At 38.6% G+C, this 144,179-nt stretch overlaps 1 protein-coding gene across 4 annotated transcripts; it reads left to right on the forward strand.

The window, feature by feature from the left end:
• The first annotated feature begins 386 nt into the window (after positions 1 to 386).
• IL13RA2 (interleukin 13 receptor subunit alpha 2) lies at positions 387 to 83,442 on the forward strand. Of its 4 annotated transcripts, none has more exons than XM_025276280.3 (12): positions 388 to 627; positions 993 to 1,086; positions 4,041 to 4,092; positions 64,023 to 64,149; positions 69,836 to 69,987; positions 71,045 to 71,198; positions 71,777 to 71,897; positions 75,368 to 75,552; positions 76,700 to 76,842; positions 78,009 to 78,153; positions 82,453 to 82,487; positions 83,296 to 83,442. In XM_025276280.3, exons 2-12 carry the CDS (start codon positions 1,028 to 1,030, stop codon positions 83,326 to 83,328), a joined length of 1,206 nt encoding a protein of 401 aa, XP_025132065.3. In that variant the 5' UTR covers positions 388 to 627; positions 993 to 1,027; the 3' UTR covers positions 83,329 to 83,442. The 4 variants fall into 4 exon arrangements, with proteins under 4 accessions (XP_006054321.3, XP_025132065.3, XP_006054319.3 ...); XM_006054257.4 differs by having other exon boundaries at positions 396 to 627; positions 82,453 to 82,568; XM_006054259.4 differs by lacking the exon at positions 82,453 to 82,487 and having other exon boundaries at positions 387 to 627.
• Positions 83,443 to 144,179: the final 60,737 nt, after the last annotated feature.

Consider the following 144,179-nt stretch of genomic DNA (forward strand, 5'->3'; position numbering starts at 1 on the left):
TAAAAGGCAGTCTGGCTTCTATTCCCAAATAGAAAATTTTTTGTCATGTGGTCTTGGAAAATGAACTTTTTATTTTCCTCTTGCAGAAAATGGAGTGAATATTTCCTGTTCTTCCTATCTCAGTGGCTTCTTATGAAACTCACATGTAAAAATAAATATGAAATTTAGAGCTATGTATTGCTCTGATGTGTTCATCTTGTTTTTCAAATATAAAGTACTTTGGAAGCTTAATAAAAAAAATATAAAAGGAAAATGACAGAGGAAAAAATGTTAACTGTGCCCTCAAAATTAAAATAAATGCCTTTTAGTGTGTTTTGCCTTTAGAATGCTGACACTTTCCTCCAGTTGTTCAAACAAATTGTTTAAATGAACATATTGTAAATGTTACAGGGGTTTTTCTAAAAAAGAGAAAGAAGGAAATGTAGACATTGCTTCCCATTTCCAAATGCTTCCTGTAGTCCAAGTGGTGTCAGCATTCCCTTTGTTCTTGTTTTAGTCAATTCTACTTAAAAAGAAATCGTTTAGAGATAAGTGGAAAGCACAAAAGGGAAATCATTGGGACAACTTCGCCCATTTAGTTTCAGACTCATTGCCAGAGAATGTGAAGGCTTATAGTCACATGAGAAGGTAAGTCTAAAACTTACCTTTCTAATACTTAACTTTCTATAAATAAAATGTTCATTTTCCAAGATCACATGACAAAAAATTTTCTATTTAGTAATAGAAATCAGGCTGCCTTTTAATGTTGTCTATATTCCTATATTCTTCTATTTCCATTTAGCAGATATTAATTGAGCACCTACCACTGAAAAACCAAGAGCTAAATACTTATCATTTCTATTTTGTTAACTAATGTAACCAAATGACTTTGGGTGTTTTTGTTTTTTGTTTTTTGAATGTGAGGAAACAAACTACAGGAGTTTAATGAAACCAGGGAGATGTAGCACCTTGGGAGAAAGGAATTCGGTATTAAAATCTCAGGTTTTTAATAGGTAGAGTTCCCAGGAGTACGAAAAAAGTGAAGTTTATGTGGAGTGAGGCTGACCAAGTGTACCTGATCAAAGTTAAGTTTCATGAGCAATCCAGGTGAGATATTTTCTGATTATGCTTTAATCATATTTTTTTCTGGAACATTTTAATACTCTTTTCAGCTATCCCAAAACCTCTTATTATCCTCCCACTTCTCAAATCAACCCATGATTGCCTCCATTTTGTTTTCACTTTTCTTGTGTTGTTCTCCTTTACTCCTTTTGCTTCTTACATGTGTGCCCTACGTGTTTACAGATAATACATATGTGACTGTGTATATGAATATATTTATCTATATAAATGATGAAGTACAACTTGTAACCACTGAATAAATGTTTTGAAATAAATGAAAGTAGCATCCAATAATATTTTGCAATTGGATGAATAGTCCTTGTCATTTCTGTTTTCAACTTCATGATTTACATTTTTACAAATTAATAATTTATTCATTCATCAAGTATTGACAAATTACCTACTCTGACCCTGATGCTGGGAATGTACTGCTGATCTCACAAAGCTTGCACATTTTACACAAGTATATATATATAAATAAACCAATAACATAACCTCAGGTAGTGGCGAGTATGGCCAAAAAGTTGATTTGTTTTTTTTTTCATAAGAAGTTACAATATAATGAAGGAACTAAAATAGTGACTGGCATTGTGATAGTGACTGGCAATCACTTTCTCAGGCTGTGTTGGTGTCTAATTGACATCGGGTGGCGAGGGAAGCACTTTCAGAGGTGGTGACACTTTAGTTATGAATAATAAGCTGGTGTGACGGAGAAGGCGATGGCAGCCCACTCCAGCATCCTTGCCTGGAAAATCCCATGGACGGAGGAGCCTCGTAGGCTCCAGTCCATGGCGTCGCTAAGAGTCGGCACGACTGAGCGTCTTCACTTTCACTTTCCACTTTCATGCATTGAAGAAGGAAATGGCAACCCAATCCAGTATTCTTGCCTGGAGAATCCCAGGGACAGGGGAGCCTGGTGGGCTGCCATCTATGGGGTCGCACAGAGTCAGCACAACTAAAGCGACTTAGCAGCAGCAGCAGCAGTGACAGAAGAGCATTCCTGACAGAGGAAATAGTGCGTTAGTACTGAGGTGGGATGACTGTGAGCTTTCAACTAATGAGTTAACTGATGTTTGATGCCTTCAATAATATATCAAAATAGAGCATGTCATAGTGCCAATCTGTATACTCACTATCCCTCAGGGATTATTCAACTCATTCATTCATTTAGGACATACTTATTGAGCACATAATGTGTGTCAGGTACTAGTTATAGGCACTTGGTCATCATCAGGAACAAAACAGACAAGAATACCTGCTGCATAGAGCTTACAGTCTAGAGGAGGGAAACAAGCAATAAATGACAATTCACTAAATGATATTGTATATTAAAAGGAAATGCATGCTTTGAAATATAGAAATAGTAGGTGTGGTGTGTGTGTGTGTGCATGAGTGTGTGTGTGAGTGATTGGTACAGGTTGCAGTTCTAAATAGAGTGGACATAGTGTAGGTCTTATTGGGAAGGAGATGTTTGAGAACCCAAGAGACTAAGTCAGGTACTGAACCAGACCTTAGAGAGGCATTAGTTATTGTGTAATATATAGGAAGACAGCTTTTAGATTGACAATATCTTCATACACTCCAAAAGTTCAAATTCCAAATATATAACATATGACAATTAGACCATAAAAATGCATGGGATGCATTATACAATTCTCTAACTTCACGAAATGAAATGGTCTGGAAATGAGGACGAGTATTCAGTGCTAAGCCAAAATATTTCTCTGATGACATAAGAATTAGGGAGCCAAGAACCACATCACCCACTCCAGATTTCTGGCTTCCTCCCAAGAGTCTAAACATTTGTTTCCTGAGAAATACCACTTGAATAATTTCTTGGCCTCTGGACAGGATATCACAAAGCTAAAACTATATTGCCTTATTTTGTGAGGTTAAATTAGGACTTTTACATTTTTTTTAATTTATGTTTTGTGCACTGTGGTTATACAGCTATATTTTGGATGATATTGGCAATTGCTTAATATTATTCTGAGAGATAAAATCTTAGGTAAGGAGCAGATACTATAGACTCCATGTAAATTCAAGAGTTTTAGAGTGTAAAACATAAAAAGAGAAACTCAAATCCAGGCAGGCCTTACCAAAATTCTGAAGCAAGGCATTTACCTAGAGTAACAGAAAATAGGTCATGGGATATAAGAGATGTGTTCTGAGGGGAATGTTGAAGGAACAGTGTTCATCAATTCAGAGAAGAGAGACCTAATGGATAATTTAATAATTATCTTAAAATATCAGTTACTTAGATGCAGAGGATAGTCAATGGTCTCTTTATTCTTAGATGGTTAAATAAACTTAAGAAAGCATGGAAGATTTTCGTTAGACCCTTAAGGAGGAAACTTGATTGTGAAATATTGGAAATGGATCCTGAGGAAAGTTGTGGAATCTTCTCTCTAAAGAGTTTTATAAATAGGAGAAAGTCTCATCTGTCTATGATGGTTTGAGTGTAGCAGCAAGACCTAGTGACTTCAAGGATTCTTCTGTAGTACTACATTTGGTGCTGTAGCTCTTTTGGAGTCATGTCTTCAAATAATGTTGGCATGTAGTGGCATGATTTGCATTTAAACTATTGGTTAAGTGATTAAAAAAAAAATCTTCTGTAAGCAAATTGAGATCTTTAATAGTTTCCTCTCATTTCAAAACATAATGATGGTCTGAATAATATTTCAGTATGTTTCTTTACAGTGTCAGTAATAATTATTTCATTGGTGGTGATTAGTATTAATATCACTCATTAGAAGGAGGGAAAATAATGTGAACTATGCCAGTCCACACAAGTTCTGTTACCTTAAGTATTTTGTAAAACTAAACAGTATTTATTTGAATAATTTCCTTTCCACAGATATCACCAAGAGGTTACCATATTTAATATCTTTTGTCTATAAGTTCATTTGCTTCTAACTCATAGTACTCTTCTTTCATAGGCCTTGTGGAAACAATTCACAAGAAGTGACTGTATCTCAAACATTTGAAAAAGTAAGTTTTAATTTTCTTAAAATTTATAGTAAAATTGTATAAAGTAAATGTATTTTTAACAAAGCAAATTTTATTTTAAAGAATTTTTGGATAATAATTAGAGCTGAATATGACTTTGTAGGTCATCAGGCTTATTTTATGGTTGAAGAAATGGAGGTCCTGAGAAAATAAATTTGTATCCAATGTAACTATGGTAGAATTAGGGCCAAAACTCAGGCTCCCTAACTCACGGTCTAGTGCTCTTAATACACATCACTAAATCTTTCTCTATTTTGGTGGTTGTTTGGGGAGGTCCCATGAGTGTGTGTATGTCTGTGAGTGATAAGAACCTGTAGGTCCACAGAAGTTTGACAGGCTTATGAGAGAGAGAGAATTTAGAAGAACATATTCTTTAAAAATGAAGGACACAGGAAGAGTACCATGGCAGAGGGAGACTCATATAGAAGATATTTCTTATGATTTTAGAAATGACCTTTTTCTTTTGGGTCTCATAATGGGCTAAGGAGGAGAAGGGAGAAATACTGATTTACCATGCAGGGAAATAAAAGAAATTTGCTATCATAGGAATCTGACTCATTAAAAATCACAGATGATAGCTAAGAAATTAAATGTGGCATATATTGGCAACAACAAATCTCACCAAACCTTATGAGAAAGAATGTTCACAGCTATTGAATTTTTTTCTAAGGTGTCCATAGTAAGGGAGCCTCTATGTAGCTTGGAATTAGAATCTGTGTCATTAAGTATTTGGATAACATAGCAGATGAAAATTGTCAAATAGTGTGTCACTCTAAAAGACGCATGGTAATGTGGAAGGCCAATGAAAAGAAAAAGCATATGGCCCAAATTTACACACAGTCAAGCTACCTTGTTCTAAATAAAAACTATGTTTGCTGGACCCATCTCAATTTCTCCCTCCCTAGACAACTCAAGTCCTCCTTCATATTTTTCTTGTGTGCCAGAGAGGGTGGGTCAGAGGGAAGATAGGGAATACTTCCAAAAATCCAAGGAGAAGATAGTGACATTTCCTGTTTAACATTTATCTCCTATTTCTCATTTAAAACTCCACGCAGACATCATCCCCTCACTGAAACTCACTGCCTGGATTTCCATAGACCCATATGGAAAAAAATGCTTCTGTCTATCAGTATTTAGTGGACTGCATTCCATTTGTCTTTTCACCTCTCTACCTTTCCTGGACTAGACTATCAGCTTCTTGAGGGAAGGAAATATATCTTTATGCTTTTCTCCTAATTTAGGTTTTTCAACCTTTAGGAAGAAGTGGAAATGATAGCTGCTTTTTCACACTGAAGTGGAAATGATAGCTGCTTTTTCACACTGGCTTCCTTACAATCCTTTATTCTATCTTTTGGGTCTCAGAGATTCTGCAGCCCACTCTGGCATATGGAGTTGATAAACTAAGGAAGGAATCTGATTATTGTTATTTAATGTTTGGGAACTTATAATTATCTATGAATGTTATATCTTGAGACACTCTTTGCTACATTTTCTCCAAAGGAGGGGCCTCTTTTGTATCACTAGTGGAACTTAAAAGATTTCTATTAAGCATTTGCAGAAAATTGTCCCTCTTACTTTAAAAAAAAATGCAGACAGCTTAGACATAATTGCCAAGTGTGGGAATGAGGTCTTTGATGGTTTAGCAATTCTTGCTCTCCAATCTCCTTCCATTTTCATATTTTCTTATTATGTTTATCTTCCATCTTCTAGGATTTTTTTTTAATTTTGTTCATATGTGCATCTATGTATGTATACCTTCATTCCTTACAAATCACTAAAATTAGCAGTCCTAGTCTCTACTTTGCAAAATACTCAAGATAAGAATGAGTCATACTGTGCAAATGTGAAATATTTAACACATACCTGCTTCTTTCCCATATGGAACTTGTAACCCCAATAGGTGGCAAGGGGTAAATCTTGACAAGTAAGTGGACAGATAGAGCTTTGTTTTATTCAACCCCTGCCCAACCTTCTGATCAAAATCTTCTATCACCCAATTCACACATAGGCTTACTGTGTGCCAAGCACATAGTAGATGCTTTATACATATTCATTTAATTATTTCTACAATTCTGTGAAGGGCTTCCCTGATTGCTCAGTTGGTAAAGAATCAACCTGCAATGCAGGAGACTCCAGTTTGATTCCTGAGTCACGAAGATCTGCTGGAGAAGGGATAGCCTACCCACTCCAGTATTCTTGGGCTTCCATTGTAGCTCAGCTGGTAAAGAATCCCCCTGCAATGTGGGAGACCTGGATTCGATACCTGGGTTGGGAAGATTCCCCTAGAGAAGGGAAAGGCTACGCACTCCAGTATTCTGGCCTGGAGAATTCCATGGACTACAGTCCATGGGGTCGCAAAGAATCAGACACAACTGAGTGACTTTCACAATTCTGCGAAGTGAGACCTATACCTATCTCCATTTTAAAGATGAGGAAAGTGAGGCATGAAGATGTTTTAGTACATTCTCTAGAGTTACACAACTAGTAAGTAATGGTGCTGAAATTCAAACCCGGGCAGTATGACTCCTAAATTAATGTTCTTAGACACTATACGAAGATCTGAAGCTGTTGTGATTAATTTTCTAGGTATATCTGCATTTCTCTTAGCTAATCTATGTCTTCTTCTAAATGTGTGTCACATATATATGCTAGAAAGCAGCTCAGAACCAAGGAAGATGGTATATAATTTGCTCTCAACATTTAAATACATAAGGATTAATGGGAATCTACCAGAGAGATCAGTTGAAACTAGTAGTAACAGAAAGTCAGCACAACAATCCAGTGATACAGAATGAAATATTTAAAAAAAAAATATTTTTAACAGCTTCAGTTCAGTTCAGTTCAGTTCAGTCACTCAGTCGTGTCCGACTCTTTGCGACCCCATGAATCGCAGCACGCCAGGCCTCCCTGTCCATCACCAACTCCCAGAGTTCACTCGAACTCACGTCCATCGAGTCGGTGATGCCATCCAGCCATCTCATCCTCTGTCGTCCCCTTCTCCTCCTGCCCCCAATCCCTCCCAGCATCAGTGTCTTTTCCAATGAGTCAACTCTTCGCATGAGGTGGCCAAAGTACTGGAGTTTCAGCTTCAGCATCGTTCCCTCCAAAGAAATCCCAGGGCTGATCTCCTTCAGAATGGACTGGTTGGATCTCCTTGCACTCCAAGGGACTCTCAAGAGTCTTCTCCAACACCACAGTTCAAAAGCATCAATTCTTTGGCGCTCAGCCTTCTTCACAGTCCAACTCTCACATTCCATACATGACCACAGGAAAAACCATAGCCTTGACTAGACGGACCTTTGTTGGCAAAGTAATGTCTCTGCTTTTGAATATGCTATCTAGGTTGGTCATAACTTTCCTTTGAAGGAGTAAGCGTCTTTTAATTTCATGGCTGCAGTCACCATCTGCAGTGATTTTGGAGCCCAGAAAAATAAAGTCTGACACTGTTTCCACTGTTTCCCCATCTATTTCCCATGAAATGGTGGGACCGGATGCTATTATCTTCGTTTTCTGAATGTTGAGCTTTAAGCCAACTTTTTCACTCTCCACTTTCACTTTCATCAAGAGGCTTTTGAGTTCCTCTTCACTTTCTGCCATAAGGGTGGTGTCATCTGCATATCTGAGGTTATTGATATTTCTCCCGGCAATCTTGATTCCAGCTTGTGTTTCTTCCAGTCCAGCGTTTCTCATGATGTACTCTGCATATAAGTTAAATAAACAGGGTGACAGTATACAGCCTTGACGAACTCCTTTTCCTATCTGGAACCAGTCTGTGGTTCCATGTCCAGTTCTAACTGTTGCTTCCTGACCTGCATACAGATTTCTCAAGAGGCAGGTCAGGTTGTCTGGTATTCCCATCTCTTTCAGACTTTTCCACAGTTTATTGTGATCCACATAGTCAAAGGCTTTGGCATAGTCAATAAAGCAGAAATAGATGTTTTTCTGGAACTCTCTTGCTTTTTCCATGATCCAGCGGATGTTGGCAATTTGATCTCTGGTTCCTCTGCCTTTTCTAAAACCAGCTTGAACATCAGGAAGTTCACGGTTCATGTATTGCTGAAGCCTGGCTTGGAGAATTTTGAGCATTACTTTACTAGCATGTGAGATGAGTGCACTAGTGAAGTATAATTGATATGGAAAGAACTGTGCATATTTACTGTGTATAATTTGATGAATTTTGAGGATTTTTTTTAAAGGTATTTCTTGAGTCCTGAAATTATGAGTCTTTGAACAACTTTTTCTTCAGGGAAATTTTCATTTGTTGCCCCCTAGTTGTCATAAGAGCACAAAAATTTTTCATTGGTCTTCAAACTTAAATAGGAAAGAAGGGAAATGAGGTGTCTAAAAGTAATAAAGTTTCATATTTTAATGTGGTAATGCCACTAGCCAGGGAAGGAAAAGTTCTAGAAAAGAGCTTTGTAAGAATGAGTCTTACAAAGGGAATAAGACTGTGGCTTTTAGAAGCTTAGTGATTAGCAGTGGAGTGTTAATAGTGCTGAAACTTTGACTATTTAAAATAGAATAAGTTAAAAGTAAGAGGACTGAATGTACTTTTGTACTTGAGAATAAAGGGCATAAAGATTAAAACCAGTGAACATCATTTAGTTTATCTACTGATATTAGATAGTTGTTTTAATCACCAAATGTTTCTCTTTTGCAATTGTGTGGTAATTCTCTAGAATGACCCATGCCTCAACCTGCTACACAATCCAAAAATACGATCACCAGACAGTCTCATTCTCAGTCTCAGAACTTTAAGGACCACGTATATATCATTAATGCTTCCCAGGTGGCTCAGCAGTAAAGAATCCACCTGCCAATGCGGGAGACATGGGTCTAATCTCTGGTCAGGGAAGATCCCCTGGAGAAGGAAATAGCAACTTACTCCAGTATTCTTGCCTGGAAAATCCCATGGACTGAGGAGCCTGGTGGGCTATAGTCCATGGAGTTGCAAAAGAGTTGGACACAACTTAATAACAAAAATAACAGCCATGTATCATTAACTCTAGTTCTGAGATCTCCCCTATACTCTAGACTTGTTTATCCAACTGTCCACTCTGTATCTTCACTTGGAAGTTTAATGAACAGCTCAAACTTACCATGTCCAAAATTGAATTCTTCATACCTATCCCTAGCCTGCTCCTCCCCTAGTGTGCCTCCTTTCAGTAAATGGCATCACCGTTTACCTAATTGCTTAGATTAGAATCCTTGGTATCATTTTAGATTACCCTCTTGCTCACATACCCCACATCTAATCTTTTAGAAGATCACGCCAGACCTACCTTCAAAATATATTCAGAATATGGCACTTTCCACCATCATAGTATAAACTTCCATTATCTCTTGGCTAGAAAATTACTGGAAAACTATTTCCTTTTCCAGTTTATTATCTTTTCAGCAGCTGGAATTATATCAAAGATACAACTAATTTCATATACTCCCTGATGAAAACCTTTCAGTGACTCCCATCTCACTCAGAACAAAAGCCAAAGTCTAAAATGGCCTAGAAGGCACCACACAAACTGCACCTCTACCTCTCTGACCTTTCATCTTCTTACTTTCTTCCTTGATTACTCTGCTCCCAACCCACAAACACAGTCCCTCATTAGGGCCATTGTACTTGTTCCATCTGTCTGAAACACTCTCTACTGTTATCTTCATGACTCCCTCCATCTTTTTATTCAGATCCTTCCTCAGAGAGGCCTTCCTAATCATCCTTTCTAAAAAAACCTTGTTCCCTCACTCCACCCATCACTATTTAGCCTCTTAACCTGCCTCTTGTGTTTTGTATGGCATTTATCATTCAGTTCAGTTCAGTCGCTCAGTTGTGTCCGACTCTTTGTGACCCCATGAATCACAGCACGCCAGGCCTCCCTGTCCATCACTAACTCCCGGAGTTCACTCAAACTCACGTCCATCAAGTCGGTGATGCCATCCAGCCATCTCATCCTCTGTCGTCCCCTTCTCCTCCTGCTCCCAACCCCTCCCAGCATCAGTCTTTTCCAATGAGTAACTCTTCGCATGAGGTGGCCAAAGTACTGGAGTTTCAGCTTTAGCATCATTCCTTCCAAAGAAATCCCAGGGCTGATCTCCTTCAGAATGGACTGGTTGGATCTCCTTGCACTCCAAGGGACTCTCAAGAGTCTTCTCCAACACCACAGTTCAAAAGCATCAATTCTTCGGCACTCAACTTTCTTCACAGTCCAACTCTCACATCCATACCTAACCTATTTTTGCTTGTTTGTTTTATGGTTTATCTCTAACACTGGAATATAAGTTCAGTGAGGGCAGGAATTTGTTCATTCATTGTTGTATACAGCTTATCTAACACAGAACTCAATGTTTGCCAAATAAATGAGTGACTGAATGAATGAATGGTGGTAACCTAAGGAGACGGAGAAGGCAATGGCAACCCAATCCAGTACTCTTGCCTGGAAAATCCCATGGACGGAGGAGCCTGGTAGGCTGCAGTCCATTGGGTCGCAAAGAGTCAGATACGACTGAGCGACTTCACTTTCACTTTTCACTTTCATGCATTGGAGAAGGAAATGGCAACCCACTTCAGTGCTCTTGCCTGGAGAATCCCAGGGATGGGGGAGCCTGGTGGGCTGCCATCTATGGGGCCACACAGAGTCAGACACAACTGAAGCGACTTAGCAGCAGCAGCAGCAACCTAAGGAGAAAGTAGGTCACAGTCTGAGGAAAGAAATGAAGCACTTCTTCAAAGATATGCTGGAAATCTAAAATATAATTCACAAGATCATCTCAATATTAGTTAAAATAATCCAGCTGTTCTGTTTTCAAGCAATATAACCACTTTGAAGCCAACTGTTAAATATGCAATAAATATGAACCATAAAACCTGTAGTTTTCTTCTAAATGAAATGCAAAGATTAACAGGTGAAATGGTTTTGAAACCCAGTTTAGGAATTGTTTAAGCATTTTAAAACCCCTGTGCCAGTATTAGAATGACAACTTGAGAAAATTAATATCTATTGATCTTTATTTTTTTTAAAATATGCTGTGCCCTGGCTGTAGGAATTTTCTGCTGGTTGTCCGGTCTCCAGCTGGGACTTAACTTCCTAACTTTATTGAGACTCAATCCAAGGATACACATGTGTATACTCTGGTTTCCTGTTAGTAGTTCATTAACAAGTTCATCATGTGTTTATTCCCATCTTAGCATTATCAAGAGACAAATCCGGAAAGGTCATGATTTTATGGTAAAATTCTATGTGATTATTTCTCTGAACTCTTGATTGATGAACTATTTCTATTATAGTACATTTAGATGTAAAAGGGGGTAAGTGGAAGAGTTGTTTTGTAACTTGTATTCTTAGGAAAATATTTTAGGTAGAAAAGACTCATCTGGAGAATAGTCTGTTTTAATGAATTTATGGAAAAAGGGCTTTACCATGTTTCATCAGTTATTTTCAAAAGATTCAAATAAATTAAACAGTATTTAATATTAAATAGCAGTATGATACAGTGGAAACTGATTCTTATACCAGCTGTTTCTAACTAAATGGCTTTGATTAGGTCATCTCTGTATTCAGGGCTTTGGTTTACTTGGCTGTAAAAAAGAGGGTGTTTACTTGGCTGTAAAAAAGAGGGTGTTAGACTATGATTTTTAGATTAGTTTCAGCATTTCAGCAGTGTCTCTCAACATGATACTTTCTTACCTTTGAAAGTAGGAATATCAGTTTTCATGATATGATTAATAAAAATGTTATCTTGATAATTGTTGAATCTAGATAATGGGTACATGCAGTTTCATTATATTATTTCTACTTTTATTTATCTTTCAATATTCTTAAACAATAGCAAATTTAGAAATATGAAAAAATGCTTGATAGCAGATAATATACTATGTTCAAACTAATATTGTGAAGTCTATTTCATGTCTATGTTTTTCCTCTTATCATTCCAGGGCATATTTTTTTTTTTTTAATTTATACGTTCTTTGATTTTTAGATAGAAGATACCTTTGTACAGATACCTTTGGGAAGAGTAACACATTAAGTAATAGCAATTGTATTTTGAAAAATTGAAGTATTGTTGATTTACAATATTGTGTTAGTTTCAGGTGTACAGCATAGTGACTCTTTTTTTCTATAGGTTATTACAAGATAAAGGTTATAAAGCCCTGTGCTATACAGTAAATCCTTATTGTTTATCTATTTTATGTATAGTAGTTTGTATCTGTTAATGCCATACCCCGAATTTGTCTCTCCCTCCCTTCTCCTCTTTCATAACCATAAATTTGTTTTCTATGTCTGTGAGTCTGTTTCTGTTTTGTGCATAGATTCATTTGTATTATTTTCAAGATTCTACATATAAGTGATTTCATATAGTGTTTGTCTATCTCTAAGTTACTTCACTAAGCATAATACTCTTTAGATCCATCTATGTTTCTGCAAATGGCATTATTTCATTCTTTTTCTATGGCTAATATTCCATTGTTTACATATACCACATCTTCTTAAGCCAATCCTTTGTTGATGAGCACTTGGCTTGCTTCCATGTGTTGGCTATTGTAAATAGTGCAGGTGTGAATTCAATTGTACTTTAATGAGGATTTATCCCTATGTTATTTAGGGTTACACAGTAAGTTGTGATAATCAAGAGAACTTGAAATATTATGGCTCAAGCAACAGACCAAAGGTGGGCATGCAGCACTGCTGCAGGAGGTCATCCAAGCCTGAGGGTCCTTCTGTCTGTTGCCTGGCTGTCTCCTAGTATGGTGACTTTGTCTTTGTGGTCAAATTGGCTCCCATTATCATGTCTGTGCTACAGCCTACTGGTTTAGTGAGGAGAAAGAAAGAAGAGGACAAGAGTTTTTTTGTCAAAATATGACCAAAGGTCACACACATCACTGCTGCTTGCATATCATTGTCTAAATTTCTCTCATACCTAACTGCAAAGGAGTATGGAAATGTAGTCTCTGGCTCAGAAGCCTTGCACACAGATATAGATCATAAGATTCTATTACTAACAGGAAGAATATGAAAATGGATGCTGACAAACAGTCTTTGCTACAGTTTATCAAACAACATTATCTTGATAAGTTTCCTGAAAGACCTAGGCCTTTGCAAATAGTGGCCTGTGACTCAAGCTGGAATCAAGATTGCTGGGAGAAATATTAATAACCTCAGATATACAGATGACACCACCCTTATGGCAGAAAGTGAAGAAGAACTAAAGAGCCTCTTGATGGAAAAAAAAAAAAAAAGAAAGTCATAAAGGAGAGTGAAAAAGTTGGCTTAAAGCTCAACATCCAGAAAACTAAGATCATGGCATCCGGTCCCATCACTTCATGGGAAATATATGGGGAAACAGTGGAAACAGTGGTTGACTTTACTTTTGGGGGCTCTAAAATCACTGTGGATGGTGATTGCAGCCATGAAATTAAAAGATGCTTACTCCTTGGAAGGAAAGTTATTACCAACCTAGACAGCATATTAAAAAGTAGAGACATTACTTTGTCCACAAAGGTCTGTCTAGTCAAGGCTATGGTTTTTCCTGTGGTCATGTATGGATGTGAGAGTTGGACTGTGAAGAAGGCTGAGCACCGAAGAATTGATGCTTTTGAACTGTGGTGTTGGAGAAGACTCTTGAGAGTCCCTTGGACTGCAAGGAGATCCAACCAATCCATCCTAAAGGAGATCAGTCCTGGGTGTTCATTGGAAGGACTGATGCTGAAACTGAAGCTCCAATAGTTTGGCCACCTGATGTGAAAAACTGACTCATTGGAAAAGACCCTGATGCTGAGAAAGATTGAGAGCAGGAGGAGAAGGGGATGGCAGAGGATGAGATGGTTGGATGGCATCACCGACTCAATGGACATGGGGTTGGGTAGACTCTGGGAGTTGATGATGGACAGGGAGGCCTGGCGTGCTGCAGTTCATGGGGTCGCAAAGAGTTGGACATGACTGAGTGACTGAACTGATGACTCATACAGAAATGGTTAAAAAGACAGTTGACTTGTTTGTAGTGCTTTCTAACATGAACTGATTATTCAGTCTCAGATTCTCTGACCCCAACTGATATGCTACCATTCAATTCAATGCTGATGCTATCTGAAGTTAGCAAAGACCCCACAGGTTAAGAGGTCAATCCCTCAAGACTGTCCCCACTTCAGATGCCAGTCAAAAGTCCCAGTACTTCTGACCAACCAGCTGTAAATTCAGGAAGTCCTAATGACTCATTTTAGGTTTGATAGTTCATTAGAATGACTCAAGGAACTTTGGAAAACACTTTACTGTCTATTAATGGTTTATTATAAGAGCAGCCAAGTGGGAGACATGTAAAAGGGCAAGGTATTCGTAGGGGTAGGGGTACTTCAGTTCATGGAGCTTTTATTCTCTCTCCAAGTGTGTCAACTTCCTTGTATCTTGATGTGCTCACCAACCTTGAAACTCTCCATGCCAAGTTGTTTAGGAGTTTTTATCAATGAGTCATTAATTAGGCATAACTGACTAAATCTTTGGTGATGGAACTCAACTTCTAGCCCCCTCTCATCTCCCAGGAGCTCAGGTGGTGGGGATGATAGTTCCAACCTCTAATCTCAAGGTTGGTTCCTCTGACAACCAACCCTCATCTTGAGCTAAGTGGTGGCTCACCAATCATCACCTCATTTGCATAAGCTTAAGTTTGGCTGAAAAGAGATCATTAAAAATACAGAAGACATTCCTTTCACTCAGAAATTCCAAGAGTCTTAGGAACCTTGTGCCAGGAACTGGGGACAAAGAGCAAATATATAAGGAGCATCAGTCTCCCACCTACTTGCTCACCCCTCTACTCCCCGCCCCCAGTCTCTTCTTAAAGACACTCACCTTTTCCACAACACTCATAGAATGAGAACTCATAGAATGAGTTCTTTCCTCTTAGCTTCTTTAGCTGCCTATGATTCTGTCGTAGTTTACTGTTCTTATCACACAGAACTATAATTATCAAGTTTCTAGTTTCTATCCCTCTAGCTAGAATATGAGCTACATGAGATAGTATCTAACTCACATTTGTACCCTAAACATCTAGAGCAGTACTTGGCACATCAATTGCTCTATGGACCATTGAATAAAGGTGAGTGAATAGAAAACAGAATCTTGTACTACTGACCTTTGACAGTCTATGTGTCTGTGCTTAAGTGTGTTTGGTGTTATTCTGGGGACTGCATCATGATAGTGCTAATTGTATTTCCTAGCTTTTGCGGATTTCCTGAGAATCTTAGCTCTGGTATCTTGCTTTGAATCTGTGGTAGTCTGTAGAGGAATTCAGAGTTCATAAATGAATAATAGCTGGTTTTAGAGTATTAAAAACTGGATTCAGGGGAATGCAGGCAGTCTAGATGCTGTCTGTCTCACAGAGTATGTTCTTTATAGCACACTGCTTTTCTGTAGACATGTCAACTTTACCAAATAACTTTTCAAGTCAGTTTTCTGGGGTGTTATGATTTTTTTTTTAAATCCCCACAGAACCTGAGAAGTTTGACATTTGCCTGAAAGTTTAAAAACTTTTCTCAAAGTCAAAGAATTTTTTTTTAAAAGTGTGTGTGTTTGTACATATAAACTATTCAATGGTTATTTTAATTATTTTTAAATACTTATTTTTCTTGTTCATGCTTATTTAATGTCTTTTAGCATTACAAAGAAAATAATACTATGACACATTAAATAATGTCTTTGCTAATTGCCTCATTTTATCAAAAGTTCAAGAATTCCTATTTCCTGTTTTGGTGGGAGTTGCAGAACTTTACACAATGAAAGAGATATCATGACCCCTGCCAGTCAGCTATTTTAGCTGCTGAGGTATCAGGAAGAATCCCAGCAGTAGTTTTACAGGAAAAGCACTGGACTAGTTGTGAGGTTTACCCATTTTATTTTTCTTGAATGTTTGATTTCTGGAAGTAATTTAACCTATTGAAACTTGAATGATATTCAGTTTTAAAACTGAAATATTATCTACTTAACTATCTCAGGGTGCTAATGGATAAAATAAGGTAATAAATATGTTAAAGGAAATCAACCCTGAATATTCATGAGTCCGAGCAAACTCTGGGAGATAGTGAAGGACAGGAAAGCCTGGTATGCTGCAGTCCATAGAGTTGCGAAGAGTTGAACTCAACTTAGCGACTGAACAACAACAAAAAATACGTTCCTGCTAAAGAGCTCATGGATAGTACTTGTCTCTCCTAGTGATATCAGCCTACAAAGGCTCAGTTCTGACATACTCTTGACCCAATAAGAGCCATTCTGTTTTAGCAGGTGGAGGTTTGGAAAAAGCCTAATGTATGCTATGCCTCTGAAATTGATCTGGGCCCCTGGGACACTTTGTAAGCTCAGACTTTAGATTTTCTCTCTTACCCCACCATCTGCTACTGGCTGTTTAATTGGACTTTGGTTCCGATCTGAAGTTCAGTTCTTTTTCTGTGTCTCTGTTGAAATTGGGATCCAGGCCTAAATCTTTGGCCTAGTTTTTGCTGACCACTTTTCAGGGACTGACTGTTGACTGCAGAATCATTTGTATCATCTTGCCTGATTCTCTCAGAAGAATGACCTTATCCCAACTGTTCTTAGAAACTTCCCTGCTCTGAGGCTTTGACGTACCTTTTCATTTCATGTCCCTTGGGTTACACTGACCCTGGCCTTCATCAAATGTGGGTTTATACCCTTTTTTGGTTTTGGTATAGACTAACTTTCAGCTAGTGGGGGACTGCTCCAACTAGTTTTGTCCCACTTCCTTTCTCTACACCAATTAGGCTTATTCCCAAATTCTTTTCTTTCTTTTTTTTTTTTTTTAGGAATTGCAACATGCTTTGTATCTGGGTCAGAGTAATGAGTGCTAAAGTATAAGCATACAAAGTATCACTGGCAACTTCTATTGATGTCACTAGAAAGCCATCAAGTAGGACTTTTAGTATATTAAAATGAGTTGTCTTTTTAGTGTCTTTCCCTTCACACCAAAGAGCAAAGCTAAGCCTATGCTTTCACTGACTAAGCTATCAAATCAAAGTAGAGGTTCAAATCTAATCAACTTTAATTTCTGAGGCGTGGTGCATTATTGTTTCCAACTTCATTTTATCAACTATACAGTCAGCCCTCCAGATATGGGTATTCTGCATCCACAGATAAGGAGGGCCAGTTGTACTATACCATTTTATATAAGGGACTTGAACATCCATGGATTTTGGTATCCGTGTGGGGATCATGGGACTAATCCCCCATGGGCACCAAGGTATGACATTTAATTTATGGTTTTGTCAACAAAAACACACAGTGTGAGAGTTGTGAGTCAAGTTTTATTTCAGGCAAAATGAGGACTATAGCCTGAGAGACAGCACCTCAGATAGCCCTGAGAAACTGCTCCAAAGAGGTAGAGGGGAAGGTCTAAAATATGTGATTTTGATGAAGGGGAAGTACATGCAATCAAGGACATATTTTTTGCGAAAGTTTCTGCTAGTCTCTTGTAGGTGACTGCTAGTCATGATAAACAGGTGTCACCATGAATGATTTTAGTGCTTTTCTAGATATGAGGAGATACAAGAATTGGGCTCATAAAATCAGCTCCTAAAAATATGTATCTGAAGACCTGTCCTGCCAATTTTTCCCAGAGCACAGGGTGCCTCATTTCTGCTCTCTGCCCTGAGCTCCTTTCAGGTGTTGTTGAAAGTCAGCAGCTGTAGCAGCACATGATTTAATCCTTGTAGAAGTAGATGGCAAGTGCCAATTTGTAGCTGACAGTTTGCCTGTCTATAAATAAATGTGCTGTGTTATTCCAAGATATTATTATACTTCTATTTCTTTGATTGTACCTTTCCATTATACTACATAGTATAATAAAATATTTGCAAGGGCCAGAGGATTTGGGGGATACAGGAAGCTTGAAAACTTCCTAGAGAGTTTTTTTTTTTTTTTTAAGTAGAGGATAAATTAATTAATTGTAATTGTGATCACAGGGAAAGTAAAGAAGATTTTGAATCTAGGTCTCTATTTCCTTATCATCTCGTCAGCAAATTCTGATTATAAAATTCCTCATGTAGACCTGATAAGTAATTTCTGACAAAAGAGCCAGACTAGCTGACATCTGAAAAGCAAATACCAAACTCCCTGAACAATTCTGTTTCTTTCCATCTTCAACTTCAATTTAAGAGGAAGCATTAACTATGCAAATGAATAAAGAAGGAAAAAAACTTAGGTAAAACAAAGTTAGTAATGGAGTGAAGACTGTAATCCATGGTCCCTTCTTCAGTCAGACTCTTTGCTTTTTATTTGTTTATTCATATATTTAATGTAAAATATATCTTTGTTATTGGAGAGAAGTTATCAATTCTGAACCTGTGTTCCAAAGCAAAAAATATACTTTTTAATCCATTGGAATATTAGATGGTATATAGACTGAATCCAATCTCAGTTCATTCCTATTTTGGAATAAATCACTATCACCACTTCATCTACTTTCAAAAAACATCAAAAGTATCCAAGCTTCTTATAGTTTTGCATAGTTCCTGGTCATGGAGATAAAATCAGAAGTGGATTAAAAACTGTGGAGACTTGAAAGATGAGGGCCAACTTGATGGTGATCTGAGTTTCTTAATTTAATCTGGGCTAACATAAAATCTTGTTTGGTTATGTAAAGGGATATTTTATAAACTTTCAATGGGAAAAATATACATGACACTTACTGAGTTATAATTACAACACCAGGAATTTTAGAAATCAGGGAAAACCTTAGTTATCATCTAGTTCTAACTGATAATTTTACATATGAGAAACTGACTGTTTCTTAGGGGGAAATGCAGAGGCAACTTTTGCTTGGAATTGAAAGTTAAACTAGATGAATTTTGAGGTTCCATTCAATAAATTTTTTGAAACTGAGGCCAAAGAAGTTAAAGAAATTGCCCAAAGTCACCTAGCTGACTGTGGGAAGGAGTGTCTAGAGTTGAATCCAGGTTTCCTGATTCCTTGTCCACTTATGATACTTTTCATACTTAAAGATATTTGAAACTCAACACAGTAAAGTACTTTATAGATAGTGCACTCTGAGGAAACAACATAGTCCTGGCAATCACATACTTACCTTTAATCACTTACTTATCTTTTAATTTCCAATGTGGTGAGTCACATAGTAAAATAACATTGGCATACTGCAATGCCATATCAGGAACTAATTAAAAGGGAAAGAAAATCATTCAGATGAACTTTGTGATTTCCTCTGAATCTTTTGACAAATATAACCTTGAATGCTGACCTGTTTGAATTCACATATTCTCATGACAGTACATTTGGTGGATAAGGCAGAGCTCCTCCTTCATAAAAACTTTAGTTCTAAGGTCATTTAAAATCCATTAAGCTAAGAAACTGTTCATTAGGACAGATTTCAGTGACATTGCAGAAGAATTCAGTTATAACTGGACACATTATTCACTTGTAGTAAGTCTGGAACTTAAATTTGAGGGAGGGAGTGTGGGGATTAGAGGTAAGCTATTTTGAATAATTTTTTGTTTTACTTTATTCACTTCTTTTAAAAGGGGCTCATAATTCTTTTTTGTGGCAAAAAGTTGACTTGACAATATTAATCTGGGAAAATATTGTAATATTTTGCATGAAGTTAACTAATAGGTGATGGATAATCAGAGTAAATAACACTTGATTTTAATATTCTTCTCATCTTATTAGCTTTTATTTTCTATAAAAAATCATACCTTTTATAAGCAAACCTGGTCCATTAGAAATGGTAAAGATAGTTTCATTTTAAAGTTAAGAGGTTTTCTGAGAGTTCTGTGTGATTTTTTTTTTTTCTATAAATGTGAATTTTCCACTTCACTGTAACTTTTCTCTCTTAAGCTTAGAAATAACCATAGAGCTCCTTTAAAATGAATGATTTCTTTTATATGACAGTTTGATTTAATATATGGAGCATGCATACCTCTATATATGATGATTTCATTTATTTGAATATTATGGTTATGTATATAGTAAGTTATTAAAATAAAATTTCCGATTTTCACTGTTTTTGCTCTGAAGTCAACTAGCATTTTATGCATCTGACGTCGTCTTCCTTTGAAAGAATATATAGTTAACACTTAAATGTGACTATCACTTTTATACATTGCACTTATTTTGGGTGCTTCCAGATTATCTTTCTTTTTTGAATATGTAAAAAGATATATAAAATTAGGACATGAATACAGGGTGTCTATCAGCTGTCTTTGGTCAAAGTTTTATTGATACACAGAATTTTTAGAGTGTTTAAGACTTGGAATCTCATAGATGATTTCTTCTTATTATTAAATAATAAACCTCCCATATATAGTCCTGTGACCTTGGGATAGACATCCGTCCACCTCTCTGTCTTTATTTCTTCATCTGTAAAATGAACCAGATGTCCTGACTCTGCCTAATATGAAAGGCAGTAGAAATGTTTGAAATGATTATTCAAACAATAAGATTAAACAAAGGAGAGACAGAACAACTACTGGATTCTTAATTTTTTTGATGATATGATGTTACCTGTAAATGAAAAACTTGCCTTCAGGGTATTTTTTTTTTTTTTTGAAAATTGGAGAAATATCACCTGTACTTTTTTACAACTTGGAGAAGTAGGGGTGAAATAGATTGCTTGTTCCCTTTGATGTATTTTTCAGAGTGTCTCCAAAGAATTGATAAGAGGTGGCGCCTAGATATGGGAGAAGCTGAAGACAACTAATAGCAATTGGGTTTTTATGCCCAGTACGCTGGGCTTCCCTGGTGGCTGACAGTAAACAATCCACTTGCAATGCGAGATATCAGGTTTGATCCCTGAGTTGGGAAGATCCTCTGGATAAGGGAAACGCAACCCACTCCAGTATTCTTGCCTGGAGAATTCCATGGACAGAGAAGCCTGGCAGGTTACAGTCCATGGGGTCGCAAAGAGTCAGACATGACTGAGTGACTTTCACTTTCACTCTACTTTCATCCCATTTAAGTATTTCCTAAACCCCGAGTATTACTGCCTTCATGTTATAGGTAAAAAAAATTTAGGTACAGAAAGCTGAAGTGTGTTGTTTAGATCTGTGTGGCTGCAATGTCTGGGCTCCTCCCATTATTCCATGCTTCTTCTATAGTTTCATGGAGACAATACTGAGAAGATTTGAAATTATGTCTTTCATTTTTTTCTGTTGGCTCAAGATTTATACTGGGGAGATGGATAACATAGAGTCACAGAGTAGGTAGGCAGGTGCCTACATGATATGATTTGCAAAGCACTTGACAGGTGCCTGTCCACAAATATCATCTTCATTGACTCGTCATGTTCACTTTCCCTGAGGTTTTACCTCTAAATGATTACTTTGCTTGTTTTGTTTATCTTTGCCAGTGGAGATGTTGGGAGGACTTCCAAATGCAAGTACCCCTGGGAGAGTTCATGTATTAAGTCTTTCATCATTTAATATCTTAGCAGCAGTGTGGAATTACAGAAAGAACTCAGATTTAGGAGCCAGGAAGACCTGTAACTGAATTCTGATTCCACATGCTATTAATAGCTGTTTAACTTTCATGGGATAATTAATCTCCCAGAACTTCACTTTCTTCTTGAGTAAAACAAAAATAATAATATATATGCATATATATTAATTATAACATATTAAACATTTGGTGTGGGTAGTTGTGGTAGAGTGGGAAGAGCACTGGAATAGAAGTCAGGAGATTTGGTGTCCTGCCATATTGGTTTTACTTGTATAGGCAAATATGTATTGAGCATCCACTGTGTCATGCACTGTGCTAGGTACTGAGGATACAACAGTTTGAAGTTCCTGCTTTCTTATATCTGAAATTGTAGTTTGGTGCTAAGCTAATTATATCCATATCATACACATGTAGAAAAGGATTAATGTTCTTCAAGTTTTAGAGATGGGAAACTAAGGGTTAAATGGTATCATAGTGAGCAAAGTAAACATACTCCCTAATGCTCATTGGAAAATCTCATGGACAGAGGAGCCTGGTGGGCTGCAGTCCATGGGGTTACAAAGAGTCAGGCACGACTGAGCGACTAACACTTACTTAATCCTCATTGACTTTATTGTCTAATGAAGTAGAAGTTAATCAGATAAATATAAGGTTAAAACCATTATAAGTCTTTAAAGGAAAAGTAGTCAGTGCTCTCAAAGCATGTAGCAGAGGCTGCACATCAGCTTCTCTAAGTGACATCTGAGCTGAGATCTAATAAATGAACAGGAGCTAACCAGGTCATTCTTCTACATGTCATTATTCAGATGGATTTCCTTCAGCTCTTTTATGCCCTCTTTGTTGGCTGTTGCAAACGGTCACTTCTCTTAAGTCTCCTACTCAGCTACTGCACATTTAATCTCAAGAGGTGGATTTGGTTCCTATTTGACATAGAAAATAAGAGCCACCAGGTGTGTCTGAACCTCTCCTCCACCTACCTCATCGTCTTTTATACATACACTGATTTGCATCTTCATCCATGCTTTTGTCTGAGGATACACTAACCCTCTATCAATCCAAGTTCAATCTCTCTGCCTTTGTTTTAGATTCCATACCTTCCTCTTGCTATTTCAGGGATCTTTTTATATAATGATCACCTTTCTCTTCTGTATTTTTAACCTTTTCCTCTCTGTGAGTTCTTTTCTTAGAAAGAGGGGGAAAAAGACCATTTCTTGACCCTTCTTTGTACAACCAAACTTCAATAATGGGTCCACACATATAACTGCCTTTACCATGGTCACTGCTGCTGCTGCTGCTGCTAAGTCGCCTCAGTCATGTCGGACTCTGTGCGACCCCATAGACAGCAGCCCACCAGGCTCTGCCGTCCATGGGATTCTCCAGGCAAGAACACTGGAGTGGGTTGCCATTTCCTTCTCCAATGTGTGAAAGTGAAAAGTGAAAGTAAAGTCATTCAGTCGTGTCCGACTAGTAGCGACCCCATGGACTGCAGCCTACCAAGCTCCTCTGTCCATGAGATTTTCTAGGCAAGAGTACTGGAGTGGCTTGCCATTGCCTTCTCTGACCATAGTCACAAATTACTTCTTATTTCCAAGTACAGCAGGCGCATTTCAGTTCTTGTCTTGCTTGCCCCATGCCTTTCCTTCATTGACATGTGAGGCTCTTGGCTGTTGAACGCTTTTTCCTTGGACTCTTCTGCTTCACTAATGTCAATGATTATCCGTTTCTCCTGTCAGTACCATTTATTACCATCAGATTAAGTCCAAAGTCTTAACAGGACTCAGAAGGCATGCCTATGTATCAGCTGTTCATGGAATTTCCCAGGTAAGAATACTGGAATGGGTTGCCATTTCCTGCTCCAGGGGATCTTCCCAACCCAGGGATTGAACCCGAGTCTCTTGCATCTCCTGCATTGGAAGGCAGATCCTTTACCACTGCACCACTTGGGAATGTACCTGTATACTGCAGCCAAAGCAAACCACTTGTGTAATAGATCCATGAATTCATTAAGATGTCTCACTTCCTTGCTTTTGCTTCATCAATTACCATTGAAGAGAAATCCTTTCCTCAAATTCCCCAGGCACACACCTACTCCTTATCTATGAGGATGTTTAGATACATATTCCTGTAAGGACACTTACTTGACTCTACCACTCCCAAGAGTAGATTATGTGCCAGTCCTCTGTGCTCCTAAGGGCTTGCCTCTCTCTGGAAACTTACCACATCTTATTATAATTGGGGCTTCCCTGGTGGCTTAGTTGGTAAAGAATTCACCTGCAATGCAGGAGACTCAAGTTTGATCCCTGGGTTGGGAAGATCCCCTGGAGTAGGGAATGGCTACCCACTCCAGTATTTTGGCCTGGAGAATCCCATGGACAGAAAAGCCTGGTAGGCTCAGACACGACTTTAACTTCACTTCATTATAATTGAAGTTCAGTTTAGTTTAGTTTGGCTGCTCAGTCGTGTCTGACTCTTTGTGACTCCATGGCCACGTCATGCCTTCCTGTCCATCACCAACTCCCAGAGTCTACTCAAACTCATGTCCATTGAGTCAGTGATGCAATCCAACCATCTTATCCTCTGTCGTCCCCTTCTCCTCCCACCTTCAATCTTTCCCGGCAGCAGGGTCTTTTCCAATGGGTCAGATTTTCTCATCAGGTGGCCAAAGTATGGGAGTTTCAGCTTCAACATCAGTCCTTCCAATGAATATTCAGAACTGATTTCCTTTAGGATGGACTGGTTGGATCTCCTTGCAGTCCAAGGGACTCTCAAGAGTCTTCTTCAACACCACAATTCAAAAGCATCAATTCTTCGGCACTCAGCTTTCTTTATAGTACAACTCTTACATCCATGTATGACTACTGAAAAAACCATAGCCTTGACTAGATGGACCTTTGTTGGCAAAGTAATGTCTCTGCTTTTTAATATGCTGTCTAGGTTGGTCATAACTTTTCTTCCAAGGAGCAAAAGTCTGTTAATTTTATGGTGGCAGTCACCATCTGCAGTGATTTTGGAGCCCCCCAAAATAAAGTCAGCCACTGTTTCCACTGTTTCCCCATCTATTTGCCATGAAGTGATGGGACCAGATGCCATGATCTTCGTTTTCTGAATGTTGAGTTTTAAGCCAAATTTTTCACACTCTTCTTTCACTTTCATCAAGAGGCTCTTTAGTTCTTCTTCACTTTCTTCCATAAAGGTGGTGTCATTTGCATATCTGAGGTTATTGATGTTTCTCCTGACAGTCTTGATTGCACCTTGTGCTTCCGCCAGCCCAGTGTTTCTCATGATGTACTTTACATATAAGTTAAATTATTGTCACCCTGCTAATTTATTGTCACCCTGCTTATTAGCAGGGTGACAATATACAGCCTTGATGTACTCTTTTCCCAATTATGAACCAGTGTGTTGTTCCATGTCCAGTTCTAACTGTTGCTTCCTGACCAGCATACAGATTTCTCAGGAGGCAAGTAAGGTGGTCTGGTATTCCCATCTCTTTAAGAATTTTCCACAGTTTGTTGTGATCCATACAGTCAAAGGCTTTGGCATAGTCAGTAAAGCAGAAATAGATATTTGTCTAGGACTCTCTTGTTTTTTTGATGACCCAAAGGATGTTGGCAATTTGATCTCTGGTTCCTCTGCTTTTTCGAAAACCAGCCTGAACATCTGGAATTTCACGGTTCACGTACTGTTGCAGCCTGGCTTAGAGAATTTGGAGCATTAATTTGCTAGCGTGTGAGATGAGAGCAATTGTGTGGTAGTTGCCTTTCTTTGGGATTGGAATGAAAACTGACCTTTTCCAGTCCTGTGGCCACTGCTGAGTTTTCCAAATTTGCTGGCATATTGAGTGCAGCACTTTCACAGCATCATCATTCAGGATTTGAAATAGCTCAACTGGAATTCCATCACCTCCACTAGCTTTGTTCGTAGTGATGCTTCCTAAGGCTCACTTGACTTCACATTCCAGGATATCTGGCTCTAGGTCAGTGATCACAGCATCGTGGTTTTTTAGGTCATGAAGATCTTTTTTGTGTAGTTCTTCTGTGTATTCTTGTCACCTGTTCTTAATATCTTGTCCTTCTGTTAGGTCCATACCATTTCTGTCCTTTTTAGTGCCCATCTTTGCATGAAAATTTCCCTTGACATCTCTGATTTTCTTGAAGAGATCTCTAGTCTTTCCCACTCTATTGTTTTCCTCTATTTCTTTGCATTGGTCACTGTGAAATGCTTTTTTTGTCTCTCCTTGCTCTTTTCTGGAGCTCTGCATTCAAATGGGTATATCTTTACTTTTAATTGAAGTTAGCATCATGAAATAGTCCACAAATGTGTGTATGTAAGAAATTTCACATTTAAATATGTTCAGTTCCCTTGTATTCAACACTCTGCCAGAAAAATAAAATATGCAATTTCAGTCAATACTTGAACCTCCTACTGGCTCGAGCAAATATGCTGAAAACTTAGGCAACACCACACTACCAGGGAAGCCCTTTTGGTCACTAATCAGTAATTTTCTGTCAACTCTATGATATAGTCTCTGATATACCATTTTGTCTCTGTCAGGTATGGTCCTTTTTGGTTTGCTGCTGCTTCTTCTGTATCATGCTTAGGGGACTGGATTATTTCTGGGATTGAGTCCCCTGTGTCTAGAGCCCAGCACACTCATTACAATTTCTCTGAGCTTTTGCCCTTCCTTGGCTGCCACTATCGAATGTTGAGTTCTCCTGTTCTCCTTGCCACCTCTAACCCCTATCAGAGCCCTGACTTCTTTTTGTCTAAAGTGTATGTCCCTTTCTAGCTTGAATATCCTAAAAGAAATTCTATCTGTCTTCCAGAGACCTGCATTGGTATGTCCAAGCATGATCTCTCCAGTGAGCTTGGGTTTTGGAACTAAAGAAGCCAGGAAGGAAAGTCTGTGTGGAAAACTTCAAATTTCAGTCCTGGCAACCAGGGAGTAGGGATCTCCTTGGGTGAGGTAAAGAAGAAAAAAAGGCTCAACTATTTTCTTGAAATTATAGGGAGAAGTGAAAAAACTTAGACCAAAATACAAATAATTATCCCAAAATATATTGGCAATACTTGCCTGTTTATGAGATTCTCCCTTCACTAAATTGTGAGTGCCTTTTAACATACTGCATAATTTCATTCCCTAATATTTCAGTAGAGAGTACAGAGGAGACTTACAAAATTCAGTCTGGGAAGAGGGAGTACAGAAAGCTTATAGAAGTTAAGTGCTATGCATGTCTGCGTGTGCAGTTACTTCAGTCATGTCCGATTCTTTGTGACCCTAAGGACCGTATGAAGCCCACCAGGCTCCTGATGGAGCCTATGGAGCCCACCAGGCTCCTCTGTCCCATTGTGTTCTCCAAGCAAGAATACTGGAGTGGGTTGCCATGCTCTCCTCCAAGGGATCTTCCTGACCCAGGGATCAAACTTGTATCTCCTACATTGCTGGCAGATTCTTAAACAACTGAGCCACCTGGAAAGCCCAGAAGTAAGTGCTACTTGAGCTAAATCTCAGTGACTAGAGGTAATCAATGATTAGGCTAGGTAAAACAGGACTGGTATCAGGGGACCTGCATAACCAACAGCTTAAAGATACAAGACTCTACTTTTCAAGATCTATAGGTAGGAGATGAGACTGAAAGTGTTAATAAGGTCCAGATAATAAGAAGTATTGATTACTATGTTAAAGAGTTTATATGTTATTTTATGAGAGGCAATGCTGCATAGAGATTAAGGCACAAACTCTGGAATGATACTTGCTTGCCTTTGAATCTGTCTCCATTCATTACTACCTATGGGACCTTGAGATAATCATTTAGCTTTTCTGTGCCTCAGTTTCCTTATTGGTAAAATAGGATGACATCACTACCTATTTCATAATGCCATGGTCAGGATTAAGTTAATTAATACAGTGAAGTGCTTATAAAAGCACTTAGCACACTATAAGCAGCATTGAATTGTGAGCTATTATAAACTGACCTGTAGAGCAATGGGAAGCCAGTGAAGGAGTTTGAATGGATGTATTTGTGTTTTGAAAAGGTCACACTGGCTACAGCATTGAAGATTGCTTGAATCTGACATATTGTATAGGGTAAAATGTATCAGGATGTAATTGTACTTCATCAGTCAAGGAATGGTGATGGTTAGGATTAGGGTCATGACAGTGAAGATGGAGTGATATGGATAGGTCACAAAGGTAAAATAATTAGAGAAGGAGATCATGGTTGAAGATAAATGAGAGAAAGGAATCTAGGATGATTCCTATGTTTCTGGTTTAGGACACTGCTTGGGAAGTCCTACTGTCATTTGGTACTGGAAATAGAGGAAAGGAAATTGATGATAGGTTGCATTAGTGTTTTGAATATTTATAATCCCCATGTGTATCACGTTCTTTGAAACAGAGACAGTTGAATTGCATCATCTGTCTGTGTTTTGAAATCATGTACTGAAGGGTTATTTGGATATCTTAAGAAAATCTTCATAAATGGAATTTATCAGTGTTCTAGGAAAGATATATTCTTCTCCATGCCTTTCTTTGATAAGTACAGGTTTGTTATTTATACAAGTTAAAAATATTATTGGTGACTGATGTAGAAGTATCAAGGCACTATGATAGAACATGGTAACTTTGTTTTGGATGAGGAGTCTGTCAGTTTTCCGAAATGAGAAGGTCTCTGGAAATAACTAGTTCATAGTCAAAGTCATATCAGTTCATTCACTCATTCAGCAGACATTTATTGCCTATTATGTGACAAGCCTCATACTAATACAAAAGCAGAAGCAGTTTCTGCTCTCATGGAATTTACAATAACCAGAATTGATGGACCCTACTCAAACAGTCACAATGATAAATGTATAATTTTAAATTCTAACTACTTTGAAGGAAAGTTTCCAGTGTTGGTGTTTTATGAATTAAAAGGTTTCTAGAATCAGACTGATTAGGCTGGAATACTGCGTCTTCCTACTTAAGTAAGTAAGTAAGTGTTAGTCACTCAGTCATGCCCGACTCTTTGCGACCCCATGGACTGCAGCCCACCAGGCTCCTCCGTCCATGAGATTTTTCCAGGCAAGGATACTGGAGTGGGTTGCCATTTCCTTCTCCAGGGGATCTTCCCAACTGAGGGATTGAACCCGGGTCTCCTTCACTGCAGGCAGATTTTTTATCGACTGAGCTACAAGGGAAGCCCACTTCCCTTGTACTTACTATCTTCCTACTTACTATCTATGTAATCTTGGATCAGTAATTTAACCCTTCTGTGTCTCATTTTCTCATGTGAAATGGAGAAAAATAATATGAGTAGAAGTGAACTAGTCCAAGGGGGATAGAAAGAGATATTAATATTCCAGGAAGATGGAATAACAAGTGCACAGGCCCTCTAGTGAAAGCCCAGACCACAATATAGAAGAATACATAAAAGGCATCTGTAAAAGTAGTCAGATGTCACAATACTTAGGACCTTGAGAATCAAGTCAAATATTTTTATCTTTATTCCAAAAGGAAGCTGTGAAGAATTTTTAGTAAGGAAGTTGCATAATCATATTTACATTTGGAAAACAGAAGAAAGGCACTTAGCCTACAGTGTGGAAATAGGGTGGTGCCACAGTAAATTCAGAGACATGTATTAAGAAGTTATTGTAAGAGTCCAGGAAAATTACGATGATGATTTGAACTTGTATGGGAGGGAGACAGATTCAAGTAATTTCACAGGATGTTTGAAAAATGGATTAAATGATTATGGGTTAGATGTGAGATATAGATATTAGGTGTTTATTATTTGATTAGGTGTCTATTCTTTCATTTCTGGTTTATACTGTTGAATAGATTCCACTGCCAATAAGTGATATGGGACCACTACACCTTGACACCTTGAAACTACTACAACTCTGGCAAAACCCTTTTCAGTTGGAAGATTGTGATTTTGATATTTTGCATTTGTGTTGTGTTTGAGACTTCTAAGTGTAGAATTTTGAGAAAATGATTAGATATACAGGTCTGGTGCTCAGAACAGGAAGAGTAGCTTAAGTGAGAGATAAATGTTTGAAAGTCATTAGCATGTAGATGGTAATGGAAGCTAGGGAGTGGATAAATTTTCCTAGGGAGAACATACAGTCAAGGAGACGAGGGTTTCAAAGAACTTCATTTAATATTAGGATAAGTAAAGTGTGAACCTTTATGAAATGAAAAGTGTAGCCAGAGAGGTAGAAGGAAAACTGGGACACTGCTGTGAGAAAAGCCAAGGGAACACTGTTTCAAGAAGGATGGTGGTTAACAGATGAATTCCACTAAGATTGGGCTAAAAAAAGATTGATTGGATTCAGTCACATGTTTCAGAAAAGTCATGGATTAGCAGAAGAAGCCGGAAAGAAATGGAGTGGTGAAGAGTGAGTGGGAGGTGTGAAAATCACAAAGATAAGACAACTCTTCCTAGAAATTTGACTGTGAAGAAGATGGGAGAATTAGAGCAGTAGGTGGAGACAAATATATGGGTAAGATCTTTTTTTTTTTTTTTAAGTTTGGGGAGAAATAGGATATTTTAATGCTAATGGTAATATCGAACTGATATTTATGTATCTGTACACACATCTCATGTATATTAAAGATATATGTAGTTGCTGTTCAGCTGCTAAGTCATGTCCGGCTCTTGCAACACCATGGACTACAGCACACCAAGCTCCTCTGTCTTCCACTATCTCCTGGAATTTGCTCAAACTCATGTTCATTGAGCTGATGATGCCATCCAACCTCTGTCACCCCCTTCTTCTCCTGCCTGCAATCTTTCCCAGCATGAGTCTTTTCCAGTGAGTTAGATCTTTACGTCATGTAGCTAAAGTATTGGAGCTTCAGCTTCAGCATCAGTCCATCCAATGAATATTCAGGGTTGACTTTTTTAGGAATGACTGGCTGGATCACCTTCCCTGTGGCTCAGCTGGTAAAGAATCTGCCTGCAATGGGGGAGACCTGGATTCGATACCTGGGTTGGAAAGATCCCCTTGAGAAGGGAAAGGCTACCCACTCCAGTATTCTGGCCTATAGAATTCCATGGACTGTGTAGTATACGGGGTCGCAAAGAATCAGACATGACTCCTGCTGTCTAAGGGACTCTCAGGAGTCTTCTCCAACACCACAGTTTGAAAACATTAATTCTTCAGTGCTCAATCTTCTTTATGGTCCAAACTCACACCTGTACATGACTACTGGAAAAACCATAGTTTTAACTATATGGAACTTTGTTGCCAAAGTGATGTCTCTGCTTTTTAATACGCTGTCTAGGTTTGTCATAGCTTTTGTTCTAAGGAGCAAGTGTCTTTTATTTTCATGGCTGCATCAAGTGTCCACAGTGACTTTGGAGCCCAGGAAAATAAAATCTGCCATTGTTTCCACTTTTTCCCCATCCATTTGCCATGAAATGATGGGGCCAGCTGCCATGATCTTAGTTTTTTGAATGCTGAATTTTAAGCCAGCTTTTTCACTCTCCTCATTCACCTTCATCAAGAGGCTCTTTAGTTCCTCTTCACTTTTGGCCATTAGAGTGGTGTCATCTGCATATCTGAAGTTGATATTTCTCCCAGCAATCTTGATTCCAGCTAGTGATTCATCCAGCCTGGCATTTTGCATGATGAACTCAGCATATAAGTTAAATAAGCAGGGTGACAATATACAGCCTTGATGTATTTCTTCCCCAATTATGAACCAGTTCATTATTCTATGTCTGGTTCTTACTGTTGCTTCTTGTCCTGCATACAGGTTTCTCAGCAGACAGGTAAGATGGTCCGGTATTCCCATTTCTTTAAGAATTTTCTACAATTTGTTGTGATCCACACAGTCAAAGGCTTTAAAGTTGTCAATGAAGTAGAAGAAGATGTTTGTCTGGAATTCCCTTGCTTTTTTGATGATCCACCAGATGTTGACAATTTGATCTCTGGTTCCTCTGCCTTTTCTAAATCCAGCTTGAGCATCTGAAAGCTCTCAGGTCACTGTTGAAGCCTAGCTTGAAGGATTTTGAGCATTAACTTGCTAGCATGTGAAATGAGCTTAACAGTACAGTAGTTTAAACATTCTTTGGCATTGCTTTTCTTTGGGATTTGAATGACCTTTTCCAGTCCTGTGGCCACTGCTGGGTTTTCCAAATTTGCTGGCATATTGAGTGCAGCATTTTCACAGCATCATCTTTCAGGATTTGAAAGAGCTCAACTGGAATTCCATCACCTCCACTAGCTTTGTCTATAGTAATGCTTCCTAAGACCCACTTGACTTTGCAGTCCAGGATATCTGGCTCTAGGTGACTAACCAAGCTATCATGGTTAACTGGGTCATTAAGACCTTTTTTTATACAGTTCTTCTGTGTATTCTTGTCACCTCTTCTTAATCTCTTTTTGTTGTTGTTGTTGCTGTTGTTAGGTCCATACCATTTCTGTCCTTATTGTGCCCATATTTGCATGAAATGTTCCCTTGGTATCTCTAATTTTCTTGAAGAGATCTCTAGTCTTTCCCATTCTTTTGTTTTCCTCTATTTCTTTGCATTATTCACTTAAGAAGACTTTCTTTTTTTATTTTATTTTTTAACTTTACAATATTGTATTGGTTTTGCCATATATCAACATGAATCCGCCACAGGTATACACGTGTTCCCCATTCTGAACCCTCCTCCCTCCTCCCTCCCCATACCACCCCTCTGGGTCGTCCCAGTGCACCAGCCCCAAGCATCCAGTATCATGCATCGAACCTTGACTGGCAACTCGTTTCATATATGATATTATACATGTTTCAATGCCATTCTCCCAAATCATCCCACCCTCTCCCTCTCCCACAGACTCCAAAAGACTGTTCTATACATCAGTGTCTCTTTTGCTGTCTCGTATACAGGGTTATTGTTACCATCTTTCTAAATTCCATATGCCATGATGTCCATCAGCAGATGAATGGATAAGAAAGCTGTGGTACATATACACAATGGAGTATTACTCAGCCATTAAAAAGAATACATTTGAATCAGTTCTAATGAGGTGGATGAAACTGGAGCCTATTATACAGAGTGAAGTAAGCCAGAAAGAAGACTTTCTTATCTCTCCCTGCTATTCTCTGGAACTCTGCATTCAGTTGGGTTTGGGTTTATCTTTCCTTTTCTCCTTTGCTTTTCACTTCTCTTCTTTTCTCAGCTATTTGAAAGGCCTCCTCAGACAAACATTTTGCCTTCTTGCATTTCTTTTTATTGGGGATGGTTTTGGTCATCACCTCCTGTACAATGTTATGAACCTCTGTCCATAGTTCTTTAATCACTCTGTCTACCAGATCTAATGTCATGAATTGGTTTGTCACCTCCACTGTGTAATTGTAAAGCATTTGATACTTGAATGGTCTAGTGGTTTTCCCTAATTTCTTCATTTTAAGCCTGAATTTTGCAATAAGGAGCTGATGATATGAGCCACAGTCAGCTCCAAGTCTTGTTTTTGCTGTATAGAGCTTCTCCATCTTTGACTGCAAAGAATAAAATCCATTTGATTTTGCTATTGACCATCTCATGATGTCCATGTCTAGAGTGGTCTCTTGTGTTGTTGGAAGAGGGTGTTTACTATGACCAATGTGTTCTCTTGACAAAACTCTTAGCCTTTGCCCTGCTTCATTTTGTACTCCAAGGCCAAACTTGCCTGTTACTCCGGGTATCTCTTGACTTCCTACTTTTGCATTCCAGTCCTGTATGATGAAAAGGACATCTTTATTTGGTGTTAGTTCTAGAAAGTCTTGTAGATCTTCATAGAACTGCTCAACGTCAGCTTATTTGGCATTAGTGGTTGCTACATAGACTTGGGTTATTGTGATGTTGAATGATTTGCCTTGGAAACTAACTGAGATCATTCTGCCTTTTTTGAGATTACCCAAGTACTGCATTTTGGACTCTGTTGTTGACTATGAGGACTATCCCATTTCTTCTAAGGGATTCTTGCCCACAGTCATAGATATAAAAATCATCTCATTTAAATTCACCCACCCATCCATTTTAGTTCACTGATTCCTAAAAAGTCTATGTTCACGCTTGCCATCTCCTGCTTGACCACGTCAAATTTCTCTTGATTCATGGACCTAACATTTTATGTTCCAATGCAATATTCTTCTTTAGAGCATCAGATTTTACTTTCACCACCAATTCAGTTCAGTCGCTCAGTCATATCCAACTCTTTGGGACCCCATGGACTGCAGCACAGCAGGCTTCCCTGTCCTTCACCAACTCCTGGAGCTTGTTCAAATTCATGTCCATTGAGTCTGTGATGCCATCCAACCATCTCATCCTCTGTCGTCCCCTTCTCCTCCTGCCTTCAATGATTCCCAGCAGGAGGGTCTTTTCCAGTGAGTCAGTTCTTCGCATCAAGTGGCAAAGTATTGGAGTTTCAGCTTCAGCATCAGTCCTTCCAATGGATATTTGGGACTGATTTCCTTTAGGATGGACCAGTTGGATCTCTTTAATGTCCAAGAGACTCTCAAGAGTCTTCTCCAACACTGCAGTTCAAAAGCATCAATTCCTCAGTGCTCAGCCTTCTTTATGGTTCAACTCTCACACCCATACATGACTACTAGAAAAACCATAGCTTTTAACTATACAGACCTTTGTTGGCAAAGTAATGTCTCTGTTTTTTAATATGCTGTCTAGGTTGGTCATCACTTCCCTGTTGGCTCAGACAGTAAAGCGTCTGCCTACAGTGCGGGAGACCTGGGTTTGATCCTTGGGTCGGGAAGATCCTCTGGAGAAAGAACTGGCAACCCACTCCAGTACTCTTGCCTGGAAAAACCCATGGACGGAAGAGCCTGGTAGGCTACAGTCCGTGGGGTCACAAGGAGTCACACACAACTGAGTGACTTCACTTTCTTTCTTTCTTTCACTTTCTAGGTTGATCATAGCTTTTCTCCAAGGAGCAAGCGTCTTTTAATTTCATGGCTGTAGTTACCATCTGCAGTAATTTTGGAGCCCCCCAAAATAAAGTCTCTCACTGTTTCCATTGTTCCCCATCTATTTGCCATGAAGTGATGGGACCAGTTGCCATGATCTTAGTTTTCCAAGTGCTGAGTTTTAAGCCAGCTTTTTCACTCTCCTCTTTCACTTTCATCAAGAGGCTCTTTAGTTCTTCTTCACTTTCTGCCATAAGGGTGGTGTCATCTGTGTACCTGAGGTTATTGATATTTCTCCCGGCAATCTTGATTCCAGCTTGTGCTTCATCCAGCTGGGCATTTCGCGTGATGTACTCTGCATATAAGTTAAATAAGCAGGGTGCCAATATACAGCCTTAACATATTTCTTCTCCAATTATGAACCAGTCTGTTGTTCCATGTCTAGTTCTAACTGTTGCTTCTTGACCTGTATACAGATTTCTCAGGAGGCAGTTAAGGTGGTCTGGTATTCCCATCTCTTTAAGAATTTCCCACAGTTTATTGTGATCCACACAAAGGCTTTGGCATAGTCAATAAAGCAGAAGTAGATGTTTTTCTGGAACTCTCTCGCTTTTTCAATGATCCAGCGGATATTGGCAATTTGATCTCTGGTTCCTCTGCCTTTTTCTAAATCCAGCTTGAACATTTGGAAGTTCGTGGTTCATGTACTGTTGAACCCTGGCATGGAGAATTTTGAGCATTACTTTGCTAGCATGTGAGATGAGTGCAGATGTGGGGTAGGTTGAATATTCTTTGACATTGCCTTTCTTTGGGATTGGAATGAAACCTGACCTTTTCCAGTCCTGTGGCCACTGCTGAGTGTTCCAAATTTGCTAACATATTGAGTGCAGCACTTTCACAGCATCATCTTTTAGGATTTGAAATAGCTCAACTGGAATTCCATCACCTCCACTAGCTTTGTTTGTAGTGATGCTTCCTAAGGCCCCCTTGACTTCACATTCCAGAATCTGGCTCTAGGTGAGTGATCACACCATCATCGTTATCTGGGTCATGAAGATATTTTTGTATAGTTCTTCTGTGTATTCTTGTCACCTCTTCTTAATATCTTCTGCTTCTGTTAGGTCCATACCATTTCTGTGCTTTATTGTGCCTGTCTTTGCATCAAATGTTCACCACCAGGCACATCCATAGCTGAGCATCATTTCTGCTTTGGCCCAGCCTCTTCATTATTTCTGGAGCCATTTCTCTGCTCTTGCCCAATGGCTTATTGGACACTTACCCACATACAGGGCTCATCTTCTGGTGTCATATCCTTTTGCCTTTTTATACTGTTCATGAGATTCTTGAGTCAAGAATACTGAAGTTGTTTGCTATCCCTTCTCTGAAGATACAGGAGAAAAGAAAATATTAAATTATAAGGACCCTGATAATGTGATAAAAGTTGGAGTCTGAAACACACATGAAGAGTTTCACCTTAGTAGGGAATATACTCTTTTTTTTTTTTTTTTTTTTATAACAGTAGGGAAGGAAGAGAGGATATGGGGAAAATGTGAAATCAAGAAAATGAGGGAAATCTCCATACAATAGTTTCAATTTTGTTTTTATTTATTTGTTAAAATTTTTATTAGAGTATAGCTGATTAACAATGTTGTGTTGGTATCAGGTGTACAGCAAAGTGTATCAGTTATACATATACATATATTCACTTTTTAAGATTCTTTTCCCATATAGATCATTATAGAGCATTGAGAAGGGTTCCCTGTGCTATCTAATAGGTCCTTATTCAGTTTTGCTTTTAAAGAGACAAAGTCATGTGCTGAGATCAAGGGAGAGGAAATGAGAGGATGGAAGATACTGGAAGAAGTTTATGATTATTGTCAAGAATGGAATAAAGTGAAACAGAGGCATATAATAGTGTTTCTGAGCAGTACTGTGGGTTCCTTTAAAATTGAATATTATAACTTTATCATGGAATTAATCTATTGTGAGACTTATTCTTTCAGCACTCACCTTCTCAGGTATGGGCCCAGAGAAAGCCTGAAAGTTGGACTAATTTTATTGGTTTGGATTTTCTTAGGAAGTTAGGACAAACAGGCAGAGGGGCAGTTTTAGTTTGAGAGTATGGGAGCTAATCTAGATTTAACAAAGAAAGGAAGAAGACAAAGTCTGCCAAATGGATTTGGAAAAAGCAATCAAATTGTTGCAAAGCTGAAAAATCATCACAGTGACAGTACTTAAAATGTAAGCTAGAGTGAAAGGGGATTATGGGAAAATCAGTTAACTTTTCTGGCCTGTTTTCTCATCTACATATAAGCCATGGTGATAGACGGTGGAAGCCAAGTATGTTTTTTGTGTGTAAATATATATATATAATCTCCAACCAGTCCTTTCTGAAGGAGATCAGCCCTGGGGTTTCTTTGGAAGGAATGATGCTAAAGCTGAAACTCTAGTACTTTGGCCACCTCATGCAAAGAGTTGACTCATTGGAAAAGACTCTGATGCTGGGATGGATAGGGGGCAGGAGGAGAAGTGGACGACAGAGAATGAGATGACTGGATGGCATCACTGACTCGATGGATGTGAGTCTGAGTGAACTCTGGGAGTTGGTGATGGACAGGGAGGCCTGGAGTGCTGTGATTCATGGGGTCACAAAGAGTCGGACACGACTGAGCTACTGAACTGAACTGAACTGAGTTAGAAGTATCGAGAGAATTGGGGCATCCTTGGTGGCTCACTGATAAAGAATCTGGCTGCCAGTGCAAGAGACCCAGGTTCACTCCCTTGGTCAGGAAGATCCCCTGGAGTAGGAAATGACAACCCACTCCAGTATTCTTGCCTGGAGAATTCCATGGAAAGAGGAGCCTGGTGGGCTACAGTCCATGGGATTGCAAAGCATCAGATATAACTGAGCGACTAAACAACAACCAAGAGAATCAAGAGGGCCTAGGGATTCCTGAAGAGCAAACTGCCCATTTCTAAGGAATGAAACAGAGTTGGAGGGTAGAAGGAATTGGTCATTCTAACTCTCCCATGGATGGCCCATCAAAGGAAGGCAAAGCCATGCTTTTCTAGGTTTGATTCTACTACAAATAGTTATTTTCTCTAGGTACATTTGACCTTACTCATCCAGCAGTGATTACTTCCTGTCTTTGGAATCAGCCATTTTATTTATCTGGCACTTTGGCAGGAAGAACAGTGTAGGTTATTATTGGAATTAGTACTGATTCATTGAGAATTTGAACTCCAGGACATTTTGAGAATAAACAAAGCATGTGGATGAGCTGTCAACATATGAAAAAGGTGAAACAGCATTGGACTAAAACTATGTGCATACACCATTAAAACATCATTCAGAAAACTGTGGCAACAGCAGCTCATGGTGGAGGGGAGAGGGCTATGGTACCTGCAAGTTTCTCATATTAGCAGAAACTCCAAATGGCCAGAGAGCATTCTCTGGCACTTATTTAGAACAATAAGGACTTTGAAGGCCTCAAGGAGGAATACTGAACTGTTGTCACATTGTATTTTGTCACTGTGAAAAGTTTCTATTTCAGCATTTTGTGATTATAATATTTATGGGTGGGATGGATCAGTATGATATTTTCCTCAGATATCTGATTGGAGACTCCAGCCACAGGAAGTGCTACATCATTTAAATGTTGCCCTTTGCATGAATGAACTGAGTGACATCTTGGTTGCTTCCAAGTTTTTGCAGTTGTGAATATAGCTGCTATAAATATTTGTATGCAGGTTTTTGTGTACACATAAATTTTCAACTCCTTTTGGTAAATAACCAAGGAGCATGACTGCTGGATCATATGGTAATAATTTGTTTAGTTTTGTGAAAAATCGCCAAATTATCTTCCAAAGTGGCTGTACCATTTTGCATTCCTACCAGCAATAAATAAGAGTTCTTGTTGCTTCACAGCCTTATCAGCATTTATTATTGTCATCAGTGTCCTGAATTTGGCCATTCTGATAAGTGTGTTTTGAGTTACTGTGTTGTTTGTTTTGTTTTTCTTTTTTGCTCTCCTTCAGTAAACTTGATGGCAGGGAACTCTGTATCTAGGTCATTTTCGTATCTGTAGCCTTGAGTGCAAAGATGAATGCTTAGGAAATGTCTGTGAAATGAAGATCTGGATGGATGCCTATGACCATGTCAGCACCAATACAGCAATCAAAGGCACAAGCCATAAAAATAGACACTCTGAGGTTCTATTTTGATGAGAAGACTATGAAGTCATTTAGGAAACATTGTCTAACCCATGCTCAAAAGCAGCTATCCAAAACAGTGAGAAAGTGGGTGAGTAGGCAGATTTACCACTTAAAATTATGAAGTGAATTTAGAGCTTTTAAGCAGATAAAGAACCAGTCCTCTTAAAGCAGGAAATTTGTTTTTATGAAGGGCAGTCAGCCCAGTGAAAAACAATGAAGGTCTGCCCACATACAAGTAAAAAAGAACTTTTTTGGTCATAAACACTTTTAAAAAGTAAACTTACAAGGTTACAAAACTGGTCTAATCTTCAAGTAATGCTTGGAAAATATTCTGAAGCCAGAGAATTAAGGAAAATATATTTTAAAAAAGGGAATGTGCTGTGCTTAGCTCTTGGTCTGACTCTTTGCAACCAAATGGACTGTAGCCTGCCAGGCACCTCTGTCCATGGGGATTCTCCAGGCAGGAATTCTGGAGTGGGTTACCATGCCCTCCTCCAGGGGATCTTGCCAACCCAGAGGTCAAACCCAGGTATCCTGCACGGCAGGTGGATTCTTTACCATCTGAGCCACCAGGAAGCCCAGGAATTTTTGAATGGGTAGCTTATCCCTTCTCCAGGGGATCTTCCCGACCCAAGAATCAAACTGGGGTCTCCTGCATTGCAGGCTGATTCTTTACCAGCTGAGCTACCAGGGAAACTCCAAAGAGAGAATGCTATAGTCTTTTTAAAATAAGGACAGCCAGAAATAAAAAATATATATTTATCTCCACCTAATGGAAAAGAAAAAAACATCAATAAGAAAGAGGAAAAGAGGGAGAAAGTAGAAAAAGAATATAAGGAAAGAAGGTGAGAGATCTGTGGGAGAAGAAACAAACAGCAAGAGCATGAATGATGAAATAGGACCCTCTATGCTGAGTTTCAAATGGACTGCCAATCTAAGCCAGAATACAAATCCTCTTGCTTAAAGATATGCATTTACTGGAACCCTTTGGGAGTTTGTATAATTTTATTATTTGATCCCTTTGTTTCAAAGTTTTCAAAATACCATATAGGTTTTATGTTCCCTAGAACCAGAATTTCTGATATTCCTTCATTCTAATCTTCAGTCATATTTCTAGACCAATAGCCAAATTTTAAAGCGCCTTATAAAAATATAAAGTTGTTTATTTTGTTGTTACTTTTGCTGCAGAAGGCAAATTTAGAAGAAAACGAATGAAATCCCAGATTGCAAATAGATGAAAAGTAAAGATGTTCAAGTATTTGTTAAAATATTCACTGGTGAAACTAAACTGTGATCGTTTCTAATTGTCTCAGAAAAATGTTCTGCCTTGGTATGGTATGCTTTGATAAGGATCAACACAATCCTAAAATACTCTAGCCTGCATCCTTCAAATAAGAACATTTACTGTTATTAAGCAAGTATGACCAAAATCCAAGTAACAACAGTATCAAGCCTTTATGTAAGATGTTCTCCATTCATGTCTTCAAAGGGAAGAAATGAGTGACTTCCTCCTAGCAAGAGCACCTTATGTTCTTTCATTGCAAAAGTCTCAAGAGATTATCCATACTCATTGTCTCTAATTTTTACCCTTCCATTTTTTTCCTGAACCCACTTTAATCTGTTTTGCTCCAGACATTCCACTTATTCCCTTATCAATGTTACCGGTTATCTTCAGTTTGCCAAACTTATTAGACCATTCTCAGGCCTCATCTTACTTGGCCTATCGACAGCTTTTTTTTTTTTTTAATTTAAATTATTTTTAATTGAAGGATAATTGCTTTACAATATTGTGTTGGTTTCTGCCATACATCAACATGAATCAGCCTTAGGTAAACATATGTCTCCTTCCTCTTGAACCTCCCTCCCACCCAATACCACCCCTCTAGGTTGTCACAGACCACCAGATTTGAGCTCCATACATCATAGAGCAAATTCCCACCAGCTATCTATTTTATGTATGGTAATGTATGTTTCCATGCTACTCTCTCAATTCGTCCCACACTCTCCTTCCCCAGCTGTGTCCACAAGTCAGACTTACTGACAGCTTTTGACATTGTCTGTCACTTTATCCTTGAAGCATTTTCCTTACTTGGTTTCTGAGACACCACACATTTTGGGTTTCCTTCTCTTTTCCTTGGCTTCCCTTTAGTGCCTTTTGTTGGTACCTTCTCATCACTTTGGCCTCTATATATTGGAGGGTCCTATATATCTCAGTCCTTGCTCCTCTTCTCTTTATGTTATCTACACTCTATCTTGTGTAGGTGTGTGTGCTCAGTGGCTCAGTTGTGTCAGATTCTTTGCTAGCCATGGGCTGTAGCCTGCCAGACTCCTTTGTCCATGGGACTTTTTTCCAGCAAGAATACTGGAATGGGTTGTAATTTTCTCCTCCAGGGGATCTTCCTAACCTGGGGACTGAACCTGTATCTTCTACATTGGCAGGCAGATCTTTACCACTGAGCATCCAGGGAAGCCACACACTATACCTTGCTGCTGCTAAGTCGCTTCAGTCGTGTCCGACTCTGTGCGACCCCATAGACGGCAGCCCATCAGGCTTCCCCGTCCCTGGGATTCTCTAGGCAAGAACACTGGAGTGGGTTGCCATTTCCTTCTCCAGTGCATGAAAGTGAAAAGTGAAAGTGAAGTTGCTCAGTCGTGTCTGACTCTATCGACCCCATGGACTGCAGCCTACCAGGCTCCTTTGTCCATGGGATTTTCTAGGCAAAAGTACTGGAGTGGGGTGCCATTGCCTTCTCCGACACTGTACCTTAGGTGACTTTAATTAATCCTATGGCTTTAGATACTACATGTATACTGATGACTAGAGACCTCAAGAAAATTAGAGATGCTAAGGGAAAATTTCATGCAAAGATGGGCACAATAAAGGACAGAAATGGTATGGATCTAACTGAAGCAAAAGATATTAAGAAAAGGTGGCAAGATTACACAGAATTTTACAAAAATGATCTTAATGACCCAGATAACCATGATGGTATAATCACTCACCTAGAGCCAGACATCCCAGAGAGCAAGTCAAGTGGGCCTTAGGAAGCATCACTACGAACAAAGCTAGTGGAGGTGATATGAACAAAGCTGGTGCAGGTGTCGGAACTCCAGCTGAGCTATTTCAAATCCTAAAAGATGATGCTGTGAAAGTGCTGCACTCAATATGCTAGCATATTTGGAAAGCTCAGCAGTGGCCACAGGACTAGAAAAGGTCAGTTTTCATTACAACCCCAAAGAAAGGCAGTGCCAAAGAATGTTCAAACTACCACACAATTGTACTCATCTCACACGCTAGTAAAGTAATGCTCAAAATTATCAAAGCCAGGCATCAGCAACAATGAACCGTGAACTTCCAGATGTTCAAGCTGGTTTTAGAAAATGCAGAGGAACCAGAGATCAAATTGCGAACATTCATTGGATCATCGAAAAAGCAAGAGAGTTCTAGAAAAACATCTGTTTCTGCTTTATTGACTATGCCAAAGCCTTTGACTGTGTGGATCACAATAAATAACTGTGTGGAGAATTCTGAAAGAGATGGAAATAACAGACCATCTGATGTGCCTCTTGAGAAACCTGTATGCAGGTCAGGAAGCAACAGTTAGAACTGGACATGAAACAACAGACTGGTTACAAATAGGAAAAGAGTACGTCAAGGCTATATATTGTCACCCTGTTTATTTAACTTATATGCAGAGTACATCATGAGAAACGCTGGGTTGGATGAAGCACAAGCTGGAATCAAGATTGCTGGGAGAAATATCAATAACTTCAGATATGCAGATGACACCACCCTTATGGCAGAAAGCGACTGAACTGAACTGAATTGAACTGAAGAACTAAAGAGCCTCTTGATGAAAATGAAAGAGGAGAGTGAAAATGTTGGCCTAAAGCTCAACATTCAGAAAAATAAGATCGTGGCATCTGGTCCCATCACATCATGGCAAATAGATGGGGAAACAGTGGCTGACTTTATTTTTCTGGGCTCCAAAATCACTGCAAATGGTTATTGCAGCCCTGAAATTAAAAGACACTTACTTCTTGGAAGGAAAGTTATGACCAACCTAGACAGCATATTCAAAAGCAGAGACATTACTTTGCCAACAAAGGTCCGTCTAGTCAAGGCTAGGTTCTTCCAGTGGTCATATATGGATGTCAGAGTCCAACTATAAAAATGTTGAGTGCAGAAGAATTGATGCTTTTGAACTGTGGTGTTGGAGAAGACTCTTGAGTGTCCCTTGGACTGCAAGGAAATCCAACCAGTCCATCCTAAGGGAAATCGATCCTGGGTGTTCATTCTAAGGACTGATGTTAAAGCTGAAACTCCAATACTTTGGCCACTTGATGCGAAGAACTGAAAAAGTGAAAGTGAAACTGAAGTTGCTCAGTCATGTCTGACTCTTTGCAACCCCATGGACTGCAACCTACTAGGCTTTTATGTCCATGGGATTTTCCAGGCAAGAATACTGGACTGGGTTGCCATTTCCTTCTCCAGAAGATCTTCCCGGTCCTGGGATTGAACCCGTGTCTTCCGTGTTGTAGGCAGACGCTTTACTATCTGAGCCACCAGAAAAGTCACCTAATGAGAAGAACTGATTCATTGGAAAAGACCCTGATGTTGGGAAAGATTGAAGGCAGGAGGAGAAGGGGATGACAGAGGATGAGATGGTTGCATGGCATCACCGACTCAATGGACATGAGTTTGAGTAAACTCTGGGAGTTGGCAATGGAAAGGGAGGCCTGGTGTGCTGCAGTTCATGGGGTTGCAAAGAGTTGGACATGACTGAGCAACTGAACTGAACTGAATACTGTATTGGTGTTTTTCTTTCTGACTTACTTCGCTCTGTGTAATAGGCTCCAGTTTCATCCACCTCATTAGAACTGATTCAAATGCATTCTTTTTAATAGCCAAGTAATATTCCATTGTGTATATGTACCACAGCTTTCTTATCCATTTTTCTGCTCATGGGCATCTAGGTTGCTTCCATATCCTGGCTATTGTAAACAGTGCTGTGATGAATATTGGGGTACACAAGTCTCTTTCAATTCTGATTTCCTTGGTGTGTATGCCCAGCAGTGGGATTGCTGGGTCATATGGCAGGTCTATTTCCAGTTTTTTAAGGAATCTCCACACTGTTATCCATAGTGGCTGTACTAGTTTGCATCCCACGAGCAGTCTAAGAGGGTACCCTTTTCTCCACACCCTCTCCAGCATTTATTGTTTGTAGACTTTTGGATAGCAGCCATTCTCACCAACTTGAGATGGTACCTCATTGTGGTTTTGATTTGCATTTCTCTGATAATGAGTGATGTTGAGCATCTTTTCATGAGTTTGTTAGCTATCTCTATGTCTTCTTTGGAGAAATGTCTGTTTAGTTCTTTGACCCATTTTTTGATTGGGTTGCTTAGTTTTCTGGAACTGAGCTGCAGGAGTTGCTTGTATACTTTTGAGATTAATTCTTTTTTGTCAGTTGCTTCATTTGCTATTATATTCTCCCATTCTGAAGGCTGTCTTTTCACCTTGCTTATAGTTTCCTTCATTGTACAAAAGCTTTGAAGCTTAGTTGGATCCCATTTGTTTAGTTTTGCTTCTATTTCCATTACTGTGGGAGTTGGGTCATAGATGATCTTGCTATGATTTACCTCAGAGAGTGTTTTGTCTATGTTTTCCTCTAGGAGTTTTATAGTTTCTGGTCTTACATTTGAATCTTTAATCCATTTTGAGTTTATTTTTCTGTATGGTGTTAAAAAGTGTTCTAGTTTCACTCTTTTAGAGATGGTTGACCAGTTTTCCCAGCACCCCTTGTTAAAGAGATTGTCTTTTTTCCATTGTATATTCTTGCATCTTTTGTAAAAGATAAGGTGTTCATCAGTTCAGTTCAGGTCACTCGTGTCCGACTCATTGTGACCCCATGAATCGCAGCACACCAGGCCTCCCTGTCCATCACCAACTCCCAGAGTTCACTCAAACTCACATCCATCGAGTTGGTGATGCCATCCAGCCATCTCATCCTCTGGCATCCCTTCTCCTGCCCCAAATCCCTCCCAGCATCAGAGTCTATTCCAGTGAGTCAACTCTTCGCAAGAGGTGGCCAAAGTACTGGAGTTTCAGCTTTAGCATCATTCCTTCCAAAGAACACCCAGGGCTGATCTCCTTTAGAATGGAATTATTGGATCTCCTTGCAGTCCAAGGGACTCTCAAGAGTCTTCTCCAACACCACAGTTCAAAAGCATCAATTCTTCAGCACTCAGCTTTCTTAACAGTCCAACTCTCACATCCATACATGACTACTGGAAAAACCATAGCCTTGACTAGACGGACCTTTGTTGACAAAGTAGTCTCTGCTTTTGAATATGCTCTCTAGGTGGTCATAACTTTCCTTCCAAGGAGAAAGTGTCTTTTAATTTCAGGGCTGCAATCACCATCTGCAGTGATTTTGAAGCCCTGAAAAATAAAGTCTGACAGTGTTTCCACTGTTTCCCCATCTATTTGCCATGAAGTGATGGTCCCAGATACCACAATCTTAGTTTTATGAATGTTGAGCTTTAAGCCAACTTTTTCACTCTCCTCTTTCACTTTCATCAAGAGGCTTTTTAATTCCTCTTCACTTTCTGCCATAAGGGTGGTGTCATCTGCATATCTGAAGTTATTGATATTTTCCCGGCAATCTTGATTCCAGCTTGTGCTTCTTCCAGCCCAGCGTTTCTCATGATGTACTCTGCAAATAAGTTAAAGAAGCAGGGTGACAATATATATAGCCTTGACGTACTCCTTTTCCTGTTTGGAACCAGTCTGTTGTTCCATGTCCAGTTCTAACTGTTGCTTCCTGACCTGCATATAGGATTCTCAAGAGGCAGATCAGGTGGTCTGGTATTCCCATCTCTTTCAGAATTTTCCACAGTTTAATGTGATCCACACAGTCAAAGGTGTTCATAGGTACGTGGATTTTTCTCTGGGCTTTCTATTTTGTTCCATCGATGTATGTTTCTGTCTTGTGCCAGTACCATACTGTCTTGATGACTGTGGCTTTGTAGTAGAGCCTGAAGTCAGGCAGGTTGATTCCTCCAGTTCCATTCTTCTTTCTCAAGATTACTTTGGCTATTAGAAGCTTTTTGTGTTTCCATACAAATTGTGAAATTGTTTGTTCTAGTTCTCTGAAAAATAAAACTGGTAGCTTCATAGGGATTGCATTGAATCTATAGATTGCTTTGGTAGTATTTGCATTTTCACTATATGTATTCTTCTGATCCACGAACATGGTATATTTCTCCATCTATATGTGTCATCTTTGATTTCTTTCAACAGTGTTTTTAAGTTTTCTATATATAGCTCTTTTGTTTCTTTAGATAGATTTATTCTTAAGAATTTTATTCTTTTAGTTGCAATGGTGAATGGAATTGTTTCCTTAATTTCTATTTCTGTTTTCTCATTGTTAGTGTATAGGAATGCAAGGGATTTCTGTGTGTCAATTATATATCCTGCAACTTTACTATATTCATTGGTTAGCTCTAGTAATTTTCTGGTGGAGTCATTAGGGTTTTCTATGCAGAGGATCATATCATCTGCAAGTAGTGAGAGTTTTGCTTCTTTTTCAATCTGGATTCCTTTGATTTCTTTTTCTTCTCTGATTGCTCTGGCTAAAACTTCCAAAACTATGTTGAATAGTAATGGTGAAAGTTGGCATCCTTGTCTTGTTCCTGACTTTAGGGGAAATGCTTTCAATTTTTCACCATTGAAGATAACGTATACTGTGGGTTTATCATATATGGCTTTTATTATGTTGAGGTATGTTCCTTCTATGCCTGCTTTCTGGAGGGTTTTTATCATAAATGGATGTTGAATTTTGTCAAAGGCTTTCTCTGCATCTATTGAGATAATCATATGGATTTTATTTTTCAATTTGTTAATGTGGTGTATCACATTGATTGATTTGCGAATATTGAAGAATCCTTGCATCCATGGGATAAAAGCCCACTTGGTCATAATGTATCATCTTTTTAATATGTTGTTGGATTCTGTTTGCTAGAATTTTGTTAAAGATTTTTGCGTCTATGTTCGTCATTGATATTGGCCTGTAGTTTTCTTTGTGGCATCTTTGCCATGTGTTGGTATTAGGGTGATGGTAGCCTCAAGGAATGAGTTTGGAAGTTTACCTTCCTCTGAAATTTTCTGGAGGAGTTTGAGTAGGATAGGTGTTACCTCTTCTCTAAATTTATGGTAGAATTCAGCTGTGAAGCCATCTGGTCCCGGGCTTTTTTTTGTTGGAAGATTTCTGATTACAGTTTCGATTTCTGTGCTTGTGATGGGTTGGTTAAGATTTTCTGTTTCTTCTTGGTTCTGTTTTTGAAAGTTATACTTTTTTAAGAATTTGTCCACTTCTTCCAAGTTGTCCATTTTATTGGCATATAATTGCTGATAGTAGTCTGTTATGATCCTTTGTATTTCTGTGTTGTCTGTTGTGAGTTCTCCATTTTCATTTTTAATTTTGTTGATTTGATTCTTCTCTCTTTTTTTCTTGATGAGTCCGGCTAATGGTTTGTCTATTTTATTTATCTTCTCAAAGAACCAGCTTTTGGCTTTGTTGATTTTTGCTATGTTCTCTTTTGTTTCTTTTGCACTTATTTCTACCCTAATTTTTATGATTTCTTTCCTTCTACTAATGCTGTGGTGCTTCATTTCTTCTTTTCTAGTTGCTTTAGGTAGATAGATTATTTATTTGATTTTTCTCCTGTTTTTTGAGGTAGGCTTGTATTGCTATGAACCTTCCCCTTAGCACTGCTTTTAGTGAATTCCATAGGTTTTTTGGTTTTTCCAGTCGTCATGTATGGATGCAAGAGTTGGACTGTGAAGAAAGCTGAGCGCTGAAGAATTGATGCTTTTGAACTGTGGGATTGGAGAAGACTTTTTTTTAAATTTTATTTTATTTTTTAACTTTACAATATTGTATTGGTTTTGCCATATATCAACATGAATCTGCCACAGGTATACACGTGTTCCCCATCCTGAACCTTCCTCCTTCCTCCCTCCCTGTACCATCCCTCTGGGTTGTCCCAGTGCACCAGCCCAAAGCTTGAGAGTCCCTTGGGCTGCAAGGAGATCCAACCAGTCCATTATAAAGGAGATCAGCCCTGGGTGTTCTTTGGAAGGAATGATGCTAACGTTGAAACTCCAGTACTTTGGCCACCTCATGAGAAGAGTTGACTCATTGGAAAAGACTGATGTTGGGAGGGATTGGGGGGAGGAGGAAAAAGGGATGACAGAGGATGAGATGGCTGGATGGCATCACCAACTCGATGGATGTGAATTTGAGTGAACTCCGGGAGTGGGTGATGGACAGGAAGGCCTGGCGTGCTACAATTCATGGGGTCTCAGAGTTGGACACGACTAAGCGACTGATCTTAATCTGAATCTGAATAGGTTTTTGTGTTTTCACTTTCATTTGTTTCTATGCATATTTTGATTTCTTCTGTGATTTGTCAGTTATTCAGAAGTGTGTTGTGTAACCTTCATATGTTTGTATTTTTAATAGTTTTTTTTTTCCTGTAGTTGACATCTAATCTTACTATATTGTGATCAGAAAATATGCTTGAGATGATTTCAATTTTTTTTGAATTTACCAAGGCTAGATTTATGGCCCAGGATGTGATCTATCCTGGAGAAGGTTCTGTGTGCACTTGAGAAAAAGTTGAAATTCATTGGTTTAGGTTGAAATGTCCTATAGATATCAATTAGATCTAACTGGTCCATTGTATCATTTAAAGTTTGTGTTTCCTTGCTAATTTTCTCTTTAGTTGGTCTATCTATAGGTGTGAGTGGGCTATTAAAGTCTCTAACTATTATTGTGTTACTGTTAATTTCCCATTTCATACTTGTTAGCATTTGTCTTACATATTGTGGTGCTCCCATGTTGGGTGCATATATATTTATAATTGTTATATCTTCTTCTTGGACTGATCCTTTGATCATTATGTAATGTCTTTCTTTGTCTCTTTTCACGGCCTTTATTTCAAAGTCTATTTTATCTGATATGAGTATTGCTACTCCTGCTTTCTTTTGGTCTCCATTTGCATGAAATATCTTTTTCCAGCCCTTCACTTTCAGTCTGTATGTCTCCCTTGTTTTGAGGTGGGTCTCTTGTAGACAACATATATAGGGGTCTTGTTTTTGTATCCATTCAGCCAGTCTTTGGTTGGGGCATTCAACCCATTTACATTTAAGGTAATTATTGATAAGTATGATCCTGTTGTCATTTACTTTGTTGTTTTGGGTTCGAGTTTATACACCTTTTCTGTGTTTCCTGTCGAGAGAAGATCCTTTAGCATTTGTTGGAGAGCTGGTTTGGTGGTACTGAATTCTCTCAGCTTTTGTTTGTCTGTAAAGGTTTTGATTTCTCCTTCCTATTTGAATGAGATCCTTGCTGGGTACAGCAATCTGGGTTGTAGGTTTTTCTCTTTCATCACTTTAAGTGTGTCGTTCCATTCCCTTCTGGCCTGAAGAAGGTTGACTGAAAGATCAGCTGTTATCCTTATGGGACTCCCCTTCTCAGTTATTTGTTGTTTTGCCCTTGCTGCTTTTAATATTTGTTCTTTGTGTTTGATCTTTTAAAATTTGATTAATATGTGTCTTGGGGTGTTTCCCCTTGGGTTTATCCTGTTTGGGACTCTCTGGGTTTTTTGGATTTGGGTGATTATTTCCTTCCCCATTTTAGGGAAGTTTTCAACTATTATCTTCTCAAGTATTTTCTCATGGCCTTTCTTTTTGTCTTCTTCTTCTGGGACTCCTATATTTGAATGTTGGGGCATTTAACATTGTCCCAGAGGTCTCTGAGGTTGTCCTCATTTCTTTTAATTCTTTTTTATTTTTTCCTCTCTGCTTCATTTATTTCCACCATTCTGTCTTTCACCTCAATTATCTTATCTTCTGCCTCAGTTATTCTACTGTTGGTTCCCTCCAGAGTGCTTTTGATTTCAGTTATTGCATTATTCATTATTGATTGACTCTTTTATTTCTTCTAGGTCTTTGTTAAACTTTTCTTACATCTTCTCAATCCTTGTCTCCGGACTAGTTATCTTTAACTCCATTTTGTTTTCAAGATTTTGGATCATTTTTACTATCATTATTCTTAATTCTTTTTCAAGTCGACTCCCTATCCCCTCCTCTTTTGTTTGGGTTACTGGGCTTTTATCATGTTCCTTTATCTGCTGAATATTTCCCTGCATTTTCATCTTGTTTATGTTACTGTGTTTGGGGTGGCCTTTTTGTATGCTGGAAGTTTGTGGTTCCTCTTTATTGTGGCGGTTGCTCCCTATGGGTGGGGTTGGATGAGTGACTTTTCCAGGTTTCCTGGTTAGGGAAGCTTGCATCGGTGTTCTGGTGGGTTGGGCTGGATCTCTTCTCTCAGGAGTGCAATCAAGTGTCCAGTAGTGAATTTTGAAGTGTCTATGAGTTTGCTGTGACTTTTGGCCACCTGTATTTCATTGCTCATGGCTATGTTCCTGTGTTGTTGGTGAAATAGCTTGGTATGTCTTGCTCTGAAACTTGTTAGCTCTTGGGTGGAGCTTGGTTTCAGTGTAGGTATGGAGGCTTTTGGATGAGCTCTTGTCGATTAATGTTCCCTGGAGTCAGGAGTTTTATGCTGTTCTCAAGTTTTGGATTTAAGCCTCCTGCCTCTGGTTTTCAGTCTTATTCTTACAGTAGCCTCAAGACTTCTCCATCCGTACAACACTGATGACAAAACACTTAGGTTACTGGTGAAAAGATTCTCCACAGTGAGGGACACCTAGAGAGGTTCACAGAGTTACATGGAGAAGAGAGGAGGGAGGAGGGAGATAGAGGTGGCCAGGAGGAGAAGAGGCAGAATCAACTGGGGAGAGAGCAGTCTAGCCAGTAATCAATTCCCTATGTGCTCTGTACAATCTGGAACACTCAGAGAGGTTCATGGAGTTCCATAGATAAGAGAAGAGGGAGGAAGGAGATAGAGGTGACCAGGAGGAGAGGAGAGGGAATCAAAAGGAGAGAGACCAATCTTGCCAGTGATCAGTTCTCTAAGTGTTCTCCACAGCCTGGAACACCCAAAGAGATTCACAAAGTTGTGTAGAGAAGAGAAGGGGGAGGGAAGAGATAGAGGTGACCTGGGGAAGAAAAAGGAGAGTCAAAAGGGGAGAGAGCAATCAAGCCAGTAATCACACTGCTAAGTAAAAATGGGTACTGAAGATTGGATTCTTAAATGTACAAAATTGATAACAAATATCAAAAAGCAAAAATTAAAAATTTAGAGTAGAGGTTAAACTCTCAAAAATACAATATTAAAAAAAAATTGCAAAAGTTATTAAAAAATATATGAAATTTGCTTTAAAAATAGGGTCTTTTTTTGCAAGGTAATAGTAGGTTTTAAAAAGGAAAATTAAAGGAGCAATAAAGAACTTAAAAATTTAAAAAAAATTAAAAATTAAAAAATGATAATAGTAAAATATATCTAGAAATTTCTCTGGAGCTGTTGAGGGCAGTATTGAGTCAGTTCAGTGTCAGATAGTTCCTTGTTCCAGCTAATACATCTTCTCAAGGTCTATAGGTCGCTTACAATGTAGTCAATGCTAACTATAGGGTTTTAATCTGTTGCGCCTGTCACTTCCAAAGCGGTTCCCTCCTCTTTGTTTATTTCAACTTCCTCTGTTTGCAAGTCTCTTCAGTATATAACTTCCGCCCTGACACAAGGGATTGAAGATGGTCATTTATTTAGGCTCACTTGTTCAATTGTGGTGCAGGGAGGGGGAACACTACAAACAAATATCACTGGCATGTGTGGGGAGTGCTTGCAGCGCCTGGGCCACATTGGGTTTGCCCCTGCTCAGGTGTGTGTGCTTTCCTGGTCTACACCGCTCAGGCTCCAGGTTGCTCTGCAAGGGAACTGTCTAAAGAGGGCCCTGGGTTGGGTGCACTTCCCAGGTCTAAGCTGCTCAGGTTCAGGTTCGCAGGTACTCCACACAGGCACAGACTGGGTTGGGCCTGCGTTTTGTGCCCTTCCTGGGTCCGAGCAGCTTAGGCGACCAGATGCTTGGCGAGCGCTCTCTACCTGGGTGGGGCGATGCATCTTATCTCCTCCCCAGTCCTGGTTGCTTGGTTTCCCAGGTGCACAGTGGGAGCACCTTCTCATATGTGCCATGTGTCTCCTCTGGGGAGCTGATCTTTGGCTGTGACCCTCCTGGTGGGTGTCAACCATCCAGGATCCCAGGAAGACTTGGTTAGCAGATGGGAGCCTGCTCGCAGTTTGGTAGAGGATGCCATCTCTGGGGCCGAGTTTGCCCCTTGCCTTCCAGCTCAGGCTGTCGCCCGCCTGCCTCCCTGGCTCCAGTAGGGGATGGGCCAGTCCACTGCTGGCTAGCTCTCATCTGGTATTCGCTCAGTCCTTTGTTCTGTGAGCGAGCCCAGCAGTGCCTTAGGTTAGAGCTTTTCATGGGGAAGTTCTCTCTCTCCCTCTCTTTCCTCTTTTTTTTTTCCCCTTTCTCTGGCTATCCCACAGTTTGGGTTGCTATCTCCCGTTAGCTCCCTCAGATTGCCCTCAGGGCATTCAGGCCCAGTCCTTACCCTAAGCAATGCAGCCTGTGCCTCTCTGTTCATCCCCCGGTTGCCAGTGGTGGATGCAAACATCTGGGCTACTTCTCTGCTGGGAGTTGCAGTTAGGGGCGTAATCTGTGGATTTTATTTATTTATTTATTTTTCCTCCAAGTTATGTTGCCCTCTGAGATTCCAAAACTCCCCACAGAGCCACCCAATGAGAGGGTTTCCTGGTGTTTGGAAACTTCTCCTCTTTTACAACTCCCTCCCAGGGATGGGTCTCTGTCCCTAACTCTTTTGTCTCTCTTTTTATCTTTTATATTTTGTCCTACCTCCTTTCAAAGACAATGGGCTGCCTTTCTGGGTGCCTGGTGTCCTCTGCCAGTGTTCAGAAGTTGTTTTGTGAAAGTTGCTCAGCATTCAAATGATCTTTCAATGAATTTGTGGGTAAAAAAGTGGTCTCCCCGTCCTATTCCTCTGCCATCTTAGGACCGCCCTAAATGTCTACACTTTTAATTTCCTTCCAGTCACATTTGTATCATGCCTGTCTGTAGTATTTGTCCACCTACAAACAGTATCAAGTTTGGTGCACAAAAACAAGCAAATTAATAAATAAAAAAATAAAGAATATTGTCACACATTCTTTAGCAAATTGGGATGATCAGTTCTTTGTCACAAAATACTGGAAGATGAACTGGGTTATGTTTTTATTTTGTGCTCAGAAATGTTTTGTTCATCCATAAATTCTGGACTTGAAAAAAGTTTGAGTGTAAGAGTTGGCTTGTGCATCAGGGAGAAATGCCCCACTTCTGATAGCCCTGCCAGCCTGGGGAAAGTGTAGCCTTGATGTGACCACTTTAGTGGCTCTAAAGGTGTGGTTAATGGATGTTGTTAGTCAGCTCTGTTCCCTATACAATAAATATCCTAGATAGGAGAACTAGGTGGCCCAGCTCCATGATCACTATGGAGAGGGGACCAGGATTCTGATTTTTTTTTTTTTGCATCCCTGATAACTTTTTATCGAATGCCACATACTGTTTATGAAAAATTGTGGAGATAAACTGAGGCTATGAGTATTATCTTCTTTCAAATATAATTTCCTTTTGTTTCTGAAGACCAAGTAGGATAAAGGTAGGGACAAATAAACTTTTTTTTTCCACTTACATAATTGCTTGTAGTTTATTCCTTTCCTTTCCTCTTTGTGCATTAAAAAAAAAATAATTTATTTTAATTGAAGACTATTTACAATATTGTGGTGGTTTTTGCCATACATTGACATGAATCAGCCATGGCTGTACATGTGTCCCACCCATCCTGAACCCCCCACCCTCCTCCCTCCCCACCCCATCCCACCAGGTTTGGGTTCCCTGCTTCATACAACAAATTTGCACTGGTCATCTATTTTACACATACTAATATGCACGTTTCAATGCTATTCTCTCATATTGTCCTACCCTGGCCTTCTCCCACATAGTCCAAAAGTCTGTTCTTTATATCTATGTCTCTTTTGCTGCCTTGCATATTGGATCATTGTTACCATCTTTCTAAATTCCATATATATGTGTTAATATACTGTATTGGTGTTTCTCTTTCTGGCTTACTTCACTCTGTATAATAGGCTCCAGTTTCATCCATCTCATTAGAATTGACTCAAATGCGTTTTTTTTTAATTGCTGAGTAATATTCCATTGTGTATATCTATCACAATTTTCTTATCCATTCATCTGTAGATGGACATCTATGTTGATTCTATGTCCTAGCTACTGTAAACAGTGCTGCAATGATCATTTGGGTACATTTGTCTCTTTCAATTCTGGTTTCCTCGGTGTGTATGCCCAGCAGTGGGATTGCTGGGTCATATGGCAGTTCTATTTCCAGTTTTTTAAGGAATGACTTTTAAAGTTGTTATTCCAAAGTTTGTTACTCAAAGTGAATGTTTTGGGTACACAGTGTTTGTTCACTAACAAGTATTTGGGAACATTTGGGAGTGAGAAGAAGGGTCTTAAACAAACAAAAGAGATTGTTTTGCTAGTTCCAGAGCAGTGATGCCTTTCAAGATACTGCATTGCTCTTCAGCTGTGACTTAATTTGAATAGAATGTAATGTATTTAATAATAAGAATTTTACTTATTTTAAGAAATTGATGACCTGGAAGATTTTTTTAAAGGGTTGTAAAAGCCTGTTGTTGGTTTATTGGATGGAATTATAAAGTAAAAGGCTCTGATCTGCCCAGACTAGGAACAGATTCTGAAATGTGTAAGCTGCTTCTTGAATTAACACTATAAACCTGTCAGTTGCCATGGTGTAAAGTTGATTCATTGGAAAAGTCTGTGATGCTGGGAGGGATTGGGGGAAGGAGGAAAAGGGGACAACAGAGAATGAGATGGCTGGATGGCATCACCGACTCGATGGACCTGAGTTTGAGTGAACTCCAGGAGTTGGTGATGGACAGGGAGGCCTGGCATGCTGCGATTCATGGGGTCGCAAAGAGTCTGATACGACTAAGCAACTGAACTGAACTGAACTGAATAGCTTAAAACTGAATTCTGTAGCTTTGATAGTACTTCAGGAAATTTGTCAATTGGATGAACTAAAGATGTTATACAGGAAACCATCTATAAAAAGAATTAGGGAATAAGATGACTACTTATGTTTTACAAGATTTATTGAACATATTTCATAAATGTCAAGAAACAATGTTAGTACATAATGCTCACATGGACACAAATATAATCATGTTATTTATAACTGGATGCTAAAGTGGTATTTGTTAAAAAGAGATCCTACCTGTACTTCATTCATCTGCAGTGACTTTCATTATTCATCATGTGCCTAACTTTTTTTGCACTTTTGTGGGAAATGATAGTTCACTAAAGGCAAGCATGACGAATCTGTCTAATTCAAAGTCCTTTTATATTTTAAAGTACACAAAGTCATCTTCAGCATTCTTTAAAAGCTACTCCACTGCAGGAAGTAATAATTGCCACTTATTATCTAAATCAGAATCGACTCATCAATAGTTCATAGACTGATTGTACTATTATTGAGCTATGCGTTGATCTCAAAATGTTGTTGGGCCTCAGGATCTGGCAGGTTCCAGAGGTGCTGATTATGATGCTGAGTCATGGCTATACTCCAGAAACTATGAATAAATATTTGTACATGTTGGATGGTCTCCTTGAAACAAGATTGCTTATTCAGGAAGCTGGGACTTTTGAGTCACATCCTGAAACCATGGATGTATTCACACCAGATTAACTGATGAAACAGAATGATGTCCCAGGGATAATTCCTATGAGAGGAAATTGAGTTTCACTAAAGTGAGATGGAAAGACATTTATATGTTAAAAGGAGTATAGTCTTTAGAATTAGATTTGGACATAATTTTTGCTTAAATTGTATGACCTTGAATAATTTACTTAACCTTTCTGAGCCTCAAAAAACTCATTTATAATATTGGGATATTGTAATAATAATAGTAACTAGCAACATTTGTGAGACTTAAATGAGTTAATCCATATCAAACATCTGTAACAAAGCTTGACACCTGGTAAGAGCTTAAGAAACTATAGTCCCTATTATTATCATTTTCTAAATCCCCTGCTAACGTTGGTGCTAGAGCCCAGATCTTCTAGTCAATGTCTTCTCATGTAAGACCATATAATTTTATCATTTCACCCAAAGACAACATTTAAGCCTTTGCAATCACCTTGAGGCGGGAAAGACAGGCCAGCGCAAGGATGGGCTCCTCATGTATAGGCATTAGGCAGAAGGCAAAGCCACCTCCTTGTTTTGCACTTAATGAGACCATGATGCAGAGAAGAATGGCATCTAGAACGAACCCTTTGTGCATCTGAGCAAGAAACTCTGACCTTGAAAAGCATGGAGCATGTGCAAATAAAAAATCACAGGTTGCTGATGACCCTCTAGGAATTTTCACATGTGGTGCTCAACTAGAAAGGGAAAATTTAAGGAAAACAGCTCTTAAAGAGCACACACAGTGGCTTTAGGAGACAAATGCACAGGACCAGAAGCTGGTGCAGCCTGCTACACCGTGCAATCTGGGCCAAACCTCAACCTTCCCTTCAATAAATATTCCACCCCTATCAAAAAGACCCCCGCCCATTCACAGAGCTGAAAATGAGATTAAAAGGAGGGTATCAACACCCTGTGGGTATTCCTCACTCAGGAGGATGCCCACACCCTTTGTATCTGCCCTGAATAAACTGCTTCTTTGTTCTCTTTGCTCTTCAGTCTCAGTGTGAGTTTGTGTGTGTGTGTGTGTGTGTGTGTGTGTGTGTGTGTGTTTATTTTTCCTCGGTTTCTTGTGTTCCTTACCCAGATTCTTTTGGACAAGTTGAAAAAGAGCTTGGGCTTTGGTAAAGCTTTTCCTGTATCAACCCTACTTTTCTATTTCTCTCTACCTGATAACTCAGATCGTAAAGAATCTGCCTGTAATTCGGGAGATCCGAGTTCGATCCCTGGGTTGGGAAATTCCCTTGGAGAAGGAAATGGCAACCCACTCCAGTATTCTTACCTGGAGAATTCCATGGATAGAGGAATCTGGTGAACTTCAGTCCATGGCGTCGAAAAGAGTCATACATGTCTGAGTGACTAACACACTACTCAACCATTAGTTCTCTTCTATTTTTCCCACTTTCTTGTTCTCCTAACCCTATTCCAATTGCTTTGGCTGATATTTTTAGATATTTTAAATAATGTGAACAGAAAGTATCAAATTTCATAACACTGATTTTTTTTTTTTTTTCCCTAAACGGCAATAGAAATAACGCGGCCATACTTCCCTTCAGGTGGTTTTTATAAGCCGCATTAGTGACATTGCAAAACTTCATTCATCATTTTTGATAGATAATATTTGTCTTTGTAACTTAGTAATTGCCTTTTAAAAGAACCTGTGGCCATTTCAGATACTTTGGAAGAATCTTTTTTTCTTCTTTGTCAAGATAGAGAAGGAAATTTTCTACAAACCCATATTATGTAAGTGATTGCCTTATTAGCCTTACAACATATTTATGTTCCTTGCTTCTTTTACCTTTCATTTCAGTGTGGATTTTACAAGCAGTGGGACCTTTTTCAAGTCACATCACTTCTCTAAAACCCAGTCTTAATGATTGTAGATATGTGATACAAACTTTTATACCTACAGATTTGTTAAAATAATTTGATATGTTTTTGTAAACTATAAAACACTTAATAAATGCAATAAATTATTATTACTAAGACAAAGACCAATAAAGGTAGCTAATGGGTCAAAAAGGGTGGTAGAAGTTAGAGGTTAACAATAAGTGCCTTTTTATCAACTGTGCACAAGTAGATTTTGCTGAAGTAATAGGAGGAAACGTGTGGATTTAGAGCAAGTTGTTTTCAAGTTTTTTCTGAGTAATACGATGCTCAGAAGCAAACCCCTTGCAAATACATAGAACAATTTACTATTCTCTTTCACATGCATTATCTCGTTTAATCTTAAATGCAAAACTGCAAGGCTGGTGTCATTATCTCCACTTTATAGATGGAAATTGAGTTATAATTTGCCTCTAAGCACATTAGTTTTCCAAATTTGCTGGCATAATAAGTGAAGCACTTTCAGAGCATCATCTTTCAGGATTTGAAAGAGCTCGACTGGAATTCCATCACCTCCAATACCTTTATTCATAGTGAGGCTTTCTAAAGCCCACTTGACTTCACATTCCAGGATGTCTGGCTCTAGGAAAGTGATCACACCATCGTGATTATCTGGGTTGTGAAGATCTTTTTTGTACAGTTCTTCTGTGTATTCTTGCCACCTCTTCTTAATATCTTCTGCTTCTGTTAGGTCCATACCATTTCTGTCCTTTATTGTGCCCATCTTTGCATGAAATGTTCCCTTGGTATCTCTAATTTTCTTGAAGAGATCTCTAGTCTTTCCCATTCTGTTGTTTTCCTCTATTTCTTTGCATTGATCACTGAGGAAAGCTTCCTTATCTCTCCTTGCTATTCTTTGGAACTCTACATTCAGACGCTTGTATCTTTCCTTTTCTCCTTTGCTTTTCACTTCTCTTCTTTTCACAGCTATTTGTAAGGCCTCCCCAGACAGCCATTTTCCTTTTTAGCATTTCTTTTCCATGGGGATGGTCTTGATCCCTGTCCCCTGTACAATGTCACAAACCTCCGCCCATAGTTCATCAGGCACTCTATCTATCAGATATAGTCCCTTAAATCTATTTCTCACTTCCACTGTATAATCATAAGGGATTTGATTAGGTCACACCTGAATGGTCTAGTGGTTTTCCTTACTTTATTCAATTTAAGTCTGAATTTGGCAATAAGGAGTTCATGATCTGACCCACAGTCAGCTCCTGGTCTTGTTTTTGCTGACTGTATAGAGCTTCTCCATCTTTGGCTGCAAAGAACATAATCAATCTGATTACGATGTTGACCATCTGGTAATGTCCATGTGTAGAGTCTTCTCGTGTTGTTGGAAGATGGTGTTTGCTATGACCAGTGTGTTCTCTTGGCAAAACTCTATTAGCGTTTGCCCTCCTTCATTCCGTACTCCAAGGCCAAATTTGCCTGTTACCGCAGGTGCTTCTTGACTTCCTACTTTTGCATTCCAGTCCCTGATATATGTAAAGGATATCTTTTTTGGGTGTTAGTTCTAAAAGGTCTTGTAGGTCTTCATAGAACCGTTCAACTTCAGCTTCTTCAGGGTTACTGGTTGGGGCATAGACTTGGATTGCTGTGATATAGAATGGTTTGCTTTGGAAACGAACAGAGATCATTCTGTCTGGAAAAGGTCAGTTTTCATTCCAATCCCAAAGAAAGGCAATGCCAAGGAATGCTCAAACTACTGCACAATTGCACTCATCTCACACGCTAGTAAAGTAATGCTCAAAATTCTCCAAGCCAGGCTTCAGCAATACGTGAACCGTGAACTTCCAGATGTTCAAGCTGGTTTTAGAAAAGGCAGAGGAACCAGAGATCAAATTGCCAACATCCGCTGGATCATGGAAAAAGCAAGATAGTTCCAGAAAAATATCTATTTCTGCTTTATTGACTATGCCAAAGCCTTTAACTGTGTGGATCACAATAAACTGTGGAAAATCCAGAAAAAGATGGGAATACCAGACCACCTGACCTGCCTCTTGAGAAATTTGTATGCAGTTCAGGAAGCAACAGTTAGAACTGGACATGGAACAACAGACTGGTTCCAAATAGGAAAAGGCTGTATATTGTCACCCTGCTTATTTAACTTATATGCAGAGTACATCATGGGAACCACTGGGTTGGAAGAAGCGCAAGCTGGAATCAAGATTTCTGGGAGAAATATCAATAACCTCAGATATGCAGATGACACCACCCTTATGGCAGAAAGTGAAGAGGAACTAAAAAGCCTTTTGCTGAAAGTGAAAGAGGAGAGTGAAAAAGTTGGCTTAAAGCTCAACATTCAGAAAACGAAGATCATGGCATCTGGTCCCATCACTTCATGGCAAATAGATGGGGAAACAGTGGAAACAGTGTCAGACTTTATTTTTCTGGGCTCCAAAACCACTGCAGATGGTGATGGCAGCCATGAAATTAAAAGATGCTTACTCCTTGGAAGGAAAATTATGACCAACCTAGATAGCGTATTGAGAAACAGAGACATTGCTTTGCCAACAAATGTCCATCTAGCCACGGCTATGGTATTTTCAATGGTCATGTATGGATGTGAAAGTTGGACTGTGAAGAAAGCTGAGCACCGAGGAATTGATGCTTTTCAACTGTGGTGTTGGAGAAGACTCTTGAGAGTCCCTTGGACTGCAAGGAGATCCAATCATTCCATTCTAAAGGAGATCAGTTCTGGGTGTTCTTTGGAAGGACTGATGCTGAAGGTGAAACTGCAATACTTTGGCCACCTCATGTGAAGAGTTGACTCATTGCAAAAGACTCTGATATGGGAGGGCTTGGGTGCAGGAGGAGAAGGGGACGACAGAGGATGAGATGGCTGCATGGCATCACCGACTCGATGGACATGAGTTTGGGTGAACTCCAGGAGTTGGTGATGGACAGGGAGGCCTGGCATGCTGCAATTCATGGGGTCACAAAGAGTCGGACACGACTGAGTGACTGAACTGAACTGAAAGCACATTAGTGGCTGAGGCAGGGCTGAAATCCAAGTTGATATTTATACTATTTTGTTTGTATTATAACAAGTTCCTTGGCTATATATCTATTGGTTTATTCAAAGATTAGTCAGTCCAGTCAGCTTTTACAATACTGTGCTGTGATTCTAAATTTGCTTTAGATGGCTTTTAGCCCCACCTATAAACTCCCCTATCTTGTGACTTATAGAATCTGTACCCTGGCCCCCTGGCTGTTTCAGGAATACCTATTTTTGTTCAGTGTGGTTGATTATCAGACAGGAAGGAAAGTATTAGAGATTCAATAAATGTCTCTAAGTTGGAAAGGGGGAAAAGGGGGGGCTATGATAATTACTTACGATAATCCATTTCTTGAGAAACAATGTTATTGGTAAGTACCTGGAGTTTCTCCAATAATGCAAGAATTGTCCCAGCCAACACTTAGAACGAAGAGTTTATCTAGCATGGCTTTCAAGAGATGGGGAAGGGAGGCTGAAACCAGAAACTAGCTTTAGGCTTGTTTTCCCAAAGATGATTCTTAGTGGAAAACTGTCTGAGCAAAAATGTTGTGTAAAACTGAGTGGACAGAAACAAGAAGTTGTTTGCCACATTGATATTAGGTCTGGAAACTGCCTAGTGTATTGGTTATCAAAGAGTCTGACACTAGGCTCTTTAGGTTCAAATCCAAGCTTCACCATTTATGTCCTGTAGTAACTTGTAGGAAGTTGTTTCATTTCTTCTCTTCTCAGTTTCTGGTCTTTAACATGGGAATAAAAATATTGCATACATCCAAGGCTGACTGAGTATTAAATGAGATTATGCATATAAAAGGCTTAGCACAGGCCAGTGCCTGAGGTGCTGGGAATGCAATCAATAGTAGGAGATATTATCATTATTATAGATTTTATGATTCATCACTTGCACCTTGTGTCTTCAGACAAGATTTACCTGGAATAGTATTTGGCAAAAAAGAAAAAAAAATGCACAATCAAAGTTTGTTGAATTATTACTCTGCTAAAAATGTCATGATGATAAAACTGTGTGGTGGGGTTGATGGTTTGGGTGGCGACTGTAGGTTGAGGAAGGTTTGCAGGGAGACTTCTGGAAAGATAGGTGCAGGATAGACTCCTTATAACAAGAAAATTTATTTAGTCAGCAGAAAGGGCTCAAGAGAGCTGTTTTTCAGTCCTAGCTCTGCTCCCAGTAAGTTGTGTAAGCTAGGATGACTCACTTTCCTCTTTGGGTATTTCCTCATTTTAAAAAATAAAATGACCAGATAAGCGGTTGTTAACTGTGGGCTGGGAGTGGGAAGTATATCTGAAACTGTTTCAAATTTTGTATCTCTGCATTTCTATCCCCCATCTTTCATTTGCCTTCAGATCCCTTGTGAAAAACTCTGTCCTTCTGCTAACTATTGGAGAAGGAAATGGCAACCCACTCCAGTACTCTTGCCTGGAAAATCCCATGGACGGAAGAGCATGGTAGGCTACAGTACATGGGGTCGCAAAGAGTCGGACATGACTGAGTGACGTCGCTTTCACTTTCACTTTTCTGCTAACTGTATATATATATATATATATATATATATATATGACCCCTCATTGCACTAGTGACAGTCTTGTAACCCAGAAGCTGAGGAAAGAATTGTCTTCACATTCACCTGGGTAAGAAAGTCTAGGTGGGGCACTGCTATTCAGGAATTCCTTTTGTGGATTTCTACATAATTGATTCAGGAAGCCAGCTAGCCTTTTTCCCATTTTTGCTTAAATGTGTTTAACTGATCCAGGAAATGCTATTTTATGATCTGAGTTTAATTTCAGTAGCCTATAAATAGAATAGAAGCAAGTTATTTTTAACCTTAGATAGCTTTTATGCTGTACATGACCAGGGGCTAATAAAATATTTAAGGACAGATTGATAATAGGGCAAGCATGATTGTCTTCATCCTTATAGATAATATGAAAGAATTTGTTTGTCAGACCTATTATTGCCTTGGATCCAAAAGTAACCAGTCTTTTTATCTCTATCTGTAAGAGCATCTCTATGGCAGAAATGTGGTCTTCTGTTCGCCAAACCCACTTACTACTTACACATGCCTTAGAAGGCAGCAATGGGCTGCTGATGGGGAGGAAGGAATTGTGGAGAGAGATTCATTGGACCTCAGTAAAAGAAATGGCATCCCCTTATGATTGTATGAGACAGAGAAAAAGAAATAGCATGGTGTTGCTTCAGCCTGGCTAGCTAACTTAAGGAAGACTTAAATGCTGGAGTCCCAAGGGAAAAGCTTTCATAATACTGAGCCAAACATGTGGGATCCAGCATATTAGGGTGGAAGGGCACTAGATTGGGAATCACATCTCTGTTCTACTTCCAGCTTTGTTACTAATTTACTAACTTACTGTGTAATCTTGGGCAAGTCTGAGTTTTACTTCCCAATATATAAAGGAGGATTGGACTAGCATTGCCTCCAATATACTTGCTGGCTCTAACAGTCTGATTCCAAGATTCCATTATGTAATAATTGAAGCCTAGCAACATGAGAACATTACAACTGCAGCAGGTAAGATTAAGAGGGTGGGGCAGGGGGAAAGGGTCTGTCCTGCATAATTAACTTAAGTAGGAGAAAAGAAAGACAGCCTCTGACTGTTGGGGTAATTGACTTTTAATCCTTCCTGTGAAATTGTTGGTTTTAAGAATATAGACTGAAAGAGAAGTGTAGAACTGGAAGTAATGATTTTTTATGGAAAGGAGAGTATTTTTTGATTGAATAGATGTGTGGAGACATGAATCCTTTTAGTTTTGATCATAAAACCAGTATTCTTCAGTGGAAAAAAATGATTAAATTGTATTCTGTGGCAGTGAACTGCTGTTTTAAGAGAGGTGATAATTTCAGATTTGTCCTTACTGTATGTGATGTGAAATGGTTTGGAGGCAAGAAAGACTGGATAAGGAGATCCCTGATGATGAGATCCTCAGCTTAGGAAGGTGTAGTGATAATGCAGAAATTGGATGGGAGAGGGAGGGGGTTCAGGAAGACTCAGGTTTCTGGTTTGGACAACTGGGAAGATTATGGTGCCATTTACTGATATAAGAAATACAGGGAAGTGTAGAACACATAGGAGAGTAGATGATGAGGATTTAATGTTTATGAAGAAATGAAGCAAAGTTCTGAGTTATCTGAGGCTTTGGTATATTTGGTATTGATTCTGAGCTTTTATCAATATTCAGATAACTTTCAAATAATTTTTGTCTCAGAAAAGAGTATGTGTATGTATTGATGGCTAGTGGAGAATATCACTATGGAGACTAATGATATAATTCCCCCTGCAAATAGATAAGAACACTCAGGTGGGTCTGGTTCAGTCTTCAGACTGAAGGCTATTTGAGGTCATCATATCTTGGTCATATCATGTGATGTATAATGTGTGTGTGTGTGTGTGTGTGTGTGAAAGCCGGGGGTTGAAGTGATATGTTTGTGTTGCCTTGTTTTTGCTTTCATAAGGATGAGACAAAAATCTTCCTTTCCAATTATTTTGGTTCCAAGCTTGATTTTTTTTTTTTTTTTCTGTTTAAATGGTTCAAAGGGGCCCAGTTTTCCCAGTTCTTGGTGGAAAGCCCACAAAGAGTTCCCAACTGTATTTTTAATCACATTTAGTCCATATTGAAGTATGATAATGTTAAAATTGTATCTTTTTCCTTCTTAGAGTGGAAATTTCAAGGTATTAAATCTTAGAGAAATGGCTTTCATTCATTTGGATATCAGATGTCTATATACCCTTCTTATTTGCACAGCTTTTGGCTCTACTTTGTCTTCAAATGCTGAGATAAAAGGTAAACTAAGAATGGAGTAGTTTTAAAATCAGAGATATTAACTGCCTTGTCAACCTACCATATGAAAGTGCATAAATAGATGGATTATTATTGGAAATATTTCAGGGAGCCCATACACAAAAATACGTTCTTACTAGTCAGCCTCATGTATAACGCAACTGATGATAAAAAACATTTTGTGGGATAAAAGCCAAACTAAAATATACTTTGTATACCTTTTCATATAATCTTTTCTTTCTTTTTTTTTGGTTATCCATTTAATTTATTTATTTTTTAAATTTAAATTTATTCATTTTAATTGGAGGCTAATTACTTTACAATATTGTATTGGTTTTGCCATACATCAACATGAATCCACCACGGGTATACACATGTTCCCCATCCTGAACCCCCCTCCCACCTCCCTCCCTGTACCATCCTTCTGGGTCATCCCAGTGCACCAGCCCCAAGCATCCAGTATCATGCATCGAACCTGGACTGGCAACACGTTTCATATATGATATTATACATGTTTGAATGCCATTCTCCCAAATCATCCCATCCTCACCCTCTCCCACACAGTTCAAAAGACTGTTCTGTACATCTGTGTCTCTTTTGCTGTCTCCCATAAAGGGTTATTGTTACCATCTTTCTAAATTCCATATATATGCATTAGTATACTCTATTGGTGTTTTTCTTTATGGCTTACTTCACTCTATATAATAGGCTGCAGTTTCATCCACCTCATTAGAACTGATTCAAATGCATTCTTTTTAATGGCTGAGTAATACTCCATTGTGTATATGTACCACAGCTTTCTTATCCATTCATCTGCTGATGGACATCTAGGTTGCTTCCATGTCCTGGCTATTATAAACAGTGCTGCGAAGAACATTGGGATACACGTGTCTCTTTCCCTTCTGGTTTCCTCAGTGTGTATGCCCAGCAGTGGGATTGCTGGGTCATAAAGGCAGTTCTATTTCCAGTTTTTTAAGGAATCTCCACACTGTTCTCTATAGTGGCTGTACTAGTTTGCATTCCCACCAACAGTGTAAGAGGGTTCCCTTATCTCCATACCCTCTCCAGCATTTATTGCTTGTAGACTTTGGATTGCAGCCATTGTGACTGGCTTGAAATGGTACCTCATTGTGGTTTTGATTTGCATTTCTCTGATAATGAGTGATGTTGAGCATCTTTTCATGTGTTTGTTAGCCATCTGTATGTCTTCTTTGGAAAAATGTCTATTTAGTTCTTTGGCCCATTTTTTTATTGCGTCGTTTATTTTTCTGGAATTGAGCTGTAGGAGTTGCTTGTATATTTTTGAGATTAGTTGTTTGTCAGTTGCTTCATTTGCTATTATATTCTCCCATTCTGAAGGCTGTCTTTTCACCTTGCTTATAGTTTCCTTTGTTGTGCAGAAGCTTTTAATTTTAATTGGGTCCCATTTGTTTAATTTTGCTTTTATTTCCAATATTCTGGGAGGTGGGTCATCGAGAATCCTGCTGTGATTTATGTTGGAGAGTGTTTTGCCTATGTTTTCCTCTAGGAGTTTTATAGTTTCTGGTCTTACATTTAGATCTTTAATCCATTTTGAGTTTATTTTTTGTGTATGGTGTTAGAAAGTGTTCTGGTTTCATTCTTTAACAAGTGGTTGACCAGTTTTCCCAGCACAACTTGTTAAAGAGATTGTCTTTTCTCCATTGTATATTCTTGCCTCCTTTGTCAAAGATAAGCTGTCCATAGGTGTGTGGATTTACCTCTGAGCTTTCTATTTTGTTCCATTGATCTATATTTCTGTTTTTGTGCCAGTACCATACTGTCTTGATAACTGTGGCTTTGTAGTAGAGCCTGAAGTCAGGCAGGTTGATTCCTCCAGTTCCATTCTTCTTTCTCAAGATCGCTTTGGCTATTCGAGGTTTTTTGTATTTCCATACAAATTGTGAAATTATTTGTTGTAGCTCTGTGAAGAATACTGTTGGTAGCTTGATAGGGATTGCATTGAATCTATAGATTGCTTTGGGTAGTATACTCATTTTCACTATATTGATTCTTCTGATCCATGAACATGGCATATTTCTCCATCTATTAGTGTCCTCTTTGATTTCTTTCACCAGTGTTTTATAGTTTTCTATATATAGGTCTTTAGTTTCTTTAGGTAGATATATTCCTAAGTATTTTATTCTTTTTGTTGCAATGGTGAATGTAATTGTTTCCTTAATTTCTCTTTCTATTTTCTCATTATTAGTGTATAGGAATGCACGGGATTTCTGTGTGTTGATTTTATATCCTGAAACTTTACTGTATTCTTTGATTAGCTCTAGTAATTTTCTGGTGGAGTCTTTAGGGTTTTCTATGTAGAGGATCATGTCATCTGCAAACAATGAGAGTTTTACTTCTTTTCCAATTTGGATTCCTTTTATTTATTTTTCTGCTCTGATTGCTGTGGCCCAAACTTCCAAAACTATGTTAAATAGTAGTGGTGAAAGTGGGCACCCTTGTCTTATTCCTGACTTTAGGGGAAATGTTTTCAATTTTTCACCATTGAGGTTAATGTTTGCTGTGGGTTTGTCATATACAGCTTTTATTATGTTGAGGGGTATGTTCCTTCTATTCCTGCTTTCTGGAGAGTTTTTTTTTATCATAAATGGATGTTTAATTTTGTCAAAGGCTTTCTCTGCATCTATTGAGATAATCATATGTTTTTTATTTTTCAATTTGTTAATGCGGTGTATTACATTGATTGATTTGCGGGTATTGAAGAATCCTTGCATCCCTGGGATAAATCCCACTTGGTCATGGTGTATGATCTTTTTAATGCGTTGTTGGATTCTGTTTGCTAGAATTTTGTTAAGGATTTTTTCATCTATGTTCATCAGTGATATTGGCCTGTAGTTTTCTTTTTTTGTGGCATCTTTGTCAGGTTTTGGTATTAGGGTGATGGTGGCCTCATAGAATGACTTTGGAAGTTTACCGTCCTCTGCAATTTTCTGGAAGAGTTTGAGAAGGATAGGTGTTAGATCTTCTCTAAATTTTTGGTAGAATTCAGCTGTGAAGCCGTCTGGACCTGGGCTTTTGATTGCTGGAAGATTTCTGATTACGGTTTCAATTTCCATGCTTGTGATGGGTCTGTTAAGATTTTCTCTTTCTTCCTGGTTCAGTTTTGGAAAGTTGTTACTTTTCTAAGAATTTATCCATTTCTTCCAAGTTGTCCATTTTATTGGCATATAATTCCTGATGGTAGTCTCTTATGATCCTTTGTATTTCTGTGTTGTCTGTTGTGATCTCTCCATTTTCATTTCTAATTTTATTGATTTGATTTTTCTCCCTTTGTTTCTTGATGAGTCTGGCTAATGGTTTGTCAATTTTATTTATCCTTTCAAAGAACCAGCTTTTGGCTTTGTTGATTTTTGCTGTGGTCTCTTTTGTTTCTTTTGCATTTATTTCTGCCTAATTTTCATATAATCTTTTCTAACAAAGAGGCTATTTACCCAAAACCTCATTGTCTGATATGCAATTAACTGAAAAGTTTCCTTAATTACTCAGTTCAGTTCAGTCGCTCAGTTGTGTCTGATTCTTTGCTACCCCATGGACTGTAGCACACCAGGCTTCACTGTCCATCACCAACTCCTGGAGCTTGCTTAGACTCATGTCCGTTGAGTCGGTAATGCCATCCAACCATCTCATCCTCTGTCATCCCCTTCTCCTCCCACCTTCAGTTTTCCCAGCATCGGGGTCTTTTCCAATGAGTCAGTTCTTCACATCAGGTGGCCAAAGTATTGGAGTTTCAGCATCAATCCTTCCAATGAATATTCAGGACTGATTTCCTTTAGGATGCACTGGTTGTATCTCCTTGCAGTCCAAGGGACTCTTAAGAGTCTTCTCCAACACCGCAGTTCAAAAGCATCAATTCTTTGGCACTCAGCTTTCTTTATAGTCCAACTCTCACATCCATACATGACTCCTGGAAAAACCATAGCTACCTTAACTTTTAAGACAATTAAAAAAGTTTTAAAAATACATAAGTTTAAAATGAATTTTAAAAATAATTACATAATTATTAAGTCATGTCTAATGAACTTTTCATTGCAGAAGGTAATTAGAAGTATGTATTTAACAAAAATTTCTGATCATGAAACAATAGGATTGTCATTTCATCCTCAACAGAGACCTTCTTTATTTGGTTCATGGGGTTCTCATTTCAAATCATTATTTGTGGCATCATTTATTTCTGTTGATTCTTTTACTTACCTCAATAAGTAATATGAAGTAAAGTATTAAAATGAAAAGCAGAGCAGAAATGAGAAGAAATTATTAGCAGAAAGGCAACATGAGAGCAGTACTATGTACTAGATTTGCTAGTAGGCTTAGTAAGTTTATGGGACTTCCCTTGTAGTTCAGACAGTACAGAATCTGCCTACAATGTAGGAGGCCCAGGTTTGATCCCTGGGTCCAGAAAATCCCCTGGAGAAGGGCGTGGCTACCCACTCCAGTATTCTTGCTTCAAGAATTCTGTGGACAGAGGAGTCTGGTGGACTACAGTCCGTGGAGTTGCACATGACTGAGTGACTAACACTTGTACATTTATAGAATAATTTGTTAATTTTTATTGCTTTCTAAATCACCAGATGAAGGAGCCATTGCCTCCTGCTGCCCCCTCCCTTGAAATAAAAGAAGCTGTTTCCTTTCACTCAGCTGCCTGCCACTTTTTTTTGAGTCCTTCCAAAGAATGGCTCAGGTTTGCATATTCTACAAATAGCTCTGAGCTTTAGTTAACCAGAGGATTCAATTATCTTGAATGGACCAACAAAATCTACCTGTTCTCCTAATTCTTAAGGCACTTAGCCAGAGTAGTCATATTTTATATTTTCTATCCCTTTTTGTGTATGCCATATTATTTATTTTCTATCCCTTTTTGTGTGTGCCATATTTTATATTTTCTATCCCTCTGTGTGTGTGTGCCATGTACGTTATATTGTTATACATATAGTAAACACTAGATTAATACTGACTGATTCTTGCTATGAGAGAGATTTATGTAATAAAATGTTCCTACCCAAGACCAAATTGTGGTCTATATGACTGCAGAGATAACTCCATGTTGAATTTCTTATTTCTATGAAAACAATACCTAGCTAGGCTAAGTCACATTTACATATGCAATTTCTTAAAGAAGGGACAACTATGTAGTAGTAATCTGGATTTTTAAAAACAGCTTTTCTGATATTTAATTCACAAGACATAAAACTTATTCTTTTAAAATATAATGTACAGTGGTTTTTAGTATATTCACAAAGTTGTATAATAGCCACAATTATCAAATTCCAGAATAGTTACATCACCCCAAAAAGAAACTTCATATCCATTCAGTAGTTACATCTCATTCGCCCCTCCCTCCAGCACCTGACAACCACTATTTGATTTTCTGTCTCTATGAATTTGCCTATTTCAATGTCTCACATAAATGAAATCATGCACTATGTGGGCTTCTTTCACTTAGCATAAGGTTTTCAAGGTTCATTCATGTTCTAGCATATATCAGTATTTCATTCTTTCTTATGGCTGGATAATATTCCATTTTATGAATGTATCATAGTTTATTTATTTTTTCATTCATCAGTTGATGGACATATGGAAGTAATCTAGATTTAAAAATCTTTGTCATAAAATTCAGGATAAAAATTAAAATATTCTATTGATTTTATTTCAGTTAATCCTCCTCAGGATTTTGAAATAGTGGACCCTGGATATTTAGGTTATCTCTATTTGCAATGGCAACCTCCAGTGTCTCTGGATAATTTTAACAAATGCACTGTAGAATATGAATTAAAATATCGAAATGTTGATAGTGAAAGCTGGAGGGTAAGTAAAGCATGCACTTAAGATACTAGAGTGCTTATTAGTTTTCTTGTGATTCCTGATGTCAGTGTCTGCTCTTATTTCTGTATCTCATAGATATTATTAAGATATAAGTTGCATGCCTGCTGTTGTCTCCTGTGTATCCTGCAATATCTGTTCTCACCCCACCCACTATTAAGACTACCACTGGAAGTACAGGAAAGGAAAATCTGATCTCATGGAATATGGACTCATAGAGTACTTATACATTTTACCATATTTCAGAGTTACTTAAATCCTGTGTATGGGTCTTACTTATGCTACTGGATGATGTGAGCTTTTTCTCTGTAGGAATTAATCCTTATTTATCTTTGTACTCACCCTACAGAACACAGCATGGTTCTTTGCATATATTGTAGTAAGTGCTCAGTGAAAGTTTATTGAATTATTAACTATTTACATAGTCAACAAGCATGTTCTTTCAAAGATTTTGATTGTACAAGGAATTCTGTTATCTTCTTAATTCAGCTAGGTAGTTTCAAAGAACAATTAAAATCAAACAGTCATTGAGTAACTTTTTTTCCAAAAGTTTTCCAAAACTTTTTTGCCAGCTACTTCACTAGCTAGGTATCAGGAATAGAAGGATAAATGATATATGGTTTTAGTCCTTCAGGTAGTCACACTTTGTCTGGCTTCCTCCAGTTACCACCAAGATTGTACATGATTTCATATGATTTTTGAAAGGTGATAAATTGTCATGTAATAGGCATATGGTACATGAAAATTATCCCTTGATTTCAAGTTGGTTATAGCTCAAGTTCCTGCCACAGAGCCTTTTTTGTCTTCCAGAATGTATTTTAAATGAGGTGTTAAGATTCAAACGATCTCATCAAATGACATAATGTGCAGAAGGTGAACTCTGCCAAAAATATATCTGGGACACTTTAGCAGATAATCATCTGGAATTTCTTAGCTATTGAGGACTCTCCAGAGTATTAATGACTTTTTAGTCTTATTAATGTGGCTCATGATACCATTATTGTTTCTAAGCTTGACTTTGTCTCATCTTTTTATCAAACAGACGATCATCACTAAGAATCTACTTTACAAAGATGGGTTTGATCTTAACAAAGGTGTTGAAGCAAAGATACACACACTTCTGCCAAGGCAATGCACAAATGGATCAGAAGTTCAAAGTTCATGGTCAGAAGCTACTTATTGGATATCATCACAAGGTTAAAACAAAGCTCTCTTGTCATAATACTGTTAGAAAAATCTATATGGGAAGTAAGTTCCTTAACACTTATACAGCAGATTATATGTACAGTTGAGAATGTGGCACAAAATAGAATCCTTCTGAGGAGTGGGTGACTGGTGTTTTGAATTCTTTAAATCAGAAAACATATGTGGCAAAACCTACATCTTATTTCCTGCATGCATACTCAGTCATGTGCAACTCTGTGGCCCCATAGACTATAGCCCTTATTAGGTTAATATAGATCCCAGTTTTGGGCTTATATAAGTGAATATACATGCAACTATGCAGCTGCTCAGAGCATCCTAGAATTATTAATTTGGCACTTCTGCATATGCTTACACTAGTACCAATAAATGAGCCCTCAAAAGTTTTTGATTTTGCATGTTCCACTTAAAGTGAAGTGATTTCCAACAACTTCCTTTGGGGATTTTCCTGATTATGTTGATTGCTAAATGAAGTGGAGAGGTCAAAGGAAATGAAATAAAATTGCTTAGTGATTTCCCAAGTGATTCATTATCATGTCTTTCAAGCATTCACAGTTTATTCATTTCTTAGGAAATCTGGACACTAAAATTCAGGATATGGATTGTGTATATTACAACTGGCAATATTTACTCTGCTCTTGGAAACCTGGCATGGGTGCCCATTTGGATAGCAATTACAGCTTATATTACTGGTAAGTATTTTTATAATAAGAATTCCATATCCAGAAGATATCTATCAAAATTAATCCACAGTATGAGTAACTTATTTTCGTTAGGGCTTCCCAGGTAGCTCAGATGGTAAAGAATCTACCTGAAATGCAAGGGACCTGGGTTCAATCCCTGAGTTGGGAAGATCCCCTGGAGAAGGGAATGGCAACCCACTCAGTATTCCTGCCCGGAGAATTCCATGGACAGAGAAGCCTGGAGGGCTACAGTCCTTGGGGTCCCAAAGAGTCAGACAGGACTGAGCGACTAGCACATATATACATACCAATTCAAACTTTAAAAAATACAAACAAGGCAAACAAAACAGATACTTGGGCCTCTAGATGGGCTTCCCTGATAGCTCAGCTGATAAAGAATCCGCCTGCAATGTGGAGACCCGGGTTCGATCCCTGGGTTGGGAAGATCCCCTGGAGAAGGGAATGGCTACCCACTTCAGTATTCTGGCCTGGAGAAGTCCATGGACTGTATAGTCCATGCAGTCGCAAAGAGTTGAACACAACTGAGCGAATTTCATTTTCATTAAACTGAATTCATTACACTTTTTCAGAGTTGGATTTATGATGAAATTTATTTACAATTATTTAGGGTTCTCAATGGGAATAAGTAGGTTTAGGCTGTAGCTACTAGAAGGCACTCTATGGGTGATATAAGGAATGCAATCATTGTTTCTGTTCTGAGTTAAATTTTGCATCTTCTAGATAGATGGAATTATAACCTAAATAGTTTTGACATATTTCATATTCTTGCTTTTTAAAAAAACATGTAGCTATTAAAACCTGATCCTTTTTCTGACTTCCCTGACTTTGTTAACTCTCACTAAGGGTTTAAAGTGTTGTCACTGCTTTTAATACACCATTTAGGTTTGTTGTAGATTTTCTTCCAAGAAGCAAGCATCTTTTAATTTCATGGCCACTTTGCCAACAATCATATAGTCAAAGCTATGGTTTTTCCAGTAGTCATTTACAGATGTGAGAGCTGGACCATGAAGAAGGCTAAGCACCAAAGAATTGACACTTTCAAACTGTGGTGCTGGAGAAGACTCTTGAGAGTCCCTTGAACAGCCAGGAATATCAAACAAGTCAATCCTAAAGGAAATCAACTCTGAATATTCATTGGAAGGACTGATGCAGAAGCTGAAGCCCCAATACTTTGGCTACCTGATATGAAGAGCCAACTTGTTGGAAAAGACTCTTGATTCTGGGAAAGGTTGAGTACAGGAGGAGAAGGGGGCAACAGAGGATGAGTTAGTTGGATGGCATCATTGACTCAATGGACAGGAGTTTGAACAAATTCTGGGAAATAGTAAAGGGCAGGGAAACCTTGCAGCCCATGGGTTTACAAAGAGTCGGATATGACTTAGCAAAATATTTGGCATAAAGTGAATTCAGTGGAGTCCAGATATTTGTACCAGTACCATATCAGCTGCTAGGCTGATATTTTGGCTGCAAGGAGATCCAACCAGTCCATTCTGAAGGAGATCAGCCCTGGGATTTCTTTGGAAGGAATGATGCTAAAGCTGAAACTCCAGTACTTTGGCCACCTCATGCGAAGAGTTGACTCATTGGAAAAGACTCTGATGCTGGGAGGGATTGGGGGCAGGAGGAGAAGGGGACGACAGAGGATGAGATGGCTGGATGGCATCACTGACTCGATGAACGTGAGTTTGAGTGAACTCCGGGAGTTGGTGATGGACAGGGAGGCCTGGCGTGCTGTGATTCATGGGGTTGCAAAGAGTCGGACACGACTGAGTGACTGAACTGGCTGGCTTTTCTGAGATTTATCCCTATGTGTATTATGTTCTCAGAGGATTTTCATTTATTTTATTAAACATAACAATATTTTATGTCTGCTTTTATTTTTAAAATGTTTTAATTAAATTTTCTCTTTAATTTTTATATTTTATTTACTTTGAAATTTGATTTTTATTTTATATTAGAATATAGTTGATTTACAATGTTTTTAGTTTCAAGTGTACCGCAAAGTGATTCAGTTATACATATATCTATTCTTTTTCAGTTTCTTTTCCCACATAGGTTATTATAGAATATTGAGTAGTTTCCTGTGCTATACAGTAGGTCCTTATTGATTACCTATTTTGTATATAAAAGTGTGTATATTTTAATCCAAGCTCCTAATTTATCCCACCACCACCTTTTCCCTTTAGTAGCCATGTTTGTTTTTGAAGTCTATGAGACTGTTTCTGTTTTGTAAATAAGTTCATTTGTGTCATTTTGTATATTTAGATATGTGATATCATATGATATTTTTATTTCTCTTTCTGATTTACTTCATTCGTATGATAATATCTAGCTCCATTCATGTCGCTGCAGATAGCATGATCTCATTTATTTTTATGGCTAAGTAGTATTCCATTTTGTATATGTACCACATCTACTTTATCCATTCATCTATCAATGGACATTTAGATTGCTTCCATGCCTTGGCTACTGTAAACAGTGCCACTATGAATATTGAGATGCATGTATCTTTCCTAGTTAGTTTTCTCCAGCTATATGCCCAGGAGTGGGATTGCTGGATCATATAGTAGTTTTATTTTTAGTTTTTTAAGGAACCTCCATACTGTTCTTTATAGTGGTTATACCAATTTATATTCCCACCAACAGTGTAGGAGGGCTCCTTTTACTTCACACCTGCTCCAGCATTATTTTTCTTTCTTTTTTTTCCACTGAAGTGAGGTTGGCTTACAGTGTTGCTCCAATCTCTGCTGTACAGCAAAATGACTCAGTTATATACATATATACATTCTTTTCCATTGTGGTTTATCATAGGATATTGAATATAGTTCCCTGTACTATACATTAAGAGCTTGCTGTTTATCCATTCTAAATGTAATAGTTAGCATCTACCAACCCCATTTCCAGCATTGATTGTAGACTTGTTGATGAAGGCCATTCTGAGTGGTGTGAGGTGACACCTCATTGTAGTTTTGATTTGCATTTCTCTAATAATTACTGATGTTGAGCATCTTTTCCTGTGCTTCTTGGCCACCTTGTAAATCTGCTTTTAAATCTGCTTTCTTCTAGTAAATTCTTCAGTACTGTATTTCAAAAAGCAGTACCATTCAGGATTACCAATATAAATCCCATGTTTTCCTAATAAGAATCTTATTCTTTGATTCAAATTGTGAATCAACATAACCTAAATATATGAGTAAGAATTATTGCCTTATATCTGAAATTTTATATAGATTCCCACCAGACTGTAAGCTCTGTAAAATAATGGGCTGTGTCTACTTTCCTTACTATTGTACCCCTAGCACTTTTCATAGGATCTGGCACATAGTTGGTATTCAGTAAATGTTGGACGTTATTAAATGATTTTTTATTTATCTGGTATTTTAAAATAATTGAAAACTGAGCACCATACAACTAGAAGATATTGATAAACACAATTCTTACCACACTTTTTTTTATAGGTATGAGGGCTTGGACCATGCGTTAGAGTGTATTGATTACATCCAGGCTAAAGGAAAAAATATTGGATGCAGGTTTCCCTACTTGGAGTCATCAGACTATAAAGATTTCTACATCTGTGTTAATGGATCATCAGAATCCCAATTAATCAGACCCAGCTATTTCATTTTTCAGCTTCAAAATATAGGTGAGGTAAACAACTTCAAAATGTTTCTAGTTTAGACCATTTACAACCAACCATGTGGAAGAGAAGAGGTAGATAAATAGATATCTACTGGAATGCAAAGCCACAAAACTGGAGGCCAACAGAGTACAAGGAAGAACTAATTAAATATAAAAGTATGGAAGATAAGGAATTGAATGAGTATAAAGCATAGTTTTCATTTAGAATTCATAATTTGTTTCCCAGCTTCAGAGTTTGTCTTCTAGAAAGTATTTTTGTCTAGTGTTAATAATGGAATAATTATGGAATCACTCATTCCCAATGCTCAAAAGGCCCTGGGAATAGGTTGGATATTGTCTGAGTCTGTGTTCTCATTTCTAACAGTTATAAGAATGACAGGTTCTAGAGCCAGCCATAAATTTTGAATTTATTACATTCTAGCTATATGACTTTGGGTGAGTTACTCTTAATATGTTTCAATTTCCTTATAAGTAAAATGAAGATAATAGAGGACCACCTCATAGATTTATTGTGAGACATGAATAAGTTTATGATGTAACATTCCTGGTTTACTTCCTGACACATCATAAGCTCTAAATAAGAATTAGCTATTAATAAAAATAAAAATACTAGTAGTAATTTGTTGTGGTAGTTGTTTCTAATGCCATAAAATGGAAAAATGACTGTAATGATTTGGATCTTCTAGCTTTTCTCTTGGACTTACATATTTGTCAATATGTGGCTTAACAAAAAATCAGTTTCCCAAATAACCAAGTTTCTTCAACTGATCTTGGTTAGCAAGTGGCTTTGATTTTAATTCACATTGGGGCTTCCCTTGTAGCTCAGTCAGTAAAGGATCTGCCTACAGTGCAGGAGACCTGGGTTCAATCCCTGGGTTGGGAAGATCCCCTGAGAAGGAAATGGCAACCACTCCAGTATCCTTGCATGGAAATCTCATGGACAGAGGAGCCTGGTGGGCTGCAGTCCATGGGGTCGCAAAGAGTCAGACATAACTAAGCAACTAACGCTTATTTACTTACCTATAGAGAATAGTCTTGAGCCACCTGATTTACCCTGGACGCTTCAGTTAATAGGCGCCCCTAGCTTTTGATAAAGGCTACTGATAAACTTCAATAACTTTCATGTTGAAATTATTTCCTTTTGTTTTCAGTTAAACCTTTGCCACCAGACTACCTTAGTCTTACTATGAAGAATTCAGAAGTCAACCTGAAATGGAGCATTCCCAGAGGACCTATTCCAGCAAAATGTCTCATTTATGAAATTGAGTTCACAGAAGATGATACTGCCTGGGTGGTATGGACATTGCATTTATTTGGGAAAATCATAAACACAGCCTTTTAAATAAAATAGTAAACATGAGAACCAAAGTCAGTTGCTATTCACATGAGGATGGAACATGACATGCACCTTAGTTTAACTTCCAGAAAACCAAACAATCTTGTGGACAACAGAAAGATGCTTGCAGTCTGAAAGTATAATCAGCTAATTATACCAACTTTAAAGCTACATAGGTCTTTAGAGATAATCTAGTCACTTGTTTCCAAATTGTTATATATTAATTTTATTCATTGGTTTCCAGCTTAGGGAGTGGTGGAAACAAGTGATGGAGACAAGTGGTGGAGACAATTGATTAGACTAGTTCTAATCAATTCATTTCACATACAGATGAAAAAACTGATTTTTTCTACTTGAAAAAATAGATTTACAAGTCCCAAGGAAGTGACTTGACTTACAATAAAATTATGTAGCTAGAACTAGAATCCAGATCTTATTCCCAGTCTACTTTAATTTACATTACATTATGCTAGCTCCCAAGAAAAGTTATAACAAATGAAAAGCTGTTGTTTTGGATGAGAAACACTCTTTGGCTCTTTTAAATGAAAAACTGAAGTAATCATGAATTGATTTTTTTTTTTCTTTTGAGAACATCCAGCTGTGTGTATTCTCATATCGGAAGGGGTGGTTTCATGTCAGGCCCTGAGCACTGTTATACTGGTCTTATGATTAAACAAAATAAGAATAAGGGAAAAAAGAAGCTTTGTGTGTATGAACTTTACAGTATCCATAGAAACAACCTTCGCATGATGACTCTTTTTGCTAACTCAGTATATGTAGCATTTTCTAATTTATGGAATCTGGACAATTTGAAACTAATCCAAAATGAGAGTCATAAGCACCAAAACTACATAGGAATTTTGCCCTGTCATATATTTCCTTTGCTACCAGTAATCCATTATCACTACAGGAAAAATTTTAAGTATGAATAAGGAAGAAAGAATGAAAAGTAAACCACCATACAGCGATGGCCACTGTTAAGATTTTGGTATATACCTTTCTAGGCATTTGATGCATTTATTTCATGTAACAAAACTCACTTTATAAAAATGACAAATCAAATAGAGTATGGCTAGCTGCAGTTAGATCAAATAATGACATGTTATTTTTTTCTTGGCTTTCAGACTACCACAATTGAAAATGAAATATACATCACAAGAACATCAAATGAAAGTCTCCAATTATGCTTTTTAGTAAGAAGCAAAATGAATATTTATTGTGCAGATGATGGAATATGGAGTGAGTGGAGTGATGAACAGTGCTGGAAAGGTATGGGATAAAAGAACAGTAGAGTATTTCTAGCACTGTTTGAGGAAGAAGATGCCTCATTGGATGTCATAGGTCACTACAATTCAGTGACACAGGTTATCAATATCATAGGGTCATCCTTTCTTCACCATTTTTTTTAATTGAAGTATAGTTCCTTGAGATATAAGTTACAAGTGTACAATATAGTGATTCACAATTTAAAAGGCTTTACTCCATTTAAAGTTATTATAAAATATTGGCTATATTACCTATTTTTATAGATGTCTATAATATTAATTGAGCTGTATCTTTTCCACACTGCAAGGTTTAATAAATTCTGTTTGATTCTTCCTACTTTCATTTGACAAGCTAATTTTACCTGTTTTGCTTTGATTTTGCTAGTGGATTACCTTCCAATGGTAGTCTTAGCTCCAAAATTTGGTGGTGCTATTCTTGAGTTTCTTATATATTTACCAGATGTTAACCAAATCTGTATTAGTACCAACTGGAGTTGCAGTAGTACATTTACTCTGAAGTTTTACATACAAGCATATATGTATTTTATCAGACCCTTGGGTATATTATTTATCTTCTTTATATGGTTTTGAAAAATTATATGCTCATTATTCAAGATTTTTAAAGTCTATGCCTCTTCCCCATTGAAATTCAAATGAATCCATTTAAATGTTAGAAAGAGGGAACAATCATAAAATATGTTGATATAGTTACTGAAGAAAATATATTTTAAAAAGAACAATAACTAAACTATTTGCTCTTTGATAGCAAAATTAATTATCTCTCAGTGAATTTTGTAATTATGAAAGTCCAAATGCTCTTGCTGCTGCTAAGTCTCTTCAGTCGTGTCCGACTCTGTGCAACCCCATAGACGGCAGCCCACCAGGCTCCCCCGTCCCTGGGATTCTCCAGACAAGAACACTGGAGTGGGTTGCCATTTCCTTCTCCAAAGCATGAAAGTGAAAAGTGAAAGTGAAGTAGCTCAGTCGTGTCCGACTCTTAGCGACCCCATGGACTGCAGCCTATCAGGCTCCTCCCTCCATGGGATTTTCCAGGCAAGAGTATTGGAGTGGGGTGCCATTGCCTTCTCCAAATGCTCTTGCAGATAGTCTATAAACAGAAAAGATAAATTAGCAAGCACTTCAATTGAACATAGATTTATAGGAAATCTAATGTTCTGTTTTAGGTAGTTTAAGTTGTTGTAGTTCAGAGTCTTGTTATAGTTCAGTTATCAACGTTCTTGTTTTTCTGTCAGAAGAGAGAATGTGCTAGTTCTTTTGTGGGGAAGACTATTTTAATCAATATTTTCCTATGCTTTTGATTTTCAAGAGAACAGAAATCTTAAACAGGACACTTGTTTTTGAGTGTCTGGTACCATGCCTAATGAACATTTTTCTGAATAATATGTTATCACTAGTAAAATATACATTCTGTTTACTTCCAACACTGATTTAAAGTGACTTATGGTAAAAGATATATTTCAATTAAATATATTTGGGATTGACATGTACACACTATATTTAAAATGAATAACCAACAAGGACCTACTATATAGCACAGGGATCTCTGCTGAATACTCTGTAATAACCTAAATGGGAAAAGAATTTGAAAAAGTATATATATATATATATATATATATATATATATATATATCTGAATTACTTTGCTGTACACCTGAAGCTAACACAACATTGTTAACCAATAATATGGCAACATAAAATAAAGAATTAAAAAAAGAAAATAAACTTTCATGGAAGACAAAAATAGCAATATAAACAACATTGAGAAAGTGGCAAAATATTGTGCTTCACAGTATACTAGCTTTATCAATATAAATGTTAGTAATTATTTTAAATGGAAGGAAATTAACTCAACCTTGTTCTTTCATGAAGGCATATAAACACATATGCAGATACAAACATATAATGGCATTTTTATTGATCATTCATCTCCTTTTATGTTGTTCCATTATAATAGAATCTGTGTTTGTTATCTTGCTATTAGTATACTGGTATCATTCTCTTTCATATATCAGATATTTGTTAAGCACTTACTACGTGTCAGAGTTTTTCAAGTACTGGAGGTACAGTGGTAAAAAAAAAAAAAAAATCTCTGTTCTCATTGAATTTATATTTTATTCCCAAGTTAGGTAGAGATAGACATAAGCAAAGAAGCCAAATATATCTTATAATCACTAATGGCTATGGAGGAAAAACAGGCAGAGAGAGAGAAAGAACTCAATTAACTAAAGATACATGGAATCAGAAAGAACACTTACTTATACTATGTTTTTTTTTTTTCTTTTTTGTCACTAATATAAAAAATCTGAGACTCTGGAACTGACACTGTGCCCTGAATTATATCTTGTTTCGATTCCTGGGTCGGGAAGATCCTGGGTCAGGAAGATCCACTAGAGAAGGGATAGGCTACCCACTCCAGTATTCTTGGGCTTCCCTTGTGGTTCAGCTGGTAAAGAATCCGTCTGCAATGCAGAAGACCTGAGTTGGGAAGATCCCCTGGAGAAGGGAAGGCTACCAACTCCAGTATTCTGGCCTGGAGAATTCCATGTATAGTCTATGGGGCCACAAAGAGTCAGACAGGACTGAGTGAATTTCACTGTCATTAGTCAATGCAGTGTTTAAAGAAGACATGGTGAGTTTTTAGCCACATTCTCAAAATAACATCCTTTTATATATTTTACATATAATCTTTTTTAAAGTTGGAGTATAATTGATTTATGTTGTTTTTTTGTTTGTTTTTGTTTTTTAAACTTTTTGTATGTAATCTTAACCATGTTTTTGATGACAGGTTTCTTTTGCTCTGATGGCTATCTCTTGGTAGAATCTTAATAAGTTTTAGACTAGAAACAAAGACTTTTGAGATGCATGTGGTCTTATTTCTTTTGCACATTTCTTATTGGATGTTTTAAGTTATAGAAAAATAGCACAGTAATCTTTTGAAAATGACTATCTTATTCAGGATTTACTCTGAAACTTCACAGAAGAAGCCTATTTCTTGCTGTTAATTTTGCATGCCAGAAGCGCATATCATTAGTCATTTCTCTGGATTATATCCTTGCAATTCTTAACTGGGCCTATGAATTTGGTAATTTTCTAATAGAAAATAAGATCCTAAATGAATAAGACACCAAGAAAAAGTGGGGCTGGAGATAGTTTTGAGTATAGGTATAGGCCTAAGATTCAAAATGTTCCATAGTATTTCAAAAATGTGGGAGATACTGGTTTTGGAAGGACAAACCTTGTATACATTTTCAATTTGTCTAGTGATTGCTCATTTCTTGCTATGCAGTGAAAGTGTCAGTTACTCAGTTGTGTCCAACTCTTTGTGACCCCATGGACTGTAGCCAACCAGGCTCCTCTGTCCATAGAATTCTTTAGGCAAGAATACTGGAGTGGGTTGCCATTTCCTTCTCCAGAGGATCTTCCCAACCAGGTATCAAACATGGCTGTCCCTCATTGCAGGCAGACACTTGACCGACTGAGCCACCAGGGAAGCCCTTGCTATGCAGAAGAACCATTAAAATTTCATCCCTAAAAAAAAAAAAAAATAGAATGATAAGAAAAAGCTCATTTCTTTAGTCTCCAGAATGTGAGACAATTTCAAAAACATGACTTTTAAAGACTAGCTCCATTATTTGCACTGAGACTTATTGAAGACCAACTTTCACTCACTACTGCATTGTATGATATAAACATTTGACTTATTGAGAGTTAAGAGATACATATGGTGTGTTTATCTAATCCCTCTGTTAATATTTTACCACTGTGTTTTTGTAAAAAATTCACAAGAACAAATTTGAAACAAAATCATGTAAGAAAATAAGAATGGGGGGAGGAAATTCCCTGGTGGTCTAATGGCTAAGACACCGTGCTTTCAAAGCAGGGGGGCCTAGGTTCTAACTCTGGTCAGGTAGCTAGATCCCACATGCCTCAACTTAGAGTTTGAATGCCAAAACTAAAGATCTTGTATGCCGCAACTAAGATCCGGCACAGCCAAATAAATAAATAAATATTTTTAAAAGAAAATAGAATGGGGCTTTAGGTACTTATTTCTCTAAGCAAAATGAAGAGCTGTCACAATCCAGTAGAGTAGTTGCTCTATAAAAAAAAAAAAGTGCACGAATGAAAGGAATGCCATACTCAAACATCACACTGGGAGATATGGCAGAAGTTGCCAAGTTTAACTCAGTTCTTCTCCATTTACATTTTATTTATAAAATAATTCCATTTTCAAAATAATTGTACACATCTAACGCTTCCCCTTTTTTTGTTATTTTAATCCTAGGTGACATATGGAAGGAAATCTTACTATTTTTCTTGGTACCGTTTGTTCTTGTCTCATTATTTGTTTTGGTAGTTACTTGTACACTTTTATATAAGCAAAGAAATTTATTGAAAATGGTAAGTTGTATAGCATTACCATGTTTAGTCTGAGGTAATAGATAAAAAAATATTTTGCTTTAGAACTGATGAACCTACATTTCACAGCCTGTACACTGTGAATGTACAATGATGTTGTGTAGATTATGATAATGTCTTAAGAATGAACAGTAATTTAAAAAATTAACCCTAAAAAGCTACATTTTGGGGTGGACTTGCTTTTGATGATATATAAGAATAATGCTTTAGAACATGAAACGCTACCTTTAGATTAAGGAAAACATGAGAATTACAGGAGAAAAGCAGGATGGGGAAAAGGAAAGACTGACTTAAAATGTACACAGCTTGATATATATTACTAGTGTGCCACAGGTGAAAGATCGCAAAAATTTTAAAAATCTTGGTGCATAACCTCCGAGAGCTCACACTCTAGTTCTGCTAGCTGTATAGTAGAATCTATACAAAAACATAACCTGCATTATGAGCTGATTTTAGCTATTTGAGTTACACAGATAATGCTATAGGTCGACCACTGTATCTTTGGTGAGCTTTAAGAAGGAAATGTGACTTAGAGAAAAAATACCATAATGCCAAGTCTTTTAAAGATAAAAGAAATGTGAATGTACATGAAATGTTTTGCTTTATTCCCTGCTGAATGCTTTTTTTCTATTTCTCTGAGTTATTAATCTAAGTGAAATAGTTTGTGTTATTAATGACTGTTAATAATGGAGCTCTTTCTTAATTTCAGGTTTTTCATACCGAAAAAAGAAGCCCTTTCTAATCAAGATTCACTCTGTTGACTCAATAAATCCCAGTCTTATGGCCAAATGTTAGATATGAGTCTTACCAAACTGAGTTTTTTCCTAAATGTTGAATAAATTTTATTTTGAAAACATTGTTGTCTTTAAATAGGTGTTTGATTATTAAAATCCTCAATTAGTAGGGAATTTTATGGATTCTATTAATAGATTTTTTTCTTATTAAGACACAAAGTTCAGAGACTTCCTTGGCAGTCAAGTGGTTATGACTCTGCTCTTCCACTGCAGGGTTCTAATTTCCACTGGTCAGGGAACTAAGATCCCTCATGCTTGGGTGGTGAGGTCAAAAACAAAAACAAGTTCAACCAATTAAATTGAAGATCTAATTGCCTTTATTAGGTGATTCATGAATCAGACTGCATCCTACCTAGCAACTAGAAGGGTACTCTGAGGGGTTGTACAAAACAGAAGGTTTTTATAGAGAGAAGGATAGGGCAAGGAAGCTATTAGCAAAAGAAAAAAGGATTATTTTTAGGCCAACACATCTTCTTTTTTGAGGGGGGAAGGGAAAGGAAGGGGTTTTAGCATGCAGATTGCCTCTTCTTCTCTGAGGGGATATAGAGAGCCCATGTAGCAGGTGACCTCATTGGTGCTGACCAGAAAATTCCAGACTGGATGATTAAGATTACATTTCTGGTGAAGGTCAAAACTGCAATTAGGTTAGTTGTTTAATCTACATTTGCTATCATGGGCTTTAGCACAAGTTGTGCCATTTTGGGCCTGTGGTTTTCTCTTTAACATTTCCTCAATCCAAGATGAGAGTGCTACATATAGAAAAGTCAAGGGATGGGTCAGAATATAATCTGTGATGTATTTGTAAAACAATGTGATTTTGAGAATGACACTGAGTCATAGAGATATTGTCAAATATGGAATATGAGATTCTAATTTTTTTATTAATTGCACTTGGGATGAAAGTATTCACCATGAATGAGGTTGTTTGGCTTTAAAATAAGATGTGGAGAGGATTAATAAGAAGCGAGAAATTTTAAATACATTCATAGTCTAAATGTGTGCTTCCCATTTCATGAAAAGGTGGGAAGCATGCAGTGCTTCAGGTCAGTTCAGTTCAGGCACTCAGTCATGTCTTACTGTGACCCTAGGGAAGGCAGCATGCCAGGCTTCCCTGTCCATCAGCAACTCCCTGAGCTTGATCAGACTCATGTCTATTGAGTTGGTGATGCCATACAATCATCTCGTTCTCTGTGATCCCCTTCTCCTCCTGCCTTCACTCTTTCCCAGCATCAGGTTCTTTTCCAATGAGTCACTTCTTTGCATTGGGTGACCAAAGTATTGGAGCTTCAGCATTAGTCCTTCCAATGAATATTCAAGATTGATTTCCTTTAGGATGGACTGGTTGGAACTCCTTGCTGTCCAAGGGACTCGCAAGTGTCTTCTCCAACACCACAGTGCAAAAGCATCAATTCTTTGGCACTCAGCTTTCTTTATGATCCAACTCTGACATCCTTACATGACTACTGAAAAAACCATAGCTTTAACTAGATGGATCTTTGTCAGCAAAGTAATGTCTCTGCTTTTTAATATGCTGTCTAGGTTGGTCATAGCTTTTCTTCCAAGGAGCAAGTGTCTTAATTTCATGACTGCAGTCACCATCTGCAGTGATTTTGGAGCCCCAAAAAATAAAGTCTGACACTATTTCCACTGTTTCCCCATCTATTTGCCATGAAGTGATGGGACCAGATCCCATGATCTTAGTTTTCTGAATGTTGAGTTTTAAGCCAACTTTTTCACTCTCTTCTTTCACTTTCATCAAGAGGCTTTTTAGTTCTTCTTCACTTTCTGCCATAAGGGTAGTGTCATCTGCCTATCTGAGGTCATTGATACTTCTCCTGGCAATCTTGATTCCAGCTTGTGCTTCATTGAATCTGGCATTTCACGTGATATATTCTGTATATAGGTTAAATAAGCAAGGTGACAATATACAGCCTTGATGTACTCCTTTCCAAATTTTGAACCAGTCCCTCGTTCCATGTCCAATTCTAACTGTTACTTCTTGACCTGCATACAGATTTCTCAGGAGGCAGGTCAGGTGGTCTGGTATTCCCATCTCTTTAAGAATTTTCCATAGTTTGTTGTGATCCACACAGTCAAAGGCTTTAGTGTAGTCAATGAAATAGAAGTAGATGTTTTTCTGGAATTCTCTTGCTCTTGCTATGATCCAGCGGATGTTGGCAATTTGATCTCTGGTTCCTCTGCCTTTTTCTAAATCCAGCTTGAACATCTGGAGATTCTCGGTATACGTACTGTTGAAGCCTAACTTGCAGTGCTTAAAAGGCTGAAAATAATGAAATGACAAGAGATCGTATTTGAAATATTCAGATGTTATAAAACAAGCTTGAGAGTTCCCTATGCTAGTTGGCAGGCAACATTTCCTATTTTCTGATGGTGTGTGTTTGTTTATTTGTTTTTTTAATTCATTCAGAGACCAAAAAGCACAAGCCTCTGAAATCAGTAAGAAGCCTTTTAAAGATACATGCAAACTTCAGACCGATTGACAGTTAACTCCTAGTAGAAGATGTGGCAACTGAGCTATAGACAGTTACTTTAAAATTTAGAGATTAATGACCTATAGATTACAATCAAGTTTTAGATCAATATCTAATATTATTCAGAATGGTTCCGCTGTGTGGTCCACAGACCAACAGAGTGGGTTTTTCCTGGGAACTTATTAGAAGAAATGCAGAATCTCAGACTCCAACCCAGACCTACTTAATTAACAGTCTGCACTTTAACAACATCCCCAAGTGATTCATTTGCACATTCAGTTGTATGGCAAAACCAATACAATATTGTAAAGTAAAAACAAAATAATAATAATAAAAAATTATATAAAAAAAGAAAAACACTAATATATTGCAATATTCTAGAATGAAAAAGACTAAAATAATATAATGGGTAGATTAGAACATGGGAAGATTAACTGCAGCTTTGACTATCATTGTCACTGATCATCTGTCTCTAAAAGGAGAGAAAAGACCTAAAACTGAGATATAAACTAGAATACCATCCTCTACTACCACTTGTATTCAATGATAGGATGCACCACCATTTCCTTAAGTAGACCTATACTTGTGAAACATGTATAACAGTATCAGGATTGTTAACCTATACCCCTACGAGAAAGAACACTATCAACTAGATTACAGTGCCTTTTTCTTTTGCTTTTAGTCTTGCAAACTCCGTTCATTTCCAAAGTTACTTAAGTCAGGGGATCTTAGTGAGGTGGTTTCATACATTTGTAAATATAATTAGATTGTTTAGTCAAATTCTGCATTCCTTTCTTGATGTCAACAAGTGTTTTTTTAAATATGGATACATTGATTCACTTTTTGTGCTGTAACGTTCTACTGGTTTTGACAAATATGGTGTCATGTATTTACCATAACATTATACAGAAGAGTTTCACTGCCCTAAAACATCCTCTATGCCTGGAGAAGGAAATGGCAACCCACTCCAGTAGTCTTGCCTGGGAAATCCCAGGGCCTGGTGGGCCACAGTCCATGGGGTCTCAAAGAGTCAGACAAGACTTAGTGACTGAGCACAGTCATTTTTTTTTCTAATATCTAATGAAGTTTTAAATAGACGTTTCTCCAAAGAAGACATACAGATGGCTAACAAACACATGAAAAGATGCTCAACATCACTCATTATCAGAGAAATGCAAATCAAAACCACTATGAGGTACCATTTCACACCAGTCAGAATGGCTGCGATCCAAAAGTCTACAAGTAATAAATGCTGGAGAGGGTATGGAGAAAAGGGAACCCTCTTACACTGTAGGTGGGAATGCAAACTAGTACAGCCACTATGGAGAACAGTGTGGAGATTCCTTAAAAAACTGGAAATAGACCTGCCTTATGATCCAGCAATCCCACTGCTGGGCATACACACTGAGGAAACCAGAAGGGAAAGAGACACGTGTACCCCAATGTTCATCGCAGCACTGTTTATAATAGCCAGGACATGGAAGCCACCTAGATGTCCATCAGGAGATGAATGGATAAGAAAGCTGTGGTACATATACACAATGGAGTATTACTCAGCCATTAAAAAGAATACATTTGAATCAGTTCTAATGAGGTGGATGAAACTGGATCCTATTATACAGAGTGAAGTAAGCCAGAAAGAAAAACACCAATACAGTATACTAACGCATATATATGGAATTTAGAAAGATGGTAACAATAACCCTGTGTATGAGACAGCAAAAGAGACACTGATGTATAGAACAGTCTTATGGACTCTGTGGCAGAGGGAGAGGGTGGGAAGATTTGGGAGAATGGCATTGAAACATGTATAATATCATGTATGAAACGAGTTGCCAGTCCAGGTTCGATGCACGATACTGGATGCTTGGGGCTGGTGCACTGGGACGACCCAGAGGGATGGTATGGGGAGGGAGGAGGGAGGAGGGTTCAGGATGGGGAGCACATGTATACCTGTGGCAGATTCATTTTGATATTTGGCAAAACTAATACAATATTGTAAAGTTTAAAAATAAAATAAAATTTAAAAAAATTTATTTACTTATTTTAATTGAAGGATAATTTATTTACATTATTGTGGTGGTTTTTGCTATACATCTACATGAATCACCCATGGTGCACATGTGTCCCCCATCCTGAACACCCTCCCACCTACCTCCCCACCCCACCCCTCTGGGTTGTCCCAGAGCACTGGCTTTGACTGCCCTGCTTCATGCGTGGAAATTGAACTGGTCATCTATTTAACCTGTGGTAATATACATGTTTCAATGCTATTTCCTCAAATCATCCCACCCTTGCATTCTCCCACACAGTCAAAAAGTCTACTCTTTACATCTGTGTCTCTTTTGCTGCCTGGCATATAGAATTGTTGTTACCTTCTTTCTAAATTCTATATATATGCATTAATATACTGTATTGGAGTTTCTCTTTCTGAGTTACTTCACTCTGTATAATAGGCTCCAGTTTCATCCACCTCATTAGAACTGACTCAAATGTGTTCTTTTTTATAGCTGAATAATAATCCATTGTGTATATGTACCACAACTTCCTTATCCATTCATCTGAGCACAGTCATTTTTAGGAACAGTGTAGGCCACACAAAACACATCATTGGCACCTAGTTTGTGACTTCTGGTTTAATATCTTTTTTCCCACTTGGCTCTCTGCTCCACAGGGGCACATGCCTGCTACTCTGCTCACCCAATGTCTGGATTCAACAAATGGAAAAATAAAAATAGAAGATGGACCCACCCTCTCAGTAGAGCACCAGGTTCAGAAAGAAAACACAGGCAAGGAGATGGCATTCTGTCACTCCCTGTCTCTTTTTTGATTGCCTGCTGGAAATGCCGCCATGTCCCTTTAAGCCCTACTCCCAGTTGACCCCCACAAGCTTCCTTATCCTCTGCCCTGAAGTCATCACAATGGCCACATGAATTCTGGCCATGACGGGCCCTCTGCGACATCACAAAGAGCCCAGCCCTACTTGGTCCTCAGTCTCCAGGTGCCAGGGCAGACTAGCACACCAGGAGCCATTTCCTCTCTTCTCACCATGTGGTCCCTGAAATGGCTCCTGTTTTTATATATGTGTGTCTCCTGTTTCTACGATTTAAAGTTTTCTCTGAGAGAGAAAGCCGAAGAGCTCCAGGGGAAGGTGCTCTGTGGGGGGCACATTCTAATTCAGCAGAATCTACCAGAGCATGCCCAAGACTGGCTTGAGATCATGTCGCTCTGGCTTTTCTTCATTGTTCTGATGTACATGATAGTTAAGGTAGCAGGAGAGAGTTGGTGAGAGTAAATGTGCACTCCTGCCCGTTAGGGCAGTTCATTTGGCTCTCCAGGAAAGAAAAAAAGAAAAAAAGGCTTCCCTTGACAGGCTATACCTTTGATACCTTAATCCAGCTCAAGATGGACCTTGTGAAATTTGTGTCCAGGGTGCAGAATCTGAAACTCACCAGGGCAACCGGCGGTAACCTCAACCTCCCCAAATTCAAGGTGACTGCAGATGCATACAATAACATTAAAATATATGAGCTATGGGGTGATAAAGACCCCCAATCGAGTGGATTTGTGTGTCAAAGTAGGAGAGGAAAAGTTGATTGTTGACAAACTGCATCCAAACTAATAAAACTATTTTGAAGCAAAAAAAAAAAAAAAAAAAAAAAAAAAAAAAAAACCTCTGAGATTTTTTTATTTGCTCTACAGTTTTACTTTTACCAGAATGTCCTATAATTGGCATCATGCAATGTATAACCTTTTCCAGACTAGCTTATTTTACTTAGTAACATCCATTCAGATTTCATCTGTTTCTTTTTGTGATTTGATAGCTCATTTCTTTTTAATCTTGAATAGTATTCTGTCATGTTGATGTACCATAGTTTGTTTATCCATTCATCAATTAAAGAACACTCTGGTTGCTTCCAATTTGTGTGTGTGTGTGTGTGTGTGTGAGAGAGAGAGAGAGAGAGAGAGAGAGTATGAATTAAGCTGTATGAAACTCATGTGCATGTTTTTGTGTGGGCATTAGCTTTCAAATCATTTGGTTAACTATCTAGGAGCATAATTGCTAGATCATACGGTATGACAATGTTGAGCTATGTAAGAAATTGCTTCCAAAGTGATTGTACCATTTTGAATTCCCACTAACAATGAATGAGAGTTCTTGTTGTTCCTCATCTTTGCCAGAAATTGACTTTGTCAGGGTTTTTTTTTTTTTTTCCAGATTTTTGTATTTGACCATTCCAATAAGTGTGTAGTGGTATCTCATTGTTTTCATTTCACCAGTCTACTCTAAAAAGTTATTTCCATATTTCCATTGTGTTTTATTACCATAAATACTTCAGGTGTTTTTATCTTTAATCTGAGGTTTAAATAGATCTTCTGCTCAGCAAAACTGCTGCTGCTGTTTATACCATCAGTTATTACTTTGCTTAATTAGTCCTCTAATAATTTTTCATGAAGGACTGATAACTTGAAATCATGTATATTGGAAAATATTTATCTTTAATTGAACAACACTGACCACATTTTCTTTTCCTGAGTATTGCTTTATCCACAAATATTGAGTGCCTCCACACAAAAGTTTAATTTCAGCATGAACTTCTTCCCTTTTTTTTGTTTTGGTTTGTTTTGATTTTCTTATATACTTATTTGATGTTTACCAAATCTGTATTAGTACCAGTTGCAGTTGTACATTTACCCTGAAGTTTTACTTAGAAGCATATATGTATTTTATCAGAATCTTGAATTTATTATGTCTTCTTCATATGGTTTTGAAAAACTATATGCTCATTATTCAGGTTTTTTATAGTCTGTGCCTCTTCTCCATTGAGATTCAAATGAATCCACTCATATACTGTTAGAAACCAAGGAAAATCATAAAATATGTTGTTATTGAAGAAAATATATTTTCTAAAGAACAGTAACTAAACTGTTTGCTATTTGCTAGCAAAATCAATTTTCTCTAAGTGTATTTTGTATTTATGAAAGTTCAAATGCTCTTGTATATAGTCTGTAAACAGAGAAGATAAATTAGCAAGCAGCTCAATTGAACATAGATTTATAGGAAATCTAATGTCTGGTTTTAACTTGTTTAACAGAGTCTTGTTATAGTTCAGGTATCAACATTCTTGTTTTACTGTCAGTAAGGAGAATGTGCTTGTTCTTTTGGGGGGAAGACCATTTTAATCAATATTTTCTTATGCTTTTGATTTTCAAGAGAACAGAAATCTTAAAACAAAACACTTGTTTTTGAGGGTCTAATACCATGCCTAATGAATATTTATCTAACTAGTATGTTATCATTAATAAAATGTACATTCTGTTTACTTGCAACACTGATTTAAAGTGACATGGTAAAAGATATATTTCAATTAAATATGTTTGGGATTGACATGTACACGCTGCTATATTTAAAATGGATAACTAACAAAGACCTACTGTATAGCACAGGGAACTCTGCTGAATACTCTATAATAACCTAAATGGGAAAAGAATTTGAAAAAGAGTTGGACTGTGAAGAAGGCTGAGCGCTGAAGATTTGATGCTTTTGAACGGTGGTGTTGGAGAAGACTCTTGAGAGTCCCTTGGACTGCAAGGAGATCCAACCAGTCCATTCTGAAGGAGATCAGCCCTGGGATTTCTTTGGAAGGAATGATGCTAAAGCTGAAACTCCAGTACTTTGGCCACCTCATGTGAAGAGTTGACTCATTGGAAAAGACTCTGATGCTGGGAGGGCTTGGGGCAGGAGGAGAAGGGGACGACAGAGGATGAGATGGCTGGATGGCATCACTGACTCGATGGACGTGAGTTTGAGTGAACTCCGGGAGTTGGTGATGGACAGGGAGGCCTGGCGTGCTGCAATTCATGGGGTCACAAAGAGTCGGACACGACTGAGCAACTGATCTGATCTGATCTAATATATATATAAAAAACTGAACCACTTTGCTGTACACCTGAAGCTAACACAACACTGTTGACCAATAATATGGCAACATAAAATAAAGAATTAAAAAAGGAAAATAAACTTTCTTGGAAGACAAAAATAACAATATAAACTAAACAACATTGAGAAAGAGGCAAAATATTATTGTGCTTAACAGTATACCAGATTATCAATATAAAGTCATTATTTGAAATGGAAGGAAATTAACTCAGCATTGCTGTTTCACATGCAGTCATATAAATACATATACAGATATAGATAGAAACATATAATGGCATTTCTATCAATCATTCATCTCTTTTTATGTTGTTCCATTATAATAGAATCTGTGTTTGTTATCTCTCTATTAATATGATTGTATCATTCAATTTCATATATCAGATGTTTGTTAAGCACCTACTATGTGTCACAGTGTTTCAGCCTCTGGAGGTACAGAGGTTAAAAAAAAAAAAAAAATCCTTGTCCTCATTGAATTTATATTTTATTCCCAAGTTAAGTAGAGATAGACAAGCAAAGAAGCCAAATATATCATATAATCACTCAGGGCTATGGAGAAAACACAGGCAGAAGGATTAAAGAATTCAGTTAACTAAAGATACATTGAATCATAAAGAACATTTACTAGTTCTATGTTTTTCATTTTTGTCTCTAATATAAGAAATCTGAGACTCTGTGGAACTGAAATTGAGAAAGTCATGCCCTGAATTATATCTGTCATAGTCAATGCAGTGTTTAATGTAGACATGGTGAGTTTTTAGCCACATCCTCAAAATATACATGATTTTATGCATTTTAAATACCATCTTTTTTATTTTTCTTTATTTAAAAAATATTTCATTATTTATTTTAATTGGAGGCTAATTACTTTACAATATTGTGGTGGTTTTTGCATTACATTCATATGAATCAGCCATTGAAGTACAGTCCATAGGGTCACAAAGTGTCAGACATGACTGAGCAACTAAACACAGCGCATAGTTGGTTGACAACGTTGTTTTTTTGTTTTTGTTTTTTTGTTTTTTAGCTTTTTATATGCAATCTTAACTGTGTTATTGTGTTATTGAAGGTAGATTTCATTTGCCCGATGGCTGCTAAGTCATGTCAGTCATGTCCGACTCTGTGTGACTCCATAGATGGTGGCCCACCAGGCTCCCCTCCCTGGGATTCTCCAGGCAAGCATACTGGAGTGGGTTACCATATCTCTTGGTAAAATCTTAATGTTTGAGATTAGAAATAAAGAATTTCCTGAGATGCATGTGGTCTATAGATGTGCACAATAACATTATAATGTATGAACTATGGGGCAACAAAGACTCTGATTGAGTGGATTTGTGTGTCAAAATAGGAGAGGAAAAACTGAGTGTTAACATACCATATCCAAAATAATAAAACTATTCTGAAGCAAAAGAAAAAACTGATATTTTTTTATTCGCTCTACAGTTTTACCTTTTCCAGAATGTCCTATAATTGGCATCATGCAGTGCATAACCTTTTCCAGACAAGCTTGTTTTACTTAATAACATCTATTCAGGTTTCACCTATTTCTTTTTGTTATTTGATAGCTTATTTCTTTTTATTCTTGAATAATATTCTGTTATGTTGATGTACCATAGTTTGTTTATCCATTCATCAATTAAAGGACATGTTGGTTGCTTCCAATTTGTGTGTGTGTGTGTGTTTGTGTCTGAGAGACAGAATGAATTAAGGTGTTATAAAATTCATGTGCATGCTTTTGTGTGGGCATTAGCTTTCAAATCATTTGGTTAACTATCTAGGAGCATAATTGCTAGATCATATGGTATGACAATGTTGAGCTATGTAAGAAATTGCTTCCAAAGTGACTGAATCATTTTACATTCCCACTAACAATGAATGAGCATTCCTGTTGTTCCTCATCTTTGCCAGTAATTGACTTTGTCAGATTTTTTTTTGAACATTCGAGTAAATGTGTAGTGGTATCACATTGTTTTCATTTCACCAGTTTACTTTAAAAAGTTATCTTATTTCCATTGTGTTTTATTACCATAAATTCCTCAGGTGTTTTATCTTTAATGTGAGGTTTAAATAGATCTTCTGCTCAGCTAAACTTCTGCTGCTATTTATACCATCAGTTATTATTTTGCTAAATTAGTCCTCTAATAATTTTTTTCATGAAGGACTCATAATTTGAGGTCATGTATATTGGATAATATTTATTTTTAATTGAACAACACCTCATGCGAAGAGTTGACTCATTGGAAAAGACTCTGATGCTGGGAGGGATTGGGGGGCAGAAGGAGAAGGGGACAACAGAGGATGAGATGATTGGATGGCATCACTGACTCGATGGATGTGAGTCTGAGTGAACTCCGGGAGTTGGTGATGTACAGAGAGGCCTGGCATGCTGCGATTCATGGGGTCACAAAGAGTCAGACACGACTGAGCGACTGAACTGAACTGAACTGAACTGGACCACATTTTATTTTCCTGAGTATTGCTTTGTCCATGAATGTTGAGTGACTCCACACCAAAGTTTAAGTTCAACATGAACTCCACTCCCACCTTTTTTTGTTTCTTTTGATTTTTGCCTGAGTCTTCCTATTTCTGAAATCCAGGAGCTTTACTACACTAATGTCTTGACGTCCATTATTCATGGAATGTCATCTGTTCTTTTTTTTAAATATAAATTTATTTATTTTATTTTTTAAATACAAATTTATTTATTTTAATTGGAGGCTAATTACATTATAATTTTTGTATTGGTTTTGCCATACATCAACATGAATCTGCCATGGGTGTACACGTGTTCCCCATCCTGAACCCCCATCCCACCTCCCTCCCCATACCATCCCTCTGGGTCATCCTAGTGCACCAGCCCCGAGCATCGTGTATCATGCATCAAGCCTGATCTGGAGATTCGTTTCACATATGATATTATACATGTTTCAATGCCATTCTCCCAAATCATCACACCCTTGCCCTCTCCCACAGAGTCCAAAAGACTGTTCTATACATCTGTGTCTTTTGTGCTGTCTTGCATACAGGGTTATCTTACCATCTTTCTTAATTCCATATATATGCATTAGTATACGGTATTGGTGTTTATTTTTCTGGCTTAATTCACTATCTATAGTAGGCTCCAGTTTCATCCACCTCATTAGAACTGATTCAATGTATTCTTTTTAATGGCTGAGTAATACTCCATTGTGTCTATGTACCAAAGCTTTCTTATCCATTTGTCTGCTGATGGACATCTAGGTTGCTTACATGTCCTGGTTATTATAAACTGCTGCAATGAACATTGGGGTACACGTGTCTCTTTCAGTTCTGGTTTCCTCGGTGTGTATGCCCAGCAGTGGGATTTCTGGGTCATAAGGCAGTTCTATTTCCAGTTTTATAAGAACTCTCCACACTGTTCTCCTTAGTGGTTGTACCTAGTTTGCATTCCCACCAATAGTGTAAGAGGGTTCCCTTTTCTCCACACCCTCTCCAGCATTTATTGCTTGTAGACTTTTGGATAGCAGCCATTCTGACTGCCGTGAAATAGTACCTCATTCTGGTTTTGATTTACATTTCTCTGATAATGAGTGATGTTGAGATTCTTTTCATGTGTTTGTTAGCCATCTGTATGTCTTCTTTGGAGAAATGCCTGTTTAGTTCTTTGGCCCATTTTTTGATTGGGTCGTTTATTTTTCTGGAATTGAGCTGCAGGAGTTGCTTGTATATTTTTGAGGTTAGTTCTTTCTCAGTTTCTTCATTTGATATTATATTCTCGCATTTTGAACACTGTCTTTTCGCCTTGCTTATAGTTTCCTTTGTTGTGCAGAAGCTTTTATTTTAATTAGGTCCCATTTGTTTATTTCTGCTTTTATTTCCAATATTCTGGTAGGTGGGTCATAGAGGATCCTGCTGTGATTTATGTATGTCGGAGAGTGTTTTCCTATGTTTTCCTCTAGGAATTGTATAGTTTCTGGTCTTACATTTAGATCTTTAACCCACTTTGAGTTTATTTTTGTGTATGGTGTTAGAAAGTGTTCTAGTTTCATTCTTTTACAAGTAGTTGACCAGTTTTCCCAGCACCACTTATTAAAGAGATTGTCTTCTCTCCATTGTGTATTCTTGCCTCCTTTGTCAAGGGTAAGGTGTCCATAGGTGCATGGACTTATCTCTGGGCTTTCTATTTTGTTCCAGTGATCTATATTTCTGTCTCTGTGCCGGTACCATACTGTCTTTATGACTGTGGCTTTGTAGTAGAGCCTGAAGTCAGACAGGTTGATTCTTCTGGATCCATTCTTCTTTCTCAAGATTGCTTTGGCGATTCAAGGTTTTTTATATTTCCGTACAAATTGTGAAGTTATTTGTTCTAGTTCTGTGAAAAATACCGTTGGTAGCTTGATAGGGATTGCATTGAATCTATAGATTGCTTTGGGTAGTATACTCATTTTCACTATATTGATTCTTCCAATCCATGAACATGGTATATTTCTCCATCTATTAGTGTCCTCTTTGATTTCTTTCACCAGTGTTTTATAGGTTTCTATATATAGGTCTCTAGTTTTTTTAGGTAGATATATTCCTAAGTATTTTATTCTTTTTGTTGCAAAGGTGAATGGAATTTTTTCCTTAATTTCTCTTTCTATTTTCTCATTATTAGTGTATAGGAACGCAATGGATTTCTGTGTGTTGATTTTATATCCTGCTACTTTACTATATTCATTGATTAGCTCTAGTAATTTTCTGGTGGAGTCTTTAGGGTTTTCTATGTAGAGGATCATGTCATCTGCAAATAGTGAGAGTTTTACTTCTTCTTTTCCAATTTGGATTCCTTTTATTTCTTTTTCTGCTCTGATTGCTGTGACCAAAACTTTCAAAACTATGTTAAATAGTAGTGGTGAAAGTGGGCACCCTTGTCTTGTTCCTGAGTTTAGGGGAAATGCTTTCAATTTTTCACCATTGAGGATAATGTTTGCTGTGGTTTTGTCATATATGGCTTTTATTATGTTGAGGTATGTTCCTTCTTTTCCTGCTTTCTTGAAGGTTTTTATCATGAATGGATATTGAATTTTCTCAAAGACTTTCTGTACATCTATTGAGATATAATATGGTTTTTAATTTTCAATTTGTAAATGTGGTGTATTACATTGATTGATTTACAAATATTGAAGAATCCTTGAATCCATGGGATAAAGCTCACTTTGTCATGGTGTACGATCTTTTTAATATGTTTTTGGATTCTGTTTGCTAGAATTTTGTTAAGGATTTTTTTCATCTATGTTCATCAGTGATATTGGCCTGTAGTCTTCTTTTTTTGTGGCATCTTTGTCTTGTTTTGGTATTAGGGTGATGGTGGCCTCATGGAATGAGTTTGGAAGTTTACCTTCCTCTGTAATTTTCTGGAAGAGTTTTAGTAGGATAGGTGTTAGCGTTTTTCTAAATTTTTGGTAGAGTTCAACTGTGAAGCCATCTCGTCCTGTGCTTTTGTTTGCTGGAAGATTTCTGATTACAGTTTCAATTTCTCTGCTTGTGATGGGTCTCTAAGATTTTCTCTTTCTTCCTGGTTCAGTTTTGGAAAGTTGTACTGTTCTAAAAATTTGTTCATTTCTTCCAAGTTGTCCATTTTATTGGCATATAGTTGCTGATAGTAGTCTCTTATAATCCTTTGTATTTCTGTGTTGTCTGTTGTGATCTTTCCATTTTCATTCCTAATTTTGTTGGTTTGATTCTTCTCCCTTTGTTTCTTGATGAGTCTGGCTAATGGTTTGTCAATTTTATTTATCTTCTCAAAGAACCAGCTTTTGGCTTTGTTGATTTTTGCTATGATCTCTTTTGTTTCTCTTGCACTTATTTCTGCCCTCATTTTTAAGATTTCTTTCCTTCTACTAACCCTGGGGTTCTTCATTTCTTCCTTTTCTAGTTGCTTTAGGTGTAGAGTTAGGTTATTTATTTGACTTTTTCTTGTTTCTTTAGGTAAGCTTGTATTGCTATGAACCTTCCCCTTGGCACTGCTTTTACAGTGTCCCATAGGTTTGGGGTTCTTTTGTTTTCATTTTAATTCATTTCTATTCATATTTTGATATCTTTTTGATTTCTTCTGTGATTTGTTGGTTATTCAGCAGCGTGTTGTTCAGCCTCAATATGTTTTAATTTTTAACAGTTTTTCTCCTGTAATTGAGACCCAATCTCACTGCCTTGTGGTCAGAAAAGATGCTTGGAATGATTTCAATTTTTTTGAATTTACCAAGGCTAGACTTATGGCCCAGGATGTGATCTATCCCAGAGAAGTTTCCGTGTGTGCTTGAGAAAAAGGTGAAATTCATTGTTTGGGGGTGAAATGTCCTATAGATATCAATTAGGTCTAACTGGTCTATTGTATCATTTAAAGTTTGTGTTTCCTTGTTAATTTTCTGTTTAGTTGATCTATCCATAGGTGTGAGTAGGGTATTAAAGTCTCCCACTATTATTGTGTTATTGTTAATTTCCCCTTTCATACTTGTTAGCATTTGTCTTACATATTGTGGTGCTCCTATGTTGGGTGCATATATATTTATAATTATTATATTTTCTTCTTGGATTGATCCTTTGATCATTATGTAGCATCCTTTTTTGTCTCTTTACACAGCCTTTATTTTAAAGTCTATTTTATCTGATATGAGTATTGCTACTCCTGCTTTCTTTTGATCTCTATTTGCATGGAATATATTTTTCCAGCCCTTCACTTTCAGTCTGTATGTGTCCCTTGTTTTGAAGTGGGTCTCTCATAGACAACATATATAGGGGTCTTGTTTCTGTATCCATTCAGCCCGTTTTTGTCTTTTGGTTGGGGCATTCAACCCATTTACATTTAATGTAATTATTGATAAGTATGATTCCTTTGCCATTTACTTTGTTGTTTTGGGTTCGAGTTTATACACCCTTTCTGTATTTCTTGTCTAGAGAATATCCTTTAGCATTTGTTGGAGAGCTGGTTTGGTGGTGCTGAATTCTCTCAGCTTTTGCTTGTCTGTAAAGCTTTTGATTTCTCCTTCATATTTGAATGAGATCCTTGCTGGGTACTGTAATCTGGGCTGTAGGTTTTTCTCTTTCATCACTTTATGTCCTGCCATTCCCTCCTGGCTTGAAGAGTTTCTATTGAAAGATCAGCTGTTATCCTTATGGGAATCCCCTTGTGTGTTATTTCTTGCTTTTCCCTTGCTTCTTTTAATATGTGTTTTTTGTGTTTGATCTTTGTTAATTTGATTAATATGTGTCTTGGGGTATTTCTCCAGGTTTATCCTGTTTGGGGCTGTCTGGGTTTCTTGGACTTGGGTAACTATTTCCTTCCACATTTTAGGGACATTTTCAACTATTATCTCCTCAAATATTTTCTCATGGTCTTTCTTACGTCTTCTTCTTCTGGGACTCCTATGATTCGAATGTTGGGGCATTGCACATTGTTTCAGAGGTCTCTGAGGTTGTCCTCATTTCTTTTAGTTCTTTTTTTCTTTTTTCCTCTCTGCTTCATGTATTTCTACCATTCTATCTTCTACCTCACTTATCATATCTTCTGCCTCCATTATTCTGCTGTTGGTTCCCTCCAGAGTGTTTTTTACCTCATTTATTGCATTATTCACTGTATATTGACTCTTTTTTATTTCTTCTAAGTCCTTATTAAACCTTTCTTGCATCTTCTCAATCCTTGTCTCCCGGCTATTTATCTGTAACTCCATTTTGTTTTTAAGATTTTCGATCATTTTCAGTATCATTATTTGGAATTCTTTATTAGGTAGATTCCCTATCTCTTCCTCTTTTTTTGGTTTGGTGGGCATTTATCCCGTTCCTTTTCCTGCTGAGTATTTCTCTGCCTTTTCATCTTGTTTATATTGCTGTGTTTGGGGTGACCTTTCCATATTCTGGCAGTTTGTGATTCCTCTTTATTGTAGAGGTTCCTCACTGTGGGTGGGATTGGATGGGTGGCTTGTCAAGGTTTCCTGGTTAGGGAAGCTTGTGTTGCTTTTCTGGTGGGTGGAGCTGGATTTCTTCTCTCTGCAGTGCAATAAAGTGTCCAGTAGTGAGTTTTGAGATGTCAGTGGGTTTGGTGTGACTTTGGGCAGCCTGTATGTTGAAGCTCAGGGCTATGTTCCTGTGTTGCTAGAGAATCTGCGTGGTATGTCTTGCTCTGGAACTTGTTGGCCCTTGGGTGGTGCTTGGTTTCAGTGTAGGTATGGAGGCTTTTGATGAGCGCCTATCAATTAATGTTTCAGTGTAGGTATGGAGGCTTTTGATGAGCTCCTATCAATTAATGTTCCCTGGAGTCAGGAGTTCTCTGGTGTTCTCAGGTTTTAGACTTAAGCCTCCTGCCTCTGGTTTTCAGTCTTATTCTTACAGTAGCCTTAAGACTTCTCCATCTATACAGCACCTATGATAAAACATCTAGGTTAATGATGCAAAGTTTCTCCACAGTGAGGGATACCTGGAGAGGTACACAAAGTTACATGGAGAAGAGAAGAGGGAGGAGGGAGATAGAGGGGATCAGGAGGAGAAGAGGAAGAATCAAAAGAGGAGAGAGCAAGCTAGCCAGTAATCACTTCCCTATGTGCTTTCCACAGTCTGGACCGCTCAGAGATGTTCACAGAGTTACACAGAGAAGAGAAAAGGGAGGAAGGAGATAGAGGTGGCCAGGAGGATAAAAGGGGGAATCAAAAGGAGAGAGACAGATCCAGCCAGTAAACTGTTCCCTAAGTGTTCTCCACAGCCCGGAACACATAGAGAGATTCACAGAGTTGCATAGAGAACAGAAGGGGGAGGGAGGAAATAGAGGCAACCTGGTGGAGAAAAAGGAGAGTCAAAAGGGGGAGAGATTATTTTTGTGTATGGTGTTAGAAAGTGTTCTAGTTTCATTCTTTTGGGGCTGGTGCACTGGGACGACCCAGAGGGAGGGTATGGGGAGGGAGGAGGGAGGAGGGTTCAGGATAGGGAACACAGGTATACCTGTGGCGGATTCATTTCGATATTTGGCAAAACTAATACAATATTGTAAAGTTTAAAAATAAAATAAAATTAAAAAAGGGGGGGCGGAGAGAGCAATCAAGCCAGTAATTTCGCTCCCAAGTAAAAATGGGTACTGAAGATTGGGTTCTTAAAGGTACAAAATTGATAACAAGTATCAAAAAGCAAAGATTAAAAGTCTAGAGGTTAGATTCTCAAAAACACAATATTTAAAAAAAAAAACAAGTCACAAAAATTATAATATATATATATATATATATATATATATATATATATGAAGTTTGCTTTAAAAATAGAGTCTTTTTTTCAAGGTAATAGTAGGTTATAAAAATGAAAATTAAAGGAGTAATAAAGGACTTAAAATATTTTTTTAATTTAAAAAATGATAATAGTAAAACTATATCTTGGACTTTCTCTGGACCTGTTTGGACAGTGTGGGGTCAATTCATTTTCAGATAGTTCCTTGATCCAGCTTATACTTCTCAAGATCTATAGGCCCCTTCCTATGTGCTGCTGCTGCTGCTAAGTCACTTCAGTTGTGTCTGACTCTGTGCAACCCCATAGATGGCAGCCCACCAGGCTCCCCCATCCCTGGGATTCTCCAGGCAAGAGTACTGGAGTGGGGGGCCATTGTCTTCTCCGCCCTTCCTATGTAGTCAGTGCTAACTACAGGGTTTTAATCTGTTGCACCTGTCACTTCCAAAGCAGTTCCCTGTTTATTTTAGCTTCTTCTGTTTGCTGGTCTCTTCAGTGTTTAATTTCTTCCCTGACACAAGGGGCGAAGGTGGTCACTTATTTAGGCTTACTTGCTCAGTCGTTCTGTGGGGAAGGAGAAACACTGCAAACAAATATCACTGGTATGTGTGGGAAGTGCTCGCAGTGTCTCAGCCACATTGTCTTTGTCCCTGCTCACAGCTTGTGTGATTTCCCAGTCTACACTGTTCAGGCTCTAGGTTGCTCTGCTGGGAACTATCTGAGTCATACCCTGGGTTGTGTGAACTTCCCAGGTCTAAGCCACTCAGCTTCAGGTTCTCGGGTACTCCACAGAGGCGCAGACTTGGTTTGGCCTGCGTTTTGTGCCTTTCCCAGGTCCAAGCAGCTCAGGTGACCAGGTGCTTGGCGAGCACAGTTGCCCCCAGTTGGAGGCTGCATCTTATCTCCTCCCCCATCTCAGCTGCTTGGTTTTCTGGGTGTACAACAGGGCGCACCTTCTCAGGTATGCCTTGTGTCTCTTCTGGGGAACTGATTTCTGGCTGCAACCCTCCCGGCAGATGTCAACTGTCCAGAATCCCAACAAACCTTGGTTAGCAAAGAAGCCTGCTTGCATTTTGGTAGAAGGTGCCCCTCTGGAGCCGCAATTGCCCCCTTCTGGCTCTGGCTGCCCTCACCTGCCTGTCTCTGGCAGGGGATGTGCCGGTCCGCAGCTGGCTAGCTCTGCTCTGCCCTTTGTTCTGTGAGCGGGCCTGGTGGTGTCTTAGGTTAGGGCTTTTCACGGGATAGCTATCCCATAGTCTGGTTTGCTATCTCCAGTTAGTTCCCTCAGATTGCCCTCAGGCCATTCAGGCCTGGTCCTTACCCTAAGCAATACAGCCCGTGCCTCCCTGTCCAGCCCCTGCTTGTGGATGCGAGGGTCTGGGATGCTTCACCACTGGGAGTTGCCTTTAGGTAGGTAATCTGTGGGTTTTATTTATTTATTTATTTATTTTTCTTCCCGGTTATGTTGCCCTCTGAGATTCCAAGGCTCACTACAGACCCGCTGGTGAGACTGTTTCCTGGTGTTTGGAAACCTCTCTTTTTTAAGACTCCCTTCCCTGGACAGATCTCCATCCCTACCTGTTTTCTCTCTTTTTATCGTTTATATTTTGTCCTACCTCCTTTCGAAGACAATGGGCTGCCTTTCTGGGTGCCTGATGTCCTCTGCCAGCATTCAGAAGTTGTTCTGTGGAACTTGCTCAGCATTCATATGTTCTTTCGATGAATTTGTGGGGGAGAAATTGGTCTCCCAGCCCTATTCCTCTGCCATCTTCAACATTATTTTTTAGATTATGCACATGGATACAGATAGATTTAGTTCATTTATTTTAACCACTGTGTGAAAAAAAAGCATAGTTTATTTAGTGGTTCTCCAACTGAGAAATGGTACATTATTTCAACTTTTCTACTTTTATAAAGAGTAATTCAATAAACATCCTCATATATGTTTTTTACTCACATGTACAATAGTTTGTGTACATGGGCTTCCCTGGTGGCTCAGACAGTAAAGAATCAGCCTGCAATGCAAGATACCTGGGTTCAATCCTTGGGCCTAGAGAAGGAAATGGCAACCCACTCCACTGTTCTTGCTTGGAGAATTTCATGGACAGAGAAACCTGGTGGGCTACAGTCCACAAGATCTCAAAGAGTTGGGCATGACTGAGTGACTAACCCACACAGGAGTTTATTAGGGTAGACACATAGATATGGAATTGCTGAAGAATGAAGAATGGTTATTTATGCTATATAACAAATCACCTTAAAAGTTAGTGGTTTAAAACAGCAACTATCATGTACTTTTGCTTGTGAATCTGCAATTTGGGTGGGAATGGCTCATCTCTACTCCACACAGTATCACCTGAAAGGCTCTACTGAACCTGGAGCATCCACTTGCAAAATAGATCCTTCTCATTCTTGGCAAATTGGTGTTGGGTTGTCAGGTGGGCACTCAGACAGCACTGTTGGCTGGGGACCTCAGTTCTTCTCTACATGTTACTCTCCATGTGGCTGCTCAGATTTTCTCACAGCATGGTAGATGAATTTCAAAAAGTCTCAGGCAGAAGATCCAGGTTTCTTCTGATCTTGTTAGTAGAATCTTAGAATGTCACATTGTATTCCATTAGTCAAGCAAGTCCCTAAAGACTGCTCAGATAGAATGGGAGAAGTGACAGTTAATTTGCAGCTATTTGAAACCTACCACATTTCTCCCTCTAACCATAAATTATTTAAATTTCTCATTCATACAAAATATATCCACTCACTCCCAAGGCCTCCAGAAACCTCAGTCTATTTTGACATCCAGTTCAGGTTTGAAGACCAAGATATTGTTAGCTAAATCAAGTCTGTGTGTGCTAAGTCGCTTCAGCTGTGTCCAACTCTTTGCAACCCTATGGACTATAGCCTGCCAGACTCCTCTGTCCATGCAGAATGGGTGGCTGTGCCCTCCTCCAAGGGTCTTGTTTATGTTCATATTAATATAAAATATTAATAATAATCATTGTCTGCATGGAGAGATTATAACTCATTTTTTCTATATGCTTTTCTAAATTTTCTGTGATAAATACATTGCTTTTGTAATCAAGGATAGAAACAATAAATATTGCCTTTAAATAAAAAGTCCTGTTCCTGGGATTCCTATCCTGGGGTCTATATGAACCCCTACAAGTTTCATAGCAGATTTCTGGAAGACTTTGCACTCCCCAAAATTGTATACTAAATTTGTTTGTAAGAGTGTGGAAGATTAGAGCTTATGCACATTGTTTTGAGAGGATGGCCCATGGCTTTCATCAGCCCATGGCCCAACATATTTAGAACTCTTAGCAAAATGGTTGGCCTGGTAAATCAAGAAAAATGATTAAGCCTCTGCCTGTTTTACAAAGGCCTTGGGTTTGATTTTCTGTGATTTGAGAAGCTTTCCAAGTGGCTGGATTTTATGAATAAACAGTGGTTGTAAATAGGCTCAGACCTGCCAAATGCTATCCAATATGGCATGCATAGATCATAGGTCCCACAGTCATCAAAAGTTATTTTGATGTCCTACAAAACATGTTGAATGTAGGCACTGATGAGCTGGGGCCAATGAATCTCAGGCCCCTTCCTCTCCAAGCTCATCAAAATCTGCAGAGCCCTAACAGAACAAGGTAGATACTATATTCTACAACTCAATACCCTGCCATTCAGCTAATCGTTGTGCTTCTACTTGGAACATCAAATTTCAAAAGGAGAAATAATTTTTAAAAAACAGCAGATAGTATTTACCAGGGATTTTCTCTATGTTAAGCACTGTACTCAGTGGGTTTTTAAATTTTATATGTCATTTAGTCCTCATGACAACACTGTGAAATTGGTATTATTTTAGCTACATTTTATTGATGAGAAAATCGAGGCTCAAAATTGAGGTTGTGACTACCCCAAATCACACAGCTAGTAAGAGATGAAGGTATCAAAACTAATGGTATTTACCTCTCGACTGTAGTACCCTTTCCCTATCCGCCAAATTACCCCTAACACAGTCCATATACTCTCTCAAGGTGTTGGTATCCACAGGAATAACAACCAAAGCTTTTTAAAAAATACTTAGAATGTGCCAAGCACTTTGCTGTTTTTCATACAACATTTTAAATTTAATGCTAACCACAAAATCCAATACTCTATTGTCAATATTTAGTGTAGGTTTAGGAGTCAGACTAACATTTTACAGAAACCAGTGCTCAGAGAGGTTAAGTAACTTGCCCAAGGTCACACAGGTGGTAAGTGGCAGAGCTGAAATGTGAATTAAAAATTATGTGACTCCAGAGGCTTATACACAAGAAAAGTATTTTTAAAATGTTTTAATGCAAGACAGTTTTTCATCAAGGTTTATACTATTTCATGAGGTGGGAAAAAGGTGTAGACACTTAGCTTCATTTTCTCTTCCCTGTGACATATTCTCTTTCCTTTGTCCCTCTCTGTGTGACAGAACTTCACATGCAGTAATTTGTGCTAACATGAGCATGAGACAGAGCCTGGGCCCTGTGCATATATAAGTCAAACAATGCACAAAACTTCCAGTCAACTAAACCAGTCGTACAAGATTTATGAAGACAAAAGGGCAGAAGATGTGACCAAAATACATTCTCACTGAGAAGGACTTTTTTGTCTACCCCCACCCCCACCCCCACTTTATTGCCTTGTTAAACAAGAATTATGGCAGAAATCACAAGGCTTATATCACAACCAGGTCACATGTGGTGCTAGTGATGTGCAGCTCTTATCTACGCCTAGCAGATTGACTTACAGCTCTCTTCTGTCTCTGCACATTTTCCTGAATATAAACGTGCTTGCTAAGCATTTTGTACCTTACTTCTACTCTTTTCCTGCACTTGCCTTGGGTGGGGAACACACAGCATCCTGGGATCAAACATGAGGCTCCAGAGTGAGACAATAATCTTCTTTTCAATAGAAAGGGGGAGATCTATTGCATTTTTGTTGCCGATGGCATTAGGGGAGGGGGAGAAGTAATCAGAATACTAAATCACCTTTCTTTGTGCACATGGTCACATTTTCTATTCAAAATTCAGCAAGCTATGAAAACATGTCACTGAGCACGGCCTCCAGGCTTGGCAGCTCCTTTTTTTCTATTGGGATGAGTGCCCAGCCTCAGGGAATAGTTCCTTTAGACGTTAGCTACACACCTTGCCCAGAGAAAGCTTCCAACAAATTGACTTATTCCAAAGAACCCCATGGCAACTGAAAGGCTATTAGCATAGTTAGATGTCAGGTATATGCACTTGGGGAAAGGTAGAGAAGTGGAGATGAGAGGAATATTGTTGATAGAGGTTTTACAAGTGGGGGGAAAAGCCACCAATAACTTGTAGAAGAATCTTAGGCTCTTTTCATCAAGGTAGCATAACGGTCAACATTGAGGTGAACTTCTGTAGAACTCTTCAACTCCAGATTTTATTGTTCCAAGAAAAGTGTACTCTTTAAGAAAGATTAAAATCTTTCCATATAGTACTTGGAAATAGCATTATGAGACTGTCGACTTGAGGATGTCAGCATTCCCACCTTCATGTTCACTCATTTGAACAACCCTTAAGCAAAGGTTACAAAAATATCACACACTGGGCATTTTTCAAGAATTTCCACAGGGAATGTTTTATTCAAAAAAGCAGGATTTACCCATATTTATAGGCTAATGACTCAGAAATATTTATTGCGAGCTTTAATGGTTAAAAGAACATGTTAAGGACTTAGACTTACCTTTGAGTCCCCTCTCTGCCATTCACTGACTGTATAATCTTTAACAGATGACTCAATCTCTCTCTGACTCAATTTCCTCATCTATAGAACAGAGATCTTAACAATCCCATAGAGTTGTTGTATTGAGCAGATAAAACATGTAAAGTGCTTGGCACAGCACAGAGCACATATCAAGCATTTAATAAATGGTAGATCTAAGTAGTAGTGGCATTTTAACCACTAGTAATAGTGCGGAGGAAACAGTAGGTATGAGACACAGCCCCTTCCATCAGAGTTCCCTGTCTAGTTAAGAAAATAAACTATTCCCCCCTCCCAAAATTACTACTAACACTTGACAATAAATGTTAACTGCCACATAAATGAAGAATAAGAAATTTCTGGGTGGTCCTGTGGTTAAGACTCTGCCTGCCAGTGCAAGGGACACAGGTTCAATCCCTGGTCTGAGAATATCCCACATGCTGCAGAACAACTAAGCCCGTGTGCTACTGAGCCTGTTCTCTAGATCCAGGAACTGCAACTACTGAGTCCAAGCATGGCAACTACTGAAGTCTGAGCACCAAGAGCCTGTCTCCCCAACAAGAGAAGCCATCACAATGAGAAGTCTGCACACTGCAACTAAGAGTAGCCACTGCTCGGCACAATTAGAGAAAGTCCACATGCAGCAATGAAGACCCAAGACAGCCAATAAAAAAATCTTTTCCCCCAAAAAGAAGAAACTGCTACTCAATAGCAAAAAAGACAAATAACTGAATTTTTAAAGGATTTGAACTGAGATTTCTCCAAAGAAGATATACAAATGGCCAATAAACCCATGAATAATTATCAACATCATTAGTCACTAGAAAAATGCTGATGAAACACCGCTTCACACCCACTAGGATGGCTAGAATCAAAAAGACAAAAAATAACAAGTATTGATGAGCCTTCATACATTACTCATGAGACTATAAAATGGTGCAGGCACTTTGGAAAACAGTCTGGTGGTTTCTTTAAAAGTGAAACAGAGCTACCATCAGTTCAGTTGCTCAGTCGTGTCCGACTCTTTGTGACCTCATGAATTGCAGCACACCAGGCCTCCCTGTCAATCACCAACTCCCGGAGTTCACTCAAACTCATGTCCAATGAGTCGGTGATGCCATCCAGCTATCTCATCCTCTGTCGTCCCTTCTCCTCCTGCCCGCAATCCCTCCCAGCATCAGAGTCTTTTCCAATGAGTCAACTCTTCGCATGAGGTGGCCAAAGTACTGGAGTTTCAGCTTCAGCATCATTCCTTCCAAAGAAATCCCAGCACTGATCTCCTTCAGAATGGACTGGTTGGATCTCCTTGCAGTCCAAGGGACTCTCAAGAGTCTTCTCCAACACCACAGTTCAAAAGAATCAATTCTTTGGCGCTCAGCCTTCTTCACAGTTCAACTCTCACATCCATACATGACCACTGGAAAAACCACAGCCTTGACTAGACGGACATTTGTTGGCAAGGTAATGTCTCTGATTTTGAATATGCCATCTAGGTTGGTCATAACTTTCCTTCCAAGGAGTATGTGCCTTTTAATTTCATGGCTGCAATCACCATCTGCAGTGATTTTGGAGCCTCCCAAAAATAAAATCTGACACTGTTTCCACTGTTTCCCCATCTATTTCCCATGAAGTGATGGGACCAGATGCCATGATCTTCGTTTTCTGAATGTTGAGCTTTAGGCCATGTTTTTCACTCTCCTCTTTCACTTTCATCAAGAGGCTTTTTAGTTCCTCTTCACTTTCTGCAATAAGGGTGGTGTCATCTGCATATCTGAGGTTACTGATGTTTTTCCCCGCAATCTTGATTCCAGCTTGTGCTTCTTCCAGCCCAGGGTTTCTCACGATGTACTTTGCATATAAGTTAAATAAGCAGGGTGACAATATACAGCCTTGACATACTCCTTTTCCTATTTGGAACCAGTGTGTTGTTCCATGTCCAGTTCTAACTGTTGCTTCCTGACCTGCAAACAAATTTCTCAAGAGGCAGGTCAGGTGGTCTGGTATTCCCATCTCTTTCAGAATTTTCCACAGTTTATTGTGATCCACACAGTCAAAGGCTTTGGCACAGTCAATAAAGCAGAAATAGATGTTTTTCTGGAACTCTCTTGCTTTTTCCATCATCCAGCAGATGTTGGCAATTTGATCTCTGGTTCCTCTGCCTTTTCTAAAACCAGCTTGACCATCTGGGAGTTCACAGCTCCCGTATTGCTGAAGCGTGGCTTGGAGAATTTTGAGCATTACTTTAGTAGCGTGTGACATGAGTGCAATTGTGTGGTAGTTTGAGCATTCTTTGCCATTGCCTTTATTAGGGATTGGAATGAAAACCGGCATTTTCCAATCCTATGGCCACTGCTGAGTTTTCCAAATTTGCTGGCATATTGAGTGCAGCAATTTCACAGCATCATCTTTCAGGATTTGAAATAGCTCAACTGGAATTCCATCACCTCCACTAGCTTTGTTCATAGTGATGCTTTCTAAGGCCCACTTGACTTCACATTCCAGGATGTCTGGCTCTAGATGAGTGATCACACCATCGTGATTATCTGGGTCATGAAGATCTTTTTTGTACAGTTCTGTGTATTCTTGCCACCTCTTCGGATCATGCAGAAGCATGCCGGCTGTGATGGACTACACAGAAGCATGGCAGAGAGGAGCTACCTTACGTCCGAGGTCATGGAAGGTGGCCGGGAGGAGCTACCCCATGCCCAAGGTCAGGGGAGGTGGCCGAGAGGAGCAGCCCCACATGCAAGGAGCAGCGGCTGTGCGGTTGCAGGAGGGCCGAGAGGAGCTACTCCACGTTCAAGGTCAGGAGGGGCGGCCCTGAGGAGATACCCCTCCTCCAGGGTAAGGGGCAGCGGCTGCGCTTTGCTGGAGCAGCCATGAAGAGATACCCCACGACCAAGGTAAGAGAAACCCAAGTAAGACGGTAGGTGTTGCAAGAGGGTATCAGAGGGCAGACACACTGAAACCATAATTACAGAAAACTAGCCAATCTGATCACACAGACCACAGCCTTGTCTAAGTCAATGAAACTAAGCCATGCCGTGTAGGGCCAACCCAAGACGGACGGGTTATGGTGGAGAGGTCTGACAGAATGTGGTCCACTGGAGAAGGGAATAGCAAACCACTTCAGTATTCTTGCCTTGAGAACCCCATGGACAGTATGAAAAGAGCTACCATAGGACTCAGCAATTCCATTCCTAGGTGTATACCCAAGACAGTTGAAAGCATATGTTCACATAAACGTTCATGTCAGCATTATTTGTAATAACAAAAGGTGAAAACAACCCAAATGTCCATAAAATGATGAATGGATAAATAAATCTGTCATATTCATTCATTGGAGTATTATTTAACTGCCGGGGTCCAGCCCCAGCAGGATACAGGGGTACCCTCAGGATGACGGCATAGGCAAAAGGATAGCAAAGCAGAGAGAGAGAGGCTTGATCTTCCTTGATTAACACAGAAAGCCAATAAACCTCCTGGCACGGAACTTGCTCTGTTCACGGAGGCTGCAGGCACCCTCTCGGTGGGGTGAGGATGCAGGACACTCCCTCCCTGGTGAAGATGCAGGGCGCCTTCCCGATTGGGTCTTAGAAGCACAGGCAAAAAAGTGAACTCAGAGAGCCCCTGTGCCCCAAGGAGTCATTCCTGAAAGAAGAACAGAGAGAGAGAGAAGGAGGGAAAAGGAAAAAAAGAATGACACGGGGAGAACAAGCTTCGGTGAGCGAGGCCCATAACTTTATTTTCAAAAGGAATTTTATACCTTGACTTGTACATAGAGGGAAATGAAAGATGCAAAGTCATACAGAGTCAGCCCAAACATTACATCTGTTTTGTCTTTATCAAAACCAGGATTTTTTCTGCTTACCTTTCCCATAAACAATGTTGTGTACAATATCTTCTGGCCTTGGAGGCCTGTGGACATTTTATGACCCTTTTTTGATAAAGGCTGATCAGCCAGAAAACTTGTTTTCCCTTAAAGTGTTTCTTCTTTATTTTGCCCAGCCTCAGAAAGTACTAAACAGAGTTACATTTCGCCCAGCCTCAGAAAGTACTAAACAGAGTTACATTCTCACGGAGCAAAGGTGCAGTGGGTCACAACAAAGAAAGAACCAGTTAGCTCAAAGGTCTGATATGGTTAATTCCAAGGCTGATACTTATTTTTTTTTACATTCCAACTATGTTAACCAATGCATTCCCAGGTTCACAATGGATAAGGGATATGGGCACTTGGCAGCAAGCATTGGCCCAATAATGAAGCCCTTTACCAGTACTATCTATTATAATAATTTTTCATCCCTTAAAGGACTCTATGCTCATTAGGACTTTTAGAATGTTTTGGCTTCCCATGCCTTTCAAGGTTGGGGAGTTGTGAACAATCATGTGTGTTAATTGCAAGAGTATGGATAAACCTGTCAGGCAAGCTAGAATGCCAACAGAGGGGTTTGAATTGAAACACTCCTATCATGCCCATTAACTAAAGCCCTAAGTTGATTTTTTCCAGAGAAAGGTGGTCGGAGATAGCCCCCTGCTAATGTCAGAAGGGTTGGTGAAAGGCACAAAATAGTGAGACAGACAGATTCTGGTTTTGGGGTAGATGCTTGAGCAGATCCAGGGAATCTCTCGAGGCCTGATCTGCCTTTGCCTGTCAGGTTCTCTCCACATGACCTTTGTCATGGGTGGGATCTCCCGTGGTGGCTCCCAGCATTTAACAATAAAACACACACACACACACACACACACACACACACACACACAGTATTGATACATGGTACAACATTGATGGAACTGGTGAAAGAAGACAGATACAAAAGGTCACATCCCATTCATATGATTTCACTCATATGGGATGTCCAGAGTAGACAAATCAACAGACAGATTTGTGGTTGCCTAGGTGGTGGTGATATAGTCAAAGCTATGGTTTTTCCAGTAGTCATGTATGGGTGTGAGAGTTGGACAATAAAAAAGACTGCTGAAGAATTGATACCTTCGAACTGTGGTGCTGGAAAAGACTCTTGAGAGTCCCTTGGACTGAAAGGAGATCAAACAAGTTAATCCTAAAGGAAATCAGTCCTCAATATTCATTGGAAGGGCTGGTGCTGAAGCTGAAACTCCAATACTTTGGCCACCTGATGTGAAGAGCTGACTCATTAGAAAAAACCCTGATGCTGGGAAATGTTGAAGGCAAGAGGTGAAGGGGACAACAGAAGATGAGGTGGTTGGATGTCATCACTGACTCAATGGACATGAGTTTGAGTAAGCTCCGGGAGATGGTGAAGGACAGGGAAGCCTGGCGTGCTGCAGTCCATGGAGTCACAAGAGTCAGACACTACTGAGCAAATGAACGACAGCAAGTGGTGGTGACAGTGATGGCTGGGGAGTGTTGGCTAAGATGTTTCAGTTTGGGGAATAGGTAGTGAAAATGTTCTAAAATCATAGTGGTAAATATTGTAAACATTACAGAGTTGTGGCGGGCTACAGTCCATAGGGTCGCAAAGAGTCAGACATGACTGAAGCGACTGATCCTGCACTCACGCATGACCTTAACTCAGAGGAGTGAGGGTCAGGAAAAAATAAGCTTGGTGATTGTGGATTAAAGAGGAAGTGGGAAGTAAGAAAATGAATATGGTGAATGTAGGCAGTTCTCTGGAGAAGCTTGGATGAAAAGTAAAGAATATCTATGAAGGTAATAAAGAGAGACATCCAATGATAAAAAAAAAAGCTTTGTTTCATCCTGTCTCTGTAAACTTGCCTTATCTGGGCATTTCATATAAATGGACTCACTTAATATGTAGTTTTTTGTGTCTATCGCCTTTCATTTAGTATAAAATGTTGAGGTTCACTCATGGCATAACATATATCTACAATTTGTCCCCTTTAATGGCTTAATGGTATTTCATTGTATGGAAGAACTTTTTATCTCAATTTTCTGATTAATGTGCATTTGGATTCTGTTTTTCACTATTGTGATTAACGTTATGGGCATTCATATACGTAAGTGCCTGTTTACATAGATGAACAAATTTTTGCATTTCTCTTGGGTAAATACCTAGACATGGGACTGCTGAGTCATTTAGTATTTGTATTTAACTTTTTAAGAAATTCTCAGTAGCTGTACTATTTTATATTCCCACCAGCTTCAGTTTCTCTATGTAGCAGTGTCTGCCTTTTTTTTTTTTTTACTATAACCAATCTAGTGGGTGTTGCAGTGGCATCTCACTGAAGTTTTAATTTGCATTTCCCTAATGATTAATAATGTTCAGTATATTTTTATGTGCTTATTCAAAAGCAGAGACATTACTTTGCCCACAAAGGTTCGTCTAGTCAAGGCTATGGTTTTTCTTGTGGTCATGTATGGATGTGAGAGTTGGACTGTGAAGAAGGCTGAGTGCCAAAGAATTGATGCTTTTGAGCTGTGCTGTTGGAGAAGACTCTTGAGAGTCCCTTGGAGTGCAAGGAGATCCAACCAGTCCATTCTGAAGGAGATCAGCGCTGGGATTTCTTTGGAAGGAATGATGCTGAAGCTGAAACTCCAGTACTCTGGCCACCTCATGCGAAGAGTTGACTTATTGGAAAAGACTCTGATGCTGGGAGGGATTGGGGGCAGGAAGAGAAGGGGATGACAGAGGATGGGATGGCTGGATGGCGTCACTGACTCGATGGACGTGAGTCTGGGTGAACTCCGGGAGTTGGTGATGGACAGGGAGGCCTGGCGTGCTGCGATTCATGGGGTCGCAAAGAGTCGGACACGACTGAGTGACTGATCTGATCTGATCTGATCTGATTATTCATTCATATATCTTCTTTGGAGCAATGTCTCTTGAGAAATGACAATTTTTAAAATTTGAGTTACTTGTCTCATTACTGAGTTGTAAGAGTTCTTTAAATTTTTTAATATAACTCTTTATTAAATATATTATTTGCAAAAATTTCCCAGTCTATGGCTTATATTTTTCACTTATTTAATGGTATCTTTTTAAATTAAACTTTTAATTTTGAGATAAATGTAGGCTCACAGGACGTTGTAAGGAAGAATACAGAGATACTATATACTCTTTAACCACTTTCTTCCACTGGTAGCACCTTGCAAAACTATACAGCATCATAACTGTGGTATTAACATTGATATGGTTAAGATACAGAACAGTTCTATCTCCACAAGGATCCCTCGTGTTGCCCTTTTGTAACTACACCCAACTCCCTCCCAATCCCCTCCCGCATCCTTAACTCTGGCAAATGCTGATCTGTTCTCCATTTCAAGTTTTTCCCTTTAAGAATGTTATATAAATTGAGTCATACAGTATAGTCTCTTGGGGCAGATTGTTTTCTTTTTTCAACTTTATTAAGGGTATATTAATAATTAACAAATTAAAATTGTAATATATTTAAAGGGCACAATGTGATGATTTGTTATACATATACACTGTGAAAGGATTACTATCATCAAGTTAATTAACACATATTTACCTTTTTTTTTTTTTTTTTGTGAGAACACTTAAGTTCTATTCTCTTGGCAAATGTCCATTATCCAAAACAAATTTTCAAATGTGTGTGTGTATGTGTGTGTGTGTGTGTGTGTGAAAGTCGCTCAGTCGTGTCCATCTCTTTGCAACCCCATGGACTATACAGTCATGGAATTCTCTACACCAGAATACTGGAGTGGGTAGCATTTCCCTTCTCCAGGGCATCTACTATAGTCACCATGTTATATATTAGATCCTCAGATCTTATTCATCTTATACTGAAGGTTTCTACCCTATTACTCTATTTCCCCTACACCCCAGTTCTGGCCAATACCATTCTGTACTCTATTTCTATGAGTTTAACTCTTTTTAAAGTTCCAAATATAAGTGATACCATGCTGCATTTGTTTTCCTCTGTTGGTGTACTTTATTTAGTATAATATTCTCCAGGTTCATACATGTTGTTGCAAATAGCAGTATTTCCTTCCCTTTAAAGGCTAAATAATGTTCCTTTGTGTGTATATAACACATTATTCTTATCCATTCATCTGTCAACGGATACTTAGGCTGTTTTCATACCTTGGCTGTTGTGAATAACACTACAACGAATATATAGCAGTACAGCTATCTCTGCTGCTGCTGCTAAGTCGCTTCAGTCATGTCCAACTCCATGCCACCCTATAGACAGCAGCCCGCCAGGCTCCCCCACCCCTGGGATTCTCCAGGCAAGAACACAGGAGTGGGTTGCCATTTCCTTCTCCAATGCATGAAAGTGAAAAGTGAAAGTGAAGTCGCTCAGTCGTGTCTGACTCTTAGCGACCCCATGGACTGCAGCCCACAAGGCTCCTCTGTCCATGGGATTTTCCAGGCAAGAGTACTGAAGTAGGGTGCCATTGCCTTCTCCAACAGCTATCTCTTCAAGATAGTTATTTTGTATCACACTATGGTATTTCTATTTTAAAATTATTTTGGAATCTTCATACTGTTTTTCATAGTGGCTACACCAGATTACATTCTTGCCAACAGTGTACAAGGATTCTCTTTTCTCCGCAACCTCACCAGCATTTATTTCTCTCTCTCTCTCTCTTTTTTTTTTATAATAGACATCTTACCAGGTGTTAGGTGACATCTCCCTGTGGTTTTGATTTGCATTTCTCTGATGATTAGTGATGTTGAACACCTTTTCATGTACTCATTGGCAATTTGTGTATCTTCTTACAAGATGTCTGTTCATGTCCTTTGTCCATCTTTGAATTGCCCATTTTTTGCTTTGGAGATGTGTGGTTCTTTGTGTATGTTAAATATTAACCTCTTGTCAGATGTGTTGTTTGCAAATATTTTCTCCCATTCCATATGTTGTCTCTTCTTCATTTTGTTATGGTTTCCTTTACTGTGCATAATCTTTTTAATTTGAAATAGTCTCATTTGTTTATATTTTATTTTGTTGCCTTTGGTTTTGGTGTAAATTAAAAAAAAAATTGCCAAGGCCAATGTCAAGGAGTATAACCTGTATGGTTTTTTTTGTTTTTAGCAGATCTCAAATTCAAGTCTTTAATTCATTTTGAGGTTATTTTGTGTTTGTGTAAGATAGGGGTCTAGTTTCATTTTTTTCCATGTGGATATCTAGTTTTCCCAGCACTATTTTTCTGAGAAATTATTCTTTCCTCATTGCATATTCTTAGCTAGTTTGTCAAAAATTAATTGGCCTTTTTATGTATAGGTTTATTTCTGGGCTATCGATTATGCTTCATTCCTATATGTGTCAGTTTGCATGTCAGTACCATACAGCTTGATGACTATATATAGTTTTACAATATAGTTTGAAATGAGGAAGTGTTATGGCTCCAACTTTGTTGTTCTTTCTCAAGATTGCTTACATATCCAGGGTCTTTCATGGTTACATATGAATTTTAGAATTGTTTTTTCTATTTCTGTGAAAATGCCTTTGAAACTTTGATAGGGATTACATTAAATCTGAAGAATTCTTTGGATAGTAAGGACATTTTAACAATATTCTTCCAATCCATGAGTGTGGCAAATATTTCCTTTTGCTTGTGTCATCTTCAATTTCTTTTATTGATGTCTTATAGTTTTCAGTGTACTGGTCTTTTACCTCCTTGGTTAAATTTATTCCTAAGTATTTTATTATTTTGAAGTTATTGTACATGGCATTATTTTTTTTTACTTTCTCATAGTTCATTGTTGGTGTATAGAAACACAACTGATTTTGAATCATGTAACTTTATTGAATTTACTAGTTCTAACAGTTATTTGGTGGATTTTTTAGAGTTTTCTAAATATCAATATAATACAATGTCATCTGAAAACAGACAATTTTACTTCTTACTTTCCAACTTGGATGCCTTTTATTTCTGTTTCTTGTCTAATTGCTCTGGCTAGACTTAGAGTAGTATTGAATAAAAGTAGTGAGAATGGGCATTCTTGTCTTCTTCTTGATTTTAGAAGAAAAGTTTTTTTTTTTTTCCCCCATTATTGAGTATGATGTTAGCTGTGAGCTTGTCATATATGGCTTTTTTATGTTGGTGTGCATTCCTTCTATACTCAATTTGTTGACAGTTTTTATCATGAATGGATGTTGAAATTTATAAAATGCTTTTTTTTCCATCTATTGAAATGATATATGATTTTTATTTTGTTAATGTGGACTATCACATTGATTGATTTGCATATACTGAACTGTCCTTATATCCCAGGAATAAATCCCATTTGATCATGGTGTATGAGCCTTTTAATGTATTGCTGAATTCAGTTTGTTGAGAATTTTTGAATCTGTATTCTTCAGGGATATTGGCCTGTAATTTTCTTTTCTTGCACTGTCCTTGACTGGCTTTGGTATCAGAGTAATACAGGCTGATTAGAACCTGGACCCTCTAGCAGCAGCTGGGAAGTAGTCAAACTCCTACATGGGAGAAACTGTGAGATGCATCGTTTTTGCCTGCTCCCGCTGCATGAAGAGTGATCCTGTGCTTGTTTAAAGATTGTGTCATTGTTTGCTTTAGTCCTATGGAACTCATGAATGCTAGCTATGTTGGCTTCCAGAGCTAGGTGATTTGGGAGCCTGATACTCAGGTGGCAGCCATAAAAGTTAAGGCACTAGATATGTGGACAAGCTCTTTCAAGGGAAATACTGGCAAATTGGTTTTATTGTTGGAGAGAACAAAAGGGGGAAATTGAGGAAAGTGCCCACCAGATTTGGGGGCTCCAGGAAGGAAAGCAGTAATCAGCTGCATGCTAATTAAAACCTTGACCCTCAGGCAGCAGTTGTAAAATATGCAGTTAAACTCTTTTATGGGAAAGATTGGGAGATGTGCATTTTTGTGTGTTCCCTCTGCACTGAGCCTTGGAGGCCAGCCACAGTTGAGTGCTTGCATGCCTGTTACTGAGCTGGCTCTTTGTTTGCCATAGTCCTGTGGGACTCAGGAATGCAAGCCCCATTGGCTTTCAGAGCTAGGTGTTTTGGGGGCCCATCTCTCAGGTGAGAGTGTTAAAAATTGGGGCAGTAGATGTGTGGTCCAAATCTTTTTTTCCTCAGGGAGAAGCTAGGAGTTTGAAGTCCATTCCTATTTGTATGGTACTGTGCTAGGGGTGGGGTTTATGGCTAGTGTCTCAGTCTTTCCTATCTGTTCCAATGATGGTATTTCCTCAGTCACTTGATGTTTAAGAGTCACTCAGCTAGTTTCTGGATTTCTCTCAGAGGAAATTGCTCCATATGTAGCTGTACATTCAGTGTGTTCATGAGAGGAGGGAAATTCAGGATCTTCTTGTTACCATCTTGGTCTGGAATCTTGTATGGAGTTTTTTCACTCAATATAATTCCTTGCAGACTCATCCATATGGATGCATAAAATAATAGTTCATTACCTTTCATTCCTGAGTAGTATTCCATGATGTGGATGCATATACATTTGTTTAACCACGCACCTATTGAAGAATATCTGGGTTGTTACATTTTATGGCAATTAAAAATAAAGCTGCTATGAACATTTGTGTGTAGGTTTTTGTATGAACATAAATTTTTATTTCTTTGGGGAAAATGACCAAGAGTGCAATTTCTTAAGAATGTCCTATGAAATACAAGTGCTTTTAATTTTAAGTCCACTTATCAGCTTTTCATGGATTTTACTCTTGATACTGTATGTAAGAACTCAAGGTCATGAGTTCCCAGGGTCATGAAGATTTTCTCTTATATTTTTTTCCGTCAGTTTTACAGTTGTAGCTCTTACATTTAGCTTGATTACCTACTTTGAGTGGATTTGTATATATATATATATATATATATATATATATATATATATCCCCAAATTCATTCATTTTGCAAGTAGATATGACTGCAAGGAGATCGAACCAGTCCATTCTAAAGGAGATCAGCCCTGGGTGTTCTTTGGAAGGAATGATGCTAAAGCTGAAACTCCAGTACTTTGGCCACCTTATGCGAAGAGTTGACTCACTGGAAAAGACTCTGATGATGGGAGGGATTGGGGGCAGGAGGAAAAGAGGACGACAGAAGATGAGATGGCTGGATGGCATCACCAACTCGATGGACGTGAATTTGAGTGAACTCCGGGAGATGGTGATGGACAGGGAGGACTGGCGTGCTGCGATTCATGGGGTTGCAAAGAGTCGGACACGACTGAGCTACTGAACTGAACTGAACTGAACTGAAATGATCCAATCATCCTGGCATCATTTGTTAAAAAGACTATCTTGTAGTTGAATTTCTCTGACACCTTTGTGGAAAATCAGTTGATCATAAGTGTGAAGACTTATTTCTGGACCCTCAATTCTGTTCTATTGATCTATATGTCTATCCTTGTGTCATCACTATACTGGCTTGTTAACTATGGCTTTATAGTAAATTTTGAAATTTAGTAATGTATTGCCTCAAATTTTGTCTTTCTTTTTCACAAATTTTTGGTTCTTCTAGGTCTTTGCATGTCCATATACATTGAGGGTCTATTGATCAGTTTCTACCAAGAAAAGGATGCTAGGATTTAAATAGGGATTGAAGTGACTTATAGATCAATTTTGTGAAAATGGCCATCTTTACAATATTGAATACTCCAATCCATGAAAATTAAATGTCTTTCCATTTATTTAGATCCTCTTTAATTTCTCTCAACAATGTTTGTAGTTGTTATTATACAAATCTTTTACTTATTTTGGTAAATGTATTCCTAAGCATTTTATTCTTTTTGATGTTATTATGAATGGAATTGTTTTATTAATATCAATATCTGATGGTTTATTATTAGTATGAAACAATACAATTGAATATTGTACATTGATCTTGTATCATGCAACCTTACTAAAGTCATTTATTAGTTCTAGTAAGTGTTTTGTGGATTCTTCTACATCATGCAATCTGCGAATAATAGCAGTTTTAAATCTTTCATTCCAAACTTAATGTGTATTATATATTTATTCATCATTTATTTATATTTGTTTTTGCCTTATTATACTAGTTAGATATTTCAGTGCAGTGCTGAAAGAAATGGTGAAAGCAGAAATTCTTGCCCCGTTCCTGAACTTATGGGAAAGTATACAGTTTTCCGGAGAAGGCAATGGCACCCCACTCCAGTACTCTTGCCTGGAAAATCCCATGGATGGAGGAGCCTGGAAGGCTGCAGTCCATGGGGTCGCTAAGAGTCGGACACGACTGAGCGACTTCACTTTCACTTTTCATTTTCATGCATTGGAGAAGGAAATGGCAACCCACTTCAGTGTTCTTACCTGGAGAATCCCAGGGGCAGGGGAGCCTGGTGGGCAGCCGTCTATGGGGTCGCACAGAATCAGACACGACTGAAGCGACTTAGCAGCAGCAGCAGCAGCAGCAGCATACAGTTACACTAAAAGTATGATGTTAATTGTGGATTTTTTTGGTAAGCACTGTTTATTAGGTTGAGGAAATTCTCTTTTATTTCTGGTTTGTTGTATCATGACTACTAGCTTTTGTCACATTCTGTTTGTGTTTCTCTTGAGATGATCATTTTTTTTTTCTCCCTTTATTCTATTAATATAATATTGATATATTACATTAATTGATTTTCAGATATTAAACCAATTTAGCATTACTAGACTAAATCGCATTTGTGTCATGGTGTATAATCCTTTTTATATGTTGCTGAATTTGATTTGCTAATTGTATTAGTTTTCTTTAATGCATAACAAATGATCACAAACTCAGCAGCTTTAAAGAACACCCACTTATTAGTTCATAGTCCTGTAGGTCAGAGGTCTAGCATGTCATGACTGAGTTATCTGCTCAGTGTCTCACAAGACTGAATTCTATCACACTAATATTTTCTTAAGGGCATTTGCATCTATGTTCATGAGGCATATTGGTTTGTACTTGTCTTTCACTGGGATATTTGGATCTAACTTTGGCATCAGGTAACACTCTGAGCGTGGACTTTTAAAATTTTATTATTTCATTTTCTTTACTTGTTATAGCTCAGTTCAGATTTTCTATTTCTTCCTGGATCAGTTTCATTAATTTGTCTCATCCTAGAAGTTTGTTAATTTCATATAAGTTTTTCAATTCATTGACACAAAAGTTGTTCATAATACCCCCCATGTACGATAATATTGTCTCCCTGCAAAATTCATGTCCACCCAGAACCTCAGAATGTGACCTTATTTGGAAACAGAGTCTTTGCAGATGCAATTAGTTAGGATGAGATCATCCTGGATTAAGGAGAAGGCAATGGCACCCCACTCCAGTACTCTTGCCTGGAAAATCCCATGGACAGAGGAACCTGGTAGGCTGCAGTCCATGGGGTTGTGAAGAGTTGGACACAACTGAGAGACTTTACTTTCACTTTTCACTTTCATGCATTGGAGAAGGAAATGGCAACCCACTCCAGTGTTCTTGCCTGGAGAATCCCAGGGATGGGGGAGCCTGGTGGACTGCCATCTATGGGGTCGCACAAAGTTGGACACAACTGAAGCGACTTTGCAGCAGCAGCATCCTGGATTAAAGTGGACTCTAAATATGGGTCCTCCTATGGTTACTTGAAGACGCAGAGTAGACACACACATATGAAACCACAACCCCTGGAATGCCAAGGATTGCCAGCAACCACCAAAGGCTGGAAGAGGCAAGGAAAAGTTCTCTCCTAAAGCTTTTGGAGGGAGTGTGGCTCTACCAACACCTTAATTTCAGACTTCTAGTCTCCTGAATTGTGAGAGATTGAATTTGTGTTGTTTTAAACAACCCGGTTTGTGGTAATTTGTTACAGCAATCCTAGGAAATGAACACACTTCCTTAAAGTCCTTTTAATTTTTGAAGGGTCAGTAGAGTTTTCTTTTTCATTCCTGACTTTAATAATTTGTGCCTTTCCTTTCCTTTTTTTTTTTTTTGGCTAATCAGTCTAGTTAAAAGTTTGTTAATGATAATCTTTTCAAGGAATAACTTTTGTCTTTAACGATTTTTATTTATTTATTTATTGTTTTCTCTTTCATGGCTTCCCTCATAATCATATTATTTCCTTTTGCTTACCTTGGGTTTAATTTCCTCTTTTTTACTCATGGTAGAAGCTTAGATTGTTGATTCAACTCTATTTTTTTAGCATATTTTCTGATATAGGCATGTAAAGCTATAGTTCAGTTCTGTCATTCAGTCGTGTCTGACTCTGCAACCCCATAGACTGCAGCACCCCACGCTTCCCTGTCCATCACCAACTCCCGGAGCTTGCTCAGACTCATGTCCATAGAGTCGGTGATGCCATCCTACCATCTCACCCTCTGTTGTTCCCTTCTCCTTCTGCCTTCAATCTTTCCCAGCATCACGGTCTTTTCAAATGAGTCAGTTCATCACATCAGGTGGCCAAAGTATTGGAGTTTCAGCTTCAGCATCATTCCTTCCAATGAATGTTCAGGACTGAGTTCTTATAGGATGTACTGGTTGGATCTCCTTGCAGTCCCAAGGACTCTGAAGAGTCTTCTCCAACACCACAGTTCAAAATCATCAATTTTCCAGCACTCAGCTTTTTTTATAGTCCAACTCTCACATCCATACATGACCACTGGAAAAACCATAGCCTTGACTAGATGGACCTTTGTTGGCAAAATAATGTCTCTGATGTCTCTGCTTTTGAATATGCTGTCTAGGCTGCTCATAACTTTCCTTTCAAGGAGTAAGCATCTTTTAATTTCATGGCTGCAGTCACCATCTGCAGTGATTTTGGAGCCCCAAAAGATAAAGTCTGTCACTGTTTCCATTGCGTCCCTATCTATATGCTATGAAGTGATGGGACCAGATGCCATGATCTTATGATATTAATATAACCACGCTAGCTCTCCTATGGTTACTGTTATAATGGAATATATTTTTTCCATTCTTTTGCTTTCAACATATTTGTGTTTTTAAATATAGCATGTGGTTGAATGCTTTTTTTTTTTAATACAATCTGACTGATCTCTACTGTTTGTTTAGGGTATTCAAACTATTCAGATTTAATTTAATTCTTATTATAGTTTAATTTCATTTGCCATTCTCAATTTGTTTTCTATATGACTTCTATCTTTGCTATTTCATTTACTTCCTTCTTTCATGTTAAATATTTTCAGTGTGCCATTTCATCTCTCTACTAATTTTTGTTACTACAGTTTTTGATGTTTTATAACTGGGTACTCTAAGGATTACAATATTTATCACAATCTACTAATTTATCACAATATAATTCAAATTAATACTAAATTCTAATAAAATAAACTTTGCTCTGATATAATTCAATTTATTTCTCCCACCTTTGTGCTATTTTTGTCATATGTATTATATCTCTGTATATTTTAAGCCCAGCAATACAATATCATAATTATTGCCTTATATAATCTCAGGTTGTTTTGAAGATTAAATGAGACAGTGTATAAGTACACAGCAAGTGCTCAATAAATAGTAGTTGCCATAACTACATGTGTCCTATTTCTTTTTACTTACTAATATTTTCTAAATTTTCTACATTAAGCATATTTTGTGTGAAAAGACTAAATGGTGGGATTTAGATAGATGAGAGTGTGACTTTTAAAATAGTATTCCTTCAGCCTAGAAGAACCATCTTATCCCATTTTTTTCAGATCTGCACCCAAATCATCTTTTGAAGAGATTCATTTGAATTCCCAGCAATAAAATATTTGTATTCTCCCCCAAACTATTTCTGATACAATTTTAGAGGGAGGAACACCAGGTTGGATTTGAAGCCCCCATTTCTCAAAGATTATAATTCATAAGCCTAAAATGCAGAAGAGAGGAAATTTAAAGGGGGAGCTTCATTCAGCTTACTCAGAAATCAAATTTCTGAATTTCAACTCATCCCCTTGTTAAAAGAAATAGGAAGGATACAAAGAGAGGATTCTCCACCTGGAGAATTAACTCCCAACCGGCTTGGAATTTCAGGAACTGTTCATGTGAACAAGCTCAATTTCACACTCTGTTTCTCTCATCTTCAATAGCCAAGAAAACAAATTCAACAGGAAACAGTTCTTTTAGGCTAGTGCCACATGGCAACCCACTCCAGTATTCTTGCCTGGAAAATCCTGTGCAGTTGGCTACCTTAGGATTTCTCTTTTCCAGTAACCTCACTGAGCATTTATTTCTCTTTATGAGTCATTTAAATCATCATGCTACTGCTGCTAAGTCGCTTCAGTCATGTCTGACTCTGTGCGACCCCATAGACGGCAGCCCACCAGGCTCTCCCGTCCCTGGGATTCTCCAGGCAAGAACACTGGAGTGGGTTTTCATTTCCTTCTCCAATGCATGAAAGTGAAAAGTGAAAGTGAAGTCTCTCAGTCGTGTTCGACTCTTCATGACCCCATTGACTGTAGCCTACCAGGCTCCTCCATCCATGGGATTTTCCAGGCAAGAGTACTGGAGTGGGTTGCCACTGCCTTCTCTGCATAAAGTGACTATATTAGCCCAATCAGACTACTGTAAAAAAAACATATCTTGGGTGACTTAAAATACAAATATTTATTTCTCACAGTCAGGAGACTGGTAAGTCCAAGATCAAGGTGCTGGCAGAATTAGTGTCTGGAGAGAACCTGCTTCCTGGTTCATACACACTTTTCTTCTCACTGTCTCCTTACACAGTGGAAGTGGCTAGAGAGCTCTCTGGGGTCGCTTTTACAAGCACGCTAATCCCATTCAAGAGGGCTCCACTCTCATGACTTCATCACCTCCCAAAGGCCCCATCTCCTCATAACATCACATTGGGGTTAAGATTTCAACATATGAATTTGGTAGGGGACACAAACATTCCGTTAATAACATTTTGGCCCCCGAAACTTCATGTCCTTCTCGCATGCAAAATACGTTCATTTCATCCCAACAGCTCCAGAATTCTTAACTGGATCCAGAGTTAACTCTAAAATCTAAGTTCAAGGTCTCATCTAAGTACCACCTAAATCAGTATGGGTGCTAAACTCTCACCAGAATTGCCTTTAAAATTCTGTTCACAAAATTGTAGGCTTTTCCCTCACATGCATCTCAAAACCCTTTCAGCCTCTACCCATTACCGGATTCCAAAACTGCTTCTACATTTTTAGGTATTTATTATAGCAGCACCTCACGTTTCAGTATCAACTTCTGTCTTAGTCCATTCAGGCTGCTATAATAAAAATACCGTAGGCCTCAATAATGAACATCCATTTCTCACAGGTCTGGAGGCTGAGCAGTCTAAGATCAAAGTGCTGACAGATTCTGTGTCTGGTGAAGATCCGTCTCCTGTTCAGATGACTGTCTTCTTTCTGTGTTCCCACATTGCAGAAGGAGTGAGAGAGCTCTCTGCAGTCCCTTTTATAAGGGCACTAATTCCATTCATTACCTAATCACCTCCCCAAAATCCCAACCATAGCTATATGATATTTTATTCTATCATTACACTCAGTTCAGTTCAGTCGCTCAGTCATGTCCGACTCTTTGTGACACCATGAATTGCAGCACGCCAGGCCTCCCTGTCCATCACCAACTCCCAGAATTCCCGCAAACTCACGTCCATCAAGTCAGTGATGACATCCAGCCATCTCATCCTCTGTCGTCCCCTTCTCTTCCTGCCCCCAATCCCTCCCAGCATCACAGTCTTTTCCAATGAGTCAACCCTTCACATGAGGTGGCCAAAGTACTGGAGTCTCAGCTTTAGCATCATTCCTTCCAAAGAATGCCCAGGACTGATCTCCTTTAGAATGGACTGGTTGGATCTCCTTGCAGTCCAAGGGGCTCTCAAGAGTCTTCTCCAACACCACAGTTCAAAAGCATCAATTCTTCAGCACTCAGCTTTCTTCACAGTCCAAATTTCACATCCATACATGACTACTGGAAAAACCACAGCCTTGACTAGATGGACCTTTGTTGGCAAGGTAATGTCTCTGTTTTTTAATATGCTATCTAAGTTGATCATAACTTTTCTTCCAAGGAGCAAGTGTCTTTTAATTTCATGGCTGCAATCACCATTTGCAGTGATTTTGGAGCCCCCAAAAATAAAGTCTGACACTGTTTCCACTGTTTCCCTATCTATTTCCCATGAAGTGATGGGCCCAGATGCCATGATCTTCATTTTCTGAATGTTGAGCTTTAAGCCAACTTTTTCACACTCCTCTTTCACTTTCATCAAGAGGCTCTTTAGTTCTTCTTCACTTTCTGCCATAAGGGTGGTGTCATCTGCATATCTGAGGGTATTGATATTTCTCCTGGCAATCTTGATTCCAGCTTGTGCTTCCTCCAGCCCAGCGTTTCTCATGATGTACTCTGCATAGAAGTTAAATAAGCTGGGTGACAGTATACAGCTTTGACATACTCCTTTTCCTATTTGGAACCAGTCTGTTGTTCCATGTCCAGTTCTAACTGTTGCTTCCTGACCTACATATAGGTTTCTCAAGAGGCATGTCAGATGGTCTGGTATTCCCATCTCTTTCAGAATTTTCCACAGTATGTTGTGATCCACACAGTCAAAGGCTTTGGCATAGTCAATTGAGCAGAAATAGATGTTTTTCTGGAACTCTCTTGCTTTTTTGATGATCCAGCAGATGTTGGCAATTTGATCTTTGGTTCCTCTGCCTTTTCTAAAACCAGCTTGAACATCTGGAAGTTCACGGTTCACATATTGCTGAAGCCTGGCTTGGAGAATTTTGAGCATTACTTTACTAGCATCATTACACTAGGCATTACTTAAATCTCCTATGGTATGTCATTTAGCTTCATTCCAATTTTTTTTTTTAATTATAAAGAATACTTCACTGACATCACTGAGAACAGCATATTCCTTATTTAAAGTTTTATAGTTTATTTATTAATCCAATTCTAATTCTGAAGACAAGAATTTACTTTTAACATTTCATCTTTGCAATGAGGTTTTCTTTTTAATGTATTTAGCTGGGCCAAGTCTTTGTTGCTGCCTGTGGGCTCTTAGTTGCAGCATGCAGGATCTAGTTCCCTGACCAGGGATTGAAGCCAGGCACCCTGCATTGGGAATGTGGAGTCTTAACCACAGGACCACAGTGAGGCATATAATAGGGTATTGTCCTTTGCCCACCACATGACTCTTGAACTTTTAGACATTGATTTATAAACAGCATGTACCAGCAATAGACATTGCAAAAATTTTTACTCACCCATTCTACTTCCAAGGCTTCCCTTACCTCGTCTTCTCACATACATTAAGCAAGGGGAAATTAAGCATGAGAGAATATTCAGGAGAACCTGGCAACAAAGTCCCATCTGTACAAGTGGGCTCTACTGATGTCCATACACTTTGCCCTCAGTTAAATGCAAAGGCCTGTGTACCTCTAGACTTCTATGTTTCTAAGATATCCTGATTTGGGGTTTATATCTACTTCTCAAATAATTTGAAATGGGTTTTAAGATTAAACATAATGCAAAAAAAGTGGTGGTGGGGGGGACCAAAACATGAAAACAGAACAGAGGCCATTAAGGAAGTAGTGAGTCTTGTACTTACTTATCAGAAACCTAAGGAGACAAATATCAAGGTAATGCTTTTCAGAAACTTGGATGCGTTTGGAAGCCATCATCAATATTCTGCTAAACCAGCACTGGTGCCATTCTCTTTGTTTCTGCAGAAGAGAATTTTGAACCACTGGCTCCAGAACTACTCTGCCTGTGCTACAATCCTTGCTAGCACAATGGATGGCCTCCCATATCTGCCCCCTATCTGTTCTCCAGACTCATGCCTTCCAGCATCCCTTTCTTGCACTAGGCTCCAGATATACAGAAGCATTTGCACTTACCAAAATGTGCTGAGTTACTTCAAACATTTGTGCCTTTGCTCCCATTGTCCCTCTTCCTGAAATAGCCTTGTTCCCACCCCAATGTATCCATCTAATGAAAACCTATTCATCTCTAATTTATGAAGCCTTCCCTGAATTTCTCTGGTATAACTGATCATTTCTTCATCCATGGCCCCACCATGCATTGCAACAGTTTAGAACATATTTCCTGCTACAACACTATGAGCTCCTGAAGGGGAAAGAACATGTCTTTTCATCTTTGTCTCCCCAATGCCCAGCACATAGTAAATGACTAAATTAATGAATTTTGAGGCTGAGTTGTAAAAGTAATTTCATAACTGTTTTTAACATCATTTAAGTTATTATATAATCCCACAGTGACTACTTTGAAAGCAAGAACATTAATTTGGAGGACTGTAAATTCTGGCAAGTTGTTAAAAATCAGTCACATTAACTTTATCTTCACTTTTCACACTGTGTCCTCAAAGACATTACTAGGTATTAAATTAAGGGACACTTTGATTTTACTTTCTGGGGCACATAAATCAAGATAGGTCATGTTATGCTGCAATAGTAAACATTTTAAAGATCTCAGTAAGTTAAAACAGCATGAGTTTCTTTCTCTCCTAAACAGTCCATTGCTGGTCGGGGTGACTTTTCAGGGTAGCTGTCCTCTACTTGATGGCTCAGTATTGCATTTCTGTTATCAATGGATGCTTCCCTGTTTGACAGTGCAGAGGAAAAGAACACTGGAGTGTTGAGAACCAACAATTAAATGCTCCTACTTATAAGTGAGATAGCTCATATGGCCACATCTAACTTCAAGAGAGGAGAATAGTATAATTCTGCTCTGTGTGCAGAAGGAAAAACACCAGCAATATTAGTGAGCAAATTATTTACCTCCTCTGAGACTCAATCTCCTTACATGTGGAAGGAAGATAAAGATAATAAAGCCCATCTCATCACTACAACCTTAGTAGTAGAACTTACAAAGTCCTTTATGATCTGATCTGACTTAATTCTCCAGTTTCATCATTTATCTTTCCATGCTCATATTTAACTTTCAATTTAATGAGCTCTTTTCATTTCCCAAAAAGTCTTGCCCTATCTCCCCTTTTTGGCCTCTGAATGTTCATACAAACCACTCCTTCTGCCTAGAATGTTCTCTCCTTGTGCACCCCCGTTTTTTGTGTTGTTGTTGTTTTTTTTTTTTTTTTTTTTTTTTTTTTTTTTTGTCTAACTCCTACCTGTGCTCCAGCTCTCAACCCAAATGTCACTTTTTCCAGTATACCTTCTCTGCCTCTTTCCAACTCCATGAGAAAAGGGATCAAATCTATCTGGTCCCCACAAATCTTCAGCTTCTAAAAGAAAATCTGAAACATGGTAGGATATGTCTGAAGTTGGGTTTAAGATATTCAGGGTATAGAATGAATATCACCCAAGTTTAACAAGAGTCACATAACATAAGTATTTGATACAATTTCTTTGGCATATAGGAGCATAAAGATATAGTGAACAGGGAAACTGTGGACAGCTTGGGGTGCTAAGCTGAGGCATTTTTTACTTAACCTGGTAAACAGAGGTAGTCATGGAGAGTTTTTGCACTAAGGAGTGACATGATATGTAATGCATGTACAGCTGTGTATATATATTTGAAACATAGGAACCAATAAATAGGATGATTAGAAAGCACCCACGATTTTATCCTTTGGGAAACAAAGATGGGCTGCCTAACCAACTGTATTACTCAGGATTCTCCAGAGAAACAGAATCAAAAGTGTGTGTGTGTGTGTGTGTGTGTGTGAGTGTGTGTATGTGTGTGTGTAGGGAGAGAACGAGAAAGAGAGTTTATAAGGAATTGGCTTAAGTGATCCAGAGGTTTGGTTTAAGTCCAAAATCTTAAACTAGAAAGCTGGAGATCCAAAAAGAGTTGATGTTGTAGCTCTAGTACAAGTGCAGCCTGAAGGCAGAATTTCTTCTTTCTCAGGGGAGCCAAATCTTTGTTTTCATAAGGCTTTCAACTGATCAGATGAGGCCCATCCACATTATAGAGGGTAATCTGCTTTACTCAAAGTCCACCAATTTAAATGCTAATCTCATCCAAAAACACCTTCACAGAAAAATCCAGAATGCTTGACGAAGTATCTTCGCATTGTGACCCAAACAAGCTGATATAGAAACTTATCCATTACCCACATACAGCCAATGTGTATTTGGTAACTCATATATTTGAGAACTCATTATAGGGACTAACTAATCTGCTCATGTTCAGAAAACCATTCTGCCTATTAGAAATCTAATATTTCCCTGGCAGAGTCCAATTAACATTTTTAAAGTAGAAATGCTATCCATGACCTCCCTATGAAAACCCTTTTGCTAATCTTTTGCTTGATATATTAACTCTTCAATAAGAGAATCTCTACCAACCTCTGCCATTTCAGAAGTAATTTTCCTTTCTATATGTCAGAGTCTTTTTGAGTTTTTTAGTATTAATTTCTTTTAGTGTGTGTGTGTGGTGGGACTCTGGGGAGTGGCAGGGTTGGAGAGCAGGGAGGGGAATGTGCTTGGGGAATGATATACATGAGTCTACAATTGTATTTGTAAATATAATTATTCTACATATTAAAACTTGGTGATGAGTGCATTTACATTTGCTATTTTATTCTTTTTTACCTTTGGAATGTTTTATGTTTTGAGTTTTTTGTACTTTTTTGAAATCTGAGGCTCAGCAAATTTAGGTCATATTTTCAAAATCACACAGAATTCAAACCCAAGACTGGGTAATGCCAAAGTCCTTGCTATTATCATTCTGCCTCAGAGTACTCCATTATTAATGCCCTCTGTACAGTTATATGAATTCTCATCATTGATTATTTTAGTCAAGGATAGATAACCCCTCTTTCTTCTCCTTGAACTCAATACAGTCTTCACAGCACACTAGTAACCATCTAAGTCTCCACAGCACTACAAACACAGCCTTGGGAAAACAGCATCAAGAGTATTAAAAGTTAGAATTATTTATAACAGCCAAGATATGGAAGCAACCTAAGAGCCCATCAACAGATGAATGGTTAAAGAAATGGTATATCCATACAATGGAATACTACACAGCCATAAAAAGGAACAAAATTTTGGCACTTGCAGCAACACTGATGGATTTGAAAAGGATTATGCTTAGTGAAATGTCAGAGAAAGATAAATACTGTATGTTATCACTTATATGTGGAATTTTAAAATATAAAAAATAAGGTAATATAATTTAAAAATAAATGGACTCACAGATATAGAGCACAAACTGCTGATTGCCAGTGAGAAGAGGGAAGCAGAAAGAGGCAAGATAGGAATAGGGGATTAAGAGGCATGGACTACTATGTGTGAAATAAATAAGCTACAAGAATATATTGTTCAGTACAGGGAATAGAGCCAATATTTTATAACTTTGGAGTATAATCTATAAAAATTTTTAATCACTATGTTGTACATCTGAAAATAATGTAACATTGCAAATCAACTATATCTCAATAAATACATTTTTAAATGATTTATAATGATAACCTTTGTATCTGCCCACATAGACAGTGATGCAGAATACAATATAAGGGTTCCCAGAAGAAGGCCTATGCCACATGGTGAGAAAGACACAGAACATTCCAAGAAGTAAGGGGAAATGAGGTCTATTGCACTGGTTAGGTCAGGTAACAGTGGGAACATTTGACCATTTGATCACATTAATACAACATGCCCTGACTGTGAAGAATCCTTAAACCTTTGGTTTGGGATCCAATGACATTTCTTCTTCCTCTCCATTCTGGATCCTATTTTCCAAAAAAGCAACTGGCAAGGGAGCAGTTAATTGTTTTACAACTACCTAGGCTCTCTGTTCTAAGCTGTTTATACACATTATCTCATTTTTTTAAAACCCTGTGTGGTAGGTATTAAAACAATGTCCAGAATTTATCATGAGCTCATCTGAGCCTGGTACTTTTATGTGCATAATTTATTCCTGCAAATACTGCAAAGTACAAAATTCTGTAAGTACAACAATTCTCTTCTTATAGACAAAGAACTTTAGGCTCAGAGAAGTGAGATAATTTGCTCAGTTTCACACAGTAAATGGCAGAACTGGGCTATGTGACATCTAAGCCTAGGCTCCGTGTAACTGTACCATGCTAATTCCCCATTTACAGATGAGGAGAGACGAGGTGTGAGGGGAAAAAGAGAAACACCACGGACCCAATTCTGTTAATTTTTCTCTCTAGAAGAGGCAATGAGAAGGACAAAATGAAGGAAAAGAGATGTTATGTACTAATGCAGGAAACCAAATCCATTTTCTATTGAAGTGACTCACAGATCATTTTTATCAATTCCGTTCTAAGTGACCACGAGGATTAGAGGGATTATTGGAGGAAGGAGTGGGCCCAAGGAGAACTAGCCATGAGAAGCTGCCAATTAACAACAGATGCACCAAATGAGATTGTGTGTGTGTGTGTGTGTGTGTGTGTGTGAGAGAGAGAGAGAGAGAGAGAGAGAGAGAGAGAGAGAATGAGATGGGAAAATCAAGTCAAAATCAGTGGCAGATGCTAAAGTCATGCTCTCCCTTTGCAGGAAGGGAAGTTGAAATAGGACATGCAGCTATAAGGCAAAAGCAAAAACATCCCAAAAAGACTGTTATTGTGAGCACTTACTATCCTATGGAAATGACCTTCGATCAGGATGCATAATCACCATATTGCATCCAATTACAAGTTGAAGATGAAACATAATTGCTAGTGTCATGTTTATATCTAATCAGAAGTCAGGAGACGATTATAGTAATGATGTGGGGTGGAGGAGGGAGCTCATATCAGGAGAAGAGGGCAAACCTCGCTCAAGGACTCATGTCTACTCTGCAGGAGACCAGAGTGGTGAACTGGGATTCTAAAGTCATGCCAATTAAAGAATACAAAAGGATCTCAGATGGCAGCATGGAATGGCCAGGGGTGCCATGGGAGGTAGGGAAAGAAGAGAACCCACTTGCTCATGGTTTCCAAAGTCTGACTTCTGGACCCTGGCATCTCAACTACCTGTGGTGCTTCTGATTCCTGGGCCCCATTCCAATACTTCTGAGCCTCAACCTCTAAGTTGGAGACCCAAGAGACCGAATTTGGACAGGATGTGCAAGTGCTAATTCTTCTCATGTGCCCACTAAATAATGATGGATCAAAGAGCAATGAGATGTTGCATAGCTCAGCTAATACAAAGTATGGACCCCTAGGTCCCATCACTTGATATATTTTAAAAACATATATATTGTTACCAATAGTTATAGTGATATTATAAGTTATGGGTGACAAAACACAGAAGTTTTTCACAGACTTCTCTTGAGTTTTGCAAATTCTAGCAAGGGCAAATTCCCTGGTGGCATCCCTGGCACCTTCCCTGGTGGCTCAGATGGTAAAGAGTATGCCTGCAATATGGGGAACCTGGGTTCAATCCCTGGGTGGGGAAGATCCCCTGGAGGGGGGCATGGCAATTGACTCCAGTATTCTTGCCTGGAGAATCCCATGGATAGAAGAGCCTGGTGGGGTACAGTCTATGGGGTCGCAAAGAGTCAGACACAACTGAGTAACTTTCACTTTCTCACTTAGTTTAAAATCTTAACTATGAAACCCTCAGATACAAAGAAAACAGACACATGAGTATATATTACTTATTCACTGTCCTCACAATATTTTGTCCTTTTCAAAACACCTTTAATCTGATCAAATGAAATGAATCAACCCCCAAAGCACACACACATCCAATTCATTGCATATTTGCTTTAAATGACTGTTATTGCTTTCATTAGACTATAACCTACTTAGTGCATACTGTGTGTTAGGCACTGTGTCAACGACTCCAAATGCATGACCTCACTGAACACTCTCAGCAGTTCTCAGAGGTAAGTCCCATGATCATCTCCATCTTACACAGGAGACACTAGGGTTCAGAGGAATAATTCGACCAAGGTCACACAGCCAGTCAGTGGGGGAGCCACAATAGTAATAAGTTCCTGTATGCCTTGCCCTGCAAGAAAGAAGGAAAGCAGTAATACAGAAGATGGAAAACAACAAAAACTCTCCAAGCCCTTTAGGTTTGGCTTTGGAAGGCAGATCATTATTTTTGGCAGCAGAACAGCTTCCCTAATTAAGTTTGTTTAGGTCGGCATTAAAATAACTCTGCTGGTGCTGAACTCATGTCTGCTGGGGCCACTACAGAAGAAGGCCTGACCTTGTTTTAAAAGAACCAATTAATCCAAACTTAACAGGATCTCAAAGAGTAAAAAAGTGATATGAGGTCAGAGCAAAGCTGGGAGTCTGAGCAGTCTGCAGAGTGGTTTGGTGTTCACATCTTGAATAGAAGTACTTGCTTTCATACTGAAAGCTCCTACTTCTAGCCAATTTATCGCTTTCATCTTCATGCTCTGCACAGATTTACTGTTTATAGTCATATCCATGTCATCTTATGACAAGATGCAATAACTAATCTGAGCTTGTGCCTGACCCCTAATATGCCCACACTGAAACTCTATTAGATTCTACATTAACAGCTCCTTCTGACTCCAATCTACCAGCTTATCACTGAGCCAAGGAGCACAAGGTCCCTCAAGAGCAAAGCAATTTATTTAAATAACACAGTTAAGTAGATGGGAAAGTGTGTTGCATTCAGTACGTCAACATTCTCCTGCGAAAAGCAAAAGGTCCAGTGTAGCCGCTCCTGATGCAGTAATATAACTGTCACATATCCCTCTGCCCCCACTTCAGTCCTTCCATTGGGTCGTTTCCCCATTCATCTCAATGGAACCAACTAAACTGGTTTCTGAAAGATATATTTTTAAGAGGGTGGTAGCCTTTCTATGGGGAAAACCCAGACTTTGGCTTACTGAGCTCAACACCCAAGGACCTCACCTAAGAATTCCCAGGACGGCCAGAGGCTGAGAACGGATACACCTGTGTCCACCAGGTGGTGCAGCAAAGCAAAAATCGTGAGCTTCCCACGGTGTAAAGAACAGCCTGGACTCCTTCCTCTTCAGAAAGATTGAAGGGATCTTGCTTACCAGGTAATGAGTAAGATTTTTCCCCTTAGAGAAAGTGAGAGAATCTACTGTTTATAAGGTCATGTTTACATCTTCCCCTTGCAGTGGTTGGGGGCGCCTCGACTGTAAGATTGAAATACTGTGTGAATGTGGAAATGCAAAGTCTACTCAAGCAGACCTTGAACTGCCATCCATTCCTTTCAAGTGATGGCGGTTTAATCGGCTGTGTTATGAGGCTGCCTAGGCATCCAGTGTAGCCTGCTCTCAGGGGAGAGCCATTTATATTGTCTTTGACGCCCACCAGAAATGGTGTCAATGCACCACGAGAAGGGCTGTGCCGACCGCCGCTGCCAGGTTGTCTCTGACTGAAGCTGAAGAGAATCAGTCAGGCCATAAATCTTTTGAAAGAAGCCTGGGTGGTGGACAGGCTTTGAGAAATGTGTTCTGAGGATTCTGCCAGGAGAGTAGGCTCTGTATGCAGGCCTGAACAAACTTCTGTTACTCTTTCCTTTTCTCATGGCTCATTCTCTTCCTCAAAATATTTCCTTTCAAGCACTCTTCCTTTCGTCCCACATCTGAAAAAGAAAATGCTCCTTTCCAAGGAAAACTCTTCCACCAATTCCCATCACAGCCTTCCTCCTCTGTGAATTCTTTGTATGAATTAGCCAGTCTCTCCCACATTTCCAGAGTTTCCCTCTCCACAGGCCCCTTCCTCTCTGGCTTCAAAGATGCTGCCTCCATAATCCACCCTTCAGGCCCCTGGGCCCTCTAGTTGCTGAGGCTCATTCATCTCCCCTCCATTGCCACACTCACCCTTGTGTATTTTTGAGATCCGGCTTTTGCTCCCACCATTTTACCAAAAGTATTATGTAGGGAGGTATTGAATGCATCGAAATCAACAATATAGTGGACATTTCTTCATGCTTATTCACTTGACCTTTCTCCAACTGTTGTTTAAAAGAATTGGCCACCCACTGACATATATACACTGCCATGTGTAAAATAGATAGTTAGTGGGAAGCAGCTTTATAGCACAGGGAGCTCAGCTTGGGGCTGATGACTTAGAGGGGTGGAAAGGGGGAATGGGAGAAAGGCTCAAGAGGGAGGGAATATATGTATACATATAGCTGATTCATGTTGTTGAACAGCAGAAACTAACACAACATTGTAAAGCAGTTATCCTTCAATTAAAAAATAAATTTTAAAAAAGAGAATGGAGGAGACAAAAAAAATTGGTTACCAATATGATCATCAGAGCTATCTAAGGAAATAAATCTATGTCATTATTCTGGTGCATCTGAATCTTCAGTGTCTCCATAATGCCTACTGAATAAAGAGCAAATTCCTTAGTCTGGAATTTCAGCCCATAATCTTCTTTCCCATCCCTCACTCCCCACTCTTCCTTGGCATATATCTTTTACTCTAGCCTAAACCACTTCCTGTTTCCAGGACACATTGTGACCATCCTATTTTTTTTTTTTTTTTTGGTAAGAACACTTAACATGAGATCTACCCTCTTAACAACTTTTAAGTGTATATACAGTGTTTTTGGAGGAGGGCATGGTAACCCACTCCAATATCCTGGAGAATCCTATGGACAGAGGAGCCTGGCAGGCTACACTCTGTAGGGTCACAAATAGTTGGACATGACTGAAGCAACTTAGCATGCAGTGTACACAGCGTTTTTGACTCTAGGTGCAATCTTGTACAGATCTCCAGGACTTATTTATCTTGCATAAAAATGTTTGTACCCTTTAACCATCATCTTTCCATTCCCCTTCCCCCCATCCCTGAAAACCACCCTTCCATTCTTTGATTCTATGACTGACTGCTTTAGATACCTCATCATGCAGTATTTGTCTTCTGTGACTGGCTTATTACACTTAGCATAATGTCTTTAAGGTTCATCCATGTTGTCACATTGTGAAATTTTCTTTTCAAGGTCTGAATAGTATTTAATTCATGTATGTATCACATTTTATTTATCTGTTGATTGACAATTAAGTTGTTTCAATTTCTTGGCTATGGTGACTAATGCTACAATGAACATGTGGGTGCAGATATCACTTTGAGATCTTGATTTCAATTCTTTTAGATCAACACACAGAGGTGAGCTTACTGGATCATATGGAAGTTCTATTTTTAACTTTCTGAGGAACCTCCATACTGTTTTCCACAATGGCTGTACCGTTTTGCATTCCCACCAACAGTGCACGAGTGGTCCCTTTTCTCCACATTCTCACCAACACTGGTTGTGCCTTTTGGTGTTTTTTTTTTTTTTTTTTTTTTTTCTATAATAGTCATCCTGACACTGATTATTTTTGACTGCACAACATTGCTCATAAAATCCCCTCCATTTATAATGCCGTTTCTCATATTTTATCTCTCTAACCACAATTTAATAAATATTTCTTGAGCACCTGTTTTGTGCCAGAGCTGGATCAGACATCACTTCCTTTGTGAAGTTTTATCTGGTCCTACAGACAGTGAATCCCCACAGAATTTTGTTTTCCTTTTCTGTGTTTTCCTTGTGGAAATTGACACTCTACAAAGATCTGAAAGATTGTTTTAACCCACAGTTAACTCATATGCTCTGTAAGGACAGAGACCATGTCTTTGTAGTCCTGCAGTATCTCAGCACAATACATTTTCAGAATACACCTTCAATAATTTTCTGTCAAATAAATTCAGACCATGAAATTAATAATGATTCCCACTCACAATTCCAATAATTTCTCTTAGACATTAATCCTACTGAATCCTTGCTCTCCCCAGATTCAGCAAGACAAATGTGCTCCTATTCACCCCTTTTCGGGGTAAGAATAGTGAGGCATTAGAAATGCTATATGCTGGCAATACTAAACAGGACATATATGAGTGATACCTTAAAAGGGCATGTTATTTAAAAAAAAAAAAAAAGTACCAACACCAAAGCTGCAGAGATGATCAGATTCCAGCAATACCATATGCCAAACACTGAAGGCAAAGGTGCAAGTGCAGCATGGTTTAGGGGATGAGGAAAGCATGTAGATCTTCTGAAAATGTACCTAGAATCCCCTATGTAGAAGCCCGGCACTAGCATCATCCTCACAAAGATACTGAGGATCTAGAAAAATCCTTAGATCTGAGGCCCTTGTATTTGGGGCAGCAGTAATCTACCTGAAAAATAAAAAGCTGCCAGTAAGTGGCTGTTTAGCAGGAGATGAAAAGGCTGAAACATCAGAAACACCTTTGTTCCTTGGAAATAACACTAATTTAGTGAAAAGAGGAAGCAGGCTTTAGAGAATAAAAAAAAAAAAAAAAAGCTCCACCAAAACGTAGATAACAAACAGCTCCTTTTCCCTAGAGTTGAAAGCCAGTGAAATAAGTAGACAGGGTACCTCAAGGGCAAAGGAGCATGTTTGGGGTTTGTTACTGTTATTATTATAAGGTGATAGCTGACGGTGTGCTGCTCATTTCTGGAATGGGAACAATGTTTCTGGGAAACATCATGGAGTAGTAAAAAGATCACAGGCTTTGGGGGCAGATAAATCTCAGGTCAAATTCTAGCCTTGTGCTTATTAAATGTACCTTGGACAAGAAGAGACATTACGTTGCCAACAAAGGTCCATCTAGTCAAGGCTATGGTTTTTCCAGTGGTCATGTATGGATGTGAGAGTTGGACTGTGAAGAAAGCTGAGTGCTGAAGAATTGATGCTTTTGAACTGTGGTGTTGGAGAAGACTCTTGAGAGTCCCTTGGACTGCAAGGAGATCCAACCAGTCCATTCTGAAGGAGATCAGCCCTGGGATTTCTTTGGAAGGAATGATACTAAAGCTGAAACTCCAGTACTTTGACCACCTCATGCGAAGAGTTGACTCATTGGAAAAGACTCTGATGCCGGGAGGGATTGGGGGCAGGAGGAGAAGGGGACAACAGAGGATGAAATGGCTGGATGGCATCACTGACTCGATGGACGTGAGTTTGAGTGAACTCCGGGAGTTGGTGATGGACAGGGAGGCCTGGCGTGCTGCAATTCATGGGGTCGCAAAGAGTCGGACACGACTGAGTGACTGAAGTGAACTGAACTGAACTGGACAAGCTATTTAAGTCCTGTGAGTCTCAGTCTTCTCAATTGTAAAACAGGGGTCATCATACCTAATTAGCAGGGTGGTTTGAAGGCAAAGGATAATAACAACAGCATTTACTAGGAGGCAGGCACTATAATCTTACTTCACATGTATTATTATCTCACCTGTTATCACACAACCCTCTGAACTAAGTGCTACTAGCTCCCCCACTTTGCAGATGAGGAAAGTGGGGCTCTGAATTGTTACGTGATTTATCCAAGATCATACCACTAATGGATGACACAGCTAGGACTGAAACTCAAGTCAGGATGCTATCTTATTCACTACAACAGTCAGCCTTACTAGAAACCATCTCCAAAAGTTGGCACACCCATCCCCAGGGCTGGGAATTGGGGCAGTTCTCAGCCTATCCTTTGCTTCCAGACCATTGTTCCTCTGTCATATCTCTCAAGAAAACTATTCTATTCCCAGCTGTCTTGATGAATCTAGCAAGAATTTTGGTTAGTAGACCCTGAACTTTGCTTTTTCAAGGCCGCTGGTTGTGTCTTATCCTAGTAACTCAATAGTAGTAGTAGTAGTAGTAGTAGTAGTAGTAGTAGTGACAATAACAGTAATAATAGCTTACTTTTACTGATGGCTTGCTATGCACCAGGCATTGCACTAAACACTTCATATGCATGAGCTTATTTAATCTTTATAATGACTCTGTGTGTGGGTACTATTATTCAATAAGATAATGAATGTTAAGCCCCTGGCACAGAGTAAGTTCAATAACTGCTAGTTCTAACTCTGAATATTACTTCTCAGTAGGTCTGCTGAATGCAAAGCACTCACAGAAGGGATGGACGATCTTGTTTATATTAAGAGTAACTGTCCCAATGCATACATGCATGCTCAGTCCCTTCAGTCGTGTCCAACTCTGTGCGACCTCATGGACTCTGTTGATGGTGATTCTCCAGGCAAGAATATTGGAGTGGGTTGCCGTTCCCTTCTCCATGGGATCTTCCGGACCCAGGGATCGAACTGGCATCTCTTATGTCTCAGCATTGCAGGTGGATTCTTTACTACTGAGCCACCAAGGAAGCCCCACTAAATAGGTGAGGTTTTATGGGAAAGAAATATAAGAAATCCAATTGACTTGCTTTTACAATAAAAGGTAAAACTCTGTTCAATAAATAAAAGTGAATAAAGAAAACTTTGCTAGCATTTTATGTCAAAACAAATGATAGAAGGAACTAAGGGAAATTAGACTCAAGGAAATAGGAACTTTCAAAGAAGAGGGTTCTACAGATGCAGAGCCCTGTAGAGCCCTATCCATCCTTCCCTTCAGCGAAATTTCATTGAGCTCATAACCTCTTCGAAGCCCATCCTCTTACCTTGGGAACAAGAGGGAGAAAGAACAAAATCAAGCCAGAGAGAGGAGAGAAACTGAGAAGAAAGAGAAACAAATGAAAAGAATAACCAGCGTGCTCTGCCTGACCATTTCTCAGCTGCTGTTTTCAGAAGCCTTTACCACTATACCCTTTCCAGCTTTGCCACCTTCCTGTCATCTCCAGTTAGCGCTCAGCAAGCCAGACATGAAGATCAGCAAATTGCTTCACTAACTTCCTCTCAAACTTAATCTCAATCAATTCAAAGGTGGTATAGACTCCATCCCTTCTCCCATTGCTCTCATCCCCCCAAATCCTCCTCCTGGAGATTAGGTGTCTGCACAAAGCATCTCTCCTTCTCAAAGGCTATCTCACGGCCCTGAGGCTGGCCTTTGAACTCCCCCGAAGTCTCTTTTGAATTCATGCAACATTCATGTTGAACTCGACTTGAAGAAGTTGTCTGTATGTGTGTATGGGTCAGTGTAGGAGGAGAAAGGTAAGAACTCAGAAAATTGCTTCAGGTTGTGTTAAAAAATAAAGCCCAGGGTCACACCCAAGTGATGGGTCAGAGGTTTCTTATATTTGCACTATGGTATAAACATAGTTTCTCTTTGTTCTTAATTCTTCTCTGTGACAGCAGAAATAGAATTATTTTTCCCAGACAATCTCTATTTTCAATTCAAATCTTTGATGCACTAACCTACTTTACTTCTCTCTGAGAAAGTGATACTATGATACATAATAAGCCTTCCAGAGATTCTAAGCACTAAGATTCAAGCTCACTGATGGAGCATGGAAACAAGTGGATATTTCTAATCAGTATGTGAACAAAGCATATTAGTCATCAGAATACCAAGGTCATGAACTGCTACATGGAAAACCTGCTGTCATACATTGTGCCTGTGGAATATTCACGATAAATGGTGAAACTTTTCTTAAAATGAAATTTCTTTTTCAGTCAGAAGGAACATTTGTTGGACAAGTAATTTTCTGGAAGGAATGGAATTTTACACCTGTCACAGAGTCCATTCCCTGTTAGGCTTTTTAAATTAGAAAAGGTTAATTAGTTCATGTCTGGTTATAACGACTTCATTGAGGCTTCTTGTGAAATCTGATTAGAAGGCAAATATCTGATGGTTGGCATAACAGAGACCACCTCTGTGTCTCTTGCAGTTGGGTCAGTATGCCTAAACTGAAAGAACAGCACATGTGGGTGTTTGGCAAAGAAGAGTAGTGACTTAACAGTAAATGATTTAGAGAGCTGGCTGGTATTAATCAAACATACATTACTGAGGCTTCTTCTTTACATCTAAGGAATTTAAAAGCTGAAAATCTTAAAGAATTTTTCAATTTTAGGCATGATACAAATCAGTCTTATTCAGACCATATCAGGGTATTTTTTGTTTGTTTTACAAAACACTCACTCATTTAGCAATCGAGGTTAAAAGACCATGAGGCTCTAAGTACTGCTTCCATTTCCAAAATTATAGGAATTATGGGACACTGACCAGATGATGTGGCTCACATGGCCCATCAAATTGCAACAAATGTTGGCATGTTCTTCATTTTTCTACCCCCTTGCCAGCTGCTCAGTTGGCTACTACATTCAACTTTGGCCTATGTTTACAACATACATGAATGGGCTTCCCTTCAAGGGCTTCATTAATAGCTTTCAGCATCTGCTCAAATTCCAAGCATCAAGTACTAAAACCAGAGACGGACTCGCATATGGCTGCATTGTTCTACTTGTAGAAAATGAAAACACGGGAATGCACTCTCAACTAGTGAACTTTAAGAACCACTGCTGGCTTAAAATAAAAAACTTGAAGAGTCCTTCTTATTTGCATGTGTGTGTGTGTGCATACACATATGTATACACACATTTGTTTCTAAGTGCATAGAAAAAGATCTGAAATTATTCACATCAAATTTACATTAACATGTTAATGGTTACCCACTAAGACTGGGATAAAAGGTGACAATTGAGGAGCTTTCACTCTTTATATCATACTAATTTCCATTTTGTTTTCCCATCATTACTGAAGGATCTGGGGATATAAATAAATCATAATTATAGGTCTTGGCTTGATTGGAGAAAATTGAAAAGGGAAGCATAAACTTTCTCTGCGTTTTGTAAAATATAACCATCACAAGGTCAAAGACCTTGTCTGTTTTGTTCACCACCACATTCCCAACAGTTATTACTTTTGCCTGGCCTATAGTAGGTATTCAATGAATATTTGTTGAATGACTAGATGAATAAACGTTTGAATCAAAAGACAAAGGGAGCCCTTCAGAGATCTATATGGTGAAAGAGCAGGGGATATACCATGTAGATGGTAAGAGAAGAAAAGATGAACATGGTTTAAAAGGGAAAAAAAATTGAACTGGGGAGTCAAGGGAGCTGGATCTAATTGACAATTAGATCTAATTGACTTTGGACAGGTCTTTTCTTCTCTCTAGGACTCAAAGTCCTCATTTGTAAAGCAAGAGGATTAGGGTCAACTTATAGTATTCAAATTGTTTATAACAAAGGGCCCATATTATTTAAAAGAAATCCAAGAAGATGTAAAATAATTACAAATGTAAAAATTCATACAGTTGTCTGAGATGATGTACACCTAGTATTAATGATGGTTACTTATGGAGAATTTTTTGCTTCACTTTTCTCAATTACTTGAACATTTTATAATAATCATGTATGCTATGCTAAGTCACTTCAGTCGTGTCCAACTCTGTGTGACCCCATAGATGGCAGCCCACTAGGCTCCCCCGTCCCTGGGATTCTCCAAGCAAGAACACTGGAGTGGGTTGCCATTTCCTTCTCCAATGCATGAAAGTGAAAAGTGAAAGTGAAGTCACTTAGTCGTGTCTGACCCTCAGTGACCCCATGGACTGCAGCCTTCCAGGCTCCTCCGTCCATGGGATTTTCCAGGCAAGAGTACTGGAGTGGGGTGCCATTGCCTTCTCCGAATAATCATGTATAGTTTTTATAAAAACAAACATCACTGTGCTATTTTAAAGTGATGAGCAGCCTATGAAAACAAAATAAATAAATAAATAAATAAATAAATGAAGTGTTGCAATTAGCCAACAGGATAAAAAGGGAGACCCTGATGGTTACAATCCCTCATGGTAAGAACAAGCCTCCTCCAGACTTGGCACCTGTCTGGAAAAGATCAAAGGGCCCAGTATTCTACATGCTCCTGGTGAGACCACCACTCCACCTCCCCCTATCCTCTCCATTATCAACCACTATGCACTACATAAGACCATTCTCAAAAAGAGGCTACATTTAAAAACTGCCCATTTGTCCCCAGCCAAGAGCTCAGAGGGACTCATCATGCTCTAAATGCCTATTCACATCAATCATCACAAAAAGTTCCAACCACCTAGATCATCCATTATTACTCACATTCTTTTTAAAAGATTTTAAAATTAATTTTATTGAAGTATAGTTGATTTACAAGGTTGTGATAGTTTCTTCTGTACAACAAAGTGTGTGTATATATAACACAATGTAATATGAAGAAGAATGTGTGTGTGTGTGTGTGTGTGTGTGTATACATATATTATTCTCTGTTATGGCTTAGCACACAATACTAAATGTAGTGCCCTGTGTTATACAATAGGACCTTGTGGTTTATCCATCCTATATATAATACTTTGCATCTGCTAATCCCAACTCCCAATCCATCCCTCCCCCACCCCCTTCCCCCTTGGCAACCACTAGTCTGTTCACTATACCTTATCACTAACATTCTTTCTCACATGGAAATGAATTCTTACACTTCCTAATCTGGCTCCATCTACCACCCCTCCCCACACCCCCAAACCCTTTTCTCCCGCTCTTTGCAAAATCCCCCAAAACTTCAACTTCTCCAAAACCTCGCTTGAACTTTTTGCTGTATCAAAAACTTGGCTCCCCTCTGTGGATCTTGCTTCCTGTAAAGTCTTCTCAAGTGGTGGCCATTTTTCCTCATGTCCAACGGACCACTGAACACAGAGGTGGGGTATGTATCCTTGCTGTACCTTGGCACTTTCTGTCTGTGGGTTCCCCCCTAAACCCCCTGGCCTAGCTCCTTTCAATCAGTTTGCTATCAGACTATATCGCCTACCACACCTCCTTGTTGCAGTTATCTGCCAGAAAATTTGGAAAACTCAGCAGTGGCCG

Source organism: Bubalus bubalis, chromosome X (genome assembly GCF_019923935.1).
Source record: "Bubalus bubalis isolate 160015118507 breed Murrah chromosome X, NDDB_SH_1, whole genome shotgun sequence".
NCBI lineage: Eukaryota > Metazoa > Chordata > Mammalia > Artiodactyla > Bovidae > Bubalus > Bubalus bubalis.

Coding starts and splice junctions, on each gene's coding strand:
- IL13RA2 (XM_006054257.4), top strand. CDS start 1,028: ATGTGGAGTGAGGCTGACCAAGTGTACCTGATCAAAGTTAAGTTTCAT. Junction 64,150..69,835: donor TTCAAATGCTGAGATAAAAG/GTAAACTAAGAA, acceptor ATTTTATTTCAG/TTAATCCTCCTCAGGATTTT. Junction 75,553..76,699: donor TTTTCAGCTTCAAAATATAG/GTGAGGTAAACA, acceptor TTTTGTTTTCAG/TTAAACCTTTGCCACCAGAC.